At 41.9% G+C, this 112,388-nt stretch overlaps 2 protein-coding genes and 1 long non-coding RNA gene across 4 annotated transcripts in view; all 3 read left to right on the top strand.

Annotated features, from left to right (window-relative positions):
• Nucleotides 1–289: 289 nt before the first annotated feature.
• SPTLC2 (serine palmitoyltransferase long chain base subunit 2) lies at nt 290–96,373 on the top strand. 2 transcript variants are annotated; one of them, XM_059689179.1, is made up of 12 exons: nt 293–535; nt 28,091–28,285; nt 36,086–36,240; nt 38,102–38,250; nt 41,459–41,583; nt 48,789–48,882; nt 52,278–52,383; nt 53,964–54,183; nt 59,321–59,447; nt 83,180–83,315; nt 85,568–85,697; nt 92,286–96,373. In XM_059689179.1, the coding sequence occupies exons 1-12, from the start codon at nt 407–409 to the stop codon at nt 92,403–92,405; spliced, it is 1,686 nt and encodes a 561-aa protein (XP_059545162.1). In that variant the 5' UTR covers nt 293–406; the 3' UTR covers nt 92,406–96,373. The 2 variants fall into 2 exon arrangements, with proteins under 2 accessions (XP_059545171.1, XP_059545162.1); XM_059689188.1 differs by lacking the exons at nt 83,180–83,315; nt 85,568–85,697; nt 92,286–96,373 and adding exons at nt 77,419–77,485; nt 77,581–78,661 and having other exon boundaries at nt 290–535.
• Nucleotides 2,981–7,246, top strand: LOC132230935 (uncharacterized). The gene is made up of 2 exons (XR_009451956.1): nt 2,981–4,126; nt 5,505–7,246. It is a non-coding gene; the product is annotated as an uncharacterized LOC132230935 (long non-coding RNA).
• Nucleotides 96,374–110,578: 14,205 nt separating the features above from the next.
• Nucleotides 110,579–112,388, top strand: part of ISM2 (isthmin 2) — a 16,582-nt gene continuing 14,772 nt past the window's right edge. Inside the window, exon 1 of the mRNA XM_059678280.1 lies at nt 110,579–110,768. Within this exon, the coding sequence (XP_059534263.1) occupies nt 110,634–110,768 (135 nt within the window). The 5' untranslated portion in view covers nt 110,579–110,633. The remainder of the gene's footprint in view (nt 110,769–112,388) is intronic.

The raw sequence follows: 112,388 nt of genomic DNA on the forward strand, positions 1-112,388 counted from the left end.
TTTTCCTAGGCCCCGCCTCCTCGTCAGGGTGGACCATTAAGCAGAAGCCAAGCCAATCGGGTGCCAGGTCCACGAGTCCCTCCCAAAGGCCACTGGACAAGGCGACCAGATTTACTCTCGCCTGTGATTGGCCAGGCGGCAGCATGGGGTCCGCCTCCTCCTCCTCCAGATTGGTCAGCGGTCCGTAATCTCCTGACCCTCCTTCCAGCCCCCGCCCGGACTTCCCGCGGGCGGCCGGGCCTCCGCGGGAGTGGGCCCCGCCCCCTTGTGACAGCCGGGAATTGGCGGCAGCGTGCAGCCATTTCCGGTTTCGGGGAGGTGGGTGGGGTGCGGAGCGGGACTTGGAGCCGCCGCCGCTTCGGCCACCGCCTACAGAGTCTGTCTTGCGCCTGGTGCTGCCTGGACCATGCGGCCGGAGCCAGGAGGCTGCTGCTGCCGTCGCCCGCCGCGGGCGAACGGCTGCGTGGCGAATGGGGAGGTGCGGAACGGGTACGTGAGGAGCAGCGCCGCTGCCGCCGCTGCCGCAGCCGGCCAGGTACGGTGGGAGCGGGCGGCCGGGCCGGAGCTGTGGGCCGGGACCCCGCGAGCTGGCACCCGCGCGGAGCCGGCGGCCGGGCGGGGCGAGGTCGCGGTGACCGTCCGCCTGGCGCGCGTCCGGCGCGGCTCAGGTGTGTGCTGGCGGCGGTTCCTGGCGCTGGCCGGGCCTGTCCCGAGCTGGAGCCTCAAGGGCGGCACGGGGGCTCCCCCGTCTCTCCTCGCTCGAGGTCCTCCTCAACTGTGCCTGGAGGTGTGGGGTGTGCTTCAAGTCCGGGTACTTTCCTCTCTACGTTTGGGCCAGAAATGCGGGCCGCCGAGCAGCGGAGGCAGGGGGTGACTCCTCGGACCCTGGAGGAACAGCTTAGGGGCTCTTGATTCTCCCGAGGCGCCTTCCTCATGCCCTCGAGATGGAGGCTTCCTCCTGGAGCCCTGAAGCCCTCCTGGGAAGACCATCCTGGGGTTCTCGGGAGGCAAAGAAAGTTAAGAGGCGATACCAGGCGGAAACGAAATTAGTCACTTCCTACCACATACCCTACCCCTTCGGCAAGCAAGACATTGGACCACCCACCTGGAAGTAAACGCGGTCCGGTGCCTCGAGAGCCTTAAGCTCACGGCCCGTGGTGAGACCTCATCCCCGATCCAGGTTGAGGTAGGTGGTCCCCTGGGCCCTTTGAACAACAAACAGTTCTGTCACCCAAGGGGGTTGTTTAACCTGGCGGTGACTTGTGATGACTCCATACGAATTAACCGAGGCTGAATCACCAAGCAAATCCGGGCAGTTCTGAAATATTTTGAAAAGTTCTCAGTTCAAGACTAATTATTAACCTTCCAATCCTCTGGATTGGCATAGTCTGCTGAAATGTGCTTTTAAAGACAAACTGATTAAAAGGATGCAAGATCCGTGTTGCTGGAAGAGAGTGCTGTGATATTTGCAACTGTCTTTCATACTTAAAAGTCTTGTTCAGATATTTAGGAAAACTTTTCCACCCCCAAAGGTAATCTGTTCCCTGTATTTGGCTTGTGACTGTGGTTTAATTTGGCTTTAACATAAATATCTGGCAGGCTCCTCCCCCAGTCAGTAGATATTCTAGATAGGCCTGTTGCTGTTTGGTGTGAAACAGAAAATAAAACATTTCTCCAGGTCATGCTGAGAGAAGAAGACTATAAGAGTTGGGGAGAGGAAATACATACAAGAGACTTGACCTCCCTAGAATTTATAAGGCATAAGGCAGTATAGTACTAAATTCAAAAGATTTGTTGTCATTTTTTAAAATAATTGTGTGAGAGAGGAAATGATAAGAGTGGGCTCATTATAAGCAGTGGGAGGAATTGTTTTCCTAGTCATGGCTAATAAGACAAAATTGTGGTATAGAATATAACAGGGAAACCTCACAGGAGGAGTCAGAAAATACATTGCAGGTGAATGAGTGGATTATTTATTATTTATTTATTTATCGATTAGTTTGTTGTCCCACCTCTATGCATTCATTGGTTGATTCTTGTACGTGCCCTAACTGGGGCTTGAACCCACAACCTTGGGTGTATTGGAACGATGCTCTAACCAACTGAGCCACCCAGCCATGGCCCAGTGGTTTATTTAAAAGGGAAAAGGAAATCAAGAGAAAGGTATTCAGATTTTCGAGGTGTTTTGTGTTTAAGTGCTCTTTTCACTTAACATAGGAGCTATGTTCTGATTTAGTAGTAAATTAAATTTCTGCCTCCCATAATTCCTAACATCTGAGCATTAGTAAGCATAATGTTTCTTCAGAATTCACGACCAATATGATGATGAAATAGCAAGTTGTTAAAATGAAACTTAAAAACCTGCCTGACTTTTCCTAATACATTTTAGGGGAAAATTCCTCTCAAAGCACTATGGTGGTATTTGGAAGAATGCGCTAATGGAATACGCTAAACAATGTTTAGGGCTGCTTCTAGGAAGTCTTTCAGAAGTCTTTTTAAACAAAGAATTTAAGTATATTGCTTTGTACACGGACATGAGACTATTGTGTGAGTTTTTTTATTTCCTTTTAAGCAAAAGAGAGATTTTTGGTAACTTCATGAGAACAAGAATATCTTAAAAACACATTTTAGCCCGGTCAGCATGGCTCAGGGGTTGAGCATCAACCTGTGAACCAGGAGGTCACGGTTTGATCCCGGTCCGGGCACGTGACCAGGTTGTGGACTCAATCCCCCAGTGGGGGACTTGCAGGAGGCAGCCGATCAGTGATTCCCATCATTGATGTTTCTCTCTTTCTCTCCCTCTCCCTCCCTCTCTGAAATCAATAAAAAATATATTAAAAAATATATATATTAGTTAATCCCCACCTGAGGATATTTTTCCATTGATATAGAGAGAGTGGAAGGGAAGGAGGGGGGGGGAGAGAGAGAGAGAGAGAGAGAGAGAGAGAGAGAGAGAGAGAGAGAGAGAGAAAGAGAGCGAGAGATAGAGAGAGAGAGAGAGATTTATGTGAGAGAGGCACATCAATTGGTTGCCTCCCACAGGTGCCCCAACTAGGGCCTGGGACTAAGCCTGCAACGGAAGTACGTGCCCTTGACTGGAATCAAACCTGGCACCCTTCAGTACACAGGCTGACACTCTATCCACTGAGCCAAACCAGGTAGGGCCTTAAAAATATTTAAGTTAGTTTTGTTTTTCTTAAAGTGATATGCTACTGCTCTAACTCCAATCAGCAGTTTCTGGGGGATATGTGTGCCATAAAAATACACATAAGGTGTTAAATGCTGGGGATGTCTGTAATACTTTCAGCAATAAAGATAAATTTTTAAAAAAAGATGTTAAGTGCACAGGTGTGCATCATCCTCTTACTGTAAATTTATAGTATAACATGTTTTTAAACCCAAGGTATAAGTTCATTTCCTCACATATTCCTACATTTGTCTTTTATGAGCAGAGAGAAGTTAGAAACTTCTAAGATTTCTTTACATTCTCCAGAGTCTATGTTTCTGTGTTTGAAGGGATGAATGTGTAACTGGAACCCAAGGTGGGCTGCCTGCTGCCACAAAAACCAAACTCATTAGACAGATGCTGGTGAAAAAGAGGTTTTAATTGAAGTGCCGATTGCCTGAGGAGATGGGGGACTCTTGTTGCAAAGCCCATATCAAGGTCTAAGTGCAGGCAGAGTTTTTATAAGGAGGGAGAGGCAACGCAGAACAAAGAAATCAAGGGAAGGGAGTTGAAAAATTCTCGGTGTGCAGTCCAGCACAGTCCATTCTAATAAGACCTTCAAAACTGCTCAAGTGATAGTCTAGTGTGGATCATCCTGGTACTTTGTCATCCTGGTTCTGCGTTTGAAGGTCAGCAAATCTCCTGGAACTGGGATGACTGAAGGTCGGAGTTGGTAACTTCTGAAGTTAGTTCCTAGGATTCTTATACAAATGTACTGTTTATTTACAAGCTACATATTAGTCAGAATCATCATTTACAGGAACAATATCAGAAAAATAGTGGGGTGGGTTACAAATGTGCAGATGCTCAACTTTCAATGGGATCACCAGTTGACGTCACCCAGGGTTTTTTTTTGGTGATAGCTGTGAGATAATAGGAAATACAGGGTGTGACAAAAATGTACATACACTTTGAATTATAAAGGCAGTGTTATTAAAATGCATTTCATTAACATGTGTATACATTTTCTTGGGACACCATATATATCCTCCTATATAATAAAAGCCCAGCGACCAAATGGTGGAATGACCAGAACGACCAGTCGACCAGTCGCTGTGACGTGCACACCAGGGGGCAGATGCTTAACGCAGGAGCTGTCCCCTGGTGGTCAGTGTGCTACTACAGTGGGAGCACCGCTCAGCTGACTGGGATGAGTAGCTGCTCCTGCTGTGAACCCTGGGCCGATAGGCAGGGACCCGGGCTGCGATCATCGTCTCCTCACCCCAGGCTCCTCCTTGCTCCCTGCCACCTCTTCTGGATGCCCATAGGCCGTGCAGTGCTGCTGCCAGGCTTGCAGAGCTGACCCTGGAGGCTGGGAGGCGGGTTCATGGCCACTGCAGGACTGAGGCCTACTCCACTGCTTCTCGGTGCTATTGTCCCTGGGCCCGGCCCTGACCAGGTCTCTTGGAGAGGCAAGTGCTCCGGCTCCACGGAAGATGCCAGACCAGGGAGCAGCTGCTCAGAGGGTGGGTCTACAGCCGCTCAGCTGACTGGGATGAGCCGCTCGCTCTCCCACAGCGGGCCCATCCCAGCAGGCTATGCTCCCCCACCAGTGCACGAATCCCATGCATCAGGTCTCTAGTGTATATACATATAGATAGATAGATAGATAGATAGATAGATAGATAGATAGATAGATAGATATAGATATATCTGTCTATCTATATATCTATCTATCTATATCTCCGCTGTTTCTGGCACAGAATTCCTAAAACTTGTGTGATTTCCTAAGTGAGAAGTGTATTAAGAGCATGTTTTGTTCTAATATTTGATCTTTGACCCTGATTCCTAACCACAGAGTACCTAAATCTCTTGGAGTGTTCTGGGTGACCATGGTGTCCTTTGTTCTGTGAGGTGACTCTGTGTGGGCTCCTGGATAGGGGCTGGTCACCAGAAGGACCAAGCCATGATTAGAAGCTTGGAATGCTCAGCCCTACCTTCCATTTTCCAGAGAGGAAAGAGGGGCTGGAAATGGAGTTAATGATTGATCATGCCTACGTACTGAAGCCTCCTCCATAAAAGTTCCCAAAAGTACGGGGTTCAGAGAGCTTCCGGGTTGCTGAACACACGGAGGTGCTGGGAAAGGGGCGTACTCCTTCCCACACACCTTGCCTTCTCTTCAAACTAGATGTTCACCTGTATTTTTAATATCTTTTTATAATAAACTAGTAAACAGTAATTAAACAATTTTCCTGAGTTCTGTGAACTGCTCTAGCAAATTAATCAAACTGGAGGAGGGGATGGTGTGTACCTCCAATTTATAGTTGATCTTAAGAAGCACAGAGGACGATCTAGATTTGCCATTGGCATCTGAAGTTGGGGGATGGGAGAGAGTCTTATGGGACTGAGCCCTTAACCAGTGGGATGTGATGATATCTCCAGGTGAATAGCATTAGAATTGAGTTAATTGTAAGACACTGAACTGTTGTCGAAGTGTTGCTTGCTGGTGTGGAAGCGCACACGCTTATTGCTCCCATTCTGGTGTCAGAAGTGGTGTGATTGTGGTAACACATTAGTGGGAATAAATGAGAAACATCACAGGAGTGCTGGGTGTTAGGTTTTTTTCTTTACAGTAGCCATCCTCATGAGTGTAGACATTACTGTTTTGTTTTTTTAAATGTTTTTATTAGAGAGAGAGGAAGGGAGAGGGACAGAAGAGAGAAACATCGATGTAAGAAACATTGACCCGCTGCCTCCTGCATGCCCCTCATCAGGGACTGAGCCCGAAACCGGTGACCTTTGGTGCACAGGATGACACTCAACTAACTGAGCCACATGGCCCAGGACAATATTACTGTATCACTGTTTTTTAATGATAACAGTAGACAGAGTTTTCACAAGGAAGGGTAGCAATAAAGCAGTAATTTTTCCTCCCTACCATTCAGAGATGAGAGGAGGGTCAGCCTTTATTGGAGGTAAAGAGTTCAATTAGCATTAGGGAAATTTTGAAAGAGAATTGGAAGCTTTGGCAAAATTAGAGCTGGAAGGACCCTTAGGGGGTTATGTAGTTCAGTCCCTTTATCTCTTTGTAGGACTTTATTAAAACTAATCTTAATAGATGATTCCATCCTATTTTTAAAGACCTCTGGAGGATTTGCAGGACATTTTCTCATCAGCATGTTCAGTATTCAGTGATCTTAATTTCCAAGAGTTGGGTGTGTTTTTTTAAAGCTCCTTGTTAATGGCACTTTTTTTTTTAGATCTTTAATTTCTTTATAGAACCTTGTGAGATGTTCCTTAATTAGTTAATAAGTATAGAAGGGAAAAAATTTTCTGCTTTTGAGACAGTTTTGAACCTAACTTTATTTTCTTTAGTAGTAATTTTAATGAAATATTAGAAGGATGATAGCCTTTTAGCCACCAAAATAAATAAGATTCAAAAGGAGGAATTGGGGTACAAGTTATGTTCTTATTTAAATAATAAGCCAGGAGAAATAGGAAGAACAAAATGCTGGTCCTGCTACTTATATGGTTCTTAGAAGGCTACAAATGAATAACTAATGAAGGGTGGCTTACTAAATAGCTACTAGCTTTTGTTTCCACTTAATAGAAACCGTAACTCTGAAAATAAGTTATGAGACAAGAACAGGAGGAGTAGCTAGAATGTCCAGTATACCTGTTCAGGTTTCCCAGGGCCTGATGAGACACTGGAAGACCTAAGGCTTTGCAAAAATGTTGTAACTGTTTACTACTTGTGGGACTGAATTATTGTTTCAAATGTTTTTGTTCTGACAGGAAGAGCATTTCTATCTGGATCTGAAAGATTCCAGAGTCATTTGAAGTACTCAGGAATTCTCTAATAAAAATTCTTGAGAGCCCTGACCGGTTTTGCTCAGTGGGTAGAGCAACGGCCTGGGGACTGAAGGGTCCCAGGTTCGATTCCGGTCAAGGGCATGTACCTTGGTTGTGGACATATCCCCAGTGGGGGGTGTGCAGGAGGCAACTGATCGATGTTTCTCTCTCATCGATGTTTCTGGCTCTCTATCCCTCTCCCTTCCTCTCTGTAGAAAATCAATAAAATATATTTTAAAGAAAATTCTTGATAAATGAGACCAGTAGTACGTTAGAACTTGAATATTCAGGGAAGACAGACTTGCCTGCTTTTTAAGGTTGGCCTAGGTGCCCTAGGAACTTCCTAGTGTTCTGAGCAAGATAGTTAATTGGTTGAGATTCAATTAGATTCATTTTTTGAAAGAAAGAAGCAGTGTTCATTGGCAGAATAGGCAATTGAAAGGGATGGGTAGAGGCTGTGTTTGCATTCTGAGTGGGTGTGCCTTCTTTGATTAAATACATGGTTTGTGGCCTCAAAAGTCAGTTGGCTTCTGAATAGCTTCTAAGAAGGCTTTAATAATGTAGTTTGTATTTTGTGACTGATTAAGCAAATAAGCCTTTTGCTCTTGACTCATTTAATTTCAGAAAATTTAGCTTATTTTTGTTGTTTTTAAGATTACCTTCAAGACCCATTATGAATGTTAAAGTGGGTATTTTTTTCTTGTATTTTAAAATAATTTTTGCTTCTGACTAGAAATAATGCACGTGTACCATAGAGCCCTAAATATTGGGATACCCCTGTGTTGGGGGTTCATTTTTAAATACGGTTTGTTGTAAATCAGTATGCTTTCTGAAATAAGCATGCAGTTCAGTAGAAAATGGGCAAAAGATAGGAATTGGCAATTCGCAGGCAAAAAAATTGAAAAATAAATATATGAATATGTTCATTCTCACTAGTTCTTGAGTTACTGTAAGTTAAAACAGTGAGATAATGTTTTCATCTTTTCCAATTTGAAAGCTATTAAAATATGACAGTATTAAATGTTGACAGCATTTTAGCAATTGGAACGTGTATGTGGGTGCTCTTACTATAAAATGGTACAATTGCTTTGGAGAACAGTTTCTAGAAAAGTTGAGATATGCATATTTATAATGATTGTTCTACTAAGTCTCTATGTAGATATATATGATAGCAGAGGTTTTCAAATCTTTTTATTTCAACCCACACCAAGAAATAACATTTTTATATCACAACCCAGTGCACCCATAATGTATGTATATTTTATGTGCTTTACATATTTTATGTCCACATACATATATAACTGAAAGAAAGGTTTCACAAATCAGTGTTTACCCATGCAACACTGATCATCTGATCATCTTTATTCTGTACTACTCAATGAAAGTTTTGAACTGAAAGTTTAAAATACGCTGATCACAAATCAGTAAATTGACATCATGAACTACTGATTGGCTGTAACCCACAGTTTGAACACTGCTAGGGCTGCCATAACAAAGTACCACAGAATAGGTGTCTTAAACAACAAAAATGTGCTTTCTCATAGTTGTGGGGACTGTCTGAGAGAAGGTTTGGTCAAGGTTGGTTTCTTCTAATACCTCTCTCTTTGACTTGTAGTTGAGCCTCTTCTCCCTGGATCCTTACATGGTCTTCCTCTGTTCCCAAATTGCTTCTTATAAGGACACTAGTCATTGGATTAGGACCTACCCTAATGACCTAATTTTAATGTGATTGTCTCTTTAAAAACCTTATCTCCAAATATAGTCACATTTTGATGTATTGGGGTTAGAACTTAAGCATATGGGGGGTCAGTCAGTTCAGCCCATATATTAATGTTTTCCCAACAGATTCTGCTCATGGCCACAGCAGACATATTTCAGAATGTTTACTGTAAAAATATTTTAAAAATCAACAAGCCCAACTGGTGTGGCTCAGTGATTGAGCATTGACCTATGAACCAGGAGGTCAGGGCACATGCCGGGTTGTGGGCTCGATCTCCAGTGTGGGGCGTGCAGGAGGCAGCCTATCAATGATTCTCATCATTGATGTTTCTCTCCCTCTCCCTTCCTCTCTGAAATCAATAAAAATATTTTTTAAATACATTTTTTAATTGATTTCAGAGAGGAAGGGAGAGGGAGATAGAAACATCAATGATGAGAGAGAATCATCACCCCACACTGGATATCAAGCCCGCACCCAAGCATGTGCCCTTGACCAGAATCGAGTCTGGGACCCTTCAGTCCTCAGGCTGACACGCTATCCACTGAGCCAAACTGGCTAGGGCAATAAAAAAATTTTTTTTAAGTTGTTTTATTAAAAAAATTTTTTTTAAAAATCAGCAAAGACACTGTATGGCGTAGTCATACAATGTAATACTAGATAGCAGTGAAAAGTTGAATCGTGTCTATATTATGAACTTGGGTAAATCTTAGGTACATATTGTTAAAAGTTGCAGAGAGATACATATAGAATAATGTGATTTTAAGGATTAAAAACATGCAGGACAATTATTCATGGCTATGTATTTATATAGTAAAGGTATTTTTAAAATTCATGGGAATGATAAACACCAAATTAAGGGTAGCATTTATACTTATAGCGAAGTGAAATAACACTTCCCCAGGGCAAATTTCTTAAAAGGACAAATTTCATGTGGCTCTCCCATACCTCCCTGACTTCATATCCTTCCAGGTCACTCCGCTCCAGCCAAGCTGGCCTTTCTGCTCTTCCCTGAACACATCAAGCATGCTTGCCTCAGGCTTTTGTCCTTTTTATTTTGGCCTGAAAAATATTTTTTCCTTAGTTCGTTTCTCCAATCCATATAGGTCCCTTACATCCTTCAGACAGCTTATTCCTGTCTAAAATGCCCTTTTTTTTTTTCTTTTTTTTAAATATATTTTATTGATTTTTTACAGAGAGGAAGGGAGAGAGATAGAGAGTCAGAAACATCGATGAGAGAGAAACATCGATCAGCTGCCTCCTGCACGTCCCCTACTGGGATGTGCCCGCAACCCAGGTACATGCCCTTGACCGGAATCGAACCTGGGACCTTTCAGTCCGCAGGCCGACGCTCTATCCACTAAGCCAAACCGGTTTCGGCTAAAATGCTCTTTTATTACTGTATTATTCTAGTTATAGCATTTATAATTGCCTGATATTAAATTATGTATCTTTTTGCTTATTTATTGTCTGCCTCTCTCACCAGAATGTATGCATTTTAGTGCTCAGATAATGCCTAGCTTATAATAGGGGCTCAATGAGTATTAATGGAGTAAATGAATGAGTAAAAGAATGAATGGTAACTTCGATGTTTTATTTAATGGAAAAATAAGATCTAAAGCATATAAGCTAGTTATTAAATTTTGATAAATCTAGGTGTTGAGTATGTTTTTATCTATTTTAAAAAATTAATTTTAGTATGGTATTTCATATGTGCTTGCTTATTGATGAAAACCAGTTTCCCAAAATAATATTATAAACATACTAGAGGCCCGATGCATGAAATTTGTGCAAGGGGCTTGGCCCTTGCAGCCACAGAGGCTGTCTTGGCTCTCTCAGCCCCGGCTTCGTCTGGAAGGTCATTCGGCTATCTGGTCTAATTAGCGTATTATGCTTTTATTATTATACTAGTAGATAGGAGAAATAGGTTGTGCCAGTAAAGAAACTCATAGCATAACTTTTAGTGTTCTAGGTTTACAGGTGGTTAAAAATAATAGGGGCTTACTGAAAATTCTTACTAGGAAGGGTGACCGCTCATGAGGAGGAGTGGGAAGTGGTCAGTGACATTCCTAATAGTCTGGAAATGGCACGGACACACTCCAGTATATATAATCACCTTTCCGTTAGCTCTTCTAAGGAGCAGCATGGCCAGTAGTCACTTCTGCAGCACCCCTTCCAATAGTCTTACAAGGGGTGTAAGCTGTGAGATGCTGGTTGGTGCTTCAAAGGAAAGGAAACCTGTTAGCTTTGACGTTCTGCCTTGCCAACCTTTCTCACCTTGACTTGGAATGCCAAGAAACTGGGCTGAGAAACCTGGCCTGGGTTCACTGATGAGACTGTAATAGAACTACCTGAGGAGACTCCTGCTGTATGTGCTAAAGGTAATTAATATCTTTACCTCCTACATAAGCATGGCTTGTGTATAGGCAAAGGAAGCAGTACATCTAAATTAGTTCTGGTTTCCTAAAAACAGACTTTTTTTTTAACAGAGGAAACTCATATACCATCATTTATCTCCATTCTAGGATAGCTAGTAATATGAATAGCAAAAACTGCTAATTAAGCATGAAGGGTGAGTTTAAAATGAAATTCTAATATTAAGCCACTGATGATTTTAAAACAATCAGATTAAGTTGTAATATCTCTGATATAATCAAGGGGAATTTTGATTAATAGAAAATCTCAGGAATGAGATTAAGAAATGCCAATAAATGGAAAAGGTAAAGACTTGGATTCTAGTCCCAACTTTGAATTTAACTTTTTTGTGACTAGACAAATTGCTTAATCTCCTTTCCTTGATATTGCCATTTCATGTGGAGAGGAAAAGTGAGCCAGCTTGAGAATCACTTATAAAAAAAGGCTTCTCAAGTTGTGTACATTTTTCATTTAAATATAAATCCCTTTAGTAAGTATTCTTTAAAATAGTTTTTATTATTCTCTTATCTCAAAAGTCATGTAGCATATTTGAAAGTAGCTAAAAAAATGGATCTTGAAAGTTCTCATCATAAGAAAAAAATACGTAACTATGTATGCATGATGTTATATCTGGACTTTTGTGGTAATCATTTTGCAATACAGTATGCGAATATATCAAATCATGAGTTATATACCTGAAACTAATATGTTGTTATATGTCAGTTATACCTCAATAAAAAATACCCCACAAAAATGTTGATTTTTGCATCGTTTTGTTCTCTTAAAAAAACTGCAGACTTCTTGAAGACAAGGATTATCTTTTACTTGTATCAACTACAGAGCACAGTTCTTGACATATATAGAGAAATGAAATATTTTTGAATGAGTGAAAAAGAAAGATAATTATGATGATTTTGAGCTCCTTGATAGAATGAGACTCTGGGTTCCTAGGAGAGACTTTGATGTATGAAAATTATTTTTGCAGCTTGGGAAATGTTAAAAAATTAAATGGGAGGAATCTCTACTTCTTGGCATGTGAAATTAAAGGGAGGAAGGGAAGATCAAGTTGAGAGAGATTTCCCAAGGCTAGCAGTGCTGAAATAGTGAGAGGTGAATGTGTAGACTACTGTACACTGTGCCTTCTCTCTTTTTCAGTCATATTCATATTCCCTCCCTGCCTACTCGGAAAGCAGAAGCTTTTGATTGCTGGACAGTATGAATAAAAGACCTGCAGAGACTAAAGTCAGTGTTTTGTTTTGTTTTTTCAGCTTTTGCCCTCTGAGGTAGATACAGTAAGGGGCTAAGCCAGCCGTGGGCAAACTACAGCCCGCGGGCTGGATCCGGCCTGTTTGAAATGAATAATAAAAAAAAAAGATCGTAACTTTTTATGTAATGATGTTTACTTTGAATTTATATTAGTTCACACAAACACTCCATCCATGCTTTTGTTCTGGCCCTCTGGTCCAGTTTAAGAACCCATTGTGGCCCTCGAGTCAAAAAGTTTGCCCACCCTTGGTAAGCACTGCTATCTAACCAGAGGTAGAACAGGGTGCGGCTGGGCTGAAGTTTTGGGTAGATTAATCTACTCTATTGAGCACAGTGCGTCAAGGGTGGGATCCATTGTGTGTTTGTTGGGAGCCCTCCCTGTAGTATGTATGACTTTATCGCCTAAGCATTGTGAGATTGTGATGAGTTTCAGGTCACCTTTCTAGTGCAGCCCTCTAGCTTCTCTAGAACTGTGTAAATGTCCAGTGCAGAAAATTGGCCATGTGTTTGGTGTTAATCTAGAATTCAGTCATACCAACTTGTACAGCTACCATAAGCTCCGCTGGTTTTTATTCCTCTTGGTAGAGTGTTTCTGCCTATGGCAAGCCCAATTATGATCAGTTTATGCTCAAACCCTGCAAATACCACTAGGAAAGAAAATGGCTGGCAATTTCAGCTTACCAAGAAAAGGCTCTTTCGTCTTTGGAATTTTAGTTCATCATGTGCTCTTTACTTTGCATTGAAGACAACTCTACAGTGTTATTAAAATTGTTTCTTTTTCTGCCTTGCTGGTGTTGCTCAGTGGTTGACTGTCAACCCATGAACTAAGAGGTCACGAGTTTGATTCCTGGGCAGGACACAGGCCCTGATTCTGGCTCAATCCCTCGTAGGGAGTGTGTAGGAGGCAGCTGATCAATGTTTCTCTCTCATCGATGTTTCCATCTCTCTATCCCTTTCCCTTCCTCTCTCTCAAACCAATAAAAACCTATTTAAAAAAATGTTTCTTGTTTTGAGTAATCTGTAGTTTTATCTAGTTCTGTGTAAGTGATGGCTTGCCTCTAACTTTTAACTCCAACCTGGAAGCGAATGTCTCAATATCGGTTTTTGATTTTTTCGGTTTTGTTTATATAAGTGGCATAAAAATAAAGTTATCAAAACAAACTGATATTTACAGAGAACAAACTGATGGTTGCCAGATGAAAGGGGTATTGGGATGAGCGAAAAAGATGAAAGGGATTAAGTATAAATTGCCAGTTGTAGAGAAAAGTAGGGCATAGGGAATATAGTCAACTAGTGACCCGGTGCACGAGATTTGTGCACATTAAAAGGGAATTAACTAGAGGAAATATTTTAATATTGCTGTTTGCCCTTTCTCTATAATAGAAGTGTCAGAGATGAAACAAAATTAGTAAGATGTATGTGAAAATCTTCCTCCTGTCAGAGTCTGGGCCGCGCCACGAGAACGGGAGTCAAGTCCCCGTCCACCCATGTGCGCCTTGAAATCACACCAGACCCAGACCCGGCCGGCCCCACCTCCATTGGGCTAGATCCAGACCTGGCTGGGCCCACCCCTGTCAAGCCCCGCTGAGTGGGGGGCACGGCCTCAGGTTGCCTGGCTCGGTGCCGGGACGGGGGCATGGCCTGAGGTCCCCTGGGCCGGGGGTTGCACTTTGAGGTCCCCTGGTCTAGGCCAGGGGGCGCAGCCTCAGGTCCCACGTCAAGCCCCGCCAGGCGGGGGGTGCAGCCTCAGGTCCCCTGGCCCGGGGTGAGGTGCGTGGCCTGAGGTCCCCTGGCCAGGGGAGGGGGCACTCCTTGAGGTCCCCTGTCAAGCCCTGCCATTCAGGAGGCGGAGCCTGAGGTCCCCCAGCCTGGTGCCAGGGTGGGGGGGTGCAGCCTGAGGTCCCCTGTCAAGCCCCACCAGTCGGGGGATGTGGCCTCAGGTCCCTGCTGGTTGCTCGTTAAAGGCTCGTTATGGGAAGTCAGCCTCTGCTATGGGCGCAGCCATATTGTGTTACGGAATCCCTGCCTCTGCTGTGGGTGCAGCCATCTTGACCATTATGGCATGATGGTCAATTTGCATATTTCCTCTTTATTAAATAGGCTAATACTGTGATATATATATTGATATATATATATATATATATGATTTCAGAAGGTTACTAGATTTATCAGGTGATCACTTCATAAGGTATATAAATATCTAATTGCAATATTATATACCTGAACCTAATATAATATTGTATATCAATTGTAATTGAAAAATAAATCAAGGTACATGCCCTTGACCGGAATCGAACCTAGGACCCTTCAGTCTGCAGGCTGACGCTCTATCCACTGAGCCAAACCCGTTAGGACAAAACATCTTCCTTTTGGAAGAAAATTAAGTTCATCAAGATATAAGTTATTATTATTATTATTATTTGTAAAGTCTGGATGTAGATAAGTAGTCCTAGGTAGGTAGGTTATGAGGTATGTTCTGTTATTCTGCAGTATTTTAGCATTTTGTCTTCATTAGCATCTGATTCTTCAGCCACATCTATATTCCAGGCCATAGGCAGAGGAAAGGAAAAGAGGAGGGAAAGCAATTTCTTTCTTAGAGGATGTAATCCAGCACTGGTATCCATCACCGTGTTCACTTCCTGTTGGCCAGAACTTCATACCATGGCTACTTCTAGCTACAAGAGAGACTGGGAATTAAGCTTGTAGTTGGGTGGCCATGTACCCAGCTGAAACAGATTTGGTTACTGAAGGGAAGATAGGGAGAATCTATACAGGGGGCAGTTAATGGTCTCTGCCACAGTATGGGATGAGAAGTTCTAACTAGAGTTATTTTTTCAAATAGTCAGTTTTCCTAAAGTCTTGTATTAAATAATTGAATACTTCCCTTTTTGTTTGTGATTGTTCTTGCCATGAAAGAGTTAGTCTTGTTTAATGATTATGAGCATTTTCTCTGTAGTTGGACACTCTCTAAATTAATGTTATGAGCATGTTCTCTGTAGTTAGACACTTTAAATTTTGATTTGTGGTCTGCTGTTGCCCTTTTTTAAATACTAGCTCTTTTTTTGGGGGGGGGGGGTTGTCTTCATGTGTATTAATGATAATCCGAGAAGTAATTGGTTATAGCAGGCAGTTAGATTCTGATGTCCATTTATATATATAAAAAGCCAGTGTAACGTCGGAATGACCAAACGACCGGTCGCTCCTGACCACTAGGATGTAGACACTCCATGTAGTCGCTGTGAGGTGCATTGACCACCTCTCAGTCCCTTCCCCCAGCCCGCAGGCTCCCATTGCTGGATGGCCAATGGGAACCACGGGAACAGGGCTGGTGGCAGCAGAGAGGGACTGGGGACTGGACTCGCGGGGCAGCCACAATGTCGCGGAGGGTTGCAGGGCAGCGGCAGCGTCGCAGAGCGTTTCAGGGCAATGGACATGGCCCTGATCACAGGCCTAGGGACCCTACGCACACACGATTTTGTGCTGGGCCTCTAGTTATATATAATGAAGTACCTACTAATAATTTTGAACCAGGCATCCCTTATCCTAGAGAAGATAGTAAACAGTGTCCCAAATATACAACATTGACCAGGTTGGGAACCCAAATATACAACATTGACCAGGTTGGGAACCATTTGGAAAAAAAATGACTGAGCCCTAAAAGTTTCAGGCAATGTTAACATATAAATACACAGTGTCGTAGCTGGTTTAGCTCAGTGGATAGAGCATTGGCCTGCAGACCAAAGGGTCCCGGGTTCAATTCTGGCCAAGGGCACGTACCTCATTAGGCTCCTCCCCAAGCCCGGGCCCTTGTCGGGGCTCGTGCAGGAGGCAATCAATTGATGTGTTTCTCTCAATTGATATTTCTCTCTGTCTTTCCCTCTCTCCCTCTCTCTATAAAAATCAATGGGAAAATATCCTTAGGTGAGGATAACAAAACAAAACAAAAACAAAAACACCCAGTAAGGGTAGAAAAGAAGTTCTAAGAGATTTTAATATAGAATCAGTATCAGATTTCTTTCAGTTGATAACAGCAGAAACTACTCTAGCTAAACAAAAAGGTGATTTATTTCAAGGATGATAGATATGCAAAAAACCAAACAAACCAAAAAACAGAATGGGGAGGAATTGATGAACAACTAAGTCTCAGGAAGTCACAAGGGCAAGAAATGGCACAGCGATTGGGACCTTAGTGGCAGGAGTTTATGGACCTTTTCCTCCGGGATGTTGGTGCAGTGTCTTCAGACTCTTTCCCCGTTGAAATTTCCAATCCCATGAGAGGGTGTGTTGGGTTTATTTTGGCTTACCCTTTGTCAGTCAGTTATGACCTAGGAAATACAGTCATATTGCACAGATGTGACCACCAGGGGGACCACCCCTGTGTATCAGGGCATATTTCCAAAGAAGGAAAATTGATGTCAACCGGGTTGTCTCTCCAACTGGTGTTTTTTACAAACCTCTGTGGAGTGTGTGGAGGGCTGAGGGGAGGGCATGATGCTATAGGCCCAGAACACATTAGAGGCAGAAGAGAGCGCTAATGGATGCAGAATTTGCAGCAGAGCTGCACTGGTACTCACTTCCTAAATATTATATTGTTTGTTATACCATGAGGCTTACCTAGGGGTAGGAAAGTGCTACAGAGGAGATCTGGGTGGCAAGTGAAAGTGGTCGCACCCATGCACAGTGCACAGGATGCCACTGAACTTAAATGTCCCCCAGTGCACATATACTTTGAGGCCTCCATTTTGGGGTCAATGGGAAAATAGTAAGTCAAAATATGAATTTGTTTACAGATAGCTTTGGAAGAACTTTTTCTTTTTAATATTTTTATTGATTTCAGAGAAGCATGGAGAAGGAGAAAGCATAGAAACATCAGTGATGAGAGAGAATCACTGATCGGCTGCCTCCTGCACACCCCCTATTGGGGATTGAGCCCGCAACCCTGTCATGTGCCCTGACCAGGAATTGAACCGTGACCTCCTGGTTCATAGGTTGATGCTCAACCACTGAGCATACCAGCTGGGCAATTTTGGAGCACTTTTCAGTGCATTCTATATGAGATACTTATTGACAAAATTAGGGAATTTATCCTGTTTGCAAGAAAAAAAAGTGTGTCCCTACTTTTCAAAATTTGCCTGCTCAAAAACGAAGACTCTTCTGAAAATATATGTTCAGAACATGGAATAGCTTGTGTGACAAGCACAAAGCTCCAAACTATTTTCGCTAGTATGTATGGTATGCAGTAGGGAGAGATTAAAACATTGCAGTAAAATTCCAAGAAAAGACCATTTCAGCAAAACTTCTAAGGAATAGCAGGCTATACCACTGGGAATGAATAGGGTTTATTTACTGGAAAATGCATAGTAACAGCCCTTTGATTGTTGAAGAATAATGGATATTTCATATTGAACATTTAACTTTTTTTATATAATGTTCCAAATTGTCCACCAGGTGGGCAGTGTCTGTGGTGATGGGGCAAGCTCAGTCATCCTACTGCCACATTCAGCAGGAATGTTTATTTGCTTTAAACAAAGATGCTTATGTGGTTTTTGTATTCATATCAGAAATTTACGCTGTTTCCCAATAATTACTTCCTCATTGTTGTATAATTACATAGTTACTCTGTGTACTTTCATGGGATTCTTTATATATATATATAATAAAAATAATATATATATATATATATATATATATATATATATATAATTTTTTTTTTCACTGATTTCAGAGAGGAAGGGAGAAAGAGGCTAGAAACATCAATGATGAGAGAGAATCATTGATAGGCTGCCTCCTGCACGCACCCTGCCCCCCACCTCCCCCACCTCCATGGGGATTGAGCCTGCAACTTGGTCGTGTGCTCCTGACCAGAATCAAACCCAGGACCTTTCAGTCCTCAGGCCAATGCTCCATCCACTGAGCCAAACCAGCTAGGGCCTTTCATGGGATTCTTGAAACCTCTGCTCAGGATCATTCAGGCCAAGTCAGTTTACAGTGTAATCAAAACATCTCTTTTTCTTTTCTGAAACTAAGAGACAGAATGCAACACATGATCCAGGACTTACTTTTTTCCTATTAGCTTCTTATTTTAAAAATTTCATTTATTGATTTTTGAGAGGAGGAGAGAGGGAAGGAGGGGGAGAGACAGAGAGAGAGAATGAGAGAGACTAAAACTTGTTCCACCCATCCATTCACTGGTTGACTCCTGTATGTGGCCCGACCTGGTGTATGGGGATGACACTGCAATCCACTGAGCTACCCAGCCAGAGTAATCCAGGACTTTCTTTTGTTGTAAAGGACATCATTTAGGACAATTGACAAAATTTGAATTAAGAATGTGGACTAGTTATTAATATTCTATCAATTTTCTTTTTTTTCTGTAAATTCCATTTATTTGGCAAATCTATCAATTTTCTGATGTTGATAATTGTTCTGTAGTTATGTAAGAGAATGTGTTGAAGACATACACACTGAAGTATTAAAAGGTACTGGTATATGCCCTAACCGGTTTGGCTCAGTGGATAGAGCATCGGCCTGTGGACTGAAGGGTCCCAGGTTCGATTCTGGTCAAGGGCATGTACCTGTTGCAGGCACATCCCCAATAGGGGGTGTGCAGGAGGCAGCTGATCGATGTTTCTCTTTCTCTCATCGATGTTTCTAACTCTCTATCCCTCTCCCTCTCTGTAAAAAAATCAATAAAATTTATATTTTTTTAAAAAGGTACTAGTATATTTACACAAGGGAATACCGTGTGGCTGTAAAAAAGAAGGATCTCTTACCCTTTGAGATAGCATGGAGGGATCTGGAGAGTATTATGCTAAGTGAAATAAGCCAGTCAGAGAAAGACATAATCTCACTTATATGTGGAATTTAATGAACAAAATAAACTGACAAACAAAATATATCCTGAAACATTGAAGCATGCAACAGACTGACATATTTCAGAGGGGGCGGGTGGGAAGAGTTTAACCAAAGAACTTATATGCATATATGCATAACCCATGGAGATAGACAATAATATGGCGAATGCCTGGGGAGTGGGGCGGGAGTGGGATGGAGGGGGTCAAGGGGGGGGGAAAAGGGGCACATCTATAATACTTTGAACAATAAAGATAAATTTTAAAAAATAAATAAGCCATTGCTGGTGTTGTTCAGTGGTTAGAGTGTTGGCCTGCACACCAGAAGGTCTTGGGTTCAATTCCCTGGTCAGGGCAACTGCAGGAGACAGCCAGTCAATGTGTCTCTCTTGCGTCAGTGTTTCCCTGTCTGTCTCTCTCTCCCTCCCTCCCTTCCACTCTCGCTGAAAAAAACAATGTAAAAGATATCCTCAGGTAAGGATTAACCGAAAATAAAAAATAAATAAAATAAATAAATGGTAAAGGTACATACCCTGGCTGGTGTTGTTCAATGGTTAGAGTGTCCGCCTGCTCACCGGAGGGTCTTGGGTTCACTTCCCTGTCAAGGGCATCTGCCTGGCTTGCAGGTTTGATCCTCTCCCCATGTTGGGCTGGGGTGGGTGCGGGAGGCAACCAATCCATGTGCCTCTTCCACATTGATGTTTCTCTCTTCTCTCTCCCCCTCCCCCGGCCCTTCCATTCTCTTTCGAAAAAACAATGGAAAAAATTTCCTCACTCCCTGGGTGAGGATTAAAAATAATAATAATAAAATAGTAAAAGGTAAAGGTACATTATAACTGCAACTGACTCGCAAATGGTTCGTGAAGAAAATTCTCCATCATTCTCTTTACACATGTGCTCATGCACAAACATGGTTATTTTTTCCTAAACCAATTGGGAGTACGTTGTATGCATTTGTTTGTTTTTTATCAAATCTTTATTGTTCAGATTATTACATTTGTTCCTCTTTTTTTTCCCCCATAACTCCCCTCCTCCCAGTTCCCACCCCACCCTCCGCCCTCACTCCCCACCCACTATCCTCATCCATAGGTGCACGATTTTTGTCCAGTCTCTTCCCGCATCTCCCACACCCCTTTCCCCCCCAAGAATAGTCAGTCCATTCCCTTTCTATGTCCCTGATTCTATTATAATCACCAGTTCATTCTGTTCATCAGATTATTTATTCACTTGATTCTTAGATTCACTTGTTGATAGATGCATATTTGTTGTTCATAATTTGTATCTTTACCTTTTTCTTCTTCTTCCTCTTCTTTTTTTTTTTAAATATATTTTATTGATTTTTTACAGAGAGGAAGGGAGAGAGACAGAGAGCCAGAAACATCGATGAGAGAGAAACATCGATCAGGTGCCTCCTGCACATCTCCCACTGGGGATATGCCCGCAACCCAGGTACATGCCCCCGACCGGAATCGAACCCGGGACCCCTCAGTCCGCAGGCCGACGCTCTATCCACTGAGCCAAACCGGCCTTGGCTCTCCCTCTTCTTAAAGGATACCTTTCAGCATTTCATATAATACTGGTTTGGTGGTGATGAACTCCTTTAGCTTTTCCTTATCTGTGAAGCTCTTTATCTGACCTTCAATTCTGAATGATAGCTTTGCTGGATAAAGTAATCTTGGTTGTAGGTTCTTGGTATTCATCACTTTGAATATTTCTTGCCACTCCCTTCTGGCCTGCAAAGTTTCTGTTGAGAAATCAGCTGACAGTCGTATGGGTATTCCCTTGTAGGTAACTGAGTTTCTTTCTCTTGCTGCTTTTAAGATTCTCTCTTTGTCTTTTGCTCTTGGCATTTTAATTATGATTTGTCTTGGTGTGGTCCTCTTTGGATTCCTTTTATTTTGGGTTCTCTGCTCTTCCCTGGACTCGTAAGTCTATTTCTTTCAGCAGGTAGGGGAAGTTTTCTGTCATGATTTCTTCAAATAGGTTTTCAATATCTTGGTCTCTCTCATCTTCTGGCACCCCTATTATTCTGATGTTGGTATGCTTGAAGCTGTCCCAGAGGCTCCTTACACTATCTTCGTATTTTTGGATTCTTTTTTCATTTTGCTTTTCCGGTTGGGTGTTTTTTGCTTCTTCACATTTCAAATCTTTGACTTGATTCTTGCGCTCCTCTGGTCTGCTGTTGGGAGTTTGTATAATATTCTTTATTTCAGTCAGTGTATGCTTAATTTCTAGTTTGTCCTTTATCACAACATCGAGGGTCTCATTAGATTTCTTGTAGATCTCATTAAGTTTATCAGCAGTTTCTAGAAAATTATTGAAAGACCTTAAAAGTGTGGTTCTGAATTCTATATCCTCCATCGACATTTGTGCCCTGTTTCTTTGTCTCCGCACTTTTTATGCTTTCTTGGTGCACCCCCTAGTGGTCTTTGTGCGAAGTCTTGTTGTAGTTAAGCCTTGATTGTTGTAGGTAATACTGGGGGTGATTTGACCTCCAGGCCAACTGGCTGTGAGAATCAGCTGTGTCTGCAGTGGGAGAACTTTTGTCCTCTAGGGAGGTGCTAATCTAGCCCTTGTCTGAGGCTAGCTGGCAAATGGCTCTGTGCAGGGCTTGGGCGGGGTGGGGCGGGTTGCATGGGATCAACAGGGAGGGCAGAGCGAGCAGTTATGGCTGCTCTCAGTCCCGTCCCCAGAGGCTCTGCTTCTCAGAGTCCCAGCAATCGCTGCAAACCTCGGAGAGAAAGCTGCCCTCAAGTTCCGACCGATGCCAGACAGTCCCGCTTCTCCCGTTTGAGTCTGGGTCCCTAGAGACTCGCCCAGAACTGGAGCTCAGAGCCTGAGACTCCCTCCCGATTGAAACACAACCACGCCTTCACCCGCCAGCCTGCTCTGCGCGCACCTCCGCACCTTTGTATTTTCCGCAGTACGCCTCCTCTGAGTCTCGGTATGCTGTTCTCTTTCCTTCTAGTTGAAGAATTTCCCCTCAGCCAGCGTTCCTGTGGTTCTGGGTGATGTCCGTTCCATCTTTTAGTTGTATTTTTGAAGTGGTTGTGCGAGGCAGCAATCTCCAGTGTTTACCTATGCCACCGTCTTGGTTCCTCTGTATGCATTTGTTTACCTGTCTTTCTTCAGGCTGCTAGAATCAAAATACCATAGACTGGGTGGCTTAAACAACAGACATTTATTTCTTCTGATTCTGGAGGCCAGGAAGTCCAAAAATCAAGACTTGATTCTTGGTGAGGGTCCTCTTCTTGGCTTGTAGAGGTCCTTTTATAGCGAGCTCACATGGCCTTTCCTCAGTGGAGATCTGTGCTTATTCTTCTTATGAGGGCTTTAATCATATTATGACATAATTTGAACCTAATCTAAACCTAATTATCTCCCAAGGGCCTCACCTTCAAATATCATCACATTTGGTGGAGGAGACACAGATATTCATCCTATAACATTTTGCCCATGGGTTACCCCAAATCATGTCCTTCTTGCACGCAAAATAGATTAATTAATTCCATCCTAACAGCACCAAAAGTATTAACTCATTCCAGCATCATCTCAAGTCTAAAATCCAAAGCCTCATCTAAATATCGTCTAAATCTGATATGAATGAGACTCAAGATAATTCATGCTGCGACAGATTTCCTGTCCAGCTGTGAACCTGTGAAACATACAAGTTATGTGCTTCCAAAATACTATGGTCGGACAGGCAGCAGGTAGGCATTTTTGTTCCAAAAAGGAGAAATTAGAGGAGAAAAAAGGAGTCACAGCTTCCAGCAAGTCCAAAATTTAGCAAGGTAGATTTCATGAGATCTTAAGGCTCAAGAATAATCCTTTTAGGTTCAGTGGTCAATGCTCTGCCCTCTGGCTCTATTGGAGTATGGAGGTCACGTGTTGTCCCTGGCCTTCCCAATCCCCCATGCTCCAGGCTGTCACTCTTGAGCCTCTGAACTGTTGAATCTGAGGCAATTCCTCCTAGAAGGAGATGATCTCTGAATCAGCTTTGCAACCATTGTTTTGTTGTTGTTAATCCTTACCCGAGGATATTTTTACCATTGACTTTTTTTAGAGAGTGGAAGGGAGGGAGAGGGAAGAGAGAGAGACATTGATGTGAGAGAGACAAAGTAATCGGTTGCCTCCCCTACGTACCCGACTGGGGCAGGGGATCAAATCAGTCAGCCCGGTATGTGCCCCTGACCCCTGACCCCTGACTGGGAATGGAACCCATGACCCTTTTGTGCATGGGTCGACACTCTAACCAGTGAGTAACACTGGCCCGGGCTGGAGTCACTATTTCCTTTTCTTGAAAATAGTGCACATTCACAGCCAAAATAGCTCTATGGTCCAGTGCTATAGGACCTAAGAATTCCTAGCAACCCCTTACCTGTAGCACTTGGTATGGAGCATCGGACAGTTCCACAAGGCTTGTTTTCAGATATACAACAGTCTTCTGCTCTCTTATACCATTTTCTTCATTTTCAGAGGTAACTAATTTATATTTTAGCAGATTCTTTTGAAGTTTGCCTCCATAATCTAACATGCTTATATTACTGCTTCTTGACTTTTCAGTATTGGACACTAGTCATTGACATCACTATTAGAGGAGGATTCTTTTTGGAAAGACTGTGGCAAGAAGTTTAGTGTGACTGAAAGGATAATTGAGTGCAGGGAGGGTATTGCAGTAGCTCACTGAAGGAAGAGGTATTGAGCTTTTGTTTTTAAATTAAGGAGTAACATACATTTAGTTAAGTGCATAAAATGTGCTAGCTGTACAACTCCATGATTTCTTACCTGTATGTATACTGTGTCTCCAATGCCTCCCTCAAGATGTAGGACATTCCCAGTCTCTTTAAAATTCCCTGGTGCCCCACAAGAAAATTTTGAATTAAGGCATGAAAATTCATTACTAGTTCTAGGTGAAAGCCAGAAGATAAGGTGGAGCTAAAGATGACTCCAAACTTGGGAGACTGGGTTGACTGGATGGTGATTCTGTCGACTAGGTAGGTAATATAGGAGGAGAGGAGGGTCAGGTTTGAATTGAGGGAGGAGTTAAGATGGTGAGATGTTGATTTGGGCACATCTAAGTGGAGCTAGATAGGAGGCAGGTGGAAATGTAAATTTAGAGTTTTGCTGGGTAGGGGGGTTTGGGGATTGAAATGGTGGATTTGCACTTATCAGCATGTCAAGTCCTTTCGAGATCATAACAAGTAGATGAGAATTCTCTAGAGCAGTGGTTCTCAACCTTCCTAATGCTGCGACCCTTTAATATAGTTCTTCATGTTGTGGTGACCCCCAACTATAAAATTATTTTCGTTGCTACTTCATAACTATAATTTTGCTACTGTTATGAATTGTAATGTAAATATCTGATGTGCAGGAGGTTTTTTCATTGTTACAAATTGAACATAAAGCAGTGATTAATCACAAAAACAATATGTAATTATATATGTGTTTTCCGATGGTCTTCGGCGACCCCTGTGAAAGGGTCGTTGGACCCCCAAAGGGGTCGCGACCCACAGGTTGAGAACCGCTGCTCTAGAGAGTCTGTAGACTGAGCTGACCTAAAGTTAGGATGAGAAGTGTATGTTGCTTTTATTAACTTCGTTTTAGTCCAAATAGTGAATAAAATCAGTGAGAAAATTGAGTTTAAACATTTAAAAAATAAAACGATAAACAAAAATTCAATAATATAGAGTCTTAGTTAGAAATAAAAAGTAAATTGGTTCAGAGGGTTATAAGTAGGAAGTATGCTTCCTTCCCCCATTCCTCTCCCCATTCCAGTTTCTTGTATCTCCTTCCAGATGATTTTAGTGCATATTAAGTTTATGGTTTTACCTTTTGATTATACGTCACCCCATTATTGCTTTGGTTGGGAGTGTCTTTCCAGTAACTTAAAAGTATGGTTGGTAGCTTATAGGCATGTGACCAAAATGGAAGCTAGCAATCTACCAGATACAGAGTTCAAAACACTGGTTATAGGGATGCTCAATGAACTTAGGGGAAGAGTAGATGAACTCAGAGAGAACTTACAGAGAGAAACCATAAACAACAACAACAATCAGAAATGAAAGATATAATAACTGAAATGAAGACGACTTATATGGACTCAGCAGCAGATTCAGTGACGCAGAAGCGTGACCTGTGTTTTTGACTGAGGCCACATTCCAAAAGTTCTTTCAGAGTTGAATCTCAATTCCTTCAAATGCATTTCATTTTAAAAGGGGCTGCGATAGACTCACATAGTATGTAAAAGCAAACTAATGGTTTAACTTCCTCCTTCCTAGACAGTGCAACCATCTGTTTACATTTACTTGGTCCTGCTGGTTTGGGTGTATCTCAAATCCAGGTGGATATCTTTTAAAGAGATAGCCACAGCATTCCTGACATATAAATCTGCCACACATATTTTAGACTTAGGCGCTCTGAAAATTGCCTCACATTTTACTTTTTTGTTCAATTGAGAGAAAATAGTTGAAACAATTTTAGAGTTCAGAAGAGTTGGGTACTGGTATGACAATATTTTTAAATGTAGTTTTTTAAAGAGATGATCAGAATGTTATTTTTCTTGTGTTTTGATTGCTTTTGATTTTGTTTTGTTTAGCTTATTAGCTTATGTGTTATATTGTTAATTTTTAAATAATTTTCTATCTTCAGATAATGGCTCATTGCTAGCTATTCTCTTCTAAACATATTACAACCTTACTTCTGCATAAAAAGTTTAAGTATTAAATATTGACACAATCTCTTGGAGAAGAGATTGATGAAGACTTAAACCAGCTTTACGAATAGTTTTCCTAAGTTCTTTGGGCAGTCAAATTGAATCAGAACCAATAGATCCCATGTATTATGCCTATCTGAATGTCTTTTCTTTGTCAAATACAGCTATTTTTTCCCAAACTGTTCTAACTTGCAGCATTCAAGTAACTTTCTCAAACTAACATTATCAGGATACAATATTCTAAACCATATTTAGCCCAGGGGTATGCATATATTAATTTCTGTAGTTTTGTAAATTTTTATTAATTTGTTCTTATTAGTTTACTTCGGATATCTGATCAGGTTGCCTGAGAGGGCAAAAATCTTTTCTACCTTTGGAACTTTTTATAACTCTAGCTCAGAGCTCACTTGAAAAATATGCTCCTGCCTGGTGGTGTGCTTCAGTGATTGATCTGCGACCTATGAACCAGGAGGTCAGGGCTCGATTCTTGGTCAGGGCACATACCCAGGTTGTGAGCTTGATCCCCAGTGTGGGGTGTGCAGGAGGCAGCTGATCAATGAATCTCTCTCATCATTGATCTCTCTCTCTCTCTCTCTCTCTCTCTCTCTCTCTCTCTCTCTCCCCCCCTCTCCCCCTCTCCCCCTCCCCCCCTCTCCCCCTCCCCCCCTCTCCCCCTCTCCCCCTCCCACTCCCCTTCCTCCCTCTCTGAAATTAAAAAAAAATGCTCCTGGTAAATTCTGATTGACTGTCCTCACTGTTCTCAGTTGTTTCAAGTAAGATTAACATTAACACACAAAATACTCTAGTGGGCCCTGGCCAGGTAGGTCAGTTGGTTAGAGCCTCATTCCGATTCACCAAGGTTGCAGGTTCAATCTCTGGTCAGGTCACATACAAGAAGCAACCAGTAAATGCATAAATAAGCAGTACAACAAATCAATGGTTTTTTCTCTCTTTCCAAAATCAATAAATTTTTAGAAAATGCTTTGTGGATTTTTTCTGTAAAATAAGATTTCCATTAAAATTGACCAAAAAGGCTCTAACTGGTTTGGCTCAGTGGATAGAGCATCGGCCTGTGGACTGAAGGGTCCCAGATTCGATTCTGGTCAAGAGCATGTACCTGGGTTGCAGGCACATCCCCAGTAGAGGGTGTGCAGGAGGCAGATGATCAATGTTTCTCTCTCTATCCCTCTCCCTTCATCTCTGTAAAAAAATCAATAAAATATATATATATTTTAAAAATTGACCAAAAAGTAAAAAGCTTTAGGTTATGATATCAAAAGTATGGTGGTTTGGTATCTGTATATTAAAACTCAGGTACCCCAAAGAATGTATGAAGCCAGGGATAATCTTGCAGCATTTAAATGGACACTTAGATGGAGGGGCAGAATGATTTCATGACAGTTACTGATTGCTGTATGCCTTGCATTGGATTTCACTTTCTCCTTTTATACAATGCTGAATCACTCACAAAAGTAAGCATTGTGTGTGTTTTCACAGGGGCCTAATGTTGATGTTTGGAATACTGTGATTGAGTGGCTTTAAGGACATAGAGCAGTAAAACATTTACAAATATTTTATTCTAAAACTGAATTTACTTTTGATCACTTTATTTATTAGCTAATACACTATTTTTCAGGATAGGCTTTCTCTGTTGATTTATATTTCTGTGTGCTTTTTTATTTTTTTCAATTATGGTTTACATGCAATGTTATTTTTATTAGTTTCAGGTATAGTGGTTAGACAATCACATACTTTACAAAGTGTTCCCCCCGATATTTCTTGTTTTCTTTATTAGAACAAAGGAAATTATGTATTCTCCAACCATAGTATTTTAGGATCTATTTCATGAAATCAAATAACGAGAGAAAAGAGTCAGGCATTGTTCTTAGGCAGTCCCTCTCCCTCTGTTTTTTTGTTTGCTGTTCATCTGAATTATGTGTAACTTCTATTGAAAAATAATGATGCCCTGTTTAGATCTTAGTGGGTTTTTTAAACTATAACTTAGGGAATTCCAAAGGTATAGTTATACAAATCTGTGAAGACTACTTAGATTTTTAAGTAGAAATCTTCCTTAGTGTTATTGAAGTAAACATTTTAAATCTCTCTTTCAGGTCCATCATGTTACACAAAATGGAGGACTGTATAAAAAACCGTTTAACGAAGCTTTTGAAGAAACACCAATGCTGGTTGCTGTGCTTACTTATGTGGGGTATGGTGTACTCACCCTCTTTGGATACCTTCGAGATTTCTTGAGGTATTGGAGAATTGAAAAGTGTCACTATGCAACAGAAAGAGAAGAACAAAAGGTAATTGTTAGAGAATCTTTAATTCTGTGAATGGAAGCCTTTTATAGAAATCTTGGTATTTTCTTTTTTTTAATATTTTTTAATTGATTTCAGAGAGGAAGGGAGAGGGAGAGAGAGATAGAAATATCAATGATGAGAGAGAATCAGTGATCAGCTGCCTCCTGCACATCCCCTACTGGGGACCGAGCCCACAACCCAGGTATGTGCCCTTGACTGGAATCGAACCCAGGACCCTTCAGTCCGCAGGCTGGTGCTCTGTCCACTGAGCCAAACCAGCTAGGGCAAACTCTTGGTATTTTCACTCAGTTTTTTCTTTAGATATTTTGGTACGCATTAAAATAAAAATATTCCAGCCCTGACCGGTTTGGCTCAGTGGATAGAGCGTCGTCCTGGGGACTGAAGGGTCCCGGGTTCGATTCTGGTCGAGGGCATGTGCCTTGGTTGCGGGCATGTCCCCAGTGGGGGGTGTGCAGGAGGCAGCTGATCGATGTTTCCCTCTCATTGATGTTTCTACCTCTCTATTCCCTTTCCCTTCTTCTCTGTAAAAAATCAATAAAATATATTTTAATAAAAATAAAAATATTCCAGATGCAGTTAAACTTTCCACAAAGAAAGTTGGAAACAAGGTTAAAGGCATGAAGAAACTAAAGAACTTAACTTTTCTTGCCCTAGCTGGTTTGGCTCAGTGGATAGAGCATCTGTCAAAGGCACATGCCCGGGTTGCGGGCTCAATCCCCAGTAGGGGGTGTGCAGGAGGCAGCCAATCAATGATTCTCTCTCACCATTGATGTTTCTATCTCTCCCTCTCCTTTCCTCTCTGAAATCAATAAAAAATATGTATATTTAAAAAAAGAGAACTTAACTTTCTTTTCAGTCCTCATCGAGGATATGTTTTTTTCATTGATTCTAGAGAGAGAGGAAGAGAGAGAGAGAAACATTAATATGAGAGAGAAACATTGAGCCTTTGCTTCCGATACACGCCACAACTTGGGATCAAACCTGAAACCCGGGTATGTGCCCAAGTTAATGTTTCCTAAGGAGCTTAGTTTCAGAACTGGTATGCAGACACAGGTTGGTGAAGAGCCGAAAGCCATGTTCTTTCTATTCACAATACCATATTGTATCCCAAGTTGTGTCCACAGTCATCTGAAAAGATTTTGTTCTATAGAACTCGGGATGTGTTTTCTCATAGACACATTATACATAAATGTCTGGTTCACAAATCAGGTCCTGTCCCCAAACAAATAAGCCCTAAAGCAGAACGGCTGTTTATAGTAGAAACCACCTTATGTTAGTAATGGTAAACAGAAGTGATAATGTCTCTGGGGAGGAGGATCTAATTCACTTCCCTTTTCTCTGTATACTCCTTTGCCTCTCTAGAGTTTTGTACAATAAACACACATTACTTATTCTCAAAAAGAAATAAAGTTAGAGTGAAATGCCTGATTTTACAAAAAAGAAACTTGTTCTTGGCAGGTGAAGTATGGAGAGGTTGTCCTGCAGCCCAGGGAGTGTACTAGATTAGAGAAGGGATTCAGAAGTTAGACTCTTGTTGTCCCTCACTTTTGTGGGTGTTAGAGGAGAGAGATGTAAGTGGCAGTAAGGTCACCACTGAGAGAGGAGCCAGGAAACACTGGGAATGTACTGTGATCACGTGAGGGCATCCGGAAACATGAGAGAGGAAAAGGTTCTTTCTGGAACTAGCAAGCCAAAGCCAGTCAGGATTGAAGATTCTGGCCCTGGGGAAAAGGGTCCAGGCATTCTTTGTCATCTCAACCATTCTGCATCCTTCCCAGCTCAAGCATCATAAGTTGGCCATCTTACTCTTTGCCCTGAGATCCCTACAAGTTAATTTCATTAAAAAGGTATTTTTTAAAAAATTTTTATTTTATTGATTTTTTTACAGAGAGAAAGGGAGAGAGAGAGAGAGTTAGAAACATCCATGAGAGAGAAACATCGATCAGCCGCCTCCTACACACCCCCCACTGGGGATGTGCCCGCAGCCAAGGTACATGCCCTTGACCGGAATCAAACCTGGGACCTTTCAGTCCGCAGGCCGACGCTCTATCCACTGAGCCAAACCGGTTTCGGCAAAAAGGTATTTTTTAAATACCTAATGCAAACAAAGCCCTGCATTTAGAACTTGATCCAGTTGGCCAAACTAATTTTCATAATTGAAAACCAGAACAAATTAAAATTTTCTTTACCATTTTTTTTGACCCCCTGTATGTCTCAAATAGACTTTCTAGCTAACATGCATCCATGGTATGTTGATTTTTTTTTACATCCCTCAGGTATGGCTTACTTACCATAACTTACAGCTTACTATACACTTACTGTATAGTGTGGTATTGCAATTACTTGTTCACAGGCAATCTTTTCCTACTAGACTGAGTTGATGGCAGTTATGACTGGATGGGAGCTAAAGTTTTATCACATATTCAGACTAGAAAATCTTTATCTACCAGGACCCCCCATAGTGTCAACATACTGTAGAGACCTAATAAATGACAGGTAGAGGTGGAGATGGGATGAGCTGATTATGGTATAGAGAGGAAAGTATAGGTAAAGGCATGAGCAGTGTTTGGAACCAGTGTTTGAGTGTATGAAAAATTGTGTTTTGAATGTAAACTAAGAAGTTTGGTAGGCACTGAGGAGTCCTGGGCAGTTTTTGAGCAGGAGAATGACAATAGAGTTTGCACAGCTGGTGCTCTGTCAAGCATGATGAATGGAAGGGACAGAGGGAGGGGATTCATCTGAATTACTTGGTGAATAAGTATAGTATCTTTGGAACTTGTTTCATGGTAAATTGTTTAAGTATTGGGGCTATCTGTGTGAAAGAATTGGAATACATAGATTTTATTCTTTTAGTTTCTAATTTTGTTGAAGAAACATTAACACTTTGAATTTATAGGCCTTTGCAAAGCTTTCTATACGTAAATAGTCCTTGAATTGTATGCAGATTTAGAACAAAAAAGTAAACTGAGTAGCATAGGATTAGTCAGGAAACAATTTTTGGAGGAAGTAATAATAAATATTACTTATTTATTTATTTTTTATTAATCCTCACCTGAGGATATTTACCATTGATCTTTTTTGAGAGAGTGAAAGGGAAGAGGAGAGACAGAAAGAGAAACATTGATGTGAGAGAAATGCATCGATTGATTGCCTCCCGCAGGCGCCTCAATGGGGCCCAGAGATTGAGCCTGCAACTGAGGTCCATGTCCATGAGTAGAATCGAACCAGGGACCCTTTGGTCTGCCAGTTGACACTCTTTCCACTGAGCCAAACCAGCTAGGGCTATTTATTTATTTATTTATTTTATTGTTGACAGTATTACAGATGTCCCCCATCCTCCCATCCCTTTCCTCCCCTCCACCCAGACCACACCCCAGATCTTCACTACATTATTGTCTGTGTCCTTGGGCCTTGCATATATGCATATAATTCTTTTAGAGGGAAAGAAAGAATAATTCATCGTTATGGTAGAGCTTGTTTTCTGATGCTGGATTAGATGTAGTCCAGGGATAGGCAAATTTTAGTATTAATATTGGAAAGAGGTGAGGGAAAGTGCTTGCTTGGGATCATAAAATCCTATATAATAAAAGCCTAAGATGCTAAGTGTCCAGTCATCTGGCCGGCCATTCAACCAATCAAAGCGTAATATGCTAATGATATGCTAAGGCTGCTCTACCGCTCACTATGACATGCACTGACCATCAGGGGAAGACACTTCGACCGGTAGGTAAGCTTGCTGTTGGAGTCCGGCTGATCCAGACTGAGCCAGATGGGCTGGACATATCCTGGAACCCTCCCACAGTCCCTCCCCAACTGGCCAACCTCCCATGCCCCTCCCTGGCCCCGATCATGCACCAGTGGGGTCCCTTGGCCTGGCCTGCAGCCTCTCGCAATCCGGGACCCCTCGGGGGATGTCCGACTGCTGGTTTAGGCCTGATCCCTGTGAGCCTAAACCAGCAGTTGGACATCCCTCTCACAATCCGGGACCGCTGGCTCCTAACTGCTGGCCTGCCTGCCTGATCACCCCAAACTGCTCACCTGCCTGCCTGGTCACCCCTAACCACTCTGCCTGCCTGCCTGATTGCCCCTAACCATTCACCTGCCTGCCTGATCACCCCTAACTGCCTCTTCCTCAGCCCCCACCACCGCGGCTTCGTCTGGAAGGACGTTTGGCTCTCCCATCTAATTAGCATTATTATGCTTTTATTATTATTATAAATTAACTTAGGTTGGCACCAAGCCCAGACCCGAGGCCTTGAAGCTCAGTGGTTTTCTGACTAGTAAAACTGTAGTACAGTTTTGTTTGTTTGTTTTACCATTTACCTTCAGGATTTAAGTAGATTCTGTGTGTTCTAGTCATGTGTGTTCTGAGCAATGGTCAAACCACATGGGACACAGCATATTCATTCATTTTAGCTCATGGTGACTTTATTTTTTACAGGCTTAATTTTAGTATAACTTAACTTCAGGGATGAAAAAAAGGGTGTTAAGTCCTTGATTATGGAATTCATTTTGAGAATCTTTCTTATATATATATTTTTTAACTTTTTTAAAACTATTTTTCATTATTATTATTTTTAATCCTCACTTGAGGATATTTTTCCATTGATTTTTAAAGAGAGTAGAAGAGAGAAGAAAAGACAAACATTGATGTGAGAGAAACACATCGATTGGTTGCCTCCTGCACACGCCCTGACCAGGGCCTGCACTAGGGAGGAGCCTGCAACTGAGGTATGTGCCCTTGCCGGAATTGAACCCTGGACCCTTTGGTCCGCAGGCCAACGCTTTATCCACTGAGCCAAACGGGCCAGGGCTGTTTTTTTAATTTGTATTAAAAACTTCTATGTAAGGAATGAAACCAGACGCAGGGATCTTTCTATAAGCTACTTAAGAGTCTTTTGCTTTTATCATTTTTCTTTGAATTAATTTCATTTTGATCCTTAAAAATATGCCAAGAATGGAATCTTAATTTTGGAATTATTTTTCTTGTTAGAAACTGAAATTATAGGAGTTTTTATGGCATTTCCCCCAGTCAGTATTTTACTTGGGGTAGGGGGCAGGACACTAGTCTTTTTTATTTTATTAGGAAGGAAAACTTTTAATGACAGAAATGTACAACTAAGTTTATTTTTAGAGGCCTGCTTTATTCAATTCTTTGGCTCTGCATTCAACCATTTCTTATAGATCAACCATCAAAGCTATGTGACTTTTACCTAAGAGTTGTTTTAATATAAACAGAATTTATGCCTTTCAAAATGTTTTCTGTGTCAGTTAACTCAGTATAATTTTATTTAACTAATCTTTAAAAAATATATATTTCTAGCCCTGACCGGTTTGGCTCAGCAGATAGAGTGTCGGCCTGCGGACTGAAAGGTCCCAGGTTCGATTCCAGTCAAGAGCATGTACCTTGGTTGTGGGCACATCCCCAGTAGCGGGTGTGCAGGAGGCAGCTGATCGATGTTTCTAACTCTCTATCCCTCTCCCTTCCTCTCTGTAAAAAATCAATAAAATACATTAAAAAATATATATATATATATATCTCCCCAAGCTGGAGGCTGGCTGGAAGCAGGTATCTAGGATTTGTTTATCTTCTATAATTGAAACTTTGTTGCCTTGAGCGGAGGCCACAGCTGGCCAGGGCAGGCAGGAAGCTTGGCTTCCTCTATTGCCGGGGCAACCAAGCCTCCTGCTTGCTCCAGCTTCGTGGCTACCGGCTGCCATCTTGGTTGGGTTAATTTGCATATAGTTGCTCTGATTGGCTGGTGGGCGTGGCTTGGGGGGTAGTGGAGGTGCAGTCAGTTTGCATGTTTCTCTTTTATTAGATTAGACTAGAGGCCCGGTGCACAAAAATTTGTGCACTCGGGGGAAGGGGGGTTACCTCAGCCCGGCCTGTGCCCTCTAGCAATCTGGGACCCCTCGGGAGATAACGACCTGCTGGCTTAGGCCTGCTCCCGGGTAAGGGCAGGCCCAATCCCTAGGTGCAGCCCCTGGTCGGGCTCAGACCAGGGCTGATTGGGGAGTTGGGGCGCCACCCCGTCATGCACAGAGCAGGGCAGATTGGGAGGATGTGATGCCACCCTCAGTCACTCTCAGGGTAGGGCCAATTGGGGGGTTGGGGCACAGTCCCCTGTCACACTCAAGGCAGGGTCGATGGGGAGGTTGTGGCGCCACCCCGTCACGCACAGAGCAGGGCCCATCAGGGGGTTGGGGCGCCGCCCCTCTCACACTCAGGGCAGGGCCGATGGGGAGGTTATGGCTCTACCCCATCACACACAGAGCAGGACCCGTTGGGGGGGGGGGCGGGGTTGGGGAGCTCCCCCCTATCAGGCACAGAGCAGGGCTGCTCAGGGGGTTGTGGCCCCTCCCCATGTCACACACAGAGCCGCAGGGTGATCAGGGGGTTTGGGCGCTGCCCCCTGTCACGCTGATCCCGGTGCCGGGAGGCATATTACCCTTTTACTATATAGGGTAGAGGCCTGGTGCATGGGTGGGGCCCGCTGGTTTGCCCTGAAGGGTATCCTGGATCAGGGTGGGGGTCCCCACTGGGGTGCCTGGCCAGCCTGGGTGAGGGGGTGATGGCTGTTTGCAGCTGGTCACACACCCTTCAAGGTGGGGGTCCCCACTGGGGTGCCTGGCCAGTCTGGGTGAGGGGCTGAGGGCTGTTTTCAGGCTGGGAGTGACTGAAGTTCCCAACCACTCCTTTTTTTCTTTTTTCTTTTTTTATTCTGGGCCAGCTTTACCTTGAGGCTTGGCTCCAGCTCTTAGGGCTCCGGCTGAAAGTAGGTTTCTGGCCTTTGCTTACAATGTTGCAAATCTGCTGGCTGAAGTCCGGCGGTATTTGTTACAATGTTTCTTAAACTGCCCGCTCAGAGGCCTGCAGCCGCAGGTGGGGAACGTTGGTTTCCTCCAAGGATCCTCCGCCACTGAGGCAAGCAAGCCTCATGTTAGTTTCAAGCTGCCTGGCTGCCGGCCGCCATCTTGGCTGACAGTTAATTTGCATATCTCGCTGATTAGCCAATGAAAAGGGTAGCGGTCTTGCGCCAATTACCATGTTTCTCTTTTATTAGTGTAGATTTCTACTAGAGGCCCAGTGCACGAAATTTTGTACACTGGGTATGTGTGTGGGGGGGAGGGGGGTCCCTCAGCCTGGCCTGCGCCCTTTCGCAGTCCAGGAGCCCTTGAGGGGATGTCCAACTGTGGCTTAGGCCTGCGGGGAGTGGACCTAAGCCGAAGTCGGACATCCTTAGCACTGCTGCAGAGGCAGGCTCGGCTCCCACCACCACAGTGGTGCTTGCCAGCTGTCAGCCTGGCTTGTGGCTGAGCGGAGCTCCCCCTATGGAATACACTGAATACCAGGGGGCAGTTCCTGTGTTGAGCGACCAGTATCATAGCGACCAGTCATTCCAGCGACTGGCGTTCTGCCGTTCGGTCAATTTGCATATTACCCTTTTATTATATAGGATTGATTTTAGAGAGAGAAAGGGAGAGGGATAGAGAGATAGAAATATCAATGAGAGAGAAATATGATCAGCTGCCTTCTGTACACCCCCTATTAGGGATCAAGCCCACAATCCAGGCATGTGCCCTGGTCAGGAATTGAACCTCAACCTCCTGATTCATGGGCCATGAATGGCTGAAAACATTTTGAAAGAGCCATGCTGGCCGAACTAAATCAGTATAATTGACCTCATTCTCAAGTGCTATTGCAATATGAAAAGGGAAGTTGTAAATTGTTAAAAAGTAACTTAGTTAAGTTTATGATATTTCACCATTTGTTTGTAGGACTTTGTGCCATTGTATCAGGATTTTGAAAACTTCTATACAAGGAACCTCTACATGAGGATTAGAGACAACTGGAATCGACCAATCTGTAGTGTGCCTGGAGCCAGGATGGACATCATGGAGAGACAGTCTCATGATTACAACTGGTCATTCAGGTAAGTCTTGTTTGGGAAATTATTTCCTAACAACGAAAAAAAGGAATTTTTGATTTTTAAAATATTCTATTGCAAATTTGACAGTATTTTGTCAAAACAGCAGTGGAAGCTGAAAATACAATACAGTGTGATTAATTTCCTTGCATATTGTTCATTGTTATTGGGATGTTTAAAATACATTTTTTTTATTAGTTTGATACTGTGTTGGGTTATAGTTGAAAGCAAAATTGGACCTAGTAAAACAAAATAAGCCCTAGCCGGTTTTGCTCAATGGGTAGAGCATTGGCCTCTGGACTGAAGGGTCCCAGGTTTGATTCTGGTCAAAGGCACATGCCTGGGTTGCGGGCTCAATCCCCAGTGGGGGGCGTGCTGGAGGCAGCCAATCAATGATTTTCTGTCATTGATGCTTCTATTTCTTTCTCCCTTTTCCTTCCTCTGTGAAATCAGTAAAAATATATTTTAAAAAGACAACATCAACAAAAAAATAACACAAAGAAAAACTGTCTTTTCTATTATAGTACTTACCAGAATCAAGTATCTGAATTTATTTCTGGGTATTTTGATTTCTCAAATGATTCAAGGATATGTAGAGTGTTTTTACTTAAATGGGTTCAATAGTTTAGAAAACTTTATAAAATTTTATTTTGTTTAGATTGCTCAAGTATTACATGATTGCATTGCTATTAAAAAAAAAAAAAAAGACAAGCACTAAAGATAAATTGAAAGTCCCCATGAGAACTAACCACTTTCCCTTTGCAAATCCACTGCCCTACTAATCCTCACTCCCCAGAGGTAACCATTGTTATCAGTTTGTAGTGTGTTATTCCTCCAGGTGTTTTCTGTGGGATATGTATATAATGTGTCTAGTAGGATTACACACAGTTTTTGATTTACAAAAATGGCATCATACTATAGAAATGATACTGCATCTTGTTTTTTTACTTGCTAACATATCAGTAACATCTTTGTGTATATTCATAGCAAGCTCATTATTTGTAGTGGCTACTTAGTTTTCTATAATTTTGATGTTTATAGTGTACACATGCAGGTTGGGCTGCATCATCCTGTGTTAAAAACTCCAAAATCTCAAGTTAAAAGATTGGCAATTTATTTCTTGTTCATACTTCATGTTCAACTTAAGTTGGATGTGCCTCTGAACCATGTTGTCTTCACTTGAGCGGTCAACTGTCTGAGCTTCCACAATTAGGAATGTCACTGGTTTGTGTGCCTGGGAAAGAGACATGGTCACAATTGTATTGTGACTCTTTTTTTTCCTTTGGTTAGTCCTCACTGGAGGATATCTTTTAATGGATAAGTACTGTCAAACTGCCTTCCAAAAAAAAGTACTCTGATATTCTTTTTTTTTTTTAATATATTTTAATTGATTTTTTTACAGAGAGGAAGGGAGAGGGATAGAGAGTTAGGAACATCAATGAGAGAGAAACATCGGTCAGCTCCCTCCTGCACACCACCTACTGGGGATGTGCCCGCAACCAAGGTACATGCCCTTGACTGGAATCGAACCTGGGACCCTTCAGTCCGTAGGCCGACGCTCTATCCACTGAACCAAACCAGTTAGGGCAGTACTCTGATATTCTTATCTACAGTGTATGAAATAGTCCTGACCAATGCTGGCTATGGTCAGTTTTTAAATCTTTATCATTATTGATAAGCAAAAATTGGTATTTTAACTTTCATTTCATTTATTGGTAGTGAGTTTGAGCTATTTTTCATTTAGACCATATTCTCTCTGTTTCTTACATATATTGCTTCCTTTGGTATTACCAATACATTTATTATCATATGTAAGTGTTTGACCATGTTCATGGGTTTCATGAACAATCATCCTATTGAAATACAGGTACACAGGGAATACGATTAAAGGTGTTATAAACATGGGTTCCTACAACTATCTTGGATTTGCACGAAATACTGGATCATGTCAGGAGGCAGCTGCCAAAGTCCTAGAGGATTATGGAGTTGGCGTGTGCAGCACTCGGCAGGAAATTGGTGAGTATAGTCTGTTTGGCTAGCTGATGTTCTTAACTTTTTTACTCAGGAGGGAGTAATATGGATAGAGTGCTAGAATATTAAGTATCCAAATACATACCTTGCCATGTAGTTTAGATCAGATAAAGAATGCTTTATTTTTCTGAATTAATGGATGATTTTAATGCTTTCAACACATTTTGAGACGTATTTTTCTTTTCCATTATGTTATACATACAGAGTATGTTCGATACTATTGTTTCATTTATAACTTTAGTGTTGACTTTATTGACTTTTGCAAATGATAGTTCATTAAAGAGCACCACTTCATATCTGAGCCTGTGAGCATATGAAAGTTAATTCTATTTCCGTACTGGTAATTTGGGGCTAATAATAATTCCTATCTTATAGGATTGTTTTAAGAAGCTAATTCATGTAAAGTGCTTGTAACATGGTAAATACTCATTAAATGCTAATTCTTTTTATTAGTAGTACAAGTCTATAAAATGTAAAAGAGAACAGATTTATGTAAAGAGATTTAATTTATTTAGTTAAAAGGAAAATTTCAAATTCTTCATTTTGTTCTAGTGACTGATAACCATAGAAGTTATAAGGCATCAGTCTGGATATTTATTACTGTGAAGCACATCAAAACTTAGTGGATTAAAACAATTCAGCACAGCCATTGTGGCTCAGTGGTTGAGCATGGGCCCATGAACCAGGAGGTCATGGTTTGATTCCCAGTCAGGGCACATACCCGGGTTGTGGGCTCAATCCCCAGTGGGGGGCATGCAAGAGGCAGCCAATCAATGATTCTCTCTCATCATTGATGCATCTATCTTTACCTTTCTCTTCCTCTCTATGATTAAATAAAGAATAAAAAACAATTCATTGTTATTCGCATGGGTCTGGAGCAGCTGTGGGCAAACTACGGCCCACGGGCTGGATCCAGCCCGTTTGAAATGAATAAAACTATTGGGGAAAAAAAGACCGTACCCTTTTATGTAATGATGTTTACTTTGAATTTATATTAGTTCACACAAACACTCCATCCATGCTTTTGTTCCGGCCCTCCGGTCCAGTTTAAGAACCCATTGTGGCCCTCAAGTCAAAAAGTTTGCCCACCCCTGGTCTAGAGATTGGCAAATACAGCTGGGTTGTTTTCTCTTAGGGTCCCTAATGATGTGGTTAAGGGAGCATTAACCACATATAGAAATCACACATCTTTATGGCAGTTTATATTTTATAAAGTACTTTTTCATAAAGTGCAGGCCAAGGTCAACTAATGCCTGTCTTCTGCCTGGGGACACCCAGCATGAGCTACAAAGCAATCTGCAGATGGTTGCTACTTATGCTGGGTTTGGAGTGCAGCAAGGCAAAGCTGCAAACTAAGGCTGGCTGCTGCTAGTGCTGGGCCTGGGGCCACTTAGTGAGAACAACAAGGCATGCTGAGGCCAGATGCTGCTTGTTTGAGAGATTTTAGGAAAATCTGAAGCACAAGCCAAAACAGGCTATTCATTTGGAAAAGCAACTGGAAAAAGTTTGGGTGGACCCACAGTTGGGTGGGATGGGGGTCTCAGGGAATCACCAGGGCCAGGAGAACAGTGTCAGCCAGATTCATGGAGACTCGAATATGGTGCACATCTACCAGTTCTGTGGGTAGGGCATGAGGAGGGTCTCAAAAAAGGAACAGTGGCCTCTGCCAGCACTTCTGTCTAGGAGAAAGCTGCCCCTCCAGACAGTTCAGTTCCTCCCTTTGTTTCCCTGGTGCCTTTTGAGCTGCTGCCCCAATGCTGGAACCCAGAGGGAATGAGTCAGAGCAAGTCTACGCATGGACCCTTTAAGAGAAACTGCCTAGGACTCCAGCAGCCCTCCATCTCACTCAGCCACAGTCAACGCTGGTTTTTACCCCCAGAAATTATGTGGATTTCTCTTCCTGGCACTGGAACCCTGGGCTGGGAACCCGGGTTGGGTGCTGTGACCCCTCACTTCTCAGAGGGGACCTCCACAGCTGAGATATCCCTCCTGATTTTTTAAAAAAAATTTTATTGTTTAAAGTACAGGTAGTCCTCAGGTTACGTCGGACTCGATGTAGGCTGTTTCGTGGTTACGTCGTCATCTCCCATTTACAGCATTTATAAAAAAAAAAGTTCTGTCATTTTGACATATGTGCTTTATGTTTTTTATTATTTATTTACCACAAGTAAAGGTCAGAAATTGGTATCTTTCTTTTAAATTTTTTTTACTGGTTCACTTCATTACTGCTGTGTATGTGCTCCATGTGAGTGATGTAGGTGCTCATGTAGGTGGATTCTGACTTAGGGCGAAAATCGCGTTACATTGCGCCGTAGGAACAGATCTCCGACGTAACCCGAGGACCTACTGTATTACATATGTCTCCTTTTTCCCCCCATTGACCTCTACCCGGCTAGTCCCACTCCCTAGCACATGACCTCACCCCCCCCTACACTCTGTGTCCATGGATTATGCTTATATGCATGCATATAAGTCCTTTGGTTGCTCTCTTAACACCACCCCCCCACCCCCCCACCCCCCGTCTAAGGTTGGACGGTCTGTTCAGTGCTTCTATGTCTCTGGACCTATTTTTGTTCATCAGTTTATGTTGTTCATTATATTCCACAAATAAATGAGATCATGTGATATTTTTCTTTCTCCGATTGGCTTATTTCGCTTAGTATAATGCTCTTCAGGTCCATCTATGCTGTTGCAAATGATAAGAGTTTCTTCTACAGCCGTGTAGTATTCCACTGTGTAGATGTACCACAGTTTTTTAATCCACTCATCTGCTGATGGGCACTTAGGCTGTTTCCAAATCTTAGCTAGTGTAAATTGTGCTGCTATGAACATAGGAGTGCATATATCCTTTCTGATTGGTGTTTCTGATTCCTTGGGATATATTCCTAGAAGTGGAATTACTGGGTCAAATGGGAGTTCCATTTTTAATTTTTTAAGGAAACTCCATACTGTTTTTCACAGTGGCTACACCAGTCTGCATTCCCACCAGCAGTCTTCCTGATTTCTTATCCGCCACACATGAGTGTGGGACCCAGCCATTCCTTGTTTCCACCCCTCCAACCAGTTCAGTGTGGTTTTTTAAAATATTCTTAGTTGTAGGTCTTTCCTTCAGCTAGATTTCAGGCAGTAAAGTAATGAATGATTCTTAAATTTTGGGTTTGGTGATATTGACTTCATTAACTTCTTCACACAGGTAACCTGGACAAGCATGAAGAACTAGAAAAGCTTGTGGCAAGTTTCTTGGGAGTAGAAGCTGCTATGGCATATGGCATGGGATTTGCAACAAATTCAATGAACATTCCTGCTCTTGTTAGCAAAGTAAGACTTAGTCTGTCATTAATGAAAACTCCCTTATATATATCATATTTTGTTTTATAAAACATTCAGAGCAAGCCAGAAACTATTATAAATTTAGGTTAAATATAGTCTGCCCAAAGATATTTCTATCACAAACTTTTGGATAAGTATATACCATAAAGACTTACATCAATTGAAGCTTTCTTATTAGAACCCATGATTCCTTCCTCTCCCATTAGATGACACTTGCCTTCTTCATTTTTAAAGGGATTGTAATAAATAAAACCTTATAAATGGCTAAAATTACGGAAGAAAGAATGTTTCGTTTGGAAAGTTATTTAACAGGTAGTTTTTCCCCAAATAGAAAAATTTGAAAATATATACTTGTTCTCACTGTAATGTATATTACTGAAAGACATATGAGCAAATTATATGTGTGTCTATATATATGTTAGTAATAATGTAGGTTAATAATGTGTGTAGAGCTTCTATGAGGGGACAGTAGAAGAGAAGAGATGAGACATTGTAAATCACATTTTAGCAGATTAGCACTTTCAGTTTGAGCAGTTCTTCAAAGGGTATTTATTCTCATTTTAACCGTGATCTATGAATGGTATCTTGAAAAAATCATCAGTGCCTTGAGTCAGAAGACTTGAGTTTTTTGTTTGTTTGTTTGTTTTTAATATATATTTTATTGATTTTTTTTTTTACAGAGAGGAAGGGAGAGGGGTAGAGAGTTAGAAACATCGATGAGAGAGAAACATCAATCAGCTGCCTCTTGCACACTCCCTACTGGGGATGTGCCCGCAACCAAGGTGCATGCCCTTGACCGGAATCGAACCTGAGACCCTTGAGTCCGCAGGCTGACGCTCTATCCACTGAGCCAAACCGGTTAGGGCAGAAGACCTGAGTTTTCGCTTGTTTGATTATATGGTCAAATTTAGCTGTGTGACTGAACAATGTCAAAACCTTTCTGAGCCTCAAATTTTCCTTTGTAAAATTAAGTACTTGAATTAGATTAACTCTAAAGTCCTTTTCAGTTATGTAAATCCAGGGAACAGAAGAAAGAGAACAGAAAGCAAGAGGGGAAATTTAAACCTATATTGGCATTACATTAAATGGAAATGGTTTATACATTCCAAGTAAAAGACAGAGATTGTCAGATTAGATAAAATTTAGTATGTTTCTACCAGAAATCAACTTTAAATTTAAAGACACAAGTAGGTTTAAGTAAAAGAATGGAAAAGATATAGCATGTAAATAATAATCAAAAGGAAGTTGGCGTGCTCTGGCCAGGTGACTCAGTTGGAGCATCATCCTGTACACCAAAAGATGGCAGGTTTGATTCCTAGTCAGGGCACATACCCAGGTTGTGGGTTCAATCCCTGGTTGGGGTGCATGCAGGAGGCAACTGATCAAAGTTTCTCACATCAATGTTTCTCTTCCTCTCTAAAAATCAATAAAAATTCAAGAAAAAACACAAAAAAATTGATGGAACTAGTATGAAATCTAAGGAGATAGAACATTTGAAAAACACAATTAACCAACTTAACATGTATGAAACATTTAAACCAGCAACAGCAAAACATTTACCATGAGACCATTTTCTGGGCCATTAAACCAACCTTAACAAATTTAAAAGAATTGAAATTATTCAAAATACTAGAGGTCCGGTGCACGAAATTTGTGCACTGTGTGTGTGTGTGTGTGTGTGTGTGTGTGTGTGTGTGTGTGTGTGTCCCTCAGCCCAGCCTGCACCCTCTCCAGTCTGGGATCCCTCTCCCAATCCAGGACTGTGGCTCCCAACCGCTCGCCTGCCTGCCTGCCTGATTGCTCCTAACCACTTCTGCCTGCCAGCCTGATCACCCCCTAACCACTCCCCTGCCTGCCTGATTGATGCCTCACTGCTTTCCTCCCGGCCCAATTACCCCTAACTGCCTTCCCCTGCTGGCCTGGGCACCCCTAACTATCCTCCCCTCCAGTCCTGGTCCCCCCCAACTGCCCTCCCCTGCTGGCCTGGTCGCCCCTAACTGCTCTCCCCTGCAGGCCTGGGTCTCCCCCTAACTGCTTTCCTCTACAGGCCCGGTCACCGCTAACTGCCCTCCCCTGCTGGCCTGATCGCCCACAACTGCCCTCCCCTGCTGGCCATCTTTTACCACATGGGGGTTGCCATCTTGTGTGTTGGAGTGATGGTTAATTTGGATATTACCTTTATTAGATAGGATGTTCTCTAACCATAATGGAATTGACTTAGAAATCAGTAACACAAAGAAAGATATCTGGAAAATCCTCAAACAATTGAAAAGTAAATGACACACTTTTAAATACCCAGGCTCAAAGAAAGGCAAAATTGAAAATACTTGAACTAACTGGAAATGTAATATAATTTGTGGGAGGAAGCTAAAGCCATACTCAGATGGAAATATATAGCATTAAATGCTTATATTAGGGGGAAAAAGAGTTTTGAATCAGCCATCTAAATTCCTACCACATGAAATTAGGAAAAGAAAAGAGCAAATTAAACCCAGAGATTTCAGAGGAAGGATACAATAAAGGTAAATGCAGAAATCAGTGAATTAGAAAATAGACAATAGGTGAAATCAGTGAAACCAAAACTGATTCTTTGAGAAAATGAATGCAGTTGACAGATCTCTAGTCAGATTGGTCAGGATAAAAAGAGAGAAGACAAAAATTACTAGTAGTAGGCATGAAAGAAGCTACTTCACTACATATCCTATGGACATTAAAAGGATATAAGGAAATATTAAGAACAACTTCATGCTAGTAAATTCAACAACTTAGCTACAGTGGACAAATTTCTTGAGAAAAAATAAATGTATGATTCTTTGATTATAGTACATTTTGGCATCATAAACTTGAGATTCTTATTTGGAATTTCATAGAATTTTTTACACTAAAGGGTTAAATAATTTCATTTTGCTTCTCCTGTGTGTTCACAAACTAACAATCACTATCTAGAATTAGATGTTTTATATACAGACGTGGAAGATACTACCTTAAACATTTATTGTGCAAATCAAATATTATAGTTGAGATGTTATGAAATATATTTTAATCTATTCAAGGCAACAACAAATCCAGTTTTACTCTTTCTTTAAGACTTATATTACATTTCAATAGGAGGTGATCAGTAACTCAGCTTAAAGTCAGAGGCAGACAGTATATTGATTAAGAGCATGTATTCTAGGAGCAGAAGCTTTGTATCAGACACTTAAATGCTCTGACCTTGGGCAAGATTTGTAACTTTTTAGTTCCCACATGTAAAGTGGGGATAATAATAATAGTTCTTACCTCACAGATTGTTGTGAGGATTAAAGGTAACTATGTGCTTACAACCCTTAATATAATGCCTGAAACATATTAAGCATTTAGATGTTAACTGCTGGCATTTAATTTTTATTTTTGCATAAATGACATAATAGACCCTCATAGTATATTAGAAGAAAAAATAGGTTGATACACAGAAATGGTGAATTAGGCTGTCTAAAAAGGAGATGATAAAAAGAACATAATTATATTGCTGATTTTGCAAAAAAGAAAAATTAAATGGAAAAAGAAAATTGCATTCTTTTTAAGGTACAGTGGAATGCCAAGAGTGGTTAAGGAAAGGATTTAAAGACTTGCAGAAGAGGAATTCAGCCTCTCCATTTTTCCCCCAATTTTTCTCAATTTTTTCAATTTTAACGCTTTTTTTCAGAGGTAAATTTAGACTTACAGAAGAGTTGCAAGAGAGTATAGAGCGTTCTGGGTACCTTTCATTCAGCTTCCCTTTATGTTAATATTTTACATAACAGTGGAACATTTACCAAAACTAAAAAACTAACTTTGATTCAATACTACTAACTGAAGAACAGAACTTGTTTCAGTTTCAGCAGTTTTCCCACTGATAACTATTTTCCTGCTCCAGAATTCAATCGAGTATCTTCATTGCATTGAGTTCTTGTCTTTCCTGGTTTTGACTCTTCTGAAGGAAGTGTTATTGCTTCTTCCCTATTTATTTATATCAGTATGGGTTCATGAATATTTTATTATTTGGGTTCAACATGATTACTTTTAATTTTGTTGCTCAAGTTGATCCAGTTCTGGCCATTAGTAGATCTTTCAGGTGGGTTCCTGTGCCCTTTGAGTATGCCCCATTTTTTTTCCCCTAAAGCACTTTCTTTGTAGCATAACGAGATGCCCCAGGCCTGTGGTCAGCGAACTGCAGCTCGCGAGCCACATGCGGCTCTTTGGCCCCTTGAGTGTGGCTCTTCCTAAGCCTTAGGAGTACCCTAATTAAGTTAATAACAATGTACTACCTATATAGTTTAAGTTTAAAAATTTTGGCTTTCAAAAGAAATTTCAATCATTGTACTGTTGATATTTGGTTCTGTTGACTAATGAGTTTGCCGACCACTGCCCCAGGCTCTTTTTACCTATCCTCACCTTGGGGTCAATCACTAAGTTCTCCATTGAGCCCTGGTTCCTTTTATTGGAGGATTGTATTTAGAAACCAAGATTTGGTGTGTTCATTGCCTCTCGGTGGATAGAGCTAGAAAATAAAAACATGTATACTAACTCATGCATAAACATATCGATTAGTATGCATGTGTATAAATTTTTTTAAATTCTTTATTAGTTAAGATATTACAAATTTGTCCTTATCCCTCCCATTAACCCCCCTCCCCCCACTCATGTTCTCATCCCCCTGTTGTCCATGTCCATTGGTTTGGCTTATATGCATGCATACAAGTCCTTTGGTTGATCTCTTCCCCTTACCCCGTCTCTCCCCTACTTTCCCTCTGGGGAGTGATAGTCTGATTGCTGTTTCTCTGTCTTTGAATCTGTCCCTGTTTATCAGTCTATGTTGTTCTCTATAATCCACAAATGAGTGAGATCATGTGGTATTTATCTTTCTCTGACTGGCTTATTTCACTTAGCATAATGCTCTCCAGTTCCATCCTTGCTGTTGCAAAAGGCAAGAGTTCCTTCTTTTTTACCGCAGCATAGTATTCCATTGTGTAGATGTACCAGAGTTTTCTAATCCACTCATCTGCTGATGGGCACTTAGGCTGTTTCCAGATCTTAGCTATGGTGAATTGTGCTGCTGTGAACATAGGGGTGCATATATCCTTTCTGATTGGTGTTTCTGGTTTCTTGGGATATAGTCCTAGAAGTGGGATCACTGGGTCAAATGGGAGTTCCATTTTTAGTTTTTTGAGGAGACTCCATACTGTTCTCCACAGTGGCTGTACCAGTCTGCATTCCTACCAACAGTGCAGAAGGGTTCCTTTTTTTCCGCATCCTCTCCAACACTTGTTGTTTGTTGATTTGTTGATGATAGCCATCCTGACAGGTGTGAGATGATACCGCATTGTCGTTTTGATTTGCATCTCTCGTATAATTAGTGACTTTGAGCATGTTTTCATATGTCTTTCGGCTAGATATACATTTTAAAAACTATTAGTCTATATGGGTATTTCCAACTTCACTTCTCTTCATTTTTAATCTACACATTTTTAATGAGAGAGCTTTTTAAAATCTTAATAATGAAAACTTTACATACAGTAAAAATTTCAGGCGGACAATTGCTATTGCAAGTTCATAAGTATCCATCCAGGAATACTCTTCCTTTTATTCTGGGAGCACGCTGACACTTTCTGCTCCTTCCTTTTTTCATCTATTCGGATATTTTGAAGGCCATTGTTGACAGAGAAAAACCTGTTTCTGAGTTCAGACTTTATAGGTTGGGACCTGCAGGAGATGTGGAAGAGTAAGAACTGGGGAAGAAATAAAAATTCTGAGAGTTTCAGATGTTTCTTGTTGCCTTAACAGAAACCCATGTTTACATGGATTTACAGAAAAACTTGTTCAGAGATTTTAAGGGCAAAACTAAGCCTACACTCTGTGATTTTGGGAATCCTATCTAATAATATACAAACATGGTAATTGACTGTACCTTTGCTACGCCTCCCATTGGCTAGTCAGCATGATATGCAAATTAACCACCAGCAAAGACGGCAGCTAATTTGCATACTGCAGGCAGGGCGGGACAGTGCCATCCCGCCTGCCCCGCTGCCATCTGGGCCTGCTATTTGCGACCCGGGGCGGTGGGGCGGGACAGCGCTATCCCGCCTGCCCTGCCGCCATCCGGGCCTGCTATCTGCGACCCAGGGTGGCAGGTGTCCGTATACGACCCAACCCGGGACGGCTGGGTGGTGCAGCAGCAATCTGCCGGGCGTCCCATGTGCGACCCAACCCGGGGTGGCTGGGCGGGGCAGCAGCGATTGGGCGGCACCCCAACCCCCGGATCGACCCTGCTGTGTGCGCGACCCGGGGCAGCGCCCCAACCCCCAAATCGTCCCTGCTGTGTGCACGACCCGGGATGGAGCCTTAACCCCCGGATCAGCCCTGCCGTGTGCGCAACCCGGGGAGGCGGGGCAGGCACCGAGGGATCAGGCCTGCCATCTGCCACCCGGGGAGCAGGCCTAAGCCAGCAGGTGGTTATCTCCCAAAGGGTCCCAGACTGTGAGAGAGCACAAGTAGGGCTGAGGGACACCCCTCCTCCCCCGCCAGTGCACAAATTTTTGTGCACTGGGCCTCTAGTCCTATATAATAAAGAGCTAATGTGCAAATTAGACCAAACAGCAGAATGACTGTCAGGAGGACCTTCAGGACAAAGCCGGGGCTGCGAGGGCCTACACTTGCTTGAATTTTGTGCATCGGGCCACTAGTTAGATTAATAAGTGGGATTGTTATTCAACTCTGGATGGTTAGGAATGGGAGGAAGAATGCACTGTTTCCATAAGCATTACTCCCTCAGCTGCCTTCTCCCCCAGACACTTTTTCTGTGAGTAAAATAGTACATCATACCAAATTCATGAAATGACATCAAACCAACAAAATTGGAACTATGAAGACTATCTGGTATATCAGATTTTAAGTATAAATAAAAAACCTATTGCTATATATCTGGGTATTTCTGTCCATCTCAGGAATGAAGAAGTTAAAAGGCTAGAATTTTGTATCTACTTCTAAATTAATTTTGGGGGGGGGGGGGGAAAACAACTATACTTTTTTTCTTACTGAAATTGATAGTTTGCTGTTATACAAGCTTTCCTTAATAGGCTATAATTATTAATGATTTTAACATTTGATCTTTTGTGTAATGAAACCTCACCTGCCTCCACCCCAGCTTCTTACTTCCTGTCCTTGTGGTTTTGCAGGGTTGCTTGATTCTGAGTGATGAACTGAACCATGCATCACTGGTTCTGGGAGCCCGACTCTCAGGAGCAACCATTCGAGTCTTCAAACACAACAGTGAGTTTGTTGTGGAGGTCTTAGTGTTTAGTATCCTTGGATTAGTGGCAGTGGTTATATTAATAATAGAAAATATAAATGAAGATGAAATAGCAACATTTAAAATGTTTTTCTGAGCCCTGGCTGGATAGCTCAGTTGGTTAGAGCATTGTCTCTATACACCAAGGTTGTGGGTTTGATTCTCCAGTCAGGGCACATACAAGAATCAACCAATGAATGCGTAAATAAGTGGAACAACAAATCTCTCTCCCTCCCTTCTCCCTTCGAAAGCCAAAACTTTCTTCCTAAATGGAAATGTGTTGTGTATTATTAAAATATTTATTTGCAATAAAAATGCATAACTTTTGTAATTAAAACATTCACATGTAGAGAAGAAAGATTACCAACTGTATTTTTAATAACATCTTTTACCAAAGTGAGTACATGTACAAACAAGTCTAGAAGAATATACACCAAAATAGTAGGTCTGTGCTCCTGGTTGGAAGGTTAGAGTTGGTAATAACTTCCTGCCTTTTGTCTTTGTCTTAACTAAAATGTTTTACAATAAGAATGATGCAAATAGCATTTTGTTTTATGTAAATGGGACTTATTAAACACCACTGTGGAACCTGCTCTTTTCTTACAACACATTGGGAACTTTGGCAATACATGTGACTCTCCTCCTCCCCTAATGTCAGGGTGGCAGGCAGTGTCTGGAAGTGCCCTTATTCAGACTGTCTCTCAGTTTGGACATCGAGGTTGTTTCTAAAATTTTCTACTAGAAACAGTACTACCTGTTACCCACATTTTTGCTCAGTGGTGTGATTAGTGCCTTGGGATGAATTCCTAGCAGTCTTAGAATGCCTGGTTAAAAGGGCACACATATTTTTGTACTTTTCCAGATTGCCTCCAAGCATTGTACAGACTTTTACTCAACAACATGACAGTGACTCACAAGCCAACTTAGGCTATTATGAAATATTTTAAAACTTCCTTTCTCTAATAATCAACATGTTAATTTTATTTCTTTCATTATTAGGTGTCAAGCAACTTTTTATACAGTATTGTGTTTGAATTTCTTTGTAAATTGGTCATTTGCAAATGTTTTCTCTTTTTTACTGATTATAAGAGCCCTTCCTATTTTCTTTGATACTGCATTATTTTTTATGTTACTTTTAACTTTGTTTTTAGTTTCTTGCTGTGCAAACTTATTAAAATGCTTATGTTGTCACATTTATTATCTTGTGACTTGGATTTTATGTTAATACCTTCCATATTTTAAGATAATAGGGTTATTCTCTTATTTTCTTCTGGTAGTTTTGTAGTGTTTTTTATTTACATCTTTATTCTTACATGGGATTTGTGAAGTATAAGAGAGATACTAGATTTTTCTCCCTAAGTTGATAATATGGTTTAGCATTGTACAGATATTTCCTTTCATCTAAAATTTTGAATCAGTATTTATTTTTCTCCTCTTCTCTGTATGTAAACAGAGGAAACTAAAACAATGACTACATTTTTACTGGCTCTTGCTGATTGCCAGATGCTGCCCTCTGCAGCAGGACTAGCCGCTTCAACACTTCCGGGACAGCATCTCCTGTCTCTGGGTCAGGTAGCAGACAGATTGTGTTCTTACGAATAACTGAAGGTGTCAACACAATCACGGCCATCTTATCTGTGTTTGTGGTGTTTTTATTATTTATATTTAAATATTATTATTTAAATATTATTAATAATAATATTTATTATTTCTCTTTGCTACCGTAGTCCTTTGTATGAAAAGAGCAAAATCATGTAATTTTGTAACACCCTCCTTCAGTGAGAAGCAATAAAGACTATAAAATCAGATTTTATGATGGCTTGCCTCCCACCCTTGTTAAATATACTGCAGACTTCATGTTACAGTTTTCTTGAGGTGTTTTTTGTTGTTTTTGGTTTTTGTTTTTTGTTTTTTGTTTTTTTTAAATATATTTTATTGATTTTTCACAGAGAGGAAGGGAGAGATAGAGAGTTAGAAACATCGATGAGAGAGAAACATCGATCAGCTGCCTCCTGCACATCTCCCACTGGGGATGTGCCCGCAACCCAGGTACATGCCCTTGACCGGAATCGAACCTGGGACCCTTCAGTCCGCAGGCTGATGCTCTATCCACTGAGCCAAACTGGTTTTGGCTGTTTTTGTTTTTTTTTGAGCGGGGTTTCTTAAGGGCAGTGTTTCAGGGCAAAAAAATTTAAATAAGAAGTCGATAGTGGCTGAAACCGGGTTGGCTCAGTGGATAGAGCATCGGCCTGTGGACTGAAAGGTCCCAGGTTCGATTCTGGTCAAGGGCATGTTCCTGGGTTGCAGGCACATCCCCAGTGGGAGGTGTGCAGGAGGCAGCTGATCGGTGTTTCTCTCTCCCTTCCTCTCTGTAAAAAAATCAATAAAATATATTAAAAAAAAAAAAAAAAGAAGTCGATAGTGGCAGCAAAAATGGTCTTCAAAGCGTTTATCTTTAACAGGAAAATTATGACCCTCATTAGTGGTAGTACTAGCCACGTTGTTTCCTAGACCTGTTAACCATCATGAGAACCAACAGAGCCACAAGAACTTGGTTGTGTACAGATAGCAGATCAAATCAAACAGAAACAATCTCAACTGATTGCCAAGCTTGCTTAACATGGAAATTCATGCATTTAGGAATTTATTCTATAGCACTAATCAGACTACTGTATTTTTAACCCACTACTAAGATAAAGTTATTTAACAAGCATTTATGAAGAACATCTTCTGTGAAAGGAAATGGGCATGTACTTTGAAGTTTTTCCCCATATTTGATTTTTAGGAGGTGTATGTATTTACAGTGGGACGTTGACTTACGAGTGTCCCGACTAACGAGTTTTTTGAGATACCAGCTGTCTCTCGGCCGATTTTTTGCATTGAGTTGATAGAGTAATTTGAGTTAAAGAGCTTCTTAACGAGTTCGGTCTCTGAACAAATTAAACTCGTAAGTCAAGGCCCCACTGTATAGTGGTTTCCATACTCTTGCTCAGTCTTCTTTATGCATTATTTCTGAATGACTCACTAAGATACAGTTGATTTTATAAATACAAAAAAAGCTAACTGAATGGCCAAGTATTTAACATGAAACATTGGTAATTTCATAAGCCTGCTAACCACCTGACTCAACTGTGCCACAGTCATTTGTTGAGTTTCTGTGACTTTAACATTTGTTACATTTCAGATGAGATTTTAATTCAAGATAGCAGTAGCTCACTCATTTTGCTCCATCTTTTTCTGCCCTGTTCTGACTTTGTTAATGTCCTTTGCTGTCTGAGACAGTCTTCCTAAATAAGAAATGTTTATTTGCATTTCTGGAATAAAGTTAGGAAAGAGGAAAGTACTTTATGCTGACATCTTTTTGTGTGTGCTATAGACATGCAGAGCCTAGAGAAGCTATTGAAAGATGCCATTGTCTGTGGTCAGCCTCGGACACGAAGGCCCTGGAAGAAGATTCTAATCCTTGTGGAGGGAATATATAGGTAATCCTGCTTTATGATTCTAATTTTTCTGATTTGGTTCCATGAAGTCTTAGAATTTTTCAGCCTCACTTCATTCTCAAGGGAACACTAATTAGACCCCTCTGGAAACTAAGGAGACAGTGTTTTTGACTTGTTAAAGTACCTGGAAGCAGAGTTAGCTCTAGGACAAAAGTCTTTTTGTCTGGCTTTTAATCTTTCCATCATGCTACATGATCCTCAAATCTCCCTTCTATTTGGATCCTTTGTTTTTCTGTTTATAGAGGGAATTTGTATATAGGTCAAGAATTGAAATATGTTTTCTAATATGTCAAAACAAGTTACACACCATTTAATATTAAGAAATTTTTATATTATCTATTTGCAGCCCTTCCACTTATTTTCTTACCTCCTAATGTTTTTTAATTCTTTCTGTAGAATTTCAATTGCATACCTATGTGATGCAGAGTCTAACGTTGCCTATAATTACAAGCTTTAGAAGAATCTGCTGTGACTTTTATTCCTCTGTAGTGAATTAAGATTTGCCCTGACCTGTTTGGCTCAGTGGCTAGAGCGTCGGCCTGTTGACTGAAGGGTCCCGGGTTCGATTCCGGTCAAGGGCATGTACCTTGGTTGCAGGCACATCCCTGGTGGGGGGTGTGCAGGAGGCAGCTGATCGATGTTCCTCTCTCATTGATGTTCCTAACTCTCTATCCTTCTCCCTTCCTCTCTGTAAAAAATCAATAAGATATCAACACTAATAAAAGAGAAAAATGGTAATTGGCGTACGACGATACCCTTTTCATTGGCTAATCAGGGCTATATGCAAATTAACTGCCAACTAAGATTGGCAGTTAACTGCCAACAAGATGGCGGTTGATTTGCATATGTAGGCACAATGCAGGGAGGCTAAAGGGAAAGCAGGAAGAAGCCCCCTGCCACTGACAGTGATCGGAAACCCAGGGGGGAGCTAAGAGCTGGGGGGCAGGGCAAAGGTGGCCCTGGGGCCGCCTTTGCCCTGCCCCCCAGCCATGATCGGAGAATCAGGTGCCTTTTCCGCCCTGGCCAGTGATAGCAGGAAGTAGGGGTGGAGCCAGCGATGGGAGCTGGGCACGGTCGAAGCTGGCAGTCCCGGGAGCTAGGGGCCCCTTGCCTGGGCCTAAAGTGAAGCCCACAATCGCAGGGCCGCTGCAGCTGCGGGTCCCCGCTGCTCGGGCCGGACGCCTCAGCCAGAGGCGTCAGGCCTGGGCAAGGGGCCGATCCTGCGATTGGAGGGTGATGGGGGTCAACGCCTGAGGGCTCCCAGTATGTGAGAGGGGGCAGGCTTGGCTGAGGGACACTCCCCCCACCCACACACCCAGTGCACGAATTTCATGCACCGGGCCCCTAATATTTTTTTAAAAAAAGATTAATTGTGTTCTAGTACTTGTTTTAAAAGATCTAGTCTAGCCATGACATCATTTGATTTTGCCAGTTTAAAACCACAGGCAGAGTTGTTAGACTATTTCAAAAAGCAGTAAAATTCAGAAATTAATAAAGTGGCCAGCTCCTAATTTTGAGAGTTAAGAAGTCTCAGTGTATATATTGTTACTCTGTTTTGCCAGCATGGAGGGATCCATTGTTCGCCTTCCTGAGGTGATTGCCCTTAAGAAGAAATACAAGGCATACCTGTATCTTGATGAAGCCCACAGCATCGGGGCTCTGGGCCCTGCGGGACGAGGTGTGGTAGATTACTTTGGCCTGGATCCTGAAGATGTGGACGTTATGATGGGAACATTTACCAAGAGCTTTGGTGCTTCTGGAGGATACATTGGAGGGAAGAAGGTAAATGGGCTGTGATTATTGAGCAGTTAAGAACAAAGGCACTGGCTACTAGGTTTAGTAAGTCATGTCTAATAGCTTCCAAACTGGGATGCGAGATCCTGAATTTGTGGTTTAGGCTCATGGTGCCAGCGGGTTCACACTTCAGCTGCCTGGTGAGTGACTGAGGCATTGAAGGCTGGTTCTGTTCATTGTTTGTTGTTTTCTTCTTTGAGCTTCGTTCTAAACTACATGCTGGTTTGAGATATAGAATACCCTCTTGTATGAAAGAACACACAGTGGTGCTGCCTGTTTGCCACTCTTTTGCTGGGTTTGAGTTGTGCTCAGTTTCAAAGTAGTGGGGTTGTCATGGGAGCTGATGGGAATGAAAGGCCAAGTTCCTTGCCCTTAGACTTAAATGCATCTTGGGTGAACATAAAGACAGGAAGAAAAATGATTATTTTGTTAGCTCTGGTGTATTATAAGGCTTTGTTTTTTGTTTTGTGGGTTTTTGTGTTTTTGGTTTTTCAATTTAAAAATCATATACTGACCTCTAAGCCATTTGAGGCGTGTGGCATGGTAAAAATGTTTGAACCATGGAGACAGAGGCCTGGGTTTGATTATTTCCTTAACTTTGTGAGACCTTGGACAAAGCATTTAACTTTTCAATTTCCTTATCAGTAAAACAGAGGTAAATATGCTGGCTTATAAGATTGTAGTAAGGGTGTAAGAAATAATGTATGTCCATGCTGCAACATGGATGAACCTTGAAAGCTTAAGTTAAAGAAGGAAGTCACATAAGGTCACATGTTATATTATTTCTTCAACTAGAGGGCCCGGTGCACAAAAGTTTGTGCAGGGGGGGCGGGGGGTCCCCTCAGCCCAGCCTGTGCCCTCTTGCAGTCTGGGACCCCTCGGGGGATGACCACCTGCTGGTTTAGGCCTGCTCCCTGGGGGGATTGGGCCTAAGCTGGCAGTCAGACATCCCTCTGGCACCCCGGGAGCCCTCAGGGATGTCCTCTTGCCAACAGGGAGCAGGCCTAAGCTGCAGTCGGACATCCTTAGCGCTGCTGAGGAGGTGGGAGAGGCTTCCACCACCACTGCCATACTGGCAGCCGTCAGCCTGGATTGTGGCTGAGCAAGCAGAGCTCCCCCTGTGGGAGTGCACTGACCACCAGGGGTCAGCTCCTGCATTGAGCATCTGCTCCCTGGTGGTCAGTGTGTGTCATAGTGACCAGTCATTCCCAGATTCCCAGTTATTCTGCTGTTAGGGTCAGTTTGCATATTACCCTTTTATTATATAGGATAGAGGCCTGGTGCATGGGTGGGGGCCGGCTGGTTTGCCCTGAAGGGTGTCCTGGATCAGGGTAAGGGTCCTGCTGGGGTGCCTGGCCAGCCTGGGTTAGGGGCTGATGGGTGTTTGCAGGCTGGTCACACCCCCTTCAGGGTGGGGGTCCCCACTGGGGTGCCTGGCCAGCCTGAGTTAGGGGCTGAGGGCCGTTTTCAGGCTGGCCACAGCCCCCCCGGCAACAAAAGCTCCCAGCCTCTCCTTTTTTTCTTTTTTTTTTATTCTGGGATTTATTTACCTTCTATAATTGAAACTTTGTAGCCTTGAGAGGAGCTCAGAGCCGGCCAGGGCGGGTGGGAGGGAAAGCCTCCTGCTCGCTCCAGCTCCGTGGCCATGCCCGCTGAAAGCAAGTATCTGTGGTTTATTTATCTTCTATAATTGAAACACTGTTGCTTTGAGTGGAGCTCAGAGCCCGCGCGGCAGGTGGGAAGTTGGCTTCCTCCATCATTGGGGCAACCAAGCCTCCTGCTTGCTCCAGCTCCGTGGCTGCTGGCCACCATCTTGGTTGGGTTAATTTGCATATAGTCGCTCTGATTGGCTGGTGGGCATGGCTTAAGGCGTAGCGAAGGTACAGTTTGCATATTTGTCTTTTATTATATAGACTAGAGGCCTGGTGCACAAAAATTTGTGCACTCGGGGGGAAGGGGGTGTCCCTCAGCCTGGCCTGTGCCCTCTCGCAGTCTGGGACCCCTCGGGAGATAACGCCCTGCTGCTTAGGCCTGCTCCCGGGTGGCAGAGGGCAGGCCCAATCCCTAGGTGCAGCCCCTGGTCGGGCTCAGACCAGGGCCGATTGGGGAGTTGGGGCGCCGCCCCCTGTCATGCACAGAGCAGGGAAGATTGGGAGGTTGCGATGCCACCCTCAGTCACTCTCAGGGTAGGGCCAATTGGGGGGTTGCGGCGCCACCCCCTGTCACACACAGAGCAGGGCCAATCTGGGGGTTGGGGCACTGGCCCTGTCACGCACAGAGCAGGGCCCATCAGGGGGGTTGGGGCTCCTTACCCTGTCACGCACAGAGCAGGGTCGATAAGGGGGTTGGGGAGCTCCCCCCTGTCACGCACAGTGCAGGGCCCATCAGGGGGTTGAGGAGCTCCCCCCTGTCACTCACAGAGTAGGGCCGATAGGGGAGTTGGGGCACTGCCCCCTGTCACACACAGAGCAGGGCGGATCAGGGGGTTGGGGCGCCTCCCTCTATCACCCACAGTGCAGGGCCGATCAGGGGGTTGGGGCACCGCCACTCTCACACTCAGGGCAGGGACGATGGGGAGGTTATGGCTCTACCCTGTCACACACAGAGCATGGCCCGTGGGGGGTGGGTTGGGGCGTTGCACCCTGTCACACACAGAGCCGCAGGGCGATCAGGGGGTTGGGGAGCTCCCCCGTATCAGGCACAGAGCAGGGCTGATGAGGAGGTTGGGGCGCCTTCCCCTGTCATGAACAGACCAGTGCAGATAGGGAGGTTGTGGCCCCGCCCCCTGTCACACACAGCCGCAGGGCGATCAGGGGGTTTGGGCGCTTCCCCCTGTCACGCTGATCCCGGTGCCGGGAGGCATATTACCCTTTTTTTTTTTTTTTAAATATATTTCATTGATTTTTTACAGAGAGGAAGGGAGAGAGATAGAGAGCCAGAAACATCGATGAGAGAGAAACATCGATCAGCTGCCTCCTGCACATCCCCCACTGGGGAAGTGCCCGCAACCCAGGTACATGCCCTTGACCGGAATCGAACCTGGGACCCCTCAGTCCGCAGGCCGAAGCTCTATCCACTGAGCCAAACTGGTTTCGGCAATATTACCCTTTTACTATATAGGATAGAGGCCTGGTGCATGGGTGGGGCTGGGTGGTTTGCCCTGAAGGGTGTCCTGGATCAGGGTGGGGGTCCCCACTGGGGTGCCTGGCCAGCCTGGGTGAGGGGATGATGGCTGTTTGCAGCTGGTCACACACCCTTCAGGGTGGGGGTCCCCACTGGGATGCCTGGCCAGTCTGGGTGAGGGGCTGAGGGCTGAAGCTGCCAACCGCTCCTTTTTTTCTTTTTTTTTATTCTGGGCCAGCTTTAGCTCTGGCTCCAGCTCTGAGGCCTCTGCTGCTGAAAGTAGGTATCTGTTTTGTTTGTGTTCTATAATCGAAACAATGTTTAACTCCAGCTCTGAGATCCCGGCTCGCTGAAAGCAGGTTTCTGGGGTTTTGTTTAGCTTCTATATTTGTAACTATGTTTCAAGCTGCAGGCTCAGAGACAGGCTAGGCAGGCGGGGAACGTTGGTTTCCTCTGTCACTGAAGCAAGCAAGCCTCATGTTAGTTTCAAGCTTCCTGGTGGTTGCCAGGGGTTGTGGAGCTGGGGGAAGTGGAAAGTGACTGCTAATGGGTGTGAGGTTTCTTTTTGAGGTAATGAAAATGTTCTAAAATTAGGTAGTGATGAAAGTTGTATAGTTCTATGAATATACTAAAAAACACTGAATTGTACACATTGACAAAGTGAATTCTATCGTATGTGAATTATATCTCATTTAAACTGTTACTTTGCCCTAGCCAGTTTGGCTCAGTGTATATAGTGTTGACCTGCAGACTGAAGGGTCCCAGGTTTGATTCCCGTCAAGGGCACGTTGCAGGCTTGATCCCCCGCATGATCGGAGCTCCTTTGGGCAGCAGCCAATCGATGTGTCTCTCTCAAATCAGATTTTCTCTCTCTGTCTCTCCCCTTCCCTTCCACTCTCTTTAAAAATCAGTGGACAAATATCCTCAGGTAAGGATCAACAAAAAAACAAACAAAAAACAAACAAAAAAATGCTGTTTAAAAACTGCAGTTTTAGGGAAAAAACTGTATGTTAAATATTTGTATGTGGCATATAGTTGGTAATTGTAAATTTCTTTAATTCCTCTTTAATACTTTGGAAATCTTAAAGCATGGATTTTCTCTTAATAATTGATTGCCCTTTAGAGAAAATCTATTATCAGTAGTTTTAGTCCAGTTTGGTAGATTTTTTTACCTTGAGTTTTGATAATGGGACCAGGCTACTTTGGAGAATTGATTGCCTTTTGGTAAGATTTATTGCTAAATCAAAGGACAGAAAATAATACTCTGGGAGGTATGTTATTGTGGGTTTTATATAATTTTGCGTAATTTTGAAGTGATACACTATTAAAAAGCCACATTATGTGTCTTCTTGATTCTGGTACATAAGCTTTTTTGTGTGAATGTTTAAAGACTTAGTGAAGTTAGAAGGTATCAGTGATTGGGGATACACAACTGATTTCTTTGAAAACCTTGTATCTTATAGACAAGGTTTTTCTTTATTCTTTGTTGCAGGCCTTAGTGTTCTGTGAAAGACCCAGGGATTTTCTGCCACATATAATTTTATAAATATATATGTGGAGGATATTGAATGACTTTAAAATTGATTTAGAGAATTGCTTTTCTCTGATTTAGGATGTAAGGAGGGCTTTGCAGATGTGGGATGCAGATGATATTTTCTTTAATACTTACAAGTAAACCACTTGTCCAAAAGTAATATAAACACTTTCTTGTTTAATTCTGCATTGTAGATCTATTTATATCATTAAGTGATACGCTGTCCAAATTTAGAGGGTTTCTTTAAAACTACTTTCTCATTCTGTGTGGCAGGTTTAAAAAATAAAACAAAGCGTAAGGGCGTTGCCATGTGTCCAACCTAGTTGGTTGTCCTTGCCTCTCAGATTAGTGTCCCTATTCCAGTCTGCTGAAGGAAGGAGGAGCCTGCTTTCTCCTGGAAGGTAGGCAGTGACATTGCTGGTAAACCCAAACATTGCCTCTGATGCCTTGCTTCTGTGAACTCCCCAGGAGCTGATAGACTATCTGCGAACACATTCTCATAGTGCAGTGTATGCCACATCACTGTCACCGCCTGTTGTGCAGCAGATCATCACCTCGATGAAGTGCATCATGGGGAAGGATGGCACCACCCTTGGTAAGTAGTTCTTTCCTTGGAAAATGTCCTGGCCTCTGTAAATATTTAGCAACCAAACAAAGGTTTGTTCTAGAGCTTTTTGCCTAAAATGAGGAGCCAGGTACCCTAATCAGCAAGCTGGCAGGTGTGTGAGGCCTTGGTTTCTATGGACACTCTTCAGTGTTTGATACACATGCCATGAGAACTAGTCTGGCTTGCTTCCTGTTGAATTTTATTCTCTATCGGTGGTGAGACTTTAATCTAACAATCCTCCCTACCCTTATTAATCACAGGAAATAAGTCTTTAGGATCTTTCTTGAACTGCACAATTTTATGTGAAAATAGAATTCACTATATAGTGATACTTCATTCCCATGGTATTTAAAAGCTGCTGTTTTCATGAATTAGTGTCCTTGACTTGGTGCCTTGAAAAGAGTTTGTAATTTAACATACAGTAGCTAATATAGGTCATCCTGAATTTGTTTATTCTGTCTTTGGTGGAATTTTAGAGTAGGTGCCCTAACTTAAAATACTAAAATGAATAATCAAGTGTGCGTTTGCTTTCAATAGTTCACTTTTATTCTGCATCCCTAGGAGGCAGTGTTAACTGCAGAAAAGTTACAGTGAAAGGAACAGGTGGATTTTTGTTTTGTTTTTTCACTTTTAAAAGTATTTTAATTGAAGAGCCATACATTAATTGTGCATGTTGGTTTTTTAATGCTTGTAAAATCATTTTTACTGTCATAAAAGATCTCACATTCTCAGCCTTGAGCTCTAGACTTTTTAGTTAAATAACACTATAGTAAGATTAATTTAGTTTGCATTGAAAAACAACAAAGAAGTGATATGTCTGATTTTGATTGATTTAAACCTGTTTTCTTAAGTCAGAATTTTACCTTAATATTACTATTACTTCTGATCTGTGATACATGCTTATTATCTCTAGTGAGAGATTTTTGGAAATAGATTTTTGAAGTGTTGATCATTTTCAATTTCATGAATTGATTCCTGGAGAAAAAACATTTCATTAATGTTGTGAACACAGCATGGAGTCTTGAGCTTAGCTCCCTCTTAACAGTCATAATGTTATCTTCTCTCCTCCCCACATGGTGTTATTGAAATAGTGTGCTTTGATCTGAGATACAGTGATATATCTATTTATCTATATAGCTAGCACTTATCAAGCTACTTCACATAGGTGCATCAACCTTATTCAGCAGACAACTTTAGACAACTAAAAAAATGGATGGCTAACAGCTATCAAAGTTAACTTTGGATAATTTATTTGCCCTGACCCCAGAGTGTGAATCTGTGATGCTGACCTCTGGATAAGGATAAGTGACTTATCTGTACTAAATAATGAAATCTAGGTGGTGAGAAAATGAAATATGGTAATTAGATATAGGCTTTGGGTTAGCATTCGTTTTCCAGTTTATTGCCTGTCTAACCACCCCCCCTAAGCTTAGGGGCATGAAACAACAGCCATCTTTTTATATATATATTTTTATTAGTTAAGGTATTACAAATGTGTCCTCATCCCCCCCATTAACCCCCAACCTCTCCCCCCCCCCCCCACCCCCGCCCCGCACACTCATGCTCCCATCCCCCTGTTGTCCATGTCCATTGGTTTGGCTTATATACATGTATACAAGTCCTTCGGTTGATCTCTTCCCCTTACCCCCGCCCTCCCCTACTTTCCTTCTGGGGAAAACAACAGCCATCTTATTATGCTCACAGATTCTGCGGGTCAGGAATTCGGTCAGAACACAGCAGGGATGGCTTGTCTTTGCTCCACAATATCTGGGGCTTAAGCTTGGAAGACTCAAGCCACTGGGTTAGACTCAGATGACTGGGGGCTGGGATCATCTGAAGGGTTCCACACTCAAATGTCACCTGGGCTGGAGTGACTAGAAGGCTGGGCCCAGCTGAGGCTCTTGACTAGAGCACCTTCACATGTCCTCATCATGTGGCATGGGTTCTTCATAGCATGATAACTAGGGTATCCAGAGAGGATGCTTCAGCAAGCAAGTGTTCCAAGGAACCTGCTGCAACCCCGTGACCTTTTCTGATCTGTTGTTATGAGCAGGTGACTAAGGCCAGCCCAGATTGCAGGACATGGGAAATCACACGCCATCTCAAATGGGAGGTGGGTCAAAGAATTTACAACCATTTTAAAAAATTGCCACTACCAGCTTTTAAATAATATATTTTTAAAATTACTCCCTAAAGCTTTTCTTTATTGTTGACACTGTTACAGATGTCCTGTTACCCTCCTTCACCCAGCCACCACCCTCTTCACTAAAATTTTAAATTAGTATGACAAACTTCTGTTGCCTACATTGTTTCTCTGCCAAAATACAGGATAATAAAAATCTAACCAAAAGTAGACTTACATACCATTTTTCATAAAGCCTTTTAACTGATCTTAATTAATTTGGCCTGATTTATTTTATTTTTGAGTGCATTAGGTAATGCTTATTTTTATGGTACCACTGAAAGCATCTTTTTATTGTCCTTGTAGAAAAAGAGCTGTGAACCATGCAAGAACCTCTTTACTATGTCTTAAGGTGGCCTTAAAAAGAGGCATCTCCAATTAATTACCTGAGTGTGATTTTACAATAGAATGACCTGCTTTAAGAGAAAGTTAATCTCTGATGTTCAGGACATGGCATTTCATTGATCTCACAAATGTTGAGTATCTCACTAAATGTTAGATGGTGTGAATCAGAATCCACAGGAAATGGGCATACAAGCAGATCATTTAAGTGACGTATATACTTGGGGAGTATTGGGGATGCAGGGGATAGTGGGCTGTTGATTAGTCCCAGAGACTAGTGCTGCTTAGAAAAATTGAAGTTTTATTAATCATAACATGCTGTGTGTTAGCAAGTGGTAAGTACTTTGGGGAAAAGGTAAGCCAGGATGGTGGGCGATCAGGAGTTCTGGGGACCAGTTTGCAATTTTAATTAGGGTGGTAATTGAAAGGGTAGGATTTTAGCAAGGACTTGAAGGTGAAGCTTTAGCCCTGAAAATCCAGGGATAGAAGGCCCTCAGATGGAGGCTACTCTTTCCTGTACTTTGATGCTTTTACTCTGTGTTCAGGAATAGCAAGGAGGCCACTATGGCCAGAGCATAATAGTACAGGTGAGTGAGTGAGGTGAGGATAGAGGTTGTGCAGAGTGTAGAAGTTCCAGCAGGGGGCAGTCTTACCTTGTAAAAGTATTAGGTTGATACAAAAACAGACACAGTTTTTGGTAATACAAGGATGAGTGTAATAAAATGTTAGGATAATGCTGTTTTAGAAAGATGGAGACTTTACCAAAAATGAGCTTTCAGTTAATAGGTTGTATTATTGGGCAGAAACACCAAAAGCCTATTGGTCGGTTGGAGTAGATAGGCTTAGGGATTTCACTGTATATGAGTTATACCAAAGCTGAATGTATGAAAGTTGACTAACGCTTTACTAAATTTTTTCCAAGTATATGTTATCTCCCCTATCAGATTATAAATTCTTTGAGGGCAGGGACCCATGTCTTCTTCTTTGCATCTTTTCTTTCTTCTTCTTCTTTTTTTGGGGGAGGAGGGGTCGTTATCCTCAATAGAGGATATTCTTGCCATTGATTTTTTTTTTGAGAGAGAAAGTGGAAGGGAGGTGGAGAGACAGAGAGAGAAACACTGATGTAAGACACACCGATTGGTTCTCTCCCACACTCTGACCTGAGCTAGAGATCCAGCCTCCAACTGAGGTTTATGCACTTGATTGGAATCAAACCCCGAACCCTTCAGTCCACAGACTGACGCTCTATCCACTGAGCCAAACTGGCCAGGGCTCCTTTGCATCTTAAATAGTGCTTATTTCAAGACCTTAGAGTCAATAATTGACTTCATTGTTCTCAAAATTATTATCTCTCTTCCCCAAGTAGAATGAAAATTGGGAGTTTTGGCCACCTTTTGTTTCTTCTGTTTAGAGCTGTGTTTGGCACATAGTAGGCATGCAGTAAATACTTGGTGAATGATTAAATGAATAATCTTTTGGTGCCTTGAAGAGAGGCAATATGACTTAGTGCCCTATGATTTAGTCCTTTATTATATTCTTAAACTCTGAGAAGTTAAGAACTCTGTACACCTAAAGAGGATAACATTAATCATTCACTCTTTCAGGATTATTTCTGAATTAAAGCCTCAGGTATACTGACCAATGTGACTTAGGAAAAAATATACAATAGATTTATGATTGATAATTTGTTTTTTTAATATAAATGCAATATTTGATTTGATGCTATTACAGATTTTCTTTTAGTGAGAAAATCTTCATACTTTTATGATACAGTTGGTTTGGCCTTTACTATCTTAGCCAGGTCCTCTTGTTATCAGAAGCAACTATTTATAAGCTAGGTTTCAGAGCCAGGGAAGCATTTGCTCCATTTTAACTTGCAGATTTTGTATCTCATTAGTGATATAGATATAGAAACTAACCCTTGGAAGAACATTAAAAACCAAATTAGAGAAGCTAAACTTAGTTTTTTATAAAGCAGATTAGACTTTAATTAAAATATAAATACTTGCTTGTCATTAAATACTTCAGTTGATTTTAGGGTTGTCTATTAATATCTATTTTATTCCAAGCAAAGACATGACCTGTGTCAGATTGTAGAATTTATGGCACTATATGTCCTTCACATTTAGTGGCTACTATTCTCTCTGTGGGCTTCGTATGATTTTCATCTTTTTCCCCCCAACCAGAGTTAGTGGATCTGAAATAGTTGTTTTGTAATGATAATACTTAATGAGCTATGAAATATAAAGCAAGTCTTTCATTTAAGATGAAGTCAAAACTAAAATATTACTTGAGATCTAGGGGATTAAAAAATGAGAAAATAACTTAGCCTTGACACTTGAGAAACTTTCCTTTTTTAAACATAAACGTAGTGAAATAATATTGGTTTTAATTAGTTTCTAGTGTTTAGGGCCAGTTAGAGCTAAGCATTCAAGGTTTAGCTATGGTTATAAACCAGATGTAAATATCAAAAATCTTGACAGTGTAAAAGTAGCCACAAAGAAGGCTGGAGATGTCGAAAGTAGGGAGAGAGAGGTGAGGGCGTACAAGTGTGTCAGTTTCTGTCATCATACTTGTTGGAAAGTTAGTAGATACTACCAACTTTATAAATAACACATTTTGAAGTTAAGAAATAGTCTTTAAATTTATGAAGTTATGTAATCAGCCACGAGAAGACTTAAAAATAGTAATATTTATTACAATATTGGTTGTGATTAGTGGAGCCAACATGGAAAGTAATCGAAGTACAAACGCATACCATGTAGGTGGAACAAGAAGCAGAGGTGTAAGTGTTTTGCTTAGCATTGTGGTACTAGCTACCAGAAAAGCCAGAAACAGAACCTGGAGCCACTTCCTGGTCAGAGGGGGGGAGACTTCTACTTTTTAGTTAATACTCTACACTACTAGAATTTTATCATGTAGTTTTAAAACTGTTCTATTTTTAGATTCCAAAGTACATTTATAACATATGGAAATAAATCCTGCTTATAAGATTGAAAGTAAGGCCTAAACATATACACAAATAGTATATAGTTGATTATTAATAAATGTTTTCATTTTGGGGGGGAAGACATGTTACTCTTTGGGCACTAGAGTGGAGCCTTCAGAAAAGCTGCAGCTTACAAGGGAAGTTGAGATCTGTTCCCTACCTACTTTGTAAATTCTCCTTTCTCTTCTTCCCTACCTTTTCCACATTTACTCTCCAGTTCCTGTCCTTTTCCCAAAGAAGAGAGGGACATGTGACTAGGAACCAAAATAGGTTGACAATGGGTGGAGATTGTGCTGCTCATGTGCTTGTATCCTGAGTCGGTATATTGACTTAGAACAGGCTGGTGGAGAGAAAAAAATGAAGCCTAGGAAATTCTGACCAATTCCTTTAGACATTTGAAGTTCTAGCTTTTCCTTTTCACATTACTAATCCAAGTCCAGTAATGGAAATGTAGCTGTAAGGTCTGTTTATGAATCAAGGCAAATTGTCTGACCAAAGCAACTAAAATTGTGCTTGTCCATTTTTCAGAGCTTTGCTTTGATGTGTTTTATTTCTGGCTAAAGATATAGTTAATAAAATGTGTCCAGCTTAGTGTCTGACATTTAGTATAAGCCTTTCAGTAATTTTGCTGAATGAATGAGTGCACACATGATCCAGAGATAACTAACTAGAAAATGAGTGGGTTCTTGTATAGTGGAATGTTAAGCCAGAATGGCAAAATTATGGAATAAAACTAGATAGGAACCTTTTACTAGATCAATGATGACAAAAAACTTTCTAGAAAATTACTTTTAGTACTTCATTTTGAAAGGAATTTGGCCCATTTAGCAATGTTGGCATAGGAGAAAAAAGACTTTGGGCAGATTGAGGTGTAATTAAAATTAGGTTTGGCTCGCCCTGACCGGTTTGGTTCAGTGGATAGAGCATCGGCCTGCGGACTGAAGGGTCCCAGGTTCGATTCTGGTGAAGGGCATGTACCTTGGTTGTGGGCACATCCCCAGTAGGGAGTGTGCAGGAAGCAGCTGAATCGATGTTTCTAACACTCTATCACTCTCCTTCTCCCTTCCTCCCTGTAAAAAAATCAATAAAATATATTTTTTAAAAAATTAGGTTTGGCTCATTTGCCTTAATTCCTATAATAGACTTGTTAACGAGGTATTGAATGATCACCTTGAGAAGCCCAGGAACTGTCAAAAACAAATTTAAGAGAACTGAAAAACTTAAAGGAAAACCAAACAACCACAAAACAACCTTCCAGGATTCCCATGCTAGAGGGGCAGAACTGTTCAAGAAAACAGTGTTTTGGGGGTGGGGGTTATAAAGAGAATTTCCTGCTTCTCTGCAGGAGGCTAACAGCTTCTAACATTCACTTGTTATGCTTGGCAGGTGGAATTTTCCTTTGGCTGGGCCTGGGTACTCCCCTCTCTAAACCCTGTGCTTTCTGAGTCCAGGAATGTTTGGGTTTCACTTTTTCTTTATTATATTTATCTGTTTATATAATTTGTTCATGTTACTATTAGAAATTCATCTAAATAAAAGTGAAGTTTTGTAGTAAACACAGTTTTATGTTAGCCATGGTATATTTAGAGGTGTATCTGAGGGTCAGGCTAGATCCCTCCTGTCTTAAAATTTACTACCTGAACACCGTTAAAAAAATATTCAATTTCACATTAATCAAACATTAATTAAACCTACTCTGTGTCCTGTGGTGGGTATGTTCTTTAGGAGTTGAACAGTGCATACTTCTTGCCTAGTCTAGTGGTAGGGGTTGGATTCCAGGGAAGCATTGATCTCAGAGCCATAGATAATTCTTCCTTCATTCAGCTTCCTCTTTTCTCAGTTTCCTTTCTCGCTCACCCACCCACTCCCCAAAACCTTAAACTTCCTTAAAGTCAGCTAATTTTTTGAAGCAAACTCAGATCTTCTGTTTCTTATCAACCTTTCTATGTGGATTTTTTTTTTCTTACACAATCTCACTGTACTAAATTACTAGCAATCAAAGAAAAATAACGATTTTTCTTTTGTAAAGTAGTCTCATTATCATCTAGGTCAGTGGTCGACAAACTGCGGCTCGGCAAACTGCGGCTCGCAAGCCACACACGGCTCTTTGGCCCCTTGAGTGTGGCTCTTCCACAAAATACCAACTTTTGTGCATGGGCCACGAAGTTTCAATCGCACTGTACGTGCACGCCCGCACGTGGTATTTTGTGGAAGAGCCACACTCAAGGGGCCAAAGAGCTCCATGTGGTTCATGAGCCGTGGTTTGTTGACCACTGATCTAGGTTATAGGACTTTTTAACCATTGGCTTAAGCTTTCTGACCTCAGCAACCAATATGAACACTACAGGTGAAGAAACTTGAGCTTACAAATGCACCAAGTTTTCTTAATATCTTGTCTCTGAGTAGAATGTACTTTCTTGAACTCCATCCACTTCTACTTCTAAAGTTGCGTTAATGATATTTAACATTGTCTTAAAACAGGCTATTTTACAACCTATTTCTGATTTTGTGATTTCTGGTCTGCTTGTTTTCCAAAAGGCAGCAAAGTTGAGTTGTGAGTGATCAGCCCCACAAATGAAAGCCCTTTGGGGCATCTGCCTACCTGCTTCCTCTCTGTGGATTAGTAATCCCTTTCACCTCCCTCCCTGCTCCAGAAATCTATTGAGTACTCATGAGCTTTTATATCATGGTCTGTCTATTTCTTCTTCCACTCCCATCTCTTTCTTCCAAATCCAAATGCTAATTAAAGTTTCCTGCCACAAGAGTGGTCTCTCCTTTTTTGTCTTGTTTCAGAGTTTGTTTGAAGCTGGCTATTATAATAGATGCCCACAGGCAGCAGGCTGAAAGCTAACCTTTGAACAAATGTAGACTTGTTCATTTAGTAAAATATTGTTCTTAATCCAAAACATAAATAAGGAGTTTGAGTTCATTCCTCTGGAACAGGAAAGGAGCCCTGAACTAGAAGTTCCTCCCTTAGTAGATGGCGTAAGATGATATAAAGGAACTAAACTCTTAATTGAAGTACGGTACTGTTAGTCAGGCTGTTTTTTTGTAAGATTGAAGTGAGGGAATTACTGTAGTTTTTTCATAATAAAATATCTTTAAAATTTCCCCCCCACAGCCCTAGCTGGTTTGGCTCAATGGATAGAGCATCAGCCTGCGGACTGAAGGGTCCCGGGTTCGATTCCGGTAAAGAGCACATGCCTGGATTGTGGGCTGGATCCCCAGTAGGGGGCGTGCAGGAGGCAGCCGATCCATGATTCTCTCTCATCATTGATGTTTCTGTCTCTCCCTCTCCTTCCTTTCTGAAATTAATAAAAATATATTTTTCCAAAAAAACTTTTTTTGCCACAATTTTATATATTCAGATACTGTTTAGTTGAGACATGTGATCATTACTTCAGCCTGTTCTTCTCATCACTTCTAATTTGTTAACTTTATAGCCCAGACTCTGTTTTGTTTGTTGAAGAATAACTTTCTAAACCTTAACATGGTTGGAGTTGCATTCCTTCCTTTCCCCTTCCCCCCCGATTATTTCTGAGGACTTTATCTGGGAGACTTGAGCCTAGCTTTTCATCAACTTTATTGCTGTTTATTGCTGTAAGAATACTTAATACATATAAACAAGTGACAAGTTAGATGGCCTCTGTTCTCCATTAAGAACTGTTATGCTGATGGCTTGCTAGATTTGAGAGCTTTCTGAAGAGGAGTTGGTTTATTTTTTAATGGTCACCTACGGTTTTTCTAATTATCTAAATATTTGTATCTTCCTGCCATGTACTTAGCAATGAAGTGAGGTTCAGAAGGACCATGCATTAAGGTGTTCTCTTTCAAGCCCATTCTCAAACTTTGTCCATAGACCATTTGCATCAGAGGTACTTTTAGTATGGTGTTCCTACCATTGCTCATACACAGAAAAGCTTAAAATTTAGTAATAATGCTGATATCAGGGTGATATCAGGCCCCTTGCAGACCCAGTGAGGGTGAGACCCTGGCAGGGTGTTATTTAAAAGCACCCCATATAATTTTACTACTGGAGAGCTTGTCCACTCTACCAGTCCACTAGGACTTGGTGGTCAAGGCCCTGGTATATACATTTTAAAGAAAACCTCAGTTAATAATCAAACTAACTTTTAAGAGATTTAAGAATTGCCCTGTAGCCCGGCTGGCATAGCTCAGTGGTTGAGCGTCAACCTATAAACCAGGAGGTCTCGGTTCAAAGTTGGGGCACATGCCTGGGTTGCGGGCTTGATCCCAGCATGTGGTGTGCAGGAGGCAGCCGATCAATTATTCTCTCATCATTGATGTTTCTATCTCTCTCCCTCTCCCTTCCTCTCTGAAATCAATAAAAAATATATATTATTTTAAAAAAGAGAGATAAGGACACATATGTAATACCTTAATCAACAGAGGGGGAAAAAAAGAATTGCCCTGTTTTTTGAGCTTGCTTACATCAAAGAGAACCAAAAAGAATTCTACTGATTTATGGTAATTGGGGAAAGGAAAGGAAATCTGAAGGCAAGATGTATGATCTCTTTTTTAAAAAACAAATAAGGGAAATGTTGACTTCTGGAGCAGGACTTTGGTGGTAAAGCTAAGTTGCTAATTTTCATTGTTTTTGGAAATCTAAATACCTCAATGCTTCCTTCTGATGATTCTTGCTGAATGAATCGGTGGCATACATGAAATTTAAAACCAATTAGGGAAGGGAGAAAAGAAAGCTAAGGATTCAGAGGTCTATGATCAGGCTTCTTAAGGCTGGTTGGGATTACCTTTTGTTTTACTTTTTTTATAGAGTATTAATTATCCAGAATCTCAAATTTTCTAGTACATAACCTACAAATGCCCTTGCCCACTATAAACTTTAAAAAATTTTGTGAAACTCTTTATTGCCTTGCCTTCTACCTCTAAAACTATTGGTTGAATTCCAAGCCTAGCCTTATTGCCTTATTTGCTAATAGTGCTCCTCATCTGAAGGTGGATGCTTGACCACAGTACATGTATTTCCTCGTCCTTTTAGTTCTGTATAAAAGTGTCCTGTGATATTTTCCAGCCCCGAAGGGGGATGGCAGGATCATCTTTGGACAAATTAAGACTTTCTGTCCTGCCTGTGAGCTGGTAGAATTTAAAACTCAGTGCCTTAATTTTTCATAGGTACTTGGGCTCCTTTCTTCCTTTTGTTTAAGAACCTCTATTTTGGGCTGTGCATTGGCAACCATTCTTTTAAACTCTTGATTATATTGAATCAACAACTTTAAGCCTTGGCCCCTGCTGCTTGTTGCACATTCTGTGGCTGTCCTCAGGAAATCCTACTTTTTGGCATTGCAACTAATTAAAGGATTAAGCTACTACTAGGGAGGAGGTGATAGACTGTGCTTGTGAGAGAAATTTACTGTGCAGGGCTTGGTGCTAACAAAGGCTGCTCTAGTTGCAGAAGAGAGAAATAGCAATAGTAATATGGGAAAGTAGATTAAAATACTTGGACACAGTCTTGTTCAGAGGTAAAAAAAAAAAAAAAGAAAACAAAACCTAAGGGCTGCTTTAAAACAGTATCGCTAGGGTAGGGAGAGGAGTCTGCTTTGATGTTCATCAGCTTGACAATTGTCCGAGCTGAGCACTTTCATAGTTGTCCCCAGTCCAGCAATATAAGGGCTGTCTCTAAGAGATGCTAACCAGCCGTGGGCAAACTACGGCCCGTTTGAAATGAATAAAACTAAAAAAAAAAAAAAGACCGTACCCTTTTATGTAATGATGTTTACTTTGAATTTATATTAGTTCACACAAACATTCCATCCATGCTTTTGTTCCGGCCCTCCGGTCCAGTTTAAGAACCCATTGTGGCCCTCGAGTCAAAACGTTTGCCCACCCCTGTTAAACCTAGTTCGCATTCATTTTGCCTCAGTGTCATAAAGGTACTGAACTCTTGCTGCCCGAAGTTGCTTATAAATAACACTTTTATGAGACTGTTTACTGAATCATGAACATTTCCAGTGCCATTTAGTTGGTACATAAGGGGAAGGAAAGGTTACCCTGGGGTGAGCTCCTTGTTTTCCCAGTTTTGTGTATTGTGCTGGGCTTTCCACCTTGGTGACCTGTACCTGGCTCATTGTCCTTGCTCTTGCTCATGTCTAAGTGCCTATCACAAAAATATGGGATTTTTAATACCACATTTAAATTACTCATTTATTCATTCATACTTATTTTGTTCATAAAAGCAGTACATATACCTTTTCAAAAACCCAAATATTGCAGATATATGTCACAGAAAGAAACCGTTCTCTGTGATCTCACTAACCAACCAGTGTCTGTTGTTTGGCATATAGTCTACAGATTTCTTCGAGTGCATGTACTTATATACAAATGATTTTTATTACTGCTGTTACTTTTTAGCAATAGCTTTAAATGCCACTTGATTAGGAGAGTTTAATAGTCGGTTACTGTGGGAGGGAGGGATGAGAATATTTATTGCCTTTTCAGCAGTTATTTGGGATATTTTCATAATAGGGTTGTTAGAATTTTCTCCATAATTTTGGCAAGAACAAAAATAGATGAGTTCTATTTGAACACCTCCCTCCTCCAGTGTTTAATAGTACTTAAGAATAACAAAAGAGAAGGAAATCACATTGTGAGAAAATCCTCAGTTTGTAAATTCTCCATAAGTGGGGTGCTAGCAATGCCTAAATAGGTGATAAATATCTAAGTTGACTCTCTTGTCATTATAGTAAGTGAAGTGTTCCATATTGTTCCTGCATTTTATGTGCATACCTCCATCTGCTAGCACTCCATAGAAGGCTGATGTGTTTCCACATTAATTCTCTCTGAAATATTTTTCTTTAAAAAAACAACAAAATAAGGCATTTTGTTATTGTTTCTTTTTATTCCCTCCCCCCCTTGTTTTACGAGCAAATGAGTGTTGAATCTTATCAATTGCCCCCCCTAAGTCTTTGACCAATGAGAATTGCTCTCACAGAACACAGACACTCTTGGGCAGGAGTCTCTCTCTCCCTCCCTGATAGTGTACTCCATGCTATCTTCTCTTTCCGCTGTATGTTTTATGTTCTGACAAACAGTTTTTGTCATATGTGCAAATAATAAAGTTATGCCTGGAGTTCAGGTGCACATTTTATGACTTCTGAAAGTTTCTTCAAGGAAGGACATAACTAGTAATGATTAAGAAACAGGATGATATAGTAAAGACCTTTGATGTTGTATAAAGTATCATAGATGTCACTGCAGCCTGGGTGTATTAAACATTAATTCTAAGAGTAGTAGTAAGAAGAAATACTGGCATTGCCATAAGTGTTTCTGTGACCTCAGTGTTCTGATTCTGCCTGCCTGAATGCACTGGCCCAAATAAATTCACAAGCAGGAGTCTGCAGTATAGAAAGGTAGTTTAATATTGAATTGGCCAATCCGTTGACGGGGAGCTAATGCTTAAGACCTGACTCCTTGATGGCATTGTAGGTTACAGATTACTATATAAGGCGAAATTGTAAGACAACTGGGCTTTGGGGGTTCGGATTGTGCTGTTCGCTGATTGGTTAGATGTGAAGGAGGGTAGTGAATCATTTCTTCAGGTCTTGAAGTCTTTTACCCGAATGCCTCTGTCAGGTTTCATGTAGCCAGGGGATTATTCCACCTGGGGCTTTAGGAGCAGAGACATCATTTAGATGAAGATGTTATCTTTAGCTTGCCATTGGTGCAGACTGTGTGACCATTAGTCACATTCAGGCTACAGTCTTCTGCTGCCTTGGGTGTTACTGATTATCAGAGGAAAGGCTAGGTCTCCAAGGGGCAAAGATATAGAAAGAAGGATATGATTTCTAGAGCTAGAATTTAAAACTAAATCTCATCAAATCATAAGGACCTTCGGTTTCAGAAATATGCCCATGACTACATGGGATTCTGTATGTTTAAAATTATTGCAAACATACATGCTTAATACTGTTACATTTTTGTTTATTCTTGGATTTTGCATGCTAACACATATTTTGGGGGCTATGAACAGATTGTGCAGCACATTCGTAATCATAATCCACCTCAGCAGCTAAATATGTATATCAGTTGTTTCCCCCTCAGTAGAACTGGCATAGATGGACTTATGTGAATCTTAAATGTTAGCGCTCAAATAAGTCTTTGTTTAAAATAACAAAATATACTTAAAATTTAAATGGACACTTAATTATCTGGGTATCATTGCTGCTGTACTTCCCTTCCCCCATCTTCACAGTTAATTGAGAATATGTTGTTTATTTTATTAGCAGATAAGAGCTGTGTCTATTACATGTTTATATTTTTTGTTTTTTTAAGGTATATTTATTTGATATCTGATCTTTAAAACACCTAGCATCTCCTGTGTTTTGTTTGGCCTATTTATTAGTTTCAGTTATGTTGGGGCAGAAAAAAAATTTTTCTTTTATCCTTCTAAGTTAATTTGCTGGTCTAAGAATTAAATAGAGAAAGTAAAAGGAGAAAATCAAATTTCATTACGTATATACATATGGGGAATCCATGCAAACATGACAGATTCCAAAGGCAGTCAGGTAAAGTGAAACTGATAGGCTATTTTGAGCTAAGGAAAGAGGGTTAGTGGTTTGGGACTTCAAAGGGAAGGAAGGCAATTCACAGGAAGATGAAAAGAGCAAATGTTTGGTAAACAATGTTTGCTGGGCCATCCAGGACACAATGAGACACTGAGAGGAATTTTAACAAACAAACTTTGCTAGGTTCCTCCCTGTCTACCACACCTAGTTTATAATTATACTGCTAGAGGCCTGGTGCACGAAATTTGTGCACGGGCACAGTCCCTAAGTCTGGATGGCGAACAGAGTGCAAGTGTCTGGCGTGGAAAGGCAGATCCCAGCTGACCTCTGGGCCCTGGCCCCTGGGCTCCCACACGCCCCCCCTCCACCTGAGTCATTGGGTCCCCGCCACCGGTCACTGTCTACTGGGCAGTTGGCGGGGCGATCAGGCTCCCACCTGGCTCCCTCAGTGCCTGGGAGCTGGGTAGCAGCCCCACCCCCCACCGCTGCTGCCACTGTTTGCCATCTGCAGGGTGATCAGCCGGGCGATTGGGCCCCACTCGTACCCACCTTAGTCTCGCCCCACCCGCTCACCTGCTTCACCATTCCGCTGCGGTCCCACTCTCGTTGGGGCCTGCAGCGCCTCCACTGGTGCCAGCACCACGTCCCCCACCATGTTCCGCACCGCCCCCTGGTAGTCAGTGCACGTCATAGCGAGCAGTCGAACTCCCAGTTGAGGGGACAATTTGCATATTAGGCTTTTATTATGTAGGATACAGTTGACCCATGAACAGTGCAGGGATTAGAGACTACACCCCATGCAGTCAAAGATTCACATATAAAATTTGACTCCCCCAAAACTTTACTAATAGCGTACCGATAATATAAATAGTCATGAACATATATTTTGTATGTCATGTATTATATACTCTATTATTACAATAAAGTATGCTAGAGAAAAGAAAATGTTATTAAGAAAATCATGAGGAAAAGAAAATTCATTTACAGTATTGTGCATATTTATTGAAAAAGATCCTCGTATAAGTGGACCCACACAGTTCAAATCCAGGTTGTTCATGGGTCAACCATAGTTCTCTATGATGATGGCTCCCTTTCTGGAGCAAGCCCTCTATCTAAATTCTTTTCACCCTTGGGGGAAGAGCAGAGGTTCTTCATAAATCTTTTGTTTCCTAAAAAAGTCCTCATGCCAATGAGACACATCTTGAGGTGGCAAATTTTGCTCCATCACAGCCACAATAAGAATTTCATTCATTCAGCAGTCATTTCTTTTTTTTTTCTTTTTTTTTTCTTTTTTTTACTATTTACTGTGCTCCACCCATGAAAAATGACATAGTATCTTCAATAGCTTCTTAAGGCAAAGCATTCTGTTTTTTGAATTCTCAAAATAACATTTCCTTAGCATTTCTAAATACCTCTTAACCCTTTCTGTGTTTTATTAATTTTATTCTCTGCTTTCTTGGTGTCTGATTAGGTCTTAAAGTTAGAAAAGTCAGTTGGCATGCTTTTTCTCTTATTTTTATTTTTATTTTTTTTAATTTTTTAAATATGTATTTTATTGATTTTTTACAGAGAGGAAGGGAGAGAGATAGAGAGTTAGAAACATTGATGAGAGAGGAACATCGATCAGCTGCCTCCTGCACATCTCCTACTGGGGATGTGCCTGCAACCCATGTACATGTCCTTGACCAGGAACGAACCTGGGACCTTTCAGTCCTCAGGCCGACGCTCTATCCACTGAGCCAAACCGGTTTTGGCGCTTTTTCTCTTTTTACTGAAGATCTTTAACATCTCCTTAGAAAACAAAGTATATATATTCATTTATTCCTGGGTTTTTCCAATTTGAAGACAGAAGGATAATACCTTAAAGCAGTGGTTCTCAACCTTCTGGCCCTTTAAATACAGTTCCTCATGTTGTGACCCAACCATAAAATTATTTTCGTTGCTACTTCATAACTGTAATGTTGCTACTGTTATGAATTGTAATGTAAATATCTGATATGCAGGATGGTCTTAGGCGACCCCTGTGAAAGGGTCGTTGGACCGCCAAAGGGGTCGCGACCCACAGGTTGAGAACCACTGCCTTTAAAGTATTATAAGTAAAATAATAAAAATAATATAAATTATCTTAGATATGTAAATGAAAAGGAGTTTTTTAAACACCGTGTATCAGGCATTTCATTAAGCACTTTACATGCATTATCTCATTTAATCCTTAAAATAACCTTATGAAGTAGATGGAATCATAATCATCATTACTGTTTTGCAGATGAGGAAACTGGGGCTTAGGTTAACTGTCCTGGCCAAAGCCATTCTGCTAGTAGATGATGGAACCACAATACAAACCCAGATGGTCTAACTTAAGAAACATTTATACCACCAAAGAATCAAACTAAACAAGTTATTGGTGAAATTTAGGAAGATGGTGGATTATTTGTTCCTCTTTCTCAGACCTGCTTTCACTACTTTGATATATTACATCCAAATAGCTTTTGGATGGTTTCACGTTTTATGCTTCTTCCAGATCATTAGGTGAGAGAATCAGTTTAGCCCAGGTAGAGACCAGATTCTCTCCCTGTTACAGTAAGGAATGGTTTCAAAGTGTACATACATTTTTTGTGCAGCCATTGTTTGATTTCTGTATGTGCCTTGACCAGGGATCAAGCCCTCAACCTTGATGTATCGAGATGACACTCTAACCAACTGAGCTACCCATCTAGGGCCTCAGTATATCTTTCTTTCTTTTTTAATGCTATTTTTTAAATTGATTTTTTGAGAGAGAGAGGAAGGGAGAGGGATAGAGAGATAAAACATTGATGAGAGAGAGACATCATTGATTGGCTGTCTCCTGAATGCTCCCTACTAGGGATTGAGCCCACAACCCAGGCATGTGCCCTGACAAGGAATCAAACTGGTGACCTCTTCATTCATGGGTTGATGCTCAACCACTGGGCAACACCGGTTAGTCTCAGTGTATCTTTCTTATCAGGAGGTAAGGTGGGTTAGTAGTTGACCTGGTAATATTTAGAGATATAGTAACTGAAGCAAAATACACTTTTTTCACTTATTTATGCATTCATTAGTTGATTGTATGTGCCCTGACCAGAGATCAAACCCAAAACCTTGGTGTATTGGGACAATGCTGTAACCAACTGAGCTTCCTGGCCAGGGCTATTTTTAAAAAAATGCTTTTGGCCGAAACCGGTTTGGCTCAGTGGATAGAGCGTTGGCCTGCGGACTGAGGGGTCCTGGGTTCGATTCCGGTCAAGGGTGTGTGCCTGGGTTGCGGGCACATCCCCAGTGGGAGATGTGCAGGAGGCAGCTGATCGATGTTTCTCTCTCATCGATGTTTCCGACTCTCTGTCTCTCTCCCTTCCTCTCTGTAAAAAATCAGTAAAATATATTTTTTTTAAAAAAATGCTTTTGAAGGGAAAAACCACAGGAGTAAAACATGTTCCTTTTTACTCTGCAATATAATTCAACCAAAGTAATATATATAAGAAAAAGTAACTTTCCAAGCAAAACAAGACCTTGTACAGTTGGTTAAAGTAAATGATTAGACATAAAATATTAAATTAAGGAGATAAGAACTATCCACAATGTAATGTTTTTGATAGTATAAATTAGAACATGGCGATGGGTAGAATTTTTCCATATTTTATCCCACCTCAAGTGCCTTAACTTGTATTAATGCTGAAAACTAACTGAAACCATTTTGGGGGCTATCTGTTTTATTTGGGGGACCCTAAATTGAGAAAACCTTTATTTGCTTTAAGGTTGTGACCTTTAAGAAGAAAGGGAGGAGGGGAAAAGAAGTGCTTTGATTTCAGATCTTTCCAGCCCATTATAATTAACTGGAAAGCATAAGCCTGAAGAATAGCAGTAATTTTATTTTATTTTTCCCAGGAAGGCAGATTATATCAGCATATCCAGGAAATCTAAGAAGATTAGGAGCTGTGTAATGGAGTATAATGTGAGTTAGGAGAGCAACACTGGCTGAACATCATTTATATTTCTGTCCTTTATTTTGAAAGAGTTCAGTTAACACCATAAATGTTATTTTTGAAGTTTCAGACTCAAACACATTTTATTGATTATGTCATGTTATATAAAAGTTCATCAGCTAAATTGAAAATTATACTTCTATTTAAGCAGGTGAGTACATGCTGTATTCTTTGAAACATAAATTCTATGTAAATAGCACTAATTCCATATCTTTGCCTTAAGACAAAATAAGTAATAATACAGTAGTTCTTTCAGACCTTAAGATTACATGGCTGAGAATTCTTGATTAAGACTTGATTAAAATACTCCTTTTGAAAAGGGCTGAAATACAAGTGGTACAACTTTACAATCTGTTTGGCTGTGGATAATAAATGTAGTTCTCTAAATCTAATTTTGTTTTGTAAAAGTGATTTAAAGTTATCACTATGTCATGTTTATTAATAGGTAGATAATTGTGCCCTAACTGGTTTGGCTCGGTGGATAGAGCGTCAGCCTGTGGACTGAGGGGTCCCGGGTTCAATTCCGGTCAAGGGCATGTACCTTGGTTGCAGGCACATCCCCAGTAGGGGGTGTACAAGAGGCAGCTGATCGATGTTTCTCTCTCATCAATGTTTCTAACTCTCTATTCCTCTCCCTTCCTCTCTGTAAAAAATCAAATATATTTTTTTAAAAAATGGGTAGATAATTGTGATGCTTCTTCCATCTCTATCCTAAAAGGGCTTTCTGTTTCCTTAAAGGAATTGAATCCAATAATTCCATCACAACCTATTGATAATTTCAAATTCATTACTTCCTTCCTGAGCAAAAAGTTTATTAAAGATATATGCTGTGTTCTCTGAGAAATGAATTACACACACTTACTTTTCTCTTTCATGCCAAGCTGCGGATTTTTATAAAAGATGTTCTAAAAATGGTTTCATTCTAACAAACCATATTGATGCAGTCTAAAAGGACTGCCACAGAGTGAGGTTCAGTTGTAAAGTTCACGAGAAATTAGTAGAGGTTTTCTCCAAATTGCTCTTATGCTTTTTATTGCACTTAAAAGTAAAGATTTATGTTTGAAAAGTAGAGAATGCTGACTTCTTATGTAACCATCTGTGCTCTTAGGCAAGGATAAAGACCTCTTAAGAGTTATATTTTTTTTTAACAAAGCTAAACATTCTAAAATTAATTTTTTTATTAAGGTAACATTGCTTAAATAGCAAATTTCAGGTATGCAACATTATAATTTGTTTCTCTATACTCTTTCCTGCTCACCACAAAAGTCTAGTGTCTCTCCATTACCATATATTTGACCTCTTTACCCATTTCATCTTCCCACTTTCCTTTCCCTCTGATTACCACCTTTCTTTTGTCTATATCTGTGGGTTTGTTTTTGTTTTGTTATGTTTATTAATTTGTTACTTTTTTGTTTTATATTCCATATGAATGAAATCATACAGGTTTTGTTCTTTTCCATCTGATTTATTCACTTAGCATAATATCCTCAAGATCCATCCATGTTGTCACAAATGGTAGTTTTTCATCTTTTTTATGACTGAGACCATGTGTGTGTGTGTTTGTGTGTGTCACATATCATATCTCCTTTATTCACTCATTCATTGATGGACACTTAGGTTGTTTCTGTATCTTGGCTATTGTAAATAATGCTTCAGTGAACATAGGGGAACATACATCTTTTTGAATTAGTGTTCTTACAAGTAGAGAATTGTTTTTCATCTGAATTTATAGCTGCCAGAATGTAGGTTGATAATCTCAAGTCTGATATTTATTAACACATGAAGGATAAATAAATTCTGGTATACCTTTACAAAGGAATACTGTTCAGCAATATTAAGGATATATAAGTTGGGGATTTTAAATGCCTATTCCCAGTATCTTCGGGTTGTATATGCATGTGTTAATTTAGATGTATTTTCTTTTGGAACTCTTATTGTCAGGGAACAGATGATGAATGGTGAGAGTGAGATTTCCATTTCTTTCATTTAAAAAAAACAACATTTTGCCGAAACCGGTTTGGCTCAGTGGATAAAACGTCGGCCTGCGGACTGAAAGGTCCCAGGTTCGATTCCGGTCAAGGGCATGTACCTGGGTTGCGGGCACATCCCCAGTAGGAGATGTGCAGGAGGCAGCTGATCGATGTTCCTCTCTCATCGATGTTTCTAACTATCTATCTCTCTCCCTTCCTCTCTGTAAAAAATCAATAAAATATATTTTTAAAAAATAAAATAAATTAAAAAAAACACACATTTAAAATGATATAGCAATTAGTGGAAAAGTTAAGGTCTAAATCTCTTAACATTTCTTTATTGATAATTTTTCTTGATATTCTTGGAATATATTTATTGGGATTTTTAAATAAAACGTTTTTGGTGCATGATAGGAAAACAGCAAGTTGCAAAATGATAAAGTGAGCATGAGAAAAATTAATGTACACTATTATGCAAATATTCACTCAAGTTTTTAGAAACCATCTTTAATGAGATATCATTTACGTACAATGAAATTCACCAATTTTAAGTGTATAATTCCGTGAGTTTTGACAGATGTATAGTCATGTAACCATACTACAATGAAGGTATAGAGTATTTTTGTCACCCCAAAAGTTTCCTCATACCCCTTTGCTGCCAATCCTTCCTCCATTCCTTGGCAACCACAGATCTGCTTCCTGACTCTATAATTGTCTCTTTAAATTTTTCTATAAATGAATTCACACAGTGTATATAGTCTTGTGCCTGGCTTATTTAACATAACGCTTATGAGATTCATCAGCATTGTTGTAGCAATTGTTTCTTTTTATATGTTTTCTTTATCTTCTTGTCATCTTTCCTCTACCTTTCTGAATGTAGACGCATTTTTTTAAATGTATTTTTGTTTCAGAAAGAGGAAGGGAGAGGGGAGAGAGGAATGGAAACATCAGTGATGAAAGAGAATCATTGATCAGCTGCCTCCTTCACACCCCCTACTGGGGATTGAACCCGCAACCCAGGCATGTGCCCTGACTAGGAATCGAACTCAGGACTTCCTGGTTCATGAGTGGGCGCTCAACCAATGAGCCACACTGGCCAGGCTAGGAGCATATTTTTAATAGCATTACTTTGTTATTTCTGTTGATTGAATTTTCTCCTAGTAGTGGGTCATATTTTCCTATTTCTATGAATGCGTGGATTGTTTTTATTCTATGTCAGATATATTTCCATTATTGGGTGTTGCATTCCTTTTGATAATTTTGGACTTTGTTCTTGAAATCAGTTGGATCCTTTTGAGACTTGCTTTTAAGGTTTGTTAGAGTGGGTCAAGCACAACTTTTAGTCTCAGGCTAATTTAACTCCATTACTATTGTGATACCCTTCTGAGGTCTTTCCATGTGGGTGGGTGAAAATAAAAACTATTGCCAACTCAGTTGACTGCATTCTGGTGTATCCTTCCCCGGCACCTGATGGTTTCTTCTCATACTTATGCAGGTCAGCACTCTGCCAGAGGCTCAAGGGGCCCTTCCATAGATCCCCTCATCCTCTCCTATACACTGCCCAATAAATTCTAACCTCCTTAGCCTCTCCAACTCCTATCTCTGGTGTCCTCAACTGACAAGACTAGGTTCCCCACCCTATGCAGCAGATTAGGACCTACTCTAGTAGCACAGGGACAATCCAAAGGCTCACCTCCTGTTAACCTTCTCAGTCCTACATTGCCTGTGGCCCAGTAACTGGAAACCATTGTTTTATATACTTCATCCAGTTTCCTATTGTTTATAGCAGGAAGATAATCTGGTCACTGTTATGCTATCATGGCCAGAGTGGAATTCTCTTCTTTTGAGTAAGAGTAAGCATATATTGCTATTTCTAGAGCACATGGCTCATCATTCCTTAACATACTTAAATATAACACACTTTAATGTCTGCTTTATTATTTGTAAGAGTTATGTCATAATTTTAGTGATGTTCATTAGAGTTCATACTAAGCTAATCTATGTTTGAGTGTTATTTTTTGGTCAACTTGAAATTATTTACATAGAGAGTATTAAATTCGGGTTATTTGTTAATCCTCACCCAAGGATATTTTTCCACTGATTTTTAGGAAGAGTAGATAGGAGAGAGAGAGGGAAAGACAGAGAGGAACATCGATGTGAGAGAGACACATCAATTGGTTGCCTACTGCATGAGCCCCGACCAGGGCCTGGGCCAGGGAGAAGCCTGGAACCAAGGTACATGCCCTTGGCTGGAATCGAACCCCAGGACCCTTTGGTCCATAGGCTGACACTCTATCCACCTGAGCCAAACTGGCTAGGGCAGTTTGGGGTTATTTGTAGCAAACATATCTAAAGTAGCTTCCCATCAGTGATGGATATAGTAGTATTCTAATTCTAAGGAAATATATTAACCATTTGTATTTCTGGTTGATTGGTTTATCTTTTGAACAGTATGATGTTTGTTTTTAATATTAATTTTCTGGCTTTTTAATATATGTGAGAAAATGACTGCAAACCTTTTTTTTCTTATTGGATTTATTGGGATGACATCTATAATAATAAAAGGGTAATATGCTAATTAGACCAGAAGCTCTTCTGGGCGTCATTCCGAACGTCCTTCTGGACAAAGCCAGGGCCAGAGGAAAGCCTGGGTCCTGGGTGCCAGAGGGAAGCCTGTGCCAGCAGCCGGGTGAAGGAAGGCCTACTCTTGCACGAATTTTCATGCATCGGGCCTCTAGTTGGTTAATAAAATTATATAGGTTTCAGGTGTACAATTCTATAATACATCCTCTGTTTGTATTATGTGTTCACCACTCCAAGTCAAGTCTCCTTAAAGCATCACCATTTATCCTCCTTCACCCTCTCTGACCTCCCCCAAGCCCCTCTGCAAACCTTTTCTTTACTTGGGCATATTCGTAAATTAAGATCATCGTTTGAATTCATGGCTTGCTCTCTATTACAGAACAGTTGTTGGGACATCTATTCATAGATTGACCTATCATAATGTCAAAAACAGGCCAAAGTTTAGTCACTTAGCAGTTAGAGAAGTGTATGTTTCAATCCATTGGTATTATAGGGAAGATGGACAAAGTGGGATTAAAAATATGATTTTACATTATTATGGATATGCTGTTGCTGTCTGGTAGGAGTTTTGGGGAAATGGTAACATAAAATCAGACTCTTCAGAGGAAAATTTAGGTCTCTACATGGCTCTGTCTCTGGTCTTATATGTAAAATTATTCATAGCACCGTTAGGTGGAATGAATATTAAAGTTGAGAGACCTAGATTCTAGTCACAGCTGTGCCACTTATTACCATGTGACTTACCAGCCAATCACCGCCTTTGTGAGAGTCTCCTGATCTATAAAATGAAGATGAAAATAAATATCCTACCTACTGCAAAAGGATGGTAGGGTGTTAAATGAGATGACAATGTTTGAGGACGCTAATGTGCAATGGAAATATTAGCTGTTAAACTTATTTTGTACATTACTATAAAATCTGTTGTCAACACCTAGTCTGACAAAATACAAAGCAAGATATATTTATATTTCATACAGCTTGCTGTGCAAAAATATTTTATGTTGGAAAGGAAGAAATAAATCATAGGACTGATTGACAGAATGGAGATAGAGGCGATTGCTCTCTTTTTTTTCTTAATATTATTTTACTTGTTTTCCCATGATTTTCCAGGCAAAGAGTGTGTACAGCAGTTAGCTGAAAATACTAGGTATTTCAGGAGACGTCTGAAAGAGATGGGCTTCATCATCTATGGAAATGAAGATTCTCCAGTGGTGCCTTTGATGCTCTACATGCCAGCCAAAATCGGGTACGTTTTATTGCACAATACAAACTGGTCTCTCTAGGCTTAAGGTTTCCGTGATGTGAGACTCAGAATTAGGTATTTTGGCCTCTTCATGTTAACATGTATTCGCTAGATATGCCATTGATTAGTGGATTCCAACTTGTAAAATATGTTAACTTGTTAGTCTTTCATTAAACATACATTTGAGTTTAATGCACTCTTCTGGGGGATTGAGATAGATCAGCAAACAGTACACAAAAGTAAAAATCCCTCTCCCGGTTCTAGTGGGGCGACAGACAAACATAATAGATAAGTAAATTATGACATATGTGAGAAGGTATTTAGAGCTATGGGAAATACAGAGCAGATAAGGGTCATTGAGCGTGCCCTGTGGCGGGCAGTTTACAGCATTAAATGGGGTGGTCAGGGTGAGCCTCAGTGGGAAGGGAACATGACACCTGAGTTTAAAGGACAGAGAGAGTTACCCACCTGGAGAAAGAAGCTTTTGTGCAAAGGCCATAAGGCAGGAACATGCTTAGCCAAGGGAAGAATAGCAAGGAGGTGAGTGGAGCTGAAGTGCAGTGCGCATGAGGGCGAGTGGTGAGCCATGCAGTCAGGGTGTGTGCTTGCATAATTATCAGAAGTGCAGATTGCACCAGCTTCTTTGGCTTATGCAGGGTGTGTATAACAGGAAGCCTTGTCCTAGAATGGCTTCCAGTGTATAACAAAACCAGAAGACATTTGAAAAGCAAATATGAAATGAACCAATATAATTATTTGCAAAATAATTACATGCAAAATTGTTCCAGAGATGGAAAATAATTCAGATTTGTGAGTTTTGACTGGTTCTTAGATATAAATTGGATAAGGTTTAATTGAAGTCATTAAAGGAGCAAAAATTTAATCATCTTTGAATCCCCAGTTACCCACCGCAGGCCCTGGCATTCAGAGGCCACTCAGTAATGTTTATTAAAATGAATAGGAGGGAAAATTCAATCAGGAAACCTAGAAACATGGTGATTCCTATGATAATAATGAGGGGAAAATTGGGCAGGGGTGCTTACTGAGGCAAAAAGAGTTCAGTTTTCAACAGGAAGTCATATGGGCAGTTGGCCTTAAGGCCTTCAGAAGCAATGGTGGAAATGAGCCAGGCAGAGGTGTAGAATTTTCCTCATTCTTGAAATGGAATTATCATGAATAAACTGGAAGAGTTATTCAGTCTGGAGGACTGACTGAATCTAGAACCCTTTCTTTAGAGAGGACTGTGTCTATTTTGCCCTAGTAAAGCTGACTGTGTACATCATAATTAAGACTTGGAGAGAGTGAAGCAGGATTGGAATAAATCACTAGACAGTTTGGGAACATGAGCTGAAGATGCAGGCACTCAGGCCCTTGCTGCCACAAAGGAAGTACATCGAAGACTGTACTGGTACTAGAGGGAGTGGGGACTGGCTGGCGCTAATGTAATTAGTTGCTAATGTAACTAAAATGTGTGGGATTCTTTTTATTTTCAAAAAAACACTTTAAACAACTAAGGGGAAAATACAAAAAGGATTGGTAAGTCAAAAAGAGGAAAAGACAACATAATTTAGTAAATATAACAATTTACATGAGTGTTAGAATTATGTTATTTAGACAAGATACAGAAGGTGGAGCAAAGTCACATGCCACCAGGTTGCCTTGGGGTTGGGGGTTAATGAGAGCTGGGTACTCACACAGCTGGAGCCTGGGGATGTGCTGGCCTCACAAACACCAAAGGAAACCCTAAATTCCAGAGGCAGATTGATGCCCACCTCAGTCAAAGAAATGCCTGGTGTTGGGGAGTTAGTGCTGCCAGGCCATTTTACGAGCAGAAGTCCACGGAACAACAGATCCTCTGCGTCCTTATAATCTTAATAGTCTTCTAAACTGCCAAGCCTAACATTTCAAGAGCCAGTTTTTAAACGCTAGTTCATTTTGAAGCCTCTGAACCACTGTTACATGTCTGGGACACTTTAAGGCCAAAAGTGCAAATTACTTTAGGCAAGCCCTATTGAAAACTGGTCTGTGCCAACTGTCTTCTTCACCTTTGTGAAGAAAACCATTTGGGAGACAACCACTTTTGGACTGAGTAAAAAACGTCTTTGTGAACTGTCCATGTTAACTTGAAGAGGAAATCCCTCATAGAAGTGTCCAGCGCCTCTCACTCAGGAGTTTAGCTCATTCAGCCCCGCAGGACCTCTGTACTGTATGCTTTATGACTCTTCCTGGTTCTTTTCCTTGCTTTCCCTTCGCAGCGCCTTTGGACGGGAGATGCTGAAGCGGAACATCGGAGTAGTTGTGGTGGGATTTCCTGCCACCCCAATTATTGAGTCCAGAGCCAGGTTTTGCCTGTCAGCAGCTCATACCAAAGACATTCTTGATACTGTAAGTAGACACTTTAACCTTGGTATAAAATACCTTATACTAAGAGAGCCTGATTATCAGATGAAATTATTTGTTGATCGTGACGTTCTTTGAGCACCTAAGATATTTACCAGTAAAATAGAGGAGGGAATATACAATGCTACTTAAAACATTGCTGTTTACCAAAAAAGAACAAAGAAAAACCATTAGCATCACCCACCAGACCCTGTGTGATCATGGGGACTTTGGGGAATTTTTTGGCTTCATCTTGTGCCATGCCCTCCCTCTTTATGGCCTCTACAACTAACTATACAGTTCTCTTTCTATTCTATGTTTCTACTCTAAACGATCTTGTTTGTTTTGTTTTTTTTGTCTGTAGGATTTTCTTTCTTGAGCCTTCTCTTATCTCTTCCCTGCTAATTCCTACTCATTCTTCATATCTCCACTTAAAGGAAACTGGCTCAAGGCTATTCCCAAACCCTCTTGCTTGATGTTTCCTTGGAATCTTAATATTTCTCCTTAGCGCCCTAGCCAGTTTGGCTCAGTGACTAGAGCATCAGCCTGTGGACTGAAGGGCCCCAGGTTCGATTCCGGCAAAGGGCACATGCCCGGGTTGCAGGCTCAATTCCCCGTAGGGGGTGTGCAAGAGGCAGCTGATCAATGATTCTCTCTCATCATTGATGCTTCTCTCTCTCTCTCCCTCTCCCTTCCTCTTTGAAATCAATAAAGAAATATATTTTAAAAAGAAAAGATTTCTCCGTAGGGAATTATTCACACCTTTCATTGTTTATGGAAATACTCTCCATTAGATAAATCTTGAGGATAGGAGCTAAGTCTATTTTGCCCATTCTCTATCCCAAGACCTAACATAGTACCAGGCACATTTATGATAGCATTCAAACATTGCTGAAAGAAAATTTAAGTAAATGGAAAGACATCCTGAGTTTGTGGATTGGAAGATTTAATATTGTTAAGATGGTAGGCAGTACAGCAAGATCCATAAATCCATTGTGCAATCCCTATCAAAATCCCAATGGCTTTTTTTGCAGAAAGTTTAATGCAGAGCCTCAAATTCATATGGAACTATAGGGTTCCCAGATAGCCAAAATAGTATTAAAAAAGAAAATTGAAGTTGGAGGACTCAAACTTCCTGATTTCAAAACTTACTACAAAGCTATAGTAATTCAAAACAGTGGGATTCTAGCATACAGATGTTCTTATAGACCAGTGGAATAGCACTGAGAGGAATAAACCCAAGCATCTGGCTAATTAATGTTCAACAAGGGAACCAAAGCTAGTCAATGGGGAAAGACTAGTCTCTTCAACAGATGGTGCCAGGCAATTGGATAACCACATGTAAAATGATAAAGTCGGACCCCCACAGCATGGGTGATCTTAGAAAGCATTATGTTAAGTGAAAGAAGCCAGACACAACAGACCACATTTACACAAAACGTCCTGTAAAGGCAAATTCCTAGGGTCAGCCCTAGCTGGTTTGGCTCAAGGGATAGAGCGTCGGCCTGCGGACTGAAGGGTCCCAGGTTCGATTCCAGTCAGGGGCACATGCCCGGGTTGGGGGCTCAATCCCTGGTGGGGGACGTACAGGAGGCAGTCAGTCCATGATTCTCTCTTATCATTGATGTTTCTATCTCTCCCTTCTCTGAAATGAATAAAAATATATATATATTTTTAAATTCGTAGGGTCAGAAAATAGATTGGTGCTCCTGGCTAGGTGACTCAGTTTTGAGCATCATCCCGTACACCCAAAAAAAAAAAAGTTGCAGATTCAATTCCTGGTCAGGGTATATACCTCGGTTGCAGGTTCAATTCCTATTCAGGATATGTATGGGAGGCAACTGAACAGTGTTTCTCTCTCTCTTTCTTTCTCTTTCTCTCTCCCTTTCCTCTCTCTAAAATCAAACATATTGAGGATTTTTTTTAAATTACTCTTTATAACTAAGAAAGAAAAGAAAATCTATTGGTAGTTATCAGGGCTAGTAGTGAGGGAGGAATGAGGATTGATTGATAGAAGTATGAGGTTTCTTTTTTGAGGTGATATGCTTTATAATTAGTGATGAAAGTTGTACAACTCTGAATATATTAAAAGCATTGACTTGTACACTTTCAAAAGGTGAATTTGTGGCATGTGAATTGTATCTCATTAAAGTGTTTTTTTGTTTGTTTGTTTTATTTTTTTATTGATTAAAATATTACATATGTGTCCTTATCCCCACGTTACCCACCTGTCCCCCCGCTCATGCCCTCACCCCCCCCCCCCCCCCGTTGTCCATTGGTTAGGCCTATATGCTTACATATAAGTCCTTTGGTTGATCTTTCCCCCTTACCCCCACCCTCCCCTACCTTCCCTCCAAGGCCCGACAGTCCAATCAATGCCTCTCCATCTCTGGATCAGTCCTTGTTCATCAGTTTATGTTGTTCATTATATTCCACAAATGAGTGAGATCATGTGGTGTTTATCCTTCTCTGACTGACTTATTTCACTTAGCATAATGCTCTTCAGTTCCATCCATACTGTGGCAAGTGGTAAGAGTTCCTTTTTCTTCTTCCTCTTCTTAAAGAATACCTTTCAGCATTTCATATAATGCTGGTTTGGTGGTGATGAACTCCTTTAGCTTTTCCTTATCTGTGAAGCTCTTTATCTGACCTTCAATTCTGAATGATAGCTTTGCTGGATAAAGTAATCTTGGTTGTAGGTTCTTGCTATTCATCACTTTGAATATTTCTTGCCACTCTCTTCTGGCCTGCATGGTTTCTGTTGAGAAATCAGCTGACAGTCATATGGGTACTCCCTTGTAGGTAACTGACTTTTTTTCTCTTGCTGCTTTTAAGATTCTCTCTTTGTCTTTTGCTCTTGGCATTTTAATTATGATGTGTCTTGGTGCGGTCCTCTTTGGATTCCTTTTGTTTGGGGTTCTCTGTGCTTCCTGGACCTGTAAGTCTATTTCTTTCACCAGGTAGGGGAAGTTTTCTGTCATTATTTCTTCAAATAGGTTTTCAATATCTTGCCCTCTCTCTTCTTCTGGTACCCCTATAATTCTGATGTTGGTACGCTTGAAGTTGTCCCAGAGGCTCCTTACACTATCTTCATATTTTTGGATTCTTTTTTCTTTTTCGGTTGGGTATTTTTTGTTTCTTCGTATTTCAAATCTTTGACTTGATTTTTGGGATCCTCTTGTCTGCTGTTGGTTCTCTGTATTATTATTCTTTATTTCAGTCAGTGTATGCTTAATTTCTAGTTGGTCTTTTTTCATATCCTCCAGGTCTCACTAAATTTATCGGCGGTTTCCATAAAATTCTTGAAAAACCTTATAAACATGGTTTTGAACTCTATATCCAGTCTTTTGCTTTCCTCCATTTCTGTCATTTGTGACCTGTTTCTTTGTCTCCGCATTTTTTATGCTTCCCTGTGTTGGTAGAGTGGTTTTGTGTGCTAGGTGTCCTGTAGGGCCCAGTGGCTCAGTCTCCCCAGTTACCTGAGGTGGACACTCTTGGTGCACCCCTTTGTGGCCTTTGTGCACAGTCTTGTTGTAGTTATGCCTTGATTGTTGTAGGATCACTGGGAGGAATTGACCTCCAGGCCAATTGGCAGTGAGAATCAGCTGTGTTTGCAGTGGGAGAACTTCTGTGCTGAAGACACCCTTATATGGCAAGACTTGCTTTAGTGGGGCTTTGGTGCTCACTGAGTCTGCCCCCTGAGTGTGTCCCTTATGGATCTGAGGAGTTGTAATCTGGATGGTCCCACTCTGGCCACTGGGTACACTGGCTCTTGGATCTAAGGAGGTGCTAATTCAGCCTCTGCCTGAGGTTACCCAGCAGGAGCTACGAAGAGATCTGCAGATTCCCCTTCCTTTTTTGGAGTTTGGAGGTGCCCAGATGAGGCCCAGCTAAGAAGCAATGCAAGCTGCTGTGGGTCCTTGGCCTTCTCTTGGAAGTTCTGGGTCTGTCTGGCCCAGCTGCAATTTGTTAGGTAATTTTCAGGTTGCAAAGGGCCAGGGCATTCATATGCAAAAGCCTCTGCCGCAGCCTGGGTGGGGCGGGGTCTCAGGGAATCAAAGGGCAGAGCAAGCAGCTATGGCTGATCCTCAGCCCTACCCCAAGGGGCCCTGCGTCTCAGTGTCCTGGTAATTGCTGCAAGCACCTCTGAGGGAAAGCCACCCTCAAGTTCCGAGTTCTGCCTGCTGCCAGACAGTCCAGTTTCTCCCCGTATGAGTCCTGGGTCCCCAGCGACTTCCCGGAACTGGAGTTCAGAGCAGTCGGGAGCTTGTGTCTCCCTCCCGATTCAAAAATACAGCCGTGTCCTCAGGTGCCAGCCCCTTTTTGCACGCGCTTGAGCCTCTGTACCTCTGCACTTTACTTCCGCAGCTCCTCTGGGTCTCAGTGTGCTTTTCTCTTTCCTTCTAGTTGTAGGATTTCCACTCAGCCAGCCTTCCTGTAGTTGTGGATGATGTCCGTTTTGTCTTTTCATTGTATTTTTGAAGTTGTTGTGGGAGGCAGCAATTTCCGGTGTTTACCTATGCCGCCATCTTGGTTTCCTAAAGTGTTATTTTTAAAAATAAGAAGGGCAGTGCTATTGGTTCAGGAGCCCAGCTGTTCTAAAATACTCTTATTAAAGGACCACAATCAACCCTATAATTAACACTTTTTTAACTAAGAACCCATCTTACCCTGTGATCCAGCGGTCTGGTGTAGACTATTTGTTAACAAATGGTGGTCCTTGTAATGGTTCCTATTTCTAATCTAACCAGGTAACCCCACATAATAGCCGGCAGTTTCTAGTTACAATTTTACCTTTTATGTAAATAAAACTTACTCATCTGAAATATTTGGTTTTGGATCAGAGAAATTTTGTTATCTAGATCCCTTTGGGCTACTGTGGGTTTATTCCTGTCTCTATTCATTTTCTTTTTTAAATTGATGACAAAATATTAAGTTCTTCCGAAGTTTGAGTTCATAAATGTCCTTTACTCTATGATCTTAGTAAGTCATGTGTTGTTTTAAATTAACAAATTCTATATCAGAGGTCAGGAGCATAAATGGCTAATGGGTTCTCACAGCTAAAATTCAACCTTAAATTGTTTCCATATGGAGCTTTCAATTAAGCCTCTTCTCAAAGGTATCACTGTTCTGATAACACATTGAAATCCACTCTTACTTGCTTTTTATATCTTTTCACATTTGGAGTGAAGAATGTTTTATCTTATGCTGGAATAAATAAGGAATACTATTAGTGGGCTTTTCCTCTCTACAAACACTGATTTTTAAAAGTTAAACTTAAGAATAGGTAAAGGTGGCTTTTTACTAATAACGAACTGATTCCCTCTTCTGAAGTAGAAGGTGTACATTTTTACATGTTATAACCATAAGTGGACAGAAGATGTAGATGGCTTGATGGAATGCAGAGAGTTACAGGGCTTCTACTGCCCACCTTACTGTTTCTTATGAGATGGTGTCATAGAGCCATCATCTCTGAAGCCAAGCGCATTCACCCCAGGCTTGTTATTAGACCCACTAGGTAACGTCCACGGGTCTGGGGAGTGAGTAACAGGGCTGCAGAGCTACCGTGAATTGAAAATTGCATTCTTTGACCTATGCCAGGTTCTTTTATTAGAAAGTCTTAGCATCTAGGATTTGAAACATTTTGCTGTCTTCCTTGAATTTCTCTGAGATATATTTGGGGCTTAGAGTTCCCCTATCCTTGCAGTAAAATTTTCTCTGAGAAATTCAGAACACATCCCTTTCTTATATTAGAATCCTCTATTTTGACTGTGTGTGCTGCTTTTTGGAAAGGTTAACTCTGTGAACTCTGATTCATATGTTGCTGTATGTATGTCATATTTCAAGAGCTTTTTTCTTCAATACACATAAGAGACCACACATGGATTGCTGCTACCAGGTAGACCAGTCTAGCAATCAGGAAGACTTTGCCTTTTATAGCTTGCCTTACTGTTTGAATTGTTTTATATGATGCTTATTTTCTTTGAAAAATAAAGGGATAATTTTACAGGAAAGATCATTATACTGAGCAGAGTTTTAATGGGAAGATGAGATCATCTCCCAAGACTGGGGTTCTGGAGCTCAAATCGAGCTCTGTCCTTTCCCTGTTCCTCCCTTACCTGCAGCCCGTTCCTCACCCACACAGTCTCCTCCTCACGTTTCCACGTGTTCTTCCTGAGTCAGGGCAGCAGTCCACTTTGGGGACTTTCTCCATCTTGCATCTGGGAGGCATCTCAGCACAGACTTCTCGTCAGTTTTCTGGAGCATGATACTGGAAAGAGTAAGCACTGAAGTATAAAAGGAGAGAGAACACATTGTGGCCGGCCTGGCAAGTCCAGGGCACATGTTTCTTTTCCTGCCAAGCATAACATACTGTGGTGAATTATACCCTTTATCCTGAATACCTGCTATTCACAACCCATTATTCATGGTCAGCCCCACGTTCTTGCTCAGAAAGCAGCTCTTTGCATAGCTGCACTGTGGTCCGGCTGGAGTAAACGCACTGGATGCAAACAGTCCCACCAGAGGATGGGAAGCACCGGCCGCGCCTGCAGCCCCTGGCTCTGACCACCTCTGCTCTGTCTTACGTTTCAGGCTCTCAAGGAGATAGATGAAGTTGGGGACCTACTACAGCTGAAGTATTCCCGTCACCGGTTGGTGCCGCTACTGGACAGGCCCTTTGATGAGACCACATATGAAGAAACAGAAGACTGAGCCTTTTTGGTGCTCCCTTACGGAAACTCTTCCTCACCCAGGACAGTGTGTGGCCTTTCTGAGCCAGTTCCAGGAACCACACTTCTGTGGCCGTCTCACGTGAAAGACATTTTCTCAACTACTGACGGTGGCCACCTCCACTCCAAATGGCATTTTGTAAATAGGAAAAACTGCTCCACGTCTTCCTTTGCTGCATTTCACCTTTTAAAAAAGGTGACTCACTTTGCTTTTTTGTCCATTAAAAAATGTTTTATTTTATAACTATCCTATTTGTGAAATCACGCTGACCCGCCTGTCTCTGCTAACCACGCAGGCTGTTGCCCTTCCCCAGCCGCCTTGCAGCCTTGGGCCCATCCAGAGCTGCCAGCCGGCATCACAGCCTCAAGACTCACCTGGCCCCCCCTCCCTCGGGAGCAAGTGCCTTCCACTTACTTCCACTCCAGATCCCGGAGGTTGCCAACCTGGGAATCCTTATTTAACCAGTCAAGTAATCAACCAAAGTGTTCTGCTTTTAGTCTTAAGTTTAACCTTTTAAGAAAAACAGAAAACGTTAACACTGTTGATATTCTCCCTCGTTGTGTAACTCTCCCTGGTCTAGAGCCTCCCAAGTCGTGATCTTGTTCCATTTACTGGAATGGAACAAAGACTTCTTCATTCACCATCAAATATTTCTTCATGATGGTCACTGTCTGAGGGTATGTCCAATTTCTGGATTCTCCCCACGCTGTAACTTAATGCCCCACCCCCTACGTAGAACACTTAAATTGTTTTAAAGGCACCCGTACCCCACCCTGATCAGACCTCCATGGTGAAGCTGACTCACACTTCACGATTCTGTGTTCAAAGCTGCTCCGTGAAGTGATGTGCAGTCCTGCTGGGTGAGGGGCAGGGGCAGCTGGAAGAATTGATTACCACTTGCAGAACCAGACTGTCTGTGGTTTGCTCCTTAATGCTATCTGCTTTTCAAAATTATGATGGCCTCTGCCTGGGTCTAGGTCCAGATTAGGATTTAAACTGATAAAGGGAAATGTTGGTAAATCCTCTGCTCAGAAATCATTTGTCATGTTCCTATAAGGATTAAAGTTATAAACTTGCCCTTTTTAGAAGTTGGCCCATTTAAATATCACTCTTCTGAGTGCTGGTTCTCTTTATTCTTGATGTCCTAAGACAATTCTAACCTGACATCAGGGGTTTAGTCTCCCTTGCCTTCCATTACCTTCCCTTCTTTTAAAGAAATTCTGAACACATATCTGTTGGCCAAACTGGCACCGTCTCTACTGACTCTGTTTTCATATCAGGTACGGGGACTTCTTTCAGAGAGCTTTATGCTGCTTGACCAAAGAACACATCTGAAAATCACCATGTTAAAGTTCTTTTATTTTTATTTTTTTCTGTTAATCAAAGCTTCAGTGAAAAGAACTTTAGACTTTATTCTGCCCAAGATCAGCTTGTCTTTTTTTAGTAGCCATCAGGTATGATAGGGAAAGATTGAGAACCCAATGGAAAAGAATCCTGTGAAAGTATTTTTGCACATCTCTAATTGTGAAACCACTCCTTTTATTGGTAAGAATTCTCAGTCCAGATTCTCTTGGGCATCTTATCATCAGCTGTGGTATGTTTGTGCTAATATGTGTAGTGGAGGATGTATGCACTATTATTGTTTGTGAAGTTTTGTTTTCATGTCTCAACTTGTCTTTGATCACTCTCAGCATCTGAGAGCCTTAAGCCCTTGAAATGTTCCAAGGTTTCATTTTACTTTTTTAAAGAATAGCAAGGGGTGAATAAAAGAACCATGTGGATATGTGGGGACTATACTTAGCATGTACAAGCTGCAGTAAGAAAGAAATTGTGGTGACCATGTAACTCGTCCTGTAAAACAAAGTGCTTTGCTACCCTTTCCTGTACATCTAGTGTCTCACCCTAGGACCCCATAGAGTACCAGACAGCTTTTGCACTGCAGTTACTATGTAGTGGTGTAGGGTTTACAAAAGTCACAAACTTTACGCAATGAACTTACTTGCTAGTCTTTATTTTGGCTTGCATGAAGTCAGTGCAATATAAAATATCGGTATGGGCATTTAAAAAGTTAGATATCACTTTGCTGGCATAAAGTTATTTCAGTATAAAAGTAGTTAAATTATAAGTTTATTTTGAAGAAACAAAAGTCCTATGATCGATCCAGGACCTCTGCTGTCTAGAGGACAAAACATTATACATGCTGGTTGTCTCTTCTTGAAACTGTAATATAAATCTAGGATCCAGTCATATAGCAAGTATCATTCTTTAACCAAGCCCTTGGGGGAATACAAGTGTATATAAATACAGTCCTTGAGAACAAGTCGAAATCTGGGACTTGTAAGTATTGTTTAGTACATGGTTTAACACAGCCGGATTCGAGAATCTGATGGGATTCAAACAGGCATCAGCTAACCTGTGACTACCAAAGCTGATCATCAGAGTCAGTCAATGCAGGTGTGACTCAGCCTTATCACGTTTCCCCATCTCTCTCTTTAGCATTCTTGACCCATTCCCGGTTTAGGAGACTTCTGCAGATTACATCAAAACCCAGGAAATCTATAATGAGGGGACATCAAAATCACACACAAAGAATGGAGCAGATAGCAGATCATCCTCCCACCTTTGCCCTAGAATGTGATATACATTCTAAAGCAAGGAACTACGGGAAATGCTCAGGGGCTTTGAAGCACTTTTTCAACTTTTTGCTTTGCTTTGGAAAATTTCTTCTCTATTTAAAACATCCTAGTCTCCAGAACCCCAAAGTCTCTATCTTAAACTTTGATGATAGGCTGAGGATTTCAGATGGTCAAAACACGCTTCTTCCTCATGTGGTCACATAAAGTGGACAGAATATCCTACATAACTACTGAGGACTGTGTGTGCCTAATTCCCTTTCAGAGGCCAAGGAATTGGATATTCTTCCCATGATTTATCTCTGTACTCCCCTCCCTCCTGTATTTGGCTTTTCTTTCTTTCTGTTCTAGATTTTTAGAATTCCACAGGCAGTGAAGAAAAAGATTTGGGGGGATTCTTGTTTTATTAGACTTCATAGGGATGTGACAGAACCTGTCTCCTGGTTCTCTTGTGCAAAGAATTGCTGTGTCCTAACTCCCAGGGTGTCTCCTGGTGTTCTAGGTAAGCCAAAATGGATTCTAATCTCTACTTGCTGAAACCCGTGTGGTTAGGCAGTGGGGAGAGTGAGTGGTTTTCCTTCTGTCTACCTTCATGAAGATCCAGAACTGGAGCATTTCACACAGGTAAAATCAGCATAGCCCAAAGGGATTGTGAAGGTTATAAAAGTCAAAAGATTCTTATGGCTGTTGAGCAGCTGTTCGCTTAACTGCAGTCCCAGAACCTATAGATGTGCTGCTACCTATTTATCATGGAGGCTCAGTTTATCATGGGAACTCAGTGCCCAGCAGGCATCTTAACCCATTAAGCCAGTTAATCAAAACACCTCCATGTAGAGGGATGCATGTCCATTCTCTCCTCAGCTTTATCCTCATGAAATTTAGTGTCCAGGCTCCTAGCGAATTGCTATGTGCCCAGATAGCCAAATTAGAAGGCTGGCTTCCTGCTTATCATACTGAAGAAATGCTAGGACTAGCCAGTGATCCATTTGCTTTTAATTGTATGGAAAATGCTATTGCCTCTTTTGTCGTTTCCAGTGACCTGTATTCCAAGCATCTTTTGCTATGGAGTGAGTCTTTTCTAGGAGGAAACCAAAGGGATTAGCTGGAACCCCTATTGAAAATGTTTATTCAAGTCTTCTGTGGTGAGTCTGCAGGTATCACATTCCCAGTCCACCCTTGGGAGTGGCTTGGTTGGGGAGCTATGGGCAAGATCTTGCTTACTGCATAGTACACATGAAAAAAATGGCCTTAAACTGTGATTCTTTGTGGTATGATGAGATATAATAAACTGACCCTGAGGATGCAATGGCTCTTAAACTGCAGTTACTGTGTTTTTAATGAAGCAATACCCAAAGCTCTGTTTTTGTGGAGCAGTGGTGGGGAGGTTAGCAGTATCTTGATGGGCTAAGTGTCCTGTCTTGCTGCCATCTGCATGGATAAGTGGATCCCTCCATGTATGTGGAGCCTTGAGCCAAGTCACAGTCTGCTTTTCCAACACAACTCCCAAGCTTCTTGTGCAAAAGCTTGGTCCCTTGGTTCCAAGGGAGTGTGGGACATGTCACAGACTAAGGTGGAATGGTAACTTGTCTGCACCCTAAACAGGTCTTACTTCTGTGATGTTAAACCAATGATTGGAATGACAAAAGTCATTCTTGATGGTTCTTCACAGGATACTGGTGAGTTCGTGCTCACAGCCTCAATGATCCCTCTCTGTGTAAAAGTAGCTAACATTAAGAGAAGGGGAAAGAGAAAATAAGAATAGACAAATAGCTTATGGGGGACTGAGATCTTACTTTGTTGGCCCATATTTTTCCATTGACCAATTTGCCTGTAACCTGGAATTTGCAAGAGGTGCTGTGATAACCCCTCTCCGTTGCTGCAATGCTCATAATCTGACAAAGTGAGAGAAGGGGAAATTCAATAAAAATGTAAGTGATATTAAAATGTCTTTCTCCCTTACCCCCGTCTCCCTTTTTTGCCAAGTGATTTATTTTTTATTTTGTTGGATGACTGGGAAGCTATAGATAGTGGGTTGGGATAGGTGTATGGCTTTAAGAGTGCATGTCAAGAACTGAAGGGTATCAGAGGGGAGGGGGGTTGCAGGGCTGGGTGAAAAGGTGAAGGGAGTAAGCAAAAAAAACCCAAAAACTCATAAACACAGTGTGGGGATTACCAGAGGGAAAGGAGGGTAGGGACAGGCAGAAGCGGGTAAAGGGGATAAATGGTGAGGGAAGGAGACTTGATTTTGGGTGGTGAACATAATACAATATACAGATGATGTGTTATATAACAGTACGCTTGAAACCTACATAATTTTATTAACCAATGTTGCCCCAATAAATTCAATTATTTTAAAAACTGAAGGGGAGCTACTTGAGATAACTTAAGCAGTTGCCAACCGGTGGTCCGTAAGGTCTGAAAGGTTGGCGACCGCTGCTTAAAAATCATCCCATACAAATATGTTGGTTTGCCCCAATAAAATATTTAGAAGGTTACATCTGCCTTTATTCATCAACCAATAAACGTTGGGTGCTATTTGCATGCCAGGCACTGCACTGAGCATTACCAATAACAGCAACAAACAATTAGATATGGTTCCTTCTTTCTAGTAAACAAGCACATGAACATATATATCCTTTTACAAACTGCTAAGTGCCATGAAGGAACAGTAAAGAACACGGTAAAAGAGTGTCACCAGGATCTGGTTTAGACAGGGCTGAGACAGAAAACATCTCTAGGGAATGGAGGACTTGAACGACAGTATGGTTGATGCTCCCTGAGCAAAGGGGAGATGATGAGGTGGTCTGGGGAGGAGGTGGTGCCGGCCTGCTGCACTGGGCTGTCCTGTGCACTGGGGAACACTAGTGAGAAGTTTAAAGCATTGGAAAAGAAGCACTCGATTTGGTTTTTTTTTAACCCTCACCCGAGGATATTTTTCCATTGATTTTTAGGGAGAGTGAAAGAAAGAGGGAACGGCAGAGAGAAACAACGATGTGAGAGAAACACATCGATTGCTTGCCTCAAGCATGAGCCCTGACCAGGGCCCGGGTACGTGTCCTTGACTGGAATCGAACCCAGGACCCTTTGGTCCACGGGCTTACACTATCCATTGAGCAAACTGGCTAGAGCACCATTTTTTTTTTTTTGTAGGCATTGACAAGTTGATGAGATTTATATGGAAATGCAAAGGATCTAGAATAGCCAAAACAAAATTTTGAAAAAGAAATTACACTACCTGATTTCAAAACTCTGTACAAAGCTGCAGTAACTAAGACTACAGTTGGCATTAGGATAGCCGTGTAGAACAATACTATAGTAAAATAGACTAGAGTTCAGAAATAGACGCACATATATATGGTTAATTGATTTTTGACAAGTGTCAGGCTAATTCAATGGGGAAAGTACAGTTGGTCAACAAATGGTGTTGGAACAGCTAAAAATCTAGGGGAAATAACTTTTGTTGACGTCTGTATAAACGTAGCTAACATTAAGAGAAGGGGGAAAGAGAATAAGAATAGAAAAATAGCTTACAGGGAGTTGAGATCCAAACCTGTAGAGAATTTTTACTAGTTTATTTGAGCCAAACTGATAACAATTGCCAGGAAACAAAATCTCAGCGAATTGAGAAAATGCTCTTGAGACTGGCAGTTCTGCAGTTTATTTTATACATTTGAATCAAGAGACATAAGGAGGGTTACATGAAATTCACTGGTGGTAGATTGGGGAGCAGGAAAAAGTAAAGTGGGGAAATCTCTGGGATTGAATAAAAGGTAAAATGGATAGACACATAGTTCTTTTACAGGCTAGGAAATCAGTAACATTTACAGCACTTAGAGATGGTATTCCGGGAACAAATTAACAATGAGGGGTTCTATGGTCTCATGTTCTGCTGGGATGTTGTGCTCTGAAGGGTCTGTAAAAGATTACTCTGACATTTTAAAGGTATGTTATCTTAGATGCAAAAAGACAATAGACAAGCTCACATAGGCCAGCACTTTTGTCAAGAAGCTATTGGCTGTGACTGGTGACTCACCATGATCAATTTTAGTTAGGAATTTTTATGTTCAGACCATCCTATGGTGGTACCTTGTAGGGCCTGCAAGGCTGGCCTCCCCTGAGCTTGTGAGGTTTAGTATGTGGCCCCTTTTTTGTCCACAGCTTCAACTCTTGCATCATATAAAAGAATTAACTCAAAATAAATCATAGATCTGAACATGCAAACTAAAATATAAAACTTCCATGCTCGCTTCGGCAGCACATATACTAAAATATAAAACTTCTATGAGAAACAAAAGGAAGTCTGTGACTTTGGGGTAGGCAACGATTTCTTAGGACACACAAAAAATTGATAAACTTGACTTCATCAAAATGAAAACTTCAAAAGATAAACTCCCAGGTCCCCACAGTAGGGACAATCTAAATTGGTAACAGATTGGTGACTACGAAGAGACATTTGCTTCCAGGCTCCCAGACATCTGAGCCTAGATAGCTACCAGCCAGAAATGACCTTGCTTTGCCCTATGCTCTCTGCCTCTGGGACCAGGATCTCTGAGACTGAAACACTAAGTCTGAGCGTCTTCTTGCCATCAAGGGTGAGCACGTAGGGAAGACCCCTGCAAGGCTGAAGGAGGATGCTTGTTGGGAGGCTGGACTGTGCCAGGGGACGCCTGGCTGGGTGGCTCAGTGGTTGAGCATAGACCTATGAACCTGGAGGTCGCAGATTGGATTCCAGGTCAGAGCACATGCCTGGGTTGTGGGCTCGATCATTGATGTTTCTATCCCTCTCTCCCTCTTCCTCTTTGAAATAAATAAAAACATATTTTTGAAAAAAGAAGTGGTGGGGCACTGGCCCCTAGAGCAGTGGTCGCCAACCTTTCGGACCTCACAGACCACCAATGGTCGATCCATGGACCACCAGTTGGTGACCACTGGCCTAGAGGATAAGGAAAGGATAAGTCGGTCCCAGAACAGGGTCGATTGGCACGTGCCCCACCTCCCCCACCCCCCCACCCCCCAACATGAAGCAAATGTCTGTGCAACCAGGAACGCTATAAAATCACTCACTGTCCCCCTCCCTGCAGAAAGACCATTTTTAGGCTTTAAATATGCAAAGTGAGCTTGAGTTAATGCTATAAGTCATTTGTCCCTCACTGATGGTAAACCATCTAGCTGTGGGATACTCTTTACCAAAGAGGCAGGTTGTACAGCAAGTGTGCATAGATACAGCCAAAGGGAGAAAGAGGCCTTTCTGGTACCAAGGGGAAGACTCCAAGTCAATTAGGAGCCCCTGGGCCCTGGGACCTGAAACTACTTACGATTGGATAAACCTTGTCCAGGCCCTCTTTGAATGCACTTCTCCTACAGCAGGAGAAAGCCTTCTGGTTTTAGCCTGACTACTAACCCCACTCCTATCCCCAGTCCTTCTCTGAGTGCTTGTCTCTTAGATAGGAGGAGCTTAACCACACTATACCCCTAGGCCCGTGGTCGGCAAACCACGGCTTGCAAGCCACATGCGGCTCTTTGGCCCCTTGAGTGTGGCTCTTCCACAAAATGCCACGTGCGGGCATGCACGTACAGTGCAATTGAAACTTCATGGCCCATGCGCAGAAGTCGGTATTTTGTGGAAGAGCCGGTATTTTGTGGAAGAGCCACACTCAAGGGGCCAAAGAGCCACATGTGGCTCACGAGCCGTGATTTGCCGACCACTGTTAGGCCACCCCACTAGACTGGGAAAGGCAGATGGGAATAGGGACCTATTGTCTTGGGCCCTGTTGGAAAGTATCTCCATACCTGCATATCCAGTGGAGGACTGGGTAATCGACCAAAGGGAAAGGATGAGTCATTTGGTCTGGGCCCACTCTGTGGGATTTGTGTATCTACCAACCATAAGAGATGCCCCCCTGGGAGGGTGGCAGCAAGTAAGGGATAAAACTTCAAGGATATGGGGAACCAGAAAAATCCCCCTTGGGGTAGTTATTACAGAATTGGGAGTCACTCAGTATCACCCCTTAACTGAAAAGCTACTTATTTTCCTTTGTAAAACCACTTGGCCGGATATGAACTGGGGAGGGGGTGGTGGTGGAGAATCAGGCCAGTAAACAGGTCTCTAAATTATAACACAATTCACCAAAATGGTATGAAATCCCTTATGTTCAATTTTTCATGGCCATGCACCAGAATAAGAGATGACAAAATAAAATAAAAATGTAGGACTACATCCTGAAGAGGGACCCCCAAAAACCAAATCAGTTTTGCCAGCTCTAAATTCAAGACCAGAAGACCTCCTTGACCTACTCCCTCCCCAAGGCCAAGTGCTCCCCTGATCCCACCTAGTCCTAATGGCCAGCCCTCCCCTGGACAGGATGCTACATCCCCTTCTGATAATCCTTCAAGCCCCTCACCTCTTCCCTCACCACCTCCTTCATCCCCTCAACCCTACACCTCATCCACACCCAGGCCTCAGCCTGGCCAGTACTCATAGTGAGACAAGTTACCAACCTGGGGGACAGGAAGGTTGTTCCCCTCAGCGAAATTCCAGTGGAGAAAGAGATAAACTAATGACTGTGTATGTACCCTTGCCTTGTCAGATCTGTATAATTGGAAGGCACATTTCTAAAGGATTAAGAGAAGACCCAGAGGGCTTCCTTAACCTGGGGGAATATTCCAGACCCACTACCTCACTTGGGCAGACATCCAGACCCTCTTTTTTAAAAAAATATATTTTTATTGTTTCAGAGAGGAAGGGAGAGAGAACATCAGTGATGAGAGAGAATCATTGATTGGCTGCCTCCTGCACGCCCCCTACTGGGGATCAAGCCGCAACCCAGGCATGTGTCCTTGACCAGAATTGAACCCTGGATCCTTCAGTCCGCAGGCTGACACTCTATCCAGTGAACCAAACTGGCTAGGGCCAGACCCTCTTAAATGTCCTATTAACAGAGGAAGAGAAAGCCCTAGTCTTTACAAAGGCTAGAGAAGAAGCTGACAAAATTAATAGGGATAATGCAGGTCATCAGATCTACCAGGAGCACAAAGCATCCCCAAGAGGGATCCTAATTAGGACTTTAGGGACAATATAAGAGAAGGTCTATTTAGCCATTTTAGAAATATGATCCTTAAGGGAATACAGGCAGTTGGCAGAAACCTATTAATTGGAGTCAGATCCAGGAAATTAACCAGGAGCCTAAAAGAGAATCCCTCTGCTTTCTTAGAAAGACTTAGGGAATGCCTGAGCATCCTCACCAATATAGACCCAAAGTCTATAGAAGGAAATGCAGTAATTCAGTCCCACTTTATATCACCAACTGCTCCAGACAGTAGGCGAAAACTGCAAAAATTAGAGATAGAACCTACCACCCGACCTCTGATAGGTGGAATTGGCCTTCTGAGTGTTTAGCAACAAAGACCTCAAGGCAGAAACCAAGGAAGGCCAAAAGAAAGCCAACATTTTGGCCGTGGCGGTTCAAGGTCAACCAAGCTCCTGGAGACAATGAGGCCCACCCTATGGGACGCTATAATACCAGTGAGTCACTCGGGTCCCTAGATAGGGGCACCCAGCAGCCCTAGAGACATGGACCCAACCAGTGCGCCATATGCAAAGAGGAGGGCCATTGGGAAGGATAATGCTCCAAACATTTCATAAAGAAACCAAAGGGGCCGAAGTCTCCTCAAAGGTCCTGAAAGTTCCAAGGCTGACCCTGACCATAGGGGATAAAAATGGTTGACTTCTAAATCGACAGTGGGGTCACCTACTCGGTCTTGAACACTGGACAGGGTAATATGATCAAGGAGAAATACAAAATAATGGAGGTGTAAAAAGATATAACCAGGTTAAGGAAGCCCTCTGGGTCTTCTCTTAATCCTTTAGAAATGTGCCTTCCAATTATACAGATCTGACAAGGCAAGGGTACATACACAGAAAGCCAAAAGATATAACCATCATCAAACCTCTAAAATGTGACCTAAATAAAAATAAAACAAGACAAAGCAAGTCAGCCCATTCCATATTTATTAAGCTGATACCTTCACCCTTTAGTTTATTACTTTTACTTTTCTCTTGCAGGAGGACTCCTCCCTGAGATATATTAGCTCATAACACAAGTCCTAAAACTATGAACATCCAGGTCCAAACCTTCCTCCTCCGCTTCTTCTCAGTCATTATCCCTGAATTCCTTCTCGCAACCAATTTTAAAAGCCATGGGCCCTGGCCATCCAAAAGGTAGCACAGATAGGCAACCTATCAAACTGTTGGATATGCACCAAAATAAATCTTTCTGGTGAGGACCCTCAACTCAAAGCTATACCTCTAAATTTAATATCTCTGATACACGGCAATGGGTCATATGCAGGATTTGACTACATTCTACACACCAGGATGACGAATGATGGGATTGGAGGCAAACTGCACTTAGTGGGTTACAAAGGAAGAGGTAGCTACATACTGTGAGGTTGTCAGGGAGGCACTCAAATTAGTAAAAAAGCTCATCTCTGTGTATTAGAAATCAATTTGACTCAGGTCTATTTTTAGGAGAAATTTCCCCTGTCTATGTAATAATATAATATCACCGATCATAGCCTCACCCCGTATGTAACAATACTAGCTATGAAGTCAAATCCATTAATAACTCAATTCATTGGGGGAATAAATTGCTAAATGACACTGCCACTGGGAGGCAGATGTCCTACCATTAAAAGATGAATTTGGCAATGAAACATATGGTCCCAACTAACTATTGGGGGTACCCTGGAAACTAGATAGTAATGGCAATTTAGCCAACAATCTTACCCTCCAAGCCATTAAAAACTTTTGGCTCACCTTTTTAAAAATTATATATTTTTAAAATTTATATATGTTTTTTTCCATCACCATTTATCCCCTCTTTGCTCTCTTCCAACTCCACCCACTCCTCTCCCTGCCCTGCAATCACCACACTGTTGTTCATGTCCATGAGTTCTCTCTCTCTTTCTTTTTTGCTCAATCCCTCCACTCCCCAAATCCCTCCCCCACCAGAGCTGTCTGCCTGCTCTCTGAGTCTGTCTCTATTTTGCTTGGTAGTTCAGTTCATTAAATGCTACATATGAGCCCTAACTGGTATGGCTCAGTGGATAGAGCGTCGGCCTGCGGACTAAAAGGTCCCAGGTTTGATTCCAGTCAAGGGCAAACCTTGGTTGTGGGCACATCCCCAGTAGGAGGTGCAGGAAGCAGCTGATCGATATTTCTAACTCTTTATCCCTCTCTCTTCCTCTCTGTAAAAAAAATCAATAAAATATATATTTTTTAAAAAAATAAGTAAATAAATTCCACATATGAGTGAAATCATATGGTACTTGTCTTTCTCTGACTGGCTTATTTCACTTAGCATAATGTCCTTAAGGTCCATCCATGCTGTTGCAAAGGGTAAAAATTTTTTCCTTTTTTTGGTGGAGTAGTATTCCATTGTGTAAATGTACCACAGCTTTTTTATCCACTCATCTACTGATGGACAGACACTTGAGCTGCTTCTAAATCTTGACTATTGTAAATAACGCTGCAATGAACATAGGGGTATATGTATTCTTTCGAATTAGTTTCAGATTTCTTCAGATAAATTCCCAGAAGTGGAATCGCTGAGTCATAGGCAGTTCCATTTTTAATTTTTTTAAATATATTTTATTGATTTTTTACAGAGAAGAAGGGAGAGAGATAGAGAGTTAGAAACATCGATGAGAGAGAAACATCGATCAGCTGCCTCCTGCACATCTCCCACTGGGGATGTGCCCATAACCCAGGTACACGCCCTTGACCGGAATCGAACCCGGGACCCTTCAGTCTGCAGGCTGATGCTCTATCCACTGAGCCAAACCGGTTTTGGCCATTTTTAATTTTTTGAGGTAACTCCATACTGCTTTCCACAGTGGCTGCACCAATATGCATTCCCAACCAACAGTGCACGAGGGCTCCCCTTTCTCCACATCCTAGCCAGCACTTGTTGTTTGTTGATTTATCGATGATAGCCATTCTGACAGGTGTAAGATGATATCTCATTGTGGTTTCAATTTGCATTTCTCTGATGATTAGTGATGGTGAGCATCCTTTCATATGTCTATTGTCCATCTGTGTCCTCTTTGGAGAAGTGTCTATTCAGGTCTTTTGCCCATTTTTAAATGGGTTTATTTATGTATTTATTTAATTTTTTTGTGTGTGTTGAGTTTTATAAGTTCTTTATAAATTTTGGAAATTAACCCTTTATTAGATGTATTATTGGCAAATATGTTCTCCCATTTAGTGGGTTGTCTTTTCTTTTTGTTGATGGTTTCCTTCACTATGCAAAAACTCTTTAGTTTGATGTAGTCCCATTTATTTATTTTTTTTCTTTTCTTTCCCTTACCCAAGGAGATATATCAGAAAAAATATTGCTATGAGAAATGTCTAAGATTTTACTGCCTATATTTTCTTCTAGGATTTTTATGGCTTCGACTCTAACATTTAAGTCTTTAATCCATTTTTAGTTTATTCTTTTGTGTGGTGTCAAAAGGTGGTCTAGTTTCATTTTTTGCACATAACTGTCCAATTTTCCCAATATTATTTATTGAATACACCAGTGATGATGAACCTATTACATGCATGTCAGAAGTGACACGCGAACTCATTTTTTTGGTTGATTTTTCTTTGTTAAATGGCATTTAAATATAGAAAATAAATATCAAAAATAGAAGTCTTTGTTTTACTATGGTTGCAAATATCAAAAAATTTCTATATGTGACACGGCACCAGAGTTAAGTTAGGGTTTTTCAAAATGCTGACATGCCAAGCTCAAAAGGTTCGCCATCACTGGAATACACTATCTCTAGTCCATTGTATGTTTTTGCCTCCTTTGTCAAATACTAATTGACTATAAAGGTATGGATTTATTTTGGGGCTCTCTGTTCTGTCCCATTGATCTATATGTCTATTTTTATGCTAGTACCATGCTGTTTTGATTATTATGGCCTTTCGTATAGTTTGATATCAGGTAGGGTGATTCATCCAACTTTGTTCTTCTTTCTCAATATCATTCACCAGGTTAGGGAAGTTTTCAGACATTATTTTTTCAAATAGGTTCTCGATCCCTTGCTCTCTCTCCTCCTTCTGGTGCCCCTCTTATGTGGATGTTGTTATGCTTCATGTTGTCCCAAAGGTCCTTTAAATTATCCTCATTTTTAAAAGTCTTTTTGCTGCTCTGATTGTGTGTTTTTTTCTACCTTGTCTTCCAAATCACTGATTCCATCCTCTGCTTCATCTACCCTGCTGCTTATTCCTCCCATTATTTCAGATATGGTATTCTTCATTTCTGACAAGTACTTTTTATGGTTTCTTTATCCTTTTTCATGCTGTTGAGCATCCTTATAATCATTATTCTGAACTGTGTATCTGATAAATTAGTTACTTCTACTTCATTTAGCTCTTCTTCTGGAGAATTATCTTGTTCCTTCATTTGGTGCCTGTTCCTTTGTTTCTCCATTTTGGCTGCCTGTTTGTGTTTGTTTCTATGTATTAGATAGATCTGCTATGACTCCCAGTCTTGGTAGGGTGGCCTTATGTAGTAGGTGAGCTGTGGGACCCAGTGAGGCAATCTCTCTGATCACCAGAAATGGGTGCTCTAAGAATGTCTCTTGTGCACATTGTGTGGGTCCTCCTATTGTAATTGAGTTTTGATTGCTATTGACCCATTAATGCATGGGCTCAACACTCGGGCTGGCTGACAGTGAAGCTCAACCTGCAACACAGCCTGCAGGCTGCTGTGCAGGTGCTGATCACACGAAATGGCATTTGTCTCAGCAGGTTCTGGTGCCTGCCAATATCTCCCTGTGGATATGCTGCTTGTGAAGCTTATTGGCTCCTGCTCTGTTGTTGTCTGAAGCTGGCCACTAGGTGTGTTGGCCTGGGCCTCTTTGGAGGGACTCTGGTGCAGGACAATGTCAGATACTCTCTGTGATTGGCCCTGGGCAACCTGTTTGGAGCTATCAGCAATCCAGTTTATGGCTCCCTCTACTGGGCCTGGCTACATGTGGAAAGGACCAAGCTGCAGGCCAAGGTTTGCTTTTACTAGTCCCAGGCCCAGGAGCTGGAGAGGCAAAGATTCAAAGCACCCATAGATCCGCCTCTGCCTGTAGTCTGTCTATTAGTCTCAGTCACTTATGAGTCTCTGGCTATAGTCCTCAGCAGGGCATAAGCTCCACAGGGTGGGGTGAGAGGGATTCCAACAGGTAGGGCTATTCCTTCCCCCCAGGCTAATGCTGCATGATGGGAAAGGTCTGCCTGAGAAAGATGTCCTCTGCAGTATGAGGGAATGACTCAGCACAGGGATCCAGGCAGCTGTCTTCTCAGCTCTCACCCCAGAGCCACTAACCTGGGACTCCTCACACAGCTCTCATCCACTCTTCCCTTCCTCTGCTGGAACCCAAGGTGAGTGGCCACAAACAAAATTTGTGCATTGGCCCTTTAAGAGGGTGCCTGCCTTTCTAGCCATCTCTCCTTGTCAGACAGCAACCCTGCTTCTTTTTCCTGCCAGATGTTATGTGGGCACCTTTCCCAGTTCTGGTGCTCTGGGATGGGGAGCCTGGTTTGAGGTTTAGACCCCAGACTTCTTACAGGGAACCCAGCAGCTGAGATATCCCTCCAGAACTTCAGCTGCTGCTGTGGGAGCCCTGCCAGCCCTCTCACGCCTCTACACTTCCAACCAGTCGCTATGTGGTCTCCTGGGTTGTAAGGCTTCTCTCCAGCTGGTCTCCAGTTAGTTATTCAGGGTGATTTTTTAATATTTTAGTTGTAATTCCAGTTTGGTCCTGGGAGAAGATCAGTGTGGTTCCCAACTAATCCACTGCCATATTGGACTCCCCCCTGGGTTCACCTTATTAATATTCAGAAACCTAAGATGCCAATTTAATCACTCATATAACCTTGACCAATAACTACCTAATTACCACCCTTTATGCTTTCTGGAAATATGCCTTGTAGAGTTTGATCTATGGAAACCATGGGACCCTTCACTTAAGGGCACAGGAAATGTCTGGCTATGTGATACTAATCCTATCCTCACCCTACCTAATGGTGGCAAGAGATCTACTTAACCCATTTGGGTCCTCAAGAGAAATCCCCAATCTCACCTCCTTTCTGTCCACTGCATTAAAAGAAAAAAAAAACCTGGAGAGAGAAAAAACCTGTGCCCTAAGAGAGGTACAAATGAATAAATAAAACCATTATTATTTCTTTAATAAATATTTTTATTGATTTTTAGAGAGAGAGGAAGGGAGAGGGAGAGAGAAAGAGAAAAATCAATGTGAGAGTGAAACATTGATCGGCTGCCTCCTGCACACCCTCCACCAGGGATCAAGTCTGCAACCTGGGCATGTCCCTGACCAGGAATGGAACCAGCAACCTTTTGGTGCATGGGCTGTTGCCCAACCAACTGAACCATACGGGTCAGGGCACCCTTTATTTTCAAACTCCGAGTTTGATGCAAAAGTATTTGGTTGGATTCAAAAATAGTTTTATCAAAAAAAGTTCTAAAAAAAACAAAAAACAAAGTGGTCTCCCATTTAGTCTAGTAAAAGCAATACTGAATAGGTTGCATCATATGAAATTTCCAGTATTTGACCTTGTTTAACTAACAAGTGGCAACTTTATATAGTTCATCCTAATATAAATTTTTTCACATACATTCTTAGTTCATTCTCACACCTGTGAAGTAGGTACCCTTCTCCCTCCACCCACCCGACACACACGTTTACAGATGACAAAAGCACAGAGAGGTCAAAGAACTTGTCCAATAATATCAACTTCTTCGTAAATGATTCAAACGTGTGGCCGACTCCAGACCCAGGTTGTAATCTCTGTGATGCACTATTCAAAACACTGCAGAGTCCTGGGCCGTGCTATTGGGGATAGAAGCAGTTTCTCAGAAATAAGCCCCTAAGAGTTTCACTATGGCTAAACCCAGATCCCAAGTCTCAGCCCTGTGTCAGGTTTCCTGGCCATCCTCCCCAGCGCCTCGAGAGCTTCCATCCCTACCTTGAAACTGAGGCAGACTGTGCGCCCTCCTACCTTCCTAATGCTCCTCACTAACCTGCCCAGTCCCCATCCATTCTCGCTTGCCCTGTGTCACCAAGCTCACATCCCCTAACAGCCCCTATCTAAGCCACTAAAATTGTCATCGCCCCTCGAGTTCCTGATGTTTACCATAACAATGAGGTGTTATTCCATGCCCTACCGGCGAGGATCCCTGCACTGGGGAGAGTGGCAGTCCCACTGTCAGATCCGGAATAAAACTAAGTGACACCAGCAGCAGGGCAGGATCTACTGGCCACTCCCTCAAATATGGTTAGCAGCTGTCTTTCTGGGGCTTTAACCTGTAGGGGCTCAAAAAATATTAACACTTTTCCTCCCACTCGCTAAGTTCTGGGTGGGCTAATAATCAAATGACCAGAGACAGATTAACAGGAGAAAATAAAAAATTTAATAACGTGTATGGGGAATTCACATAAGCATGAAATCCAGAGACAGTGAAGCAACACTGGGTATATAAGACATTTTGGACAGTGGAGAAAAGAGGTGGGTGGGTGGGGGGGCCGCGGACAGGCGTCTTAGATTTCAGAAGTGAGACTAGGTGGTTTACAGGTAGTTGAGGAAGAGTGGGACACATGTACCTAAGAAGCCCCCTCTTTACCATCCTTCAATCAAATTAGGCTAAGGCAGCATCCTAAGATCTCCTTCCTAAAACAGGTTTTTCCGCCTGAATCTCGCGGGCAGGAGAGGGGGAGACATAAAGGTTCTGAGTCTTGTTTCTTAATAAACAGCTTAAAGTCAATAGCCCAAAAGGCAGCTTCGGGGCTGCAAAACTTCGGTTCCCTTCAATCCTCCATCCGAGTCTCAGCGCACTCCTGGTTTGAAGTGTTCTGAGGACAGACACCCTGAGAAAACTGGGTGCAGGACGGCAGGTGTTTCTCTGGTCTCCATGCCCCGCAGGGGAGCTGGAAGTCCGGGGGTTACTTCCAGGCCTTCCTCCCCACGCAGACCTACCTGGAGTCATAAACATTTTGCCCATAATCTGAGGGGTCCCGCGTGGGTCCGCGGCGAATCCCTTAAGCGCTAGGCCCTGGCTCTCCTCGCGCCCCAACGTCGCCGTGGGAGGGGGAGCGCCGGAGGGGAGAGCGACCTCGCGGGAGTCCTCGCCCCGGGCTGGGGAGCGCCTGCCGGAGGGCTACAAACTCCCCAGTACAAGAATTTGCTTGGGGCTGCGATGACGATGACGACGGCGGCGGCGGGGACAGAGGGTGGGGAGGGGGCCAGATCAAAGGAAGCGCGGAGGAGCCAGACTCCCGAGAGGGCGGGGACCCCCGGGCGCTGACCCCAAGAGCTGTGAGCGCTCGGTGCCTGGGTCTTGGGCCGGAGAGGGCGGCGCGCCGCTCGCCCCCGCCCCGCCCCGCGCGCCCCCGCGCCCCCGCGGCCAGGCTGAGCCGTTGCCCCCGGGCTTCCCGCCCCTGGAGGCCGGGAGCCGGCAAACTTCGGCGGAGCAGAGCGCATCGAGAGGCACCGGAGGAGCGGCTTTGGAGAGCCACGATGCCTCGGTTCCCCAGCAGAGCAGGGCTGTTCTTCGGCGCGGTGCTGCTGGCAGCGCTGCTGGCGGAGGGATGGGGTCTCCCCACGAAGAAGCCGAGGGGTTCCCGACTCCGGAGCCAAGCGAGGCTGGCGGAGGTGAGTAGCGGGCGCGGGGCTACGTGCTTGGTCCCCCTCCCGGCACGTCCGCTCTGGCCGCTCGGGGAACGCGGCCGGGACAGAGCAGCGGCCGCCCCGGGCGAGGGCTGTGCCGGGCGAGGACCAGGTGCATGGGGCCTCAGGAGCCCCCACTCCTGGGCTGTGTGGCGCGCAAGCCTGGGGAGCAGCTTCCCTTCTGTGCCGAGTGAGGAGCGTAGACACCCCGGAAAGGCCCGGCGTCCGCTCGTCGCCTGGCCCTGAGCGCACGTCTCCTGCAGCCGCGCTGGCCAGGTGCGCCCTCCCTCCCGAGGGTGCGAGGGTGGCAGAGGAGTTGCTGAGGTTCAAACGGTCAAGGTGCAGCCTCTTAAATCTGCAAAGGGTTTGGGCCCCTTTGGGCATGAATTGAGACAAGGTGAGGTAGTAAGTGGGGTCCTCCAACTTGCGGGGTGTGAGTAGTCCGCCAGGGAGGGACCTTTATATTATTATGAACTTAGAAAAGCAGAAGGGATCACACAGACATCGGGAAGCACTTTCTGGGTGGCCTGAGAGTGGGCCCTAGGGGTGGGTGTAGGACAGGGGTGAGACCTTAAAGTGATGTTAGTCGTGGAGAGAAACCATAGTCTGTTGAAACCTGTGTCTGCTGTCACCGGGGGATCAACAGTCCAGCTGTTCCTTCCTGGACTGGAGTGGACATTCATCCCCATCAGGACAAAACCTGCTGGACTCGTTCCAAGGTATGCAGGAGTGGGCCTGCGTGGGAGGGGTCCTGGCCCCTCCTCTGCTCTGAGCTGTTCTTGGAGGAGGTCAGAGCAGTTCTTCCCATTTTCCGGGTGAGGGCACTGAGGGGCCCAGACAGATGTGCTGGAGATTGGTGAGTGAGTGAGAGCCGAGCTTGGGACACACTATTAGTGCCAGGCTGCTGAGGCCCTCCGGGGGCATTGGGGCCAAAGGCACTTCAGGGGGATCTGTGTGGACCAGGGTCTGTCCATCTTTTTTCATTACTGCCCCCCCCCCCTCCAAGGAGCCTTTATTTATTTTTAAAATATATTTTTATTGATTTCAGAGAGAAAGGGAGAGGGAGGGGGAGAGAGAGAGAGACATCAGTCATGAGAGAGAATCATTGATCAGGAATCAGACTGTGACCTCCTGGTTCATAGGTAGATGCTCAACCACTGAGTCACACTGGCCAGGCTAAGGAGCCTTTTAGGCATTTTTTTCCAAGTGCTCCCCCCCAACCCCCATGAAAGTTTAATAACACAGATAAACCGTTCAGGTACCATGGCCCTTTGGAGTGGTACAAACCATTGTAGCATCTAAGATTTTATTTTTTATTTTTTGGCCCCTGAGATCCAATTTTCCCCCTGTTGAGATGCACTACTGTCGTTTTGGTCATATAATTCTTTGTTGTACATTGCAGGGTGTTTAGCAGCATCCCAAGCCTGTTAGATGCCTATTGCATTCCCTCCCTGACAGAGCCAGACTTTGCTAAATGTCCCCTGAGGGACACCATTGGTTGAGAACCCACTAGTCTAGAGCAACTAAACAGCCTCTGGCTAGTCCCACCTCCTAATGAGAGATGACAGTGGTCATAAATTAATTACATTGGCAGTTTTTCTACTC

This window comes from Myotis daubentonii, chromosome 1, assembly GCF_963259705.1.
Source record: "Myotis daubentonii chromosome 1, mMyoDau2.1, whole genome shotgun sequence".
In the NCBI taxonomy this organism is placed as follows: Eukaryota; Metazoa; Chordata; class Mammalia; order Chiroptera; family Vespertilionidae; genus Myotis; species Myotis daubentonii.

What these genes read in the sequence shown, in the direction of transcription:
- SPTLC2 (XM_059689179.1), top strand. Translation starts at nt 407, where the DNA reads ATGCGGCCGGAGCCAGGAGGCTGCTGCTGCCGTCGCCCGCCGCGGGCG. An exon ending in TCGAGTCTTCAAACACAACA is followed by an intron (nt 48,883 to 52,277) that starts GTGAGTTTGTTG and finishes TGTGTGCTATAG; the next exon opens with ACATGCAGAGCCTAGAGAAG. An exon ending in GATACATTGGAGGGAAGAAG is followed by an intron (nt 54,184 to 59,320) that starts GTAAATGGGCTG and finishes TGAACTCCCCAG; the next exon opens with GAGCTGATAGACTATCTGCG.